General features: G+C 32.5%; 8 protein-coding genes across 8 annotated transcripts; all 8 read right to left on the bottom strand.

Moving 5' to 3' along the window:
* Positions 1-2,722: 2,722 nt before the first annotated feature.
* On the bottom strand, positions 2,723-4,125 carry LOC147069527 (uncharacterized). The gene is made up of 2 exons (XM_085950648.1): positions 4,041-4,125; positions 2,723-3,693 (listed from the first exon to the last, which is right to left on the bottom strand). Exons 1-2 carry the CDS (start codon positions 4,050-4,052, stop codon positions 3,103-3,105), a joined length of 603 nt encoding a protein of 200 aa, XP_085806774.1. The 5' UTR covers positions 4,053-4,125; the 3' UTR covers positions 2,723-3,102.
* A 4,310-nt stretch (positions 4,126-8,435) lies between these two features.
* Positions 8,436-8,960, bottom strand: LOC147069526 (uncharacterized). Its single transcript, XM_085950828.1, has one exon. It carries the CDS (start codon positions 8,958-8,960, stop codon positions 8,436-8,438), a length of 525 nt encoding a protein of 174 aa, XP_085806954.1.
* Positions 8,961-20,295: 11,335 nt separating this feature from the next.
* LOC147069525 (uncharacterized) lies at positions 20,296-21,723 on the bottom strand. Its single transcript, XM_085950653.1, has 2 exons — positions 21,640-21,723; positions 20,296-21,117 (listed from the first exon to the last, which is right to left on the bottom strand). Exons 1-2 carry the CDS (start codon positions 21,649-21,651, stop codon positions 20,557-20,559), a joined length of 573 nt encoding a protein of 190 aa, XP_085806779.1. The 5' UTR covers positions 21,652-21,723; the 3' UTR covers positions 20,296-20,556.
* Positions 21,724-26,980: 5,257 nt separating this feature from the next.
* LOC147069524 (uncharacterized) lies at positions 26,981-28,660 on the bottom strand. Its single transcript, XM_085950826.1, has 2 exons — positions 28,649-28,660; positions 26,981-27,556 (listed from the first exon to the last, which is right to left on the bottom strand). Exons 1-2 carry the CDS (start codon positions 28,658-28,660, stop codon positions 26,981-26,983), a joined length of 588 nt encoding a protein of 195 aa, XP_085806952.1.
* A 3,930-nt stretch (positions 28,661-32,590) lies between these two features.
* Positions 32,591-33,943, bottom strand: LOC147069523 (uncharacterized). The gene is made up of 2 exons (XM_085950652.1): positions 33,860-33,943; positions 32,591-33,425 (listed from the first exon to the last, which is right to left on the bottom strand). Exons 1-2 carry the CDS (start codon positions 33,869-33,871, stop codon positions 32,865-32,867), a joined length of 573 nt encoding a protein of 190 aa, XP_085806778.1. The 5' UTR covers positions 33,872-33,943; the 3' UTR covers positions 32,591-32,864.
* An 11,491-nt stretch (positions 33,944-45,434) lies between these two features.
* On the bottom strand, positions 45,435-49,328 carry LOC147069522 (uncharacterized). Its single transcript, XM_085950647.1, has 2 exons — positions 49,236-49,328; positions 45,435-46,474 (listed from the first exon to the last, which is right to left on the bottom strand). The coding sequence occupies exons 1-2, from the start codon at positions 49,245-49,247 to the stop codon at positions 45,791-45,793; spliced, it is 696 nt and encodes a 231-aa protein (XP_085806773.1). The 5' UTR covers positions 49,248-49,328; the 3' UTR covers positions 45,435-45,790.
* Positions 49,329-61,742: 12,414 nt separating this feature from the next.
* LOC147069521 (uncharacterized) lies at positions 61,743-63,473 on the bottom strand. Its single transcript, XM_085950825.1, has 2 exons — positions 63,314-63,473; positions 61,743-62,077 (listed from the first exon to the last, which is right to left on the bottom strand). Exons 1-2 carry the CDS (start codon positions 63,471-63,473, stop codon positions 61,743-61,745), a joined length of 495 nt encoding a protein of 164 aa, XP_085806951.1.
* A 25,160-nt stretch (positions 63,474-88,633) lies between these two features.
* LOC147069520 (uncharacterized) lies at positions 88,634-97,840 on the bottom strand. The gene is made up of 2 exons (XM_085950657.1): positions 97,716-97,840; positions 88,634-89,961 (listed from the first exon to the last, which is right to left on the bottom strand). The coding sequence occupies exons 1-2, from the start codon at positions 97,725-97,727 to the stop codon at positions 89,425-89,427; spliced, it is 549 nt and encodes a 182-aa protein (XP_085806783.1). The 5' UTR covers positions 97,728-97,840; the 3' UTR covers positions 88,634-89,424.
* Positions 97,841-144,179: the final 46,339 nt, after the last annotated feature.

The following is a 144,179-nucleotide window of genomic DNA, read 5'->3' as shown; positions in this document are numbered from 1 at the left end:
CAGTTATGAGTTCTCACAAGGCACAGAACAAACCTGCTTTACTTCTGATATTTATATATTCTACCTACATGAAGATGAGTTTAGGTGAAAATTGTTTTATAAAGTATTTAAATAAGGTCTACTTAGCTCAATCATAATTGTAATATTTACTCGTTTACTAATATTGCTTCTATTTCTTTTTATTACATTTAAATATTTGAAACCTTATATCTCTGGAAATATTTGACATACAGTTACGAAACTCGATAGACATAGTATCAGGTTTGCCTCGGTATACTTTTTCTTTAAATAGGGTATTAGTATTACAAATGGAGAATCTTTTTCTAAATTTAAAAATGTGCAACTGGCATTCCTGTATAAAAACGGAAACTAAATTTTAGTACTTTTTAATAATAATAAAATTGAATACTTACATGCAAAATTTGTTGTATTTATTAACACGAATAAACATGCCAAAAATACGAAACAATATCGTTGGTTTTAAATGGGGAGTGTTATTGTATGTATTTTTTTTTTAAGTTAAACTTCTTTATTTGCGTTTAAAAATCAGATCAGAGCGTATTTTTGGCGTGTGACATGTAACACATAATTTATTTTGTCACACGAAAAAAAAACGCACTCGATTGGATTCGAACCACCGATTGTTCGGTTATCAGCTGAACGAACTACCTTTACGCCACAGTATGATACTGCAATCATGACGATTATACAGTATAATATTATAGTTTACAATTGTTCCGTTGCCTAGGCAGCAAATTTATTTTTGTCGACCATTTGCAATTCCTTACGTAAACAAACTATTTAACGTCATAGTGGATGTTACTTTAAAATAAAAATAACGATAAATAATTATATAATTTAGTAATATAAGTTAAAATGTATAGAAATAAACCAACGGCGTTCCAATAAGCGGTCTTTTTTTCTTTAGTGTATAATTTAACAAGATAATTAAGAGCAAGTCGAAGAATCTAGTTTATCACAAGTTTTGTTTTTGTTTTGTTACGCCAAAGAAGTATAACTTCTAACGCGCGTACACAAGCACACACACCGATTTTTCATTTTTTATTGGAATAACATAATTATACAAAATTCTGTGTCCTACTCCCGACTAATTAAAAATTTTGGTATGTTATTTTTTTTAAATACTACACGTTTGAATACATTTTTTAGATAATTACTCAAATGCAAACAATCAAAAACTAAAATATGCTAGACAACCAAATATAACAATACGTTTATTCAAAGATAACATTCCTTCTATCTCCTGTGCTATGTAATATGGCAATGCAGTTTTAGTAATTATTGATGGTATAAGTGTTAAACGCAGCTGTCAAAAAAGTGTATTTAAGGTCTGTGTTCTATCCCAATTGAATCACGAATTATTATATGTATATATTACATTATCATATATATATTTTTTTCTTTCTTTATTTGGAAGCAATTGAGCTCTTCTCTGAATGGAAGGCTATTCTGCTTTACAATGGTTTACAAAAGCATACATACACTTTTTTAACTACAGACATAAATACTTACATTATTAATAATACAGAATCACATTTTTGTTACACTATATACTAGACATTTACGTTACATTTTTAGAGAAATTAATGTACAATTTTCATAACTGAAATATTTGGTTTTGCCAGGAACGAATTAATCGTGAAAGGAGGGTATAACCTGCATTTTCCCAATTTATTCATTAACACCCTCTCACCCCTGGTCATAGGCATCACATTGCCAGACAATGTGGTTAAGATCTTGATTGGGATGCCCACACTGACACTGAGGGCTATCCACCACTTTAATTTTGTACAATGATTCGTTGAGACTGTAATGCCCTGTCCTGCTTATAGCTATTGTCACTATTACATCTCGCTTTATTTTACAATGTTTACTAAACCAAGTTTTAGGAGATCTACTATAATAGTTTTGATAGTAGTGTGACATTATCATATTAACATAATAAAAATGTTAACATTGATAAACTCAATAAACAATTTTTATATTCAACGAATAAGACACAAGATTTGAGAATGTAACATTCTATAAATTGAATATACATAAAACATCTCATGCATATACACACTAGAAAAATCTACCTACTTCAATTTGATATACTAAAACCGAGAGCCAACATTATAACGTAATTCAATAAACTAAGTATGTTACAACTACTTGTTAAAATCGTGGTGATTAACTAAGATGCCCATAGCTTAATTGGAAAGGCAGACTGGCGCGAATCCAGCAGATACAGGTTCAAGTCCCGTTGGGTGATGTATTTTTTTTTCTGCAAAATGATTTTTTCTAGTGTGAATATGCATAAGTTGTTTTCAAATTATGTATATTATTAATAAACTCGTTTTGAAGATAGATTTCGTAAAGATACTTTCTTTTCACTACGCCGTTGTTTACATATTGTTAATATCTACAGCTTCCTATTATCTTTAATTTTTTTATGCTTTAATTGTCTTAAATTTTCGATTTTGTAATATAATTACATTTTTGTATTAAAATAATTAAGTGCATTCTGAACAATGCGGAATCAAAAATCTGTCAATTGACCTCTATGGAATCGCATAGCTTATTAGAATCGAACATAGCTTAAAATAAGTAATGCAAATTGATTTTTGATTATCAAACAAGTATAATATACCATAATTATCTGATAAATTATTACTAATAAGAAAATCTCTTGAAACTTAAAACTAGAGTTATTGAAAATAATTATTTAATTCCATACGGGGTTTTATAATGATATAGCATAATGGGGAAAGACATTTGTATCATATTTTTTCATTGTGTCCGACGTGAAATGAGTCACATGAGTTATTTTTTTTCGATTTATTTCGTATTGCATTAATCACAGGTTGTCTTTTATATAAACAAGTAATACAGAAAAAAAACTATATATTATATACTGAAAATATTTACACCATACATAGATTTTTTTGAAAATTAATGATTATATTATAATATATGAGGTTTTTTTAGATATATTTACATTCATTTAGACTTTGACAGTGGATACTGATCTTGAATAAATATTAATCGTCATCTTAACAGCATCTGCTTGGTCGTTAGGTACTGGTTAAAATGAATAAATTACCAGGCACCATGTCCATAAGCGGAGCCATAATGATGGGCACCATAAGCACCATGGGCACCATGAGCTCCATGAGCACCGACTCCCCAAGAAGCGTGAGCTCCAGCGTGGTTTTCGTGAGCGGCGTTGTTGAAGGCGGCGTGGTGAGCGATCTTGGCGTGGGCAACGGCAGCGGTGTCTACGACGCGACCGTCATGACCAAGAGGAGCTGGGCCGTAGATGTGGAGTCCTTGAGAATCATGACCATGAGCGGCACCATGGGCATAAGCACCGTCATGACCCCAAGCATTTCCGTAGTGAGCAGCACCATCATTTCCCCACGCACCATCATTTCCCCACGCACCATCATGACCCCAGGCACCATAAGCTCCACCATGAGCACCATAAGCTCCGGCATGGGCACCATGAGAAGCGGCGGCGACAGCGGCGAAGTGAGCAGCCTTGGCGTGGGCAACATCAGCGGTGTCTACAACTTGACCGTCATGTCCCAAGGGAGCGGCTCCATGGTGGGCGCCATAGTGTCCTCCGTATCCATGACCGTATCCGGATACTGACGCCATGGCGGCGACGCACAGGAAAGTGAAGGCGAACTGTATGAAAACAAATAGGTATACCTTTTATACTAATGTTATATTAAAAATATGTTTCACTGAATACATATTATTATATTTACATTATAGGAAAATTAATAAGTGTTCATGTAAGGACGTTTATAATAGACTTCATTAAAAGAGTTTTATGCCACTTAATTAGCACGATGTTGATTCAATGTTAAATTTATATTTATTTGTAGTATAAAATATAAGATGATAAAGTTAATAAAATAAATAGTGTGATATTAGATTATGATATTAAATCTATATTGATTAAAAAAACAATTTGAGGTCAAAGGTAGAAAGGCGGACGTAATAGTATCAGTTGCGTATTATAAACTCACCAGTGGGTTCATTTTGAATTTGATTTTGTGATTGGTTACAATCGAAATAAACTGCTAAGCCTTTTCTGAATTGAAAACTGCTTGTGCCATATCGATGCAGCGTCGGAGTATTTATACTAGCAAAATGCAGCAGCCCTCGTCGTCCGTAAGAGGGGGAGGGCGGATTTCCAACCGATACATTCTCTTCAAAATAAGTACCATCATCCACGGTTTCTGTTGTGCTCGTTGTTGTGTCAGCTGTTATCGCATATAATGTTCTTGAATGAAAATTACGAGGTCAACATAGACTTTGTGATCATTACTATACACACGGAAAATACTATTTTGTCAGTTTGTTTATTAATAGAATGGTTTTTGCTATAGTAAAAAAATATTTACATTCCTTTTTTCTATCTCTCTGAATTTGGTTTTATTTTGTTTGGACTCATGATGGTCGCGACATAACGTGTCATATCACAATGTTGTAGGTACCGGGCTCGAATTACAGGTATGGTAAAAATTGACATATTGTTTTACAATCTGTGTTTGGAGTCAAAGTATAGATCTTATTCGTTCAGCAAGTGGATCACATCCCTTTAACGTAAAAACAAACAAAAATTTGATAATACATCTTCCACTCTGTGGTGATTCATATGGGAAGAAACCAAAATAAAGAGTTAACGAAACAGTTTTTACAAAATTAATAAAAATCATTAATCTATTAACATCCTAATTCAGATATATGAAAAAAATGGTAAACTACTTTGATGCAAATGTAATATATACGGGTTCGTGTTCCATTTTTACCACGTTTTTCTTAGCTCGTATTCTTGTTTGTCCGGTGGTTGTTTATCCAGTAAAAATCTTGCAATCGATTTTTAACTAACTTCCCGACTAGCTAAACATTTGAAACTCTTAGAATATATCAGAATACAATACCAATGCATTCTTTTAATACTTTTAGCCATCTTTAAGTAGAATTGAATTCATTTTCAGTTAATTCTGTTTTCAATCCACTATTATTGGTTGCTAAGGAGGTGGTCCTAGCAACTAAATTATTAATATATACGTGCGTTACTATGGAAATCAAAATGGCGTTTCAATATTCTATATTTGTTTATGTGTTTGTTGCAAAATAGCAAAAAAATGATTTGTTGACAATTGCCTTATTTCTCCTAAATTATTAATACATACAATTGTCAAGTTTATATGATTCAACAGAAAATTTAAAAACGTGGTATATAAAAAGTCCTTTTTATCTTGTATTTATTTTTTTTATTATTTAAAAATGTTGATCTAGATATGAATGAAACGCATAAACTGGTATACATACTTACACAATTTTTAATGTTTTGTTTTATTCAAATTCAAAATTTAAATAATTTATAATTTTGTTTACATGTAGTAAAATTTACAAATATCAAATTCAAGACGTTAAATAATTGACAGTAATATTAAAACAGAATAAAAACTGATAAAAATAAATACAAAAATCATAAACTACACGGAAAAATACCGAATGAGCGAAGTAGACCCTAGTTCAGCAATTTATATAACAACTTTCACGTAAACTCACACATCATAATATAATATGGTAACATCATTTTGTTTGTTCTCCCAATATGCAGAATAAACTTGTCATTGGTAATTCCAATTGGGAGGGCAATAACTGTATTGAACCAACCAACTTTCAATACAAATATATTTCACTTACGCAGCTTGAGTTAGATGGACATTGATGTTTACATTTTTACAATTCGGTTTATTAAGGTTTTTAGTGGTTTTTATATTATGTATTCTTCTAATAACAAACATAATTATTTTGAAAATACCTCAGATATATATATATATATACCTATTACAAAAAAAACTTTGAATAAAACATGAAACCCAGCGGGACTTAAATTCGAATCTACTGGATTCACGCCAGTGTAATTGACCAATTGAGCCATGTACATCCTATTTAATTCTTCTTCTTTCTTTCACCCTGTCATCCCCAGCATTGAGACATAGGGAAACCACAATTTTGCACCACTTCCCTCGGTCTATCGCCAACACTCGCGCCTCCCACCATGCCAGACCTGCAGCACATAGATCACTTTTATAGCACCGCTGCAAGGTGAAGGAGGACCGGCCACGACGACAAAACCCTTGAGGCTGTGCTAGAAGGGTACGAAGAGATGATTCACGTGGCTGGTACATGTATTTCGGATGCCACTAGAGAGTGTGACACTTACTAGTTAATCGCGAATTAACTAGTAGTATTTATATACTGAAGCGCTCAAATTAAATAAAAGCTAAAAATCTAGGGGTGGCAGCTTATATGAAAGTATGGTGCAGCAGGCAAGTATGGTGAAACAGTATGGTGAGGCAGGCTTACACGTTAACATTATATTATATGGGTACGTTATAATGACCAAAGTAAATCCTACGTGATTCCCTGCATTTTTTTTATCGCGTCGCTATTTCTCGTAAGTTGTCGGCTATTATTGGCCTGCTTCATTCAGTTGTATGAGAAAATCGATTTCTTGTCCCTCTTTTTATTTAATAGCTCTATGCTAAAAATAGTTTACTAAATTACTAGACAAACATGCAAAAATTAAAGAAATTATAAACACTGCTAGTCAATTTCGACGTAAATAGATAAGACACACATGGTGCAATTGGTAAAACATATTGTCGTTAAGTATGCGGGTTAAGTTCCGTTGGGAGTATTTTATTCAATTTTATTTCTAGCACCACATCCTCTGAAAGTTTCCAAGAATCTGATCCGAAAGGAAAGAGATACTGTTGGGCCCTTCAAACCGTCCGACCTAGTCGTCACAAAGGCCAACTATATTTTTTTTTGCAAAATGCAAGGTCTTATTGCGGACGTGAGATCTCTTCACATAGTTTAGTAAATTAATTAGAATCAATATTTTTTGTTAATTCTGCCTGTTCCTCTCTCTTATTGACACATTTTATTACATAAACTCTGTGAAACCACACTTGAGTGCGTGGCGACCTTAGTCTTGGGTATCTGCTCCTGACACATTCTCAGGCGTAAACAACTAAACGTAGGGCCTCGTGGTGTGATTCATTAAGACTGAATGTGGTAAGGGGCGAGCGGGGGAGCATATTATAGTTATTATATTTTTTATTATTAGGACAAAAAAAGGAATGAGTGGATAAGGAAGCAGACAAGGGTTTGCGATGTAATAGAGTTTAATAAAAGCCTTAAATGGAGATGGACTGGACACATAGCTCGAAGAAGAGACAATCGTTGGACAAATCTAGTCATCCAGTGGTATCCAAGAAGTACAAAACGTCCGCAAGGTAGATCTAAAGGCCGCTGGATCGATGAAATGATAAAGTTCTGCGGAAGTACGTGGCAACGAAATGCACGGAACCGAGAGAAGTGGAAGCAGCTTGAAGAGGCCTTCATCCAGCAATGAATAAATTCAGGCTGATGATGATAATGACGATATGATGAGGATTTAGTAATCTCTGTTAATATTATAAAAGTCTTTTTAAGTATCTGCATGGAAAAAACTTCTGAGGATAAGTTTGTATATGATTTTGTACGTATTAACTTATTATGTTATTTTGTTTAATTATTGTAAATTAGTGTTGTTTGTTTTCTTTATTTTATTATATACTATTATGAACGTCTAAAATTCATAAATTATTAATGTTGTAAGTATAATTTATATCAAAATATTATTAATTGCGTTTAGAGTAATACGATTAAATATGAATTCCTTTCTCTCTAAAAGACAGATCTCTTAAAGGTATTGCAATAAACCCACTATTATAATATGTTGTTTAGAAAATATTTTATTCCACGCAGGATATTAACTAAAATTATATTAGAGGAAAATATTTTATATTGTGGGGCTGCTGCTAAAAGTTGGTAAGTCGATAATTAAGGTATTTAGAGGTAACAACGGATTATGTGTATGTATATAAATACATATGCTACTCGTAGTAAAAAAAATATGGTAATCCCATATAAGAACATGCACATAAAGCACAAAGAATTATGCCTGATTTTAGAAGGCATGTCAAACTTTAAATTGCAATTGCTCCATAACATCATTTCGACACTTACCAACTTTTGGCAGTATCTAACAATTATTGTATTCATGTTTAGTGTTAATAAAAGTAATTCGTTTTATTTTTTGTCGATTTATTTCATATTGCATTCATCACAGTTATCTTTCACAAAGAAAAATAAAGAAAAACTATATACAAACTGAAAATATGATCACTTTGCATACAGTTAGAAAGTAAATGAATAATATAAAGATGAGGTTTGTCGATATATATTTACATTCACTTAGATAGTGGAGACTCGTCTAGAATAAATAAAAGTATCCTTCATCGTCATCCTAGGAACATCTGCTTGGTCATTAAGTACTGGTGAAGATGGAGAAATTACCAAGCACCATGTCCATAAGCGGAGCCATAATGATGGGCACCATAAGCACCATGGGCACCATGAGCTCCATGAGCACCGACTCCCCAGGAAGCGTGAGCTCCGGCGTGGTTTTCATGAGCGGCGTTGTTGAAGGCGGCGTGGTGAGCGATCTTGGCGTGGGCAACGGCAGCGGTGTCTACAACGCGACCGTCATGTCCAAGAGGAGCTGGGCCGTAGATGTGTAGTCCTTGAGAATCATGACCATGAGCGGCACCATGGGCATAAGCACTATCATGACCCCATGCACCTCCGTAGTGAGCGGCACCATCATGTCCCCAGGCACCATAAGCTCCACCAAGAGCACCATAAGCTCCACCATGGGCACCGTGGGAAGCGGCGGCGACAGCAGCAAAGTGAGCGGCCTTTGCGTGAGCAACATCAGCGGTATCTACGACTTGACCGTCATGTCCTAAGGGAGCGGCTCCATGGTGTGCGCCATAGTGGCCTCCGTATCCATGACCGTATCCGGATGCTGAAGCCATGGCGGCAACACACAGGAAAGTGAAGGCGAACTACGACAAAATACATATTGTTATTATAACATATCTACTTATTTATTTTTATATGGTTTTTTTTTATATTGTAGTTATATTATAAACTATTTAATTTTAAAACCCATCTCTGCTACAATTGCTTCTGTAATTCTACAATAAAATTATTAAATTCAATTCAACTTCAAAATTTTGTCTAATATCTTAATACAATGAATAGCAGTGTATTAAAAATCTCATAATAGATTATTTGGATAGGAATAGAATTGATATAAAATATACTTTTAAAAAAAAGTCAGCGATGGAACAATTAGAAATTATTTCGATAACTAATTCATAAAATAACATATCTTCCAAAAATGGCATAATATATTATTTATGTAATACAAGCTAAAGCAGATAAAAATTAACTTAATTAATTGATATTCACTTATTTAGCAATTGTATATTACAAATTAATTATATATTATTTAACACTTTTACTTAATGATAAAAAGAATAATATTTGTTATCAAACAGTTAGTTGACCATAAACACGTTACGGCTACAAGGATCAATAGTTCGGTGACCGACTATTTTTTTTAAGTTACCACGCAAAGTAACGAATTATATTAAAAGCAGTTATTTATATTTTTAAATAATTTAAGATAGTGTCGCAGGGATGAATAGTGTGTAATGACTTATTATGATTATAAAACGATATTAATTATTGTTAAATAAAAATTTAAGGTCAATTTTTGAAAGGTGGACGTATTATAATTTGTAATATAATATAACTCACCAGTGGGTTCATTTTGATTTGAATTTGTGATTGATTGCAATTAAAATAAACTGCTAAGCCTTTTCTGAATTGAAAACTGCTTATGCCATATCGATGCAGTGTCGAAGTATTTATACTACTAAACTGCAGCAGCCCTCAAAGTCGAAAAGAGGGGGAGGGCGGATTTCCAACCGATACATTCTCTTCAAAATAAATACCATCGTACACGCTATCTAAAGGATGCTATTTCATATAACGTATTTTAAAATTACGTGTGGTCAACATAGACTCTGTGGTCAATATTATACACACGGAAAATACTATTTTATCCGTTTGTTTATGACTGGTGTAAACATTTTTTTATTGCAATTAAAAATATGTAACTTTTTTCTTTGTCTAAATCGGGATATGTTTTCTAAAATATATTTATCACTGATTGGTTTTCACTGCAAATAAACTGCGTTTCGTCCATATAGTAATCATTATTACCTCCATCATAATATTAATCATACCATACTTAACTTGCATGATCATACGAGTGTTGTTTATTTTATTATCTACCTCAGCATGGAAGCGATTTAAATATTCATTTAAAAATTAATTAAATTTAGTTTTTCCACTAGTCCTAAAATGTCTTGAATCGTTTTTTAATCTACAAAAACGAAGTTTTCGCTGTTTCCTTGATTTATTAATCGCTTTAAAATCGATACTTTTGAAAATCCAAAGATTTACTTGAAACAGAAAATAATTCTAGCATTCAAGGTCGAGCTTTAAGATGGGTAGATCAGCTATTGAAATTCCCATCCTTGGATGGCAGCTTGTGTTTTCGTATACATGTGTATCCGAATTGTAGAGTTTTCTAATTTTATCGTGATATCGATCGACTAGAATGCAACAATATTGCAGTGGAATGAATTGTAAAATCTTTTATATCTGGTAATATTTCACATATAGCTACCAATCTTGGCAGCAGTGTTAAGTTTGCCGCACATCTCAACATGTCAATAATTTTAATTTGCATAGTGTTCAATATGAAAGAACTTTGTAGATTTTCAATATTGTAATTATAAGATGAAAATGTGGACTAAAATTTCGCACTGCGTGGAAAACAATTAATATGAATACGTGAAAAATGTATAGTATCAATTATTTGTTTATTTTATTTAGAAATAAATAGTATTACGACATTACAGAAATTGGCCCATGCACCATAATACATTATAAATACAAAATGTAAAAATGATTTAATTACAAATAACAACCAATATAGGTAAATATAAAGTAGAAAAGAATGTATGTTCTTATGTAAATATTAAAGTAAAACGATAAAAACAATTCCGAAGTAAGTTAACCTACTTAAAACATCCAAAATAAATCAACCTTTATGGTGCCATAAAACAGACTAATTGCACGATACACAGCATCATGAAACATCACATTACTCCTGCGATGGGGTATTATGAAGACGGTAGACTTACAAGACGTTATATTGGTGGGAACATGAAAATTAATATTTGTCAGTATAGAATATAGATTATAGATGGATTGTAAATGAACTCACGAAGAAGTAAAAAAATGCTTTAAAAGAGCAATCACTCTTCGAATGGACAAGGATTGCATTAATAGCATACCCAGAAAAAAATGAGTCGGAAAATTCTTTTTATTATCATGAAAATAAGGAAAGAATCGATATGCACTTAAGTAAACATATCTATTGTGGACTCGATCCAACTTCATTATGTGGACCTATGAGGACTCCAAATAATGCTGGTATATTCGAGAAAACTTAACACAAGTAAATGCCAAAAACATAAAATCTCTTATATTTTTGATTCTGACTAGGAAAGTGTTAATTATTTATTTATTTACGATGATATTATTATGTAATAGGAATAGCATATACAAAATTTAGCGTCCTATTTTCAATCGAGTAAATATCCTGGTAGGTTGTTTTTTTTTCAAAAACCACACAATTAAGTACAATTTTTTAGATACCCTAAAGTAAACAATCAGAAATTAAAATACCTATGCTAAACAATTAAAATAAAATATAAGTTTCTATAAAATGTGAAAACACAAAGTCTCTCTACTATCTCCCGTTCTACGTATGGTAAAGCAGTAATTATTTTAATGCTTCGTGGAAAAATAAATACAGCATTCAAAAAAAGTGTATAGTGTAAACCTGTGTTTTTATTTTTAGTTTAATTAAAATTTATAATATTCTATATTGTCAAAATATTATAAAAATCGCCTGCTTCTTCGTTTGTGATGAAGTCGAACGGTCATCTTATTTTTTTGATATTATTTGTTAATAGTTTTGAACAACATAATAAATTAAAAAGATTAATACATTATTAGAGAGAAGATATATGAAAACCTGTAAGAGAGCGAGACAGGGAGAAGACGTATAAAACAAACACATATAAACGCAAATTCTGATTTCAAAAAATCGAAGGAATCGTTTGTTTTCATCGGGTCGTGAAAGAAAACAAATGATACTCCTATAACAGTTTGACAGCTGCATATAGTGCAGTAATAGTTCAAATGATTATAGTATCAAGAAATTAGTGTGTTATCGGAAGAAACATCAGCTAATAATTGCCGCTTGATAGTGTTAAGATGGTGTTAAGCGTCAATTACATTGAGCTACTTTAAGAGCTGTTTGTTGGCGAATTTAAAAGCGGGCGATTCAGCTACTGCGATTGTGATGATGACACACAAAACTTTCCATTCGCTACACACGACAATAACTGTTTACACGTAAAAGTGCTGACTGTCTCTCCAATCTCATTCTAAGAGTAAGCTAGACGCGAGGTTGTCATTTTATACTACTATCTGACAGGTCGTATTGAAAATCGGAGCTCAAAATGAGTAGTTCATTTTTTTACCAGCAGGTTCACTACGATCGCTCTACTGCGCAGGCGCAGATCGAAAATAATCTTACTGTCGCATTGGAAATTCGAAATCTTCCAATCTTGTTTGATTTATGCACGCAATCTTGCCAACTGCAGGTTATTACATGTTTCCCCATACATTTTCTTACTGTGCACAGTACATCCATGTACGTGTAATCGGGGTATAATACCTGGTCTCCATTTATATAGATTTTATATGACGTATAACTACGTCTTACAACGCTAAAATATCTACAGTTACTTAATCGTTGAGAATATAAAAAATATTATTTGAAGGGGAAAAATGTAAGTATTAAATTATTTAATTTCGTTTAAAAGTAATGCGAATTGATTTTTATTTTTTAACGAGTATGATAAATGTATCTAAAATACTGTCTAACTGTAATTTTATGAAAGTATCACTATAAAATCAATAGATATATATGTATAGATATATAAATATTTTTCTGATTATTGGACATAAAAATAAATAAAGCGTTTATTTTTTTTCGATTTATTTCGTATTGCAATCATCACAATTGCTTTTACAAGCAATAATAAATAAAAAATATATTCAAACTGAAAATAATATGATCACCATACATAATATAGCTCTTTGAAAACAAATGATTACAATATAAAGATGCGGTCAGTTGATATATATATTTACATTCATTTAGATACTAAAGACTCGTATATAATAAATATCCATTATTCTCGTCATATGCGCATCTGCTTGGTTGTAAGGTATTGGTGAAGATGGAAAAATTACCAAGCAGCATATCCATAAACGGAACTGTAATGGATACCAGGAATGGTTCCCCAGGAAGCGTGAGCTCCGGCATGTTTTTCGTGATCGGCCTGGGCAACGGCAGCAATGGCCACAACGTGACCATCATGTTCAATGGGAGCACAGCCATGGAAGTCACCACGAGCGAAGGCACCATCAATATCTCAGGCACCTCCATTGAGAGCGGCACCATGGGCACCATGCGCCTCATATTCCCCGGCATGAACACCATGAGCACCATAAGCTCCTGCATGGGCACCATGGGCCCCATATTTTCTGGCATGAGCACCATGGGCACCATGGGAAGCGGCAGTGACACCGGTGAAGTGAGCGTCCTTGGCTTGGGCAACATCAGCGGTGTCTAGGACTTGACCGTCATGTCACAAGGGAGTGGCTCCATGGTAGGCGCCATATTGTCTTCCGAATCCATGACCATAACCGGATGCTGTAGCCATGACGGCAACGCAGAGGAAAGTAAAGGCGAACTAAGACAATAAATTTTAAGCCATCTCTCTGCTAAAATCTCTTGAGATTTTACCTAATTCTACAATTATTACATTTATTTCAGCTTCAAAATTCTGTCTATCTTAATTTACTCGTAATTAATAACAATGTATTAAAAATCCCATAATAATATAATTTTAAACGGAATATAATTGAGATAAAATGAACATATTAATAAATATTTGGATAACCAGTTATTAGTAAAATAATATGTCTTCCAAAATGGTATATTATTACATTTTTTTATGTAATACAATCTAAAACAGATAAAAAATAATTTCATTTATTGATATTCACTTGATTGGCAATTATACACTCGTATTAAAAATTGTTTATATATTTAACACTTTTACTCAATGATAAGAATTATTACAAGATAAAAAGAACTTTTTATATACCACGTTTTTAAATTTTCTGTTGAATCATATAAACTTGACAATTCTATGTATTAATAATTTAGTACAAAAAAGGCAATTGTCAACAAATCATTTTTTTGCTATTTTGCAACAAACAAATATAGAATACTGAAATGTGATTTTGATTTCGATAGTAACGCACGTATATATTAATAATTTAGTTGCAAGGACCACCTCCTTAGCAACCAGTAATATAGGATTGGATTACGGATTTCTTCCAAAATAACTTTTCATAAAAAACAGAATTAACTGGAAATGAATTCAATTCTACTTAAGGGGGGGGGGGGCTGAATAGCTCGACATTCTAATATAATTTAGTATAAAAAACCTCGGCGTCGTAAGCACGTTAATTTAAATCGATCTTTTCGCAAAAATCACTAATCATCTGAGATTTTATTTCAAGAAACATTATTATTATTATTGATATTGTCTGCCGCTGAACATTATTATTATTTTATAAACACCTGCAAGATGTACGCCGATCAGAAAACAGGGCTGTCAAAATAGTATTATGAATTCATATTTTTAAAATGTTAATTTCATCATAGTTTTTAATCAAACCTGTGCAAGTACGTACTGATAACTTGGGTGGATTTTGTAGCAAACATACTATTGATATATATACGGGTATATTATTATTATAACCCAATTCAAATTGAACATAGGTTGATACTCAAATACTATTATAGTATGTTTATGATTTCGAGAAAATAATACGATGGTATAATTAATACATATCAATTATTTGAAAACATTACAATCGCACTTTGCAAGATAACATCAAAATGTGTATATATTTATCTAAATGACGAATGACATTCATGAGTGAGCACGGCTGAAAGCTTGGAAATGTGTTTTTTTCTATTTCAAAATCTTTTGATTGTGTATTATTTTATTACAGATTCAAGGCCAACTTCATATAACTAATAAAAAATACTGTTTTTTTCTACGAATAAAAAAAGACAAGAAGGAAGATATGCACAAATCACGGCAATCAGAAAGGCCGGCAAATATGGCCGACAATGCGTGATACACAAACATAAAATACACAAAATTACAAACACATTCGAAGTTTGCCGCACACGTACAGACCACGCGATATTTGTTTACGCAAAATCGTCGCTTTTCAAAATGGTGAATTTGATTGCCAGATTTTACTGCGATGAATCAGTATGTTCCTTTTTGTCTTTTTTTATTTGTAGGTTTGTTTACTATGTACACCGAGAAATTTCCATTTATAAAATTGGAAACGATTTTTACAGAAGGTTTTTGGAATATAATGCAACCAAAACTGGAAAAAATTCTATCATGGGTGTTGACTTCCTGAATTAGTTAACCCCAGATCCATGCCACTACGTGAACCACAGTAGATATTAAGCCATTTCCACACTGGCAACAAGTCGCTGGCAACCTCATTAAATTTTACGATACTTACCATAATTGCTTAAGAAATTTTACGATAATCATCATAATTATCGTAAAATCTAACGAGGTTGCCAGCAACTTAACTTGTTGCCAGTGTGGACCCGGCATTAGATGTACAAAAAAAAAATGTCTTCTGACATGTCATCCTTGTACTTGTTCCACAGCTCAGGTGGATTTGATGGGAAGCATGTCGAAATAATGATAGCAAATAATGTGCGTATCTGATTTGGAGATGCAGAAACAAATGCTTTGCGATTTTCATGTCCCAATGAGTATCATTTTCAAGCAAATTGAGCTTTTGACATGCAGTACGAAATGTTGGGCACACTACAACATTGACAGTTCGAAGTGATTCAAATGATGTCGGCCCACGAACATTTACCAGCAACAACCGCAAGTAGAATCATTCGCCATTCTTCGGATGAACTGTGTAAATGCGACCAAGAGCATCAGTAGAATGCACATCCGGATGATCAGGAACCGCATCGCCTTGCTTCCGACGTTGAAATTTCTTCGATGAAGCGTTCCAAGTGTAATAACGTGGCATCTTAGAGTAGAACAACGTTCGTGCAAACGGATTGCTTTGGCAAATCGAAAAGAAACTGGTCAATATTAGCGCTGGAGATATTTCAGCACGTTGAGCAACATTCGATGCGTTGAAATAAACTTGTTGACCATTCTCCAGATGCACCGCCAAATGTACAGCAGTGGGATGACGTTTATGAATGGGGAATGAGAAAATACGCCAAATTGCTTCATTGCAGCTCACATATCGACCAACTTGATAGTGCGTGATTTCATCGTTGGTATTGGCAGTTTGAACGCCAAAAACTACAATATCGCTGCCTTTGGTGACATATTTGCAGATGTATTTGATGGACTTCACTGAATTGCAAAACTCCATGTTGCAATGCGCCTTGAATTTTTTGGAAAAAAGTGGCGAATACGGAACAATCCAAGTGTTGTCGACCACGATATCGTTTCACTTCATTTTCGTTGTGATAGTTCTACCGTTATCATTGGGGTGATCGACGCCGATACAGTGGATAACCATCATTGGCAGTGATAGTCTCCGCCGTTAAACTTCATGGATAACGCTTGGAATACTTGCCGTCGACCATGCACGGTGATTGGGGGTTGATGGCGCCACACGGTCCGTGAATCATGTTAGTAATTACAACATCATGCAGGTCTGGATCGGTTTCGTGATCAGGAATCTCGGCACATATGACGTCATCCTTTTGGTCTGGTCGAATTCTTTCGACTCACCAAATAAGAATGTGTGCATGCGGCAAGCTTCGTTTTTGTCATTCAATCGAATACATCCAGCATCGAGTATCCCCAAAGACGTGATGATTAACAATGTAGTTCATCAGCGACAGGATTTTTTGTTTAATCACACGTGCGGTGATGTCGTGCCGATCACTTGATGTTTGTCCGGGGAGTAGCAGTTGAACAATTTCTATTCATTTCGGATTTCATGTAAAGGTGATGAATAGATCTGGACGACCGTAATGACGAACATATGTCATTGCATCTTGCGCATATTCATGCATATGACGTGGGCTGCCAATGTACATCGCCGATAGAATAGTCAATCGACCAACATTAGCTGCATCTCTTACGGTGCTGATTGCATCGCGTAAATGAATATACTCCTCCGATCGCAGTTTGGCTTGGTTCAACCGAATGAAAGTGAGGCGCTCCGTCTCGATTTTAAGCAATCGACGAAATCGCAGCAAATAGTTGTCAGCATTTTGACGAATCATCAAATGATAAACACTGGAAAATTAATCACATAATTCAAAATTACATAATGAAGCAGTTATCGATAAACACACAATCACAAATTTGATAACCTCACAAAGTGAACATCTTCGAAGGCAACTTACCGTTTGAAAATCACGATCGAAATAGCTATTTACGCACCTAGCTGGTAATCGGCTCGATTATTCATTCACGTAGATCGATTGTCGAATGAAGTTCGAATGATGGTTTTTGAAATTGGTAGGTAAATAATGAGCAATACCAGCAATGAGATCATGTAATTTTATCCTTGGCTTTATTTTTGGACGCTGTCGAAGAAGTAAAAAAGATTCAGGCAAGACAACTTCCTCCAAAATTCGCCGGAGTATACAACAAAGTCTTTCGGGATTATCTGAGGCTGAACTGAATCAACTGTCAAAGGATAGATAATGCACACAACGCCTTTCATTTGTTTGTTTGCTTCTTGTTTATTCTTTCTGTCATGTATCGTGGTATATGGATTTAATTTTTTTGTGATTTTCTTTTATTTTTGATTGCGCGTTCATTGTTCTAAATGTCAAAATGTATGAGAAAATTAATTTTCTTTATAATTTTTTTCGCCGTAAATTTTTCCGATGTTTTAATAGTTATTCTGATATTCGGGGCTGATACAAATCTAACAATGTAAAGATCGTAAAAATTGGTCCAGCCGTTTTTGAGTTATAAATGTTGTAACTAACCCGACTTTCTTTTATATATATATAGATGTTTGTCCAAGGTAGACCTAGAGGCCGCTTGATCGATGAAATGATAAAGTTCTGTGGAAGTACATCGCAACGCAATGCACAGGACCGAGAGAAGTGGAAGCATTTTGAAGAGGCCTTCATCCAGCAGTGGATAGATTCAGGCTGATAATGTTGATGATGTTTGAGCACTGACTATGATTGGAGCACCATTTCACGTAAAGATGAATTAAAAACATAAATGGAAAATTTTAACGAAATAATATTTTGTTATTATGATAATGATAAATACTGTTTATAATGTTAATGATAAATACTGTTGCCTTTGGCGACAAAATTGAAGCAAAAGTGACTGCCGCTGTCTAATAATATGTTTTGTAACCAGAAAGCAAGTAAGTAAATATGGTTTCGTATAAACTTGACTTGACTAGCTTAAACGATCAAAAAAAATTGTACTTGATAGAAATTATACTGAAATGTCATATTTATTTCCATAGTAACGCACGTATATATTAATAATTTAGTTGCTAGAACCCCAGACTCCTAGCAACCAATAATGGTGTCGAAATAACTTTTAATACAAAATAGAACTAACTGAAAATGAATTCAATTCTATCTAAATATGGCTAAAAGTATTAAAAACATACATTGGCATCGTGTTCTGATATATTCTAAAAGTTTTAAATGTCTAGCTAGTCGGAAAGTTAGTTAAAAATCGATTGCAAGATTTGTACCGGACGTTGTAATAAAAATACATACTTCTGTAGCAAAATATTACCTTCATAAAAGAGACGAAGGAAAAAATACACAGCACATCACTAAAAATGTCTGTCATTGGGGAATTTAAGAATGTAACATCTTATTGAACATGTGTTACTTGTCCAAAAATAACGACTCTCATGGTATTGACAAACCTTGTGTCTGAACTTCTGTTAGATAAAAAATGTTTTTTATTATAAATAATTTACACAATATGAAGTTGTAGGAAGACTACAAGAGAGATTTATTTTGCATTTTGAAAAGATACCAAATTTAGTTCTGCCCAGCAACATTTTTTTTATTTTTAACATTCAATTTATTTTCTAACGTGTTTCCAAGTAATCTTCTCACCTATTTATTCATATATATATGTTTGTTTCGCTTATAACACCTACAATTTCATTCAATCATAATAGTTTGAGCAATTTTTGAAAAATTTGCATGCTGATTTTATATTTTGGAAATTTTATTGTAGACGATGAGAATTTGCATCACGGCACTGAAATATTAAACATTTTTATATTTTACAATAACACAATCACTGCTAACCTTTTAATTACCATATTTAAATAACATGTTAATTATATCTAATGCCCCACTACTCCAAACGTGCCAGTCGCGGCGTTATCACTAAATGAGTTAATTATATCAGGACCGGTTTCGTCCACCGCAGAGGGACATTTTCAACTCAAACGTTATTTAATAATAATACTAGATAAAAAAAGTTTTTTTCGGTACTGTTCGGTTATCAGGAATACAGCGGAAAACACATTTTGAAAATAGCCGATAAACTGGATTATTTGTTAGGTTAACCTAACCTAACCTAAACTAACCCAAACTAACAAATTATCCAGTATATCGGATATTTTCAAAATGTGTTTTCCGCTGTATTCCTGATAACCGAACAGTACCAAATCGGAAGTTCCGAGATAGATTTTTTATGACGTATAACTTCTTCTTACTAGGATGTTTTTTTTTACATATTATTGTCAAAATTTACAGTTACTTACTTATTTGTGATGAATATCTTTAATTTCGTCATGTTTACCATATTATTATTATGTAAATAGTATTCTTATTCGAAAAAAATGCATTAAAATAAATGCTGGAATTGATTGGATGAATTGATTTTATTTTTCAACGAGTATATTAAATTTATAAATATTAGATAGATCTCATGAGAGTATCGCTATAAAATCAAAATATATATTAAAAAATACATAATTACACGAATGGTTGTAAAATTACTAAAGTTGGATATAAAATAAATAAAACGTTTAATTTTTTTTTCGATTTATTTCGTATTGCATTCATCACAGTTGCTTTTACAAGCAATAATAAAGAAAAATATATATACATACAGAAAATATGATCACCATACATAATATAGTTCTTTAAAAACAAATGAATTTAATATAAAGATGAGGTCGGTTGATATATATTTACATTCATTTAGATAGTGGAGACTCATCTAGAATAAATAAAAGTATCCCTAATCGTCATCCTAGGAACATCTGCTTAGTCATTAAATACTGGTGAAGATGGAGAAATTACCAGGCACCATGTCCATAAGCGGAGCCATAATGTTGGGCACCATAAGCACCATGAGTACCATAAGCTCCATGAGCACCGACTCCCCAGGAAGCGTGAGCTCCAGCGTGGTTTTCATGAGCGGCGTTGTTGAAGGCGGCGTGGTGAGCGATCTTGGCGTGGGCAACGGCAGCGGTGTCTACAACGCGACCGTCATGTCCAAGAGGAGCTGGGCCGTAGATGTGGAGTCCTTGAGAATCATGACCATGAGCGGCACCATGGGCATAAGCACCATCATTACCCCATGCACCTCCATTGTGAGCGGCGCCATAAGCTCCACCAAGAGCACCATATGCTCTACCATGGGCACCATATGCTCCGGCATGGGCTCCATGGGAAGCGGCGGCGACAGCGTCGAAGTGGGCAGCCTTGGCGTGGGCAACATCAGCGGTGTCTACAACTTGACCGTCATGTCCCAAAGGAGCGGCTCCATGGTGGGCTCCATAGTGGCCACCGTAGCCATGGCCGATGTATGCGGATGCTGAAGCCATGGAGGCGACGCACAGGAAAGTGAAGGCGAACTACAACAAAATACATATTTTTTATTTTATGGGGGTATATTAAATAACTATTTAATTTTAAGCTCTACCCCTGGTTGAGATTTTTATACCTAATTATACAATTAAATTATTGTTTTTATTCAACTTCACAATTTTGTCTATCTTAATAAAAATTAATAGCAATATATTAAAAATCTCATAATAGATCATTTTAAAAGGAATATCATATTTTAAAAAATACCTCAGCGATGGAACAATTAAAAATTATTTGGATAACTAATTCATAAAATAATGTCTTCCAAAATTACATGTATTATTGTATAATACAAACCGATGCACACTTAATTATAATACTTAGTATTACAAGCTTGTTATATACTTAAAACTTACTTAATGATAGATAAAAAGTGTAACAAATTTTTACCATAACACACGTTACGGTTATTATAAAAAAATATAAATAGTTCAGTGATCGATTACTATAAAAAGATCAAACACGCGAGGCTATCTATTATTTTTATTTTGTTTGTTATTTTAACTCACCAGTGGGTTCATTTTGAATTGATTTTGTGATTAATTGCAATTGAAATAAACTGCTAAGCCTTTTCTAAATTGAAAACTGCTTATGCCATATTGATGCAGCGCCGGAGTATTTATACTAAATAAATGCAGCAGCCCTCGGCGTCGAAAAGAGGGGGAGGGCGGATTTCCAACCATTACATTCTCTTCAAAATAAATACCATCGTACACGCTATCCAAAGGCTGCTATTTCATATAACGTATTTTAAAATTACGTGTGGTCAACATAGATTTTGTGATCAATATTATACACATGGAAATACTATGTTATCCGTTTGTTTAAGACTAGTGTAAACAGTTTTTTGCTGCAATTATAAATATGTAACTTTTTTCCTCTTTCAAAATCGGGCTATGTTTTCTAAAATATATTTACTATTTGGTATTCACCGCAAATAAAAAATATTTAATGTCACATGATTCGTCTATATAGTAATCATTATCACATCAATCATAATAATATTATCATTGTTCAATTTTTTTTTTTTTTTAACATTATTGTGGACATTACAAATTATAAGTTTAAGACATTCACAACTTGACATTTAGAAACAAAGATATATAAATATAACAGTATTACAAAAAAAAGAGATAGATGAGTAGATAAATTAGATAGGTACAAGGAAGTACACCGGATGAGTTAAGCAGACCCTATTTTAAGAATTTATAAAACAACGTCCACCTAAACTCATTCTCGCGTAGGTGGAATATATCAACACCCGAAGCAATTTCGTTGAACATAGTTATCGCCCTCCCAATTGGCATTACCAGTGGCAGGTTGGTTTTGCACCTTGGGAGAATAAACGACTGATGGTCTCTATTTCTAAGATAGTTATCAGGGACACACAGGTTAACACTGCCCAGAATGGCAGAATTCTCATTTATATCTCGTATAAGTCTAAAAAATACGTAGCAAAATAAAGATTTCTTCTAAATTGCAGACTGCAATATGTAAGCATGCCTAAGAGAAAGTCAGTTGGATAAAGCCACGGATAGTATCCATACAACCTCAAGTAAAGGAGTCTCAATAATTTCTTCTGTACCCTCTCCACCATAAAGCCATACTTCAACTGATGCGGTGCTCAAACAATATACCCACTCTCAAGTCTTTTTCTAACTAAATAATTAAATAAAAGTTTTAATACTGTAACATCTGAAAAGACCCGGGAAGTACGCATGACGAAGCCCAACATTTTAAGCGCTTTGTTACAAATGGTAACTATATGGCTAATAAATATCAGTTTACTCTCAAACGTAATGCCAAGATCCCTTACAGATGATATTCGTGACAGAACTCTGCCATGCGTCGAGTATTGGAAAAACAATACTTTTGAAGCTCTGGTAAATATAAAAGATTGCATTTATCAATATTGAATTCTAGTTTGCTACGCCTGCCCCAATTTAATATATTCTAATACATATTTTTATACATATTTTAATACATACCATACTTAACTTTACTGATCATACGAGTAGCAATCATTATTAATTAATCTACCTCAGCATGAAAGCGATGGTATACATTTAAATACTCCTTTAAAAATTAATAAATTCACTTTGTCACTTGTCCTCAAACGTCTTTAATCATTTTTAAAAAATTTATATTGCCAATCCTCCAAAAACTAAGTCTTCACTATTCACTTAATTCATTAATCACTTAAAAATCGATACTTTTGAAAATCAAAGAAGGAAATAATTGTAGGCATTCAAGATAAAAACCATTTTAAGCAAACCAAGATAAAACTTTAAGATGAGTAGATCAGCTATTGAAATCCATATCCTCGGATGGCAGCGTACGCCTTCGTATACATGTGTATCCGAATTGTAGTTATCTAATGATTATCCTGGCATTGCTAGACTAGAATGCAACAATATTGCGTTGGAATGAATTCGAATGTGTTTAGGAAAAAGGCCGTAACCCTCGATTTTTTGGAAAGTCCTATTATTAGATATTAACAATGTATACAAATAAATACATTCTATAAAAAGGAAGTAAGCCGCAAATGCCGAATTATTATCTAAATTCTGGTTTTAATTGAGATTAATTAAGTTTTAATTTAAGGAAAAAAGTATTTACGCTCAATTTTAATGATTTTTCTGTAATAACTTCTTTAATTATTATTATATTGAAAATATATTATACCAAATCATCAATCATCATGCATCCAATGTATGTGCCTATTTTAAAAAAAATATTAAATTAAAATCATTCAAAAAACGTTTTTCGCCCCTCCTGTAAAATTTATTCTGTGAGGGTTACGCCTTTTTTCCTAAACACGGTCGAATTGGAAAATCTTTTATCTCTCATAATATTTCACATATAGCTACCAAACTTGGCAGCAGTGTTAGGTTTGCCTCACATTGCAACATGTCAATAATTTTAAATTGCATATAAGTGTTCAATAATATGAAAGAACTTTGAAGATTTTCAATATTGTAATTATAAGATTAAAATGTAGGCTGAAATTTTTGAACGGCGTGGAATATTATGAATACGTAAAAAATGTATAGCACTAAGTATAGGTTTATATAGTTCAATAAAATAAATCAACCTTTATGATGCCATCAGATTAATCCCACGATACACAGCATCATGATACAACACATACGTCCTGCGACGGAGTATGATAATTAATATTTTCCAGTATAGATTGATTGTAAATAAACTCACGAAGAAGTAAAAAGAAATGCTTTAAAAGAACAATCACTCTTCGGGTGGACAAGGATTGCATTGATAACATACCCAGAAAAAAAACAAGTCGGAAAATTATTTTTATTATGGTTATCATAAGGAAAGAATCCATATGCAATTAAGTAAATAAATGTAAGATATCTATTGTGGACTCGATCCAACTTCATTTTGTGGACGGACTTGCAAGGACTCCAAGTAATTCTGACATATTTGAGAATACTTATATTCTTTATTCTGACTAGGATAATGTTGAACATATATAATTTTGAAAACCACTTTCTGAGAGAATATATTATAACCAATAGAAAAAATCTTTTTTGAAAAAAAGTAAGCCAACCCGACGGGGAATCGAACCCCGTATCTCTCAGGTTTGCGCCCTGATCCGTGCATAACCACTATGCTACAAGGTGACATACTAATTGCGACAAATTTTAACTGTTGGTCAAGCTTAATACCTACTCATACACTCAATACACAATTATGTAAGTACATTTTTTTTAGGTATTCAAAAGTGAACAATCAGAAATTAAAATACCTATGCTAAACAAGTGAAAAAAAAATATTTTTCTATAAACTTAATGCGAAAACACAAAATTTCAATTATGTTGTAGCTTAACCACTGGGAAATGCCAATAGAAATGGCGTACTATAAAAAAATATTACCTTATTCATAGGTCAATAATTATTATAAAACAATTATTATTCGTAGATGTTTTATCAAATTTGAATGGTCAAAGACATAGCTTATAATGAGTATCTTAAGAATTATCTTCAAATAATGTGTTGATCGCGTCCATTTTTTGAATAATAAAATGCCTAAATCTGTTCAAATTTGGGATCACAAAGATTATAAAATATATTTTTTTATCATAAATATGTCACTATATAATGTTAACATTAATTTTACTAATAGTTTTGTAAATGCGTTTAAAAACTAATAAATCTAAAAAATCTTAACACCACTGCACATGGATGTACTGAAATATGACTCTTTTCTAAAACATTAGAGCGAGAGGTTTAAAAGAATACTATTTTATGTAATAAAACTAGTTTATGCAGTCATTAAATGTTTAAAATAAATATAAAGGATAATAAGGCTTCAAAATTATATAAATAGATTATCTACATCGTTTAAGGAATGTCCAAGGTTATGCTCTAAAATACTATAAAAGCTCCATATTGACCTACGCCGAGCATGTGGGCCCTTCAGCGAGAACCAAATTGAGGTGCATGTCGCGGACTATCACATGACGTCACAGTAATCTGCCGCTATGAGAAAAAAGTGTGTAATATCGTTGTCCTTGGTGTTTAAAATATTATCAGACTGATGCTCCCACCCCGTAGCACATTTTGAACCTTTAAACGAACATTGAACAGTTGGGAAAATCTGCCGAAATCACTAAAACAACAATGAGGTCACCTCACGTTAAACTGCACTGCATCGACACTCGCATGACGTTTTGAACGTTTTTACCATATTCCACATGCCTACACTTTTCGATTGTCATATCAAAATCACGTTTTTTTTAGCGGTTGGCCCTATGTATTTTCGATAAGAATGTTGTCTATTATCTATGGTCTGCAGGTTGGGTTATATTAAAAATATAATCTATGGATGTCATGCCGCAAGTATTCTAATGTACGCACAAGTAGAAACTGTTAAAATGAATTGAAATTAACATGAATAATTAATAATAATTTAAATTATTAATAAATTATAGTAGACACTCTCCATCCGTGTCATTCTTCAGTGAAATTACAGAGATGGTGATGGTTCAAAATATTCTGTAAAATTACGAAACCATAGACTAAACTTGTCGCCATGACAGCGTGACAGTAGGCGACATGCACCTCAATTTGATTCGCGCTTTACAGTATAACAAATCATTATAGTATCGATAAATTAGTTTGTTATCCAAAGGATTAACGTGTACTTATGATAGGGAGTAACCTACTATTTATAAACGTTATCATGTGTAACATATACGATTAATTAAAAAATAGGAACATTATAAATGAGGAAGAAACGTTAGCTAATCTTTGCCGCTTGGCAATGTTAATAGTATAATAGTCTACATTGATATAGATTTTATATGACGTATGTTTACTTCTTACTACGCTTAAATATATACAGTTACTTAATTATTAACAATATAAAAATATTATTATTTGAAAAAAATGTTTGATTTTAAGTTATTTCGTTTGAAACTAATGTGAATTGATTTTTCTTCTTCAACGAGTATGACTATCTGTCATTCCATGAAAATAGGTATCACTGTAAAATCAAAATAGTGTATATATATTATAAATTAGTGTATTTTTGCTTCGACATAAAAATAAATAAAGCTTTTAATTTTTTTTCGATTTATTTTGTATTGCATTCATCACAGTTGCTTTTACAAGCAATAATAAAGAAAAAAATATACACAAACTGAAAATATGATCACCATACATAATATAGTTATTTAAAACAAATGAATATAATATAAAGATGAGGTCGGTTGATATATATTTACATTCACTTAGATAGTGGAGACGACTATATAATAAATAAATCCATTATCGTCATCATGGGCGCATATACTTGGTCGTTGGGATCTGGTGAAGATTTAGAAATTACCAGGCACCATGTCCATAAGCGGAGCCATAATGTTGGGCACTATAAGCACTATGGGCACCCTGAGCTCCATGAGCACCGACTCCCCAGGAAGCGTGAGCTCCAGCGTGGTTTTCATGAGCGGCGTTGTTGAAGGCGGCGTGGTGAGCGATCTTGGCGTGGGCAACGGCAGCGGTGTCTACAACGCGACCGTCATGTCCAAGAGGAGCTGGGCCGTAGATGTGGAGTCCTTGAGAATCATGACCATGAGCGGCACCATGGGCATAAGCACCATCATTACCCCAGGCACCTCCGTAGTGAGCGGCACCATCATGACCCCAGGCACCTCCATTATGAGCGGCGCCATAAGCTCCACCTTGGGCACCATAGGCTCCACCATGGGCTCCATGGGAAGCGGCGGCGACAGCGGCGAAGTGAGCAGCCTTTGCGTGGGCAACATCAGCGGTGTCTACGACTTGACCGTCATGTCCCAAGGGAGCGGCTCCATGGTGGGCTCCATAGTGGCCTCCGTAGCCATGGCCGATGTATGCGGATGCTGAAGCCATGGAGGCGACGCACAGGAAAGTGAAGGCGAACTACGATAAAATACATATGTTTTATTTTATGGGGGTATATTAAATAACTATTTAATTTTAAACCTTCCTCTTCTTCTTTTAAATCTTGAGATGTTTAGACTTAATTATGCAATTAAATTATTGTTTTAATCAACTTCACAAGTGTGTCTATCTTAATACAATCAATAACAATGTTATAAAAATCTCATAATAGATAATTTTAAAAGAAATGTAATATTTTAAAAATACCTCAGTGATGGAACAATTAAAAGTTATTTGGATAACTAATTCATAAAATAATTACAAGATAAAAAGAACTTTTTATATACAACGTTTTTAAATTTTCTGTTGAATCATATAGACTTGACTAGCTTAAACGATCAAAAAAATTGGTACTTGGTAGAAATAATTCTGAAATAGTACAAATAAGGCGTCAACAAATCATTTTTTTTTTGCTATTTTGCAACAAACAAACGAACAAACAAACAAACAAATATAGAATACTGCAATGTCATTTTGATTTCCATAGTAACGCACGTATATATTCATATTAATAATTTGGTTGCTAGGACCCACTTAGCAACCAATAATAGTTTTCCTTTTTACGGATTTCTTCAGAAATAACTTTTCATACAAAACAGAATTAACTGAAAATGAAATCAATTCTACTTAAAGATGGCAAAAAGTATTAAAAAATGCATTGGCATCATGTTCTGATATATTCTAAAAGTTTAAATGTCTTACTAGTCGGGAAGTTAGTTAAAAATCGATTGCAAGAATTGTACCGGACAAACAACCACCGGATAAATAAGAATACGAGCTAAGAAAAACGCTGTAATAATGTCTTCCAAAATGACATGTATTATTTTATAATACAAACCGATGCACACTTAATTATTTGATAATAACTACTTGACTGGTAAGTTTTACAAGCTAGTTATATACTTAAGACTTTTACTTAATGATAGATAAAAAAATGTAACAAATTTTTACCATAACACACGTTACGCTTATTATGAAATAAATATAAATAGTTCGGTGATCGATTACTATAAAAAAATCAAACACGCGAGGCAATGTATTATTTTTATTTTGTTCGTTATTTTAACTCACCAGTGGGTTCATTTTTAATTGATTTTGTGATTTATTGGAATCGAAATAAACTGCTAAGCCTTTTCTAAATTGAAAACTGCTTATGCCACATTGATGCAGCGCTGGAGTATTTATACTAAATAAATCCAGCAGCCCTCGGTGTCGACAAGAGGGGGAGGGCGGATTTCCAACCGATACATTCTCTTCAAAATTAACACCATCGTACACGCTATCTAAAGGCTGCTATTTCATATAACGTATTTTAAAATTACGTGTGGTCAACATAGACTTTGTGATCAATACTATACACATAGAAAATACTATGTTATTCATTTGTCTAAGACTAGTGTAAACAGTTTTTTGCTGCAATTATAAATATATAACTTTTTTTCTCTTTCAAAATCGGGCTATGTTTCCTAAAATATATTTACTATTTGGTATTCATCGCAAATAAAAAATATTTAATGTCACATGATTCGTCTATATAGTAATCATTATCACATCAATCATATTAATATTATCATTGTTCAATTTATTTATTTTTTTAACATTATTGTGGACATTACAAATTATAAGTTTAAGACATTCACAACATGACATTTAGAAACAAAGATATATAAATATAATAGTATTACATAAAAAAAGAGAAAGATGAGTAGATAAATTAGATAGGTACAAGGAAGTACACCGGATGAGTTAAGCAGACCCTATTTTAAGAATTTATAAAACAACGTCCACCTTAACTCATTCTCGCGTAGGTGGAATATATCAACACCCGAAGCAATTTCGTTGAACATAGTTATCGCCCTCTCAATTGGCATTACCAGTGGCAGGTTGGTTTTGCACCTTGGGAGAATAAACAACTGATGGTCTCTATTTCTAAGATAGTTATCAGGGACACACAGGTCAACACTGCCCAGAATGGCAGAGTTCTCATGTATATCTCGTATAAGTTGAAAAAATACGTAGCAAAATAAAGATTTCTTCTAAATTGCAGACTGCAATATGTAAGCATGCCTAAGAGAAAGTCAGTTGGATAAAGCCACGGATAGTATCCATACAACCTCAAGTAAAGGAGTCTTAATAATTTCTTCTGTACCCTCTCCACCATAAAGCCATACTTCAACTGATGCGGTGCTCAAACAATATACCCACTCTCAAGTCTGCTTTTAACTAAAAAATTAAATAAAAGTTTTAATACCGTAACATCTGAAAGACCCGGGAAGTACGCATGACGAAGCCCAACATTTTAAGCGCTTTGTTACAAATGGTAACTATATGGCTAATAAATATCAGTTTACTCTCAAACGTAATGCCAAGACCCCTTACAGATGATATTCGTGACAGAACTCTGCCATGCATCGAGTATTGGAAAAACAACACTTTTGAGGCTCTGGTAAACTATAAAAGATTGCATTTATCAATATTGAATTCTAGTTTGCTACGCCTCCCCCAATTTAATATATTCTAATACATATTTTTATACATATTTTAATACATACCATACTTAACTTTACTGATCATATGAGTAGCAATCATTATTAATTAATCTACCTCAGCATTTATACCACTGAAAGCGGTGGTATAAATTTAAATATTCCTTTAACAATTAATAAATTCACATTGTTCACTTGTCCTCAAATGTCTTTAATCGTTTAAAAAAAATGTATAGCACTGAGTATCTGTTTATATAGTTAAATAAAATAAATTAACCTTAATGATGCCATCTGATTAATCCCACGATACACAGCATCATGAAACAACACATACATCCTGCGAAGGAGTATTATAATATGATAATTAATATTTTCCAGTATAGGTGGATTGTAAAGAACTCATAAAGAAGTAAAAAGAAATGCTATAAAAGCGCAATCACCCTTCGAGTGGACAAAGATTGTATTGACAGCATACCCAGAAAAAACGAGTCGGAAAACTATTTTTATTATAATTATCATAAGGAAAGAATCCATATGCAATTAAGTAAAGATATCTAAGAAATCTATTGTGGACTCGATCCAACTTCATTGTGTGGACGGACCTGTAAGGACTCCAAGTAATGCTGACATATTTTAGAATACTTATATTCTTGATTCTGACTAGGATAATGTTATTTATTTATTTGCAATGATATTTATGTAATAACATCTAAAAAAAATTTGCACCCTACCGAGTACATATTTTGGTTAGTTGTTTTTTTATTCAAATACTACAAAATTAAGTAAGTACGATTGTTTTAGATATTCAAAAGTGAACAATCAGAAATGAAAATACCTATGCTAAACAAGTGAAAGAAAAAATATGTTTCTATAAACTTAATGCGAAAACACAAAAATTATTCTATCTCCCGTTCTACGTACGGTAAAGCAATAATTATTTTAATGCTTCTTGGTAAAATAAATAGAACATTCAAAAAAATGTATTAACACCCTGTGTTTCATTTCCAGTTTAGCCAAATATTATATTCTATATTATCAAAATATTATACAAATTGTCTTTACAATTTCTTCGTTTGTGATGAAGTCCAACGGTCATCTTATTTATTTTGTATTTGTAAATAGTTTTGAACAACATAATAAATTAAAAGTATGTAAGTTTTAATACATTATTAGAGAGAAAATATATGAAAACGTGTAAGAGAGCGAGCTACGAAGAAGATGTATGCATCACGTACGTATAAAAAAATATAATTTTGAAAAATCGGAGGAATCATTTATTTTCATCAGGTCGTTAAGGAAAACAAATGATACTCCCATAACAGTTTGACAGCTGCTTAAGCGCGAAGCAAATTGAGGTGCATGTCGCTGACTATCACATGACGTCACAGTAAGCCGCCGCTGTGGGAAAAAAAGTGTGTAATATCGTTATTCTGGGTGTTTAAAATGTTATCAGACTGATGCTCCCAACCCGTAGCACATTTTGTACCTTTAAACGAATATTGTCAGTTGGCAAAATCTGCCGAAATCACTAAAACAACAATGAGGTCACCTCACGTTAAACTGCACTGCATCAACACCTGCATGACGTTTTGAATGTTTTTATCATATTCCACATACCTACGCATTTCGAATATCATGTCAAAATCACGTTTTTTTTTTGTTTTTAGCGGTTGGCACTATGTATTTTCGATAAGAATGTTGTATATTATCTATGGTCTGCAGGTTGGGTTCTGTTCAAAATATTATCTATGGATATCATGCCGCAAGTATTTTAATGTACGCATACGTAGAAACTCTTATAACGAATTTAAATTAGCATAAATAATTAATAATAATTCAAATTATTAATAAATTACAATAGGCACTCTTCATCACTGTCATTCTTCAGTGAAATTACAGTGATGGTTCAAAATATTCTGTGAAATGACGAAACCATAGACTAAACTTATCGCCGTGACAGCGTGACAGTAGACGACATGCACCATGATATGCACCTCAATTTGATTGTCGCTTTACAGTATATCAAATCATTATAGTATCAATAAATTAGTATGTTATCCAAAGGATTAGCGTGTTATTATGATAGGAAGTAACCTACTATTTAAAAATGTTATCATAGGTAACATATACGATTAATCAAAAAATAGGAACATTATAAATGAGGAAGAAAAGTTAGCTAATCGTTGCCGCTTGGCTTGGTTAATTGTATAATAGTCTAGATTGAAATAGATTTTATATGACGTATGCCTACTTCTTACTACGCTAAAATATATACAGTTAAGTAACTTAACTGTTGACAACATAAAAATATTATTATTTGAAAAAAAACGTTTTAATTTAATTAATTTCGTTTGAAACTAATGTGAATTGATTTTTCTTTTTCAACGAGTATGACTATCTGTCATCACATGAAAATAGGTATCACTGTAAAATCAAAATATTTATATTGTAAAATATTTTATGTGGATATAATATAATAAATAATAATATTTTTAGTGTATTTTTGCTTTGACATAAAAATAAATAAAGCGTTTAATTTTTTTTCGATTTATTTCGTATTGCATTCATCACAGTTGCTTTTACAAGCAATAATAAAGAAATATATATATATACAAACTGAAAATATGATCACCATACATAATATAGTTCTTTAAAACAAATGAATATAATATAAAGATGAGGTCGGTTGATATATATTTACATTCACTTAGATAGTGGAGACGAGTATAAAATAAATAAATCCATTATCGTCATCATGGACGCATATACTTGGTCGTCGGGTTCTGGTGAAGATTGAGAAATTACCAGGCACCATGTCCATAAGCGGAGCCATAATGTTGGGCACCATAAGCACCATGGGCACCATGAGCTCCATGAGCACCGACTCCCCAGGAAGCGTGAGCTCCAGCGTGGTTTTCATGAGCGGCGTTGTTGAAGGCGGCGTGGTGAGCGATCTTGGCGTGGGCAACGGCAGCGGTGTCTACAACGCGACCGTCATGTCCAAGAGGAGCTGGGCCGTAGATGTGGAGTCCTTGAGAATCATGACCATGAGCGGCACCATGGGCATAAGCACCATCATGACCCCATGCACCTCCATTGTGAGCGGCGCCATAAGCTCCACCAAGAGCACCATATGCTCCACCATGGGCACCATATGCTCCGGCATGGGCTCCATGGGAAGCGGCGGCGACAGCGGCGAAGTGAGCGGCCTTGGCGTGGGCAACATCAGCGGTGTCTACAACTTGACCGTCATGTCCCAAAGGAGCGGCTCCATGGTGGGCTCCATAGTGGCCTCCGTAGCCATGGCCGATGTATGCGGATGCTGAAGCCATGGAGGCGACGCACAGGAAAGTGAAGGCGAACTGTGAAAAATAAATATAGATATTATACCATATAATATATTTCTATTTTTTAGATAACAAAATAAAGGACACTCCTGCTACAATTCCTACATATTTAATAACAATAATTATTATTGTAATGCAGGTTGGAAGATAACAGAAAGTCCTAAAGTAATTGCATTAAGGAATAATATGTATTTAAATTTTAATCCATAAACTAATAATATATTTTCCAAAATGATTTATTATTATGTATGTAATACAAATTTAGGCATATTATGAAAATGAATTAATTCAATAAATTTGCAATTACTTTATTAGTGTTGTGTAAATACTATAAACTTGGTTGAACATAAAACACGTTATGTTTAAAATAATCAATTATTATAGTTCCGATTATAATAAAAGAAATTCAAAGCAAGGCAATTTTTTATTTGTTAGTAATTTTAACTCACCAGTGGGTTCATTGTGAATTGATTTTGTGATTGATTGCAATCGAAATAAACTGCTAAGCCTTTTCTAATTTGAAAACTGCTTATGCCATATTGGTGCAGCGTCGGTGTATTTATACCAGACAACTGCATCAGCCCTCGGTTTCCAAGAGGGGGGGAGGGCTGGTTCCAAACCGATACATTCTCTTCAATATAATCACCATTATCCATGTACTCTAAAAGCTGCCATTGCATTCAATGTACTTGAACGAGAGTCACGTGGCTAACATAGGCTCTGCGGTCAATTTGAGTAAAATGTTTTATAAAGACGGAATACATTTTTGCCGCTTGCATTTATTATAAACATGTTTTTGGCGGTATCAAAAATTTCGCGGTTTTTTTTTGCTCTTTCTAAATTCATAAATAAATGGTATTATGTACAGTATTCCTTATATTATAATGGCTAATAGCTAGTATTATTTACAAAAAAAAATATCCAACATTAAAGTTTAACATCCCCAGTGAATATTGCATATTTCAAATTGGCGTACATGTCATTGACGAATTCTGCTAACGTGTCCATTTTAATATTTAAATTTTTTATGCTACATATGAGCTGTAAACTTTAATTATTTTACCGATCCTCGTTTCACCTTTTGGAATCTTCAGGCTCTATGTATACTTATCTATTCCATATTTAAAACTATGACAGATTAATTGAATGCTATTTATTATTCATAATAATATAATATACTATTTTCTTTTATTAAACGAATAATTTACATTTCCCGGAGGGACGTAAACCCCTATCCACTGGATTCGTGCAAATGCACTTTCCCAATTAAGTAACAAGTGCTCTATTCAATTACGACGAAATTAACTAGCAATTTTTATGTATTGAAATGCTTATCAAATTTCGTCAGCTTTTGTATTTTATATCAAGGTATCGTTTAAGTACCCTAATTGTTAAAGCACATAAGCATGAATTTATTGGATACGGGTTCAAGTCGCATCGGACACCGTATTTTTTTCAAAGACTTGAACTGTTTTGAAAATATGATCTAATTCCTTGAAGGTATAAGAAGGTACAATAATTTCCCAGTAACTGACAATCGTTTAAGTACGGGTCATTACAGTCTTTGAACACACAAATAAATGACGCAGCGCATCTATAAGTAGATATTATATTGGGACAACTATTACATTATATTACGTATCTTCTGCGTTTCTGGTAATGATATAATATGATCTAGCAAAGTGCTTGATTTTGTTATGAGAGTGTCAAGATCATTCTAAAATATCCGAGTTCTATGTATATGGAGGAATGGTCTAAAAAGATCGTGGCTAGGCGATGCACGGATTGTGCAAATGACGCGTGCCGAACGAAATATAGTTTGTCATAAAAATCCAACATGCGTCAATTTAATGTTATGTTTATTGTTATATTACTAATAATAATAGTATATTCATTGACATGTTTTCTTTTTTAAGTACATACATAAAGTTGTTTAGTCATTTTTACAAGATTTACGAATATTTTCATCCGACACCATGACAAAACAAATCGACGTGCGGACAGCTCGACTGTCGGTCTCCGATTGGCGACTAGTATGAAATTTCGTCGCACCCACTGTTGAAAATTATTTGCCGTTTCACTGAAGTACGCTCTTAAGTAGTCTCGAATATGCCAGCATTATTTGGAGTCCTCACAAGTCCGTACAATGAAGTTGGAACGAGTCCAGAATAATTTTTTTATATTTTTTTAAATAGGGGCATAATTTGGATTCTTTTCTTATTATAATTATAGTATAAAGAATTTTCCTTCTAGATATTATGCTATCAATACAATCCTTGTCTACCTGAGTGATGCTCTTTTAAAGCATTTTTTTTACTTCTTCGTGGGTTCATTTACAACTCGCCTATACTGAAAAATATCAATTTCTCACATTCCCACCAATATCACTTGTAACTCTGCAGTCTTCATGATACCCCCTCGCAAGACGGGTGTGATGTTTCATGATGCTGTGTATCGTGCGATTAACCTATTTGATGACAATATGAAGGTTGTTTTTTTCGAACTATATAATATTCGTGGATGTGTTAATTAGGTTAAATTTATTCTTAATTGTTTTTATCAGTTTACTATTGGTTGTTATTTGTATTATATTTTGTATTTATAATTTATTATGGCACATCTCTACAATGCTATAATACTCTTTTATCTAGATAAATAAATAAATATAAAATTATTGTTTTATTAAGGTATGCTCTAAATGATTTCCTAGTAAGGAGTCTTCACCACTGACATTAAATGTCTATTAAATGTCGCTACATTTCAAATTCAGCCAAGTCCACCTTTAGGTACTTTTGACTTTTTTATGAATTGCTGAAGAACTACTGATTTCTAACATTTCTGCATTATCAAAATGTGGATTTTATTAATTTTAAATATTCTATACTCGAAATAATATAAACTTTCACCCTTGTGACTGTGTATTTGAGAAAACAAAAAGCTGTTTTTATCCTATTCATATATTATGGACTTGGCTGATTTTGAAATCTAGCGACACTTATACATGTTTTAAAAAAGAGTAGAGGAGACAATAGCTAACCATACGCAGTATAACATTTACATTGAGGACTTTTGGTGTCTAATATTAAAAAAAGCACCATTTGCCAGTCTCAATTTTTGTATTTCTTTCTTGATTTTTATTTTTAATTAATAATTATGTATAATGAATTACAATATACGTGGTTCTGAATATTCAGAGTATTGTTATATATAATATTCATAGACATAATATTTTCATTACCTACATCTAATCTGACGGAAATATACCGACAAAGAGGCCGTATTTCACCTGTAATCTCACGGCCAAACGATAATAATTCGTTAACATATGTTTTTATTACATTAATTACTAAAGTACCTAAGTGTGTAAATTAGTAAAGTTAATAGATTTGCTTCGAACACTGGCGATGGCCCGCATTTTCGTCTGCATGGAATAGATATACAGAATGAAGATATTATACTGATTCAATCGGATAAAATAGACAATTGTTATTTTTATATTCGCACCTTTTTGCTCGCGCCTCACCTCTCCACTTCACCATTGCTATCTGACCAGCTGACATGCTTGTGATGAATTGTTGGAAGTGCGTTATTTACTATTTTATTTACTTGGTACCAATAATTTTGTATTCAGATAGAAGGTTTTTTCTCTCTTTTTTGACAAAGGACTCAGAAGGAGAATAATAGCATTCGCCGCGACTTTTTTTTTTGAACCCATAGTGAGTAGTGACACAACTCGTGGAAATTATACGACATAAGTGAGGAAATAACTTATATTAGCATAATGTAAACGCCACATACTATCGCAATTGTTACCTATATACAGACTGATTTTGTGAAAGAAGTATACTTACGGGAATTTATGTCAGACACCAGCGGGTCTATTCTATACAAAAGGTGACTATCGACCGCTAACTTGCTAACGTGATAATGTGTTAGTATTTGTTACATACATTTTATATTGAAATATTATAATTGTAATTGTATTGTAATCAGTTAATCAGTCGAAACTGTCTCTCTCTCGCTCTCTCTCTATCGCTCATGCTCTAAATTTTAGCACCGGCAGGGGGCATGCCATTAAAATATATCATTTATTGCAACAATTAATACTTGTTTGTCTGTTTCGGCCGAACGACCGAGCGCGCGCACGCACGCAAACCGTCAAGAGCGGGCAGGAATTGATAAAAAAAGCGAAACCCCACGAGAAGCACCGGCGATGCCGGCGCGACTCGTGAAGTCTCGCTAAAAACCAACAACAGACAGGACGGACGAACGCGGCAAACTCGAGAGTCTGCCGCGCGTCGACCGCCGCTGTCGTCGTCGTCGTCTGATCACGTGCCGAAACGCGCTCCTCGGAGGCGATCGGACGAATCTCTTGGCGTAGGGCTGAGTCTCAACGGATTGCAGCATGACGCTGCTCTACCGGGCACAACACCCTGCCATGTACGAAGGTCGTCTGCGGACGATTCCGAGTTCCGACGTCGAACGTAAGCTTAGTCAGAGGACGGGGCGCCGTTGCGCCGGGACATTTAACCGCGTAGCGCAGTGATCGCCCCGCCTCGGCGGGCTTCGACGGCGGGCCCCCGCGAACGGTGGCCGCCTGATAGATGTCACATTGTTTAATAGATGAGAGAGCCTTTCGACTCGCGGAACTCACATCACGTATCACCGCCCGATTTGCCTAGGCGGGATACGGCCTTAGAGGCGTTCAGGCCTAATCCTGTGGATGGTAGCATCGCACCACCGGCCGGTCGACCGAGTGCGTGAACCAAATGTCCAAAACTGCCGTTCCTCTCGTACTGAGCAGTATTACTATCGCAATGATCGGTCATCAGTAGGGTAAAACTAACCTGTCTCACGACGGTCTAAACCCAGCTCACGTTCCCTTTTGATGGGTGAACAATCCAACGCTTGGCGAATTCTGCTTCGCAATGATAGGAAGAGCCGACATCGAAGGATCAAAAAGCGGCGTCGCTATGAACGCTTGGCCGCCACAAGCCAGTTATCCCTGTGGTAACTTTTCTGGCACCTCTCGCTAAAAACTCTTTATACGAAAGGATCGATAGGCCGTGCTTTCGCAGTCGGCGTCGTCAAGTGCACAAGGTGTCACTTATACGGCCACATGGCAAAGAATTGTTCGGCGAGAAGCGCCACATGCGGCCATTGCACCGAGGAAGGACACGATAGGGCTGAATGCCCTAATATTAAGGCCCCCGGAAAGTGCCCGGCCTGCACCAGGCACAAGAAGCCGCATCAACATGCAGCGATCGACCCTGATTGCCCAGCGCGCAAGTACGCAATGGCACAGGAGCGGAACCGAACGGATTATTCGATTCAATGATTCGGTTCGGTCAGTTAAATGCGGGCAAAGGGAAGGCTATAACGGCGGAGCTGATCAAGACGGTTCGGGAAATGGACATCGATTTGGTCCTGGTGCAGGAGCCTTACTCCTACGGCCCCAACCTGGGTTTCAGTGGGGGTCGGGTAATGCACCACGGCCTGGGGTCCATGGCCTGCATCTTCGTTGCGAATCCTACCCTAGTGGTGCTACACCTTATCGTAGTATATTCTTGGGTTTTCACCGTGTCTCCTTCTTCCTTCTTTACTCGACGTTTCGGGCTCGTTGCAGAGGCCATTATCATTATCATTATCAAGGAAGAAGGAGACACGGTGAAAACCCAAGAATATACTACGATAAAAAACAACCGTGAAAGCCTCAAACATTATATGTGCTACACCTTGCCCACTTGTCGAGCGAACTCTTTGCCGTAGCGGAGGTCTCCGACCGATCGGGGAACTCCATTGTGGTGGTCTCTTCTTACTTTAAATTCAGCGTAAACATCCTGAAATGCGTCGAACAGCTCGATAAAATTCTGGTTGCATGCCGCGGCAAACAGATTATAGTGGGAGCGGACGTCAACGTTCAATCATGGCTGTGGGCCCCCCGGGGGCCGCGGTCTGGCCGGGACAATCCGGCGCCCCTCGAGGAACTCGTGGCAACTCACGACCTGACGGTGCTGAATAACTCTAATGGTCCAGCCACATTCTCTACCAACAATGGGGAATCTCACATTGATGTCACTTTGATATCCAATGGTTCTGCCGGACGCGTCGTGAACTGGACTGTCCATTTGGAAGCGTCAGCAAGCGACCACCGTCTGATCACGTTCGCCTACAGGACCGAGAGGGGCCACGCGTCTCTCGCTCCACTTGTGAGCGAGTCACTGCCGAGGCGTTTCAGGACCAAGGGAACCGACTGGGTACGTTTTGACCGCGAGTTTGCTGAGGGTCTGGACAGGATGGCCTCGCGCCCTCCGCCAAAGGACATGCACGCTGCGGCTGAGGACCTCACGAATCTCATTATTGAAAAAGCGGAGGGCACTATCGGAAGGACGACCCCGAGACCGCCGAACCTCGCACCCTGGTGGAAGCCGAGACTGACAAGACTGAGAGACACGATGAGGAGGGCCAGAAGGGCCTTACAAGCAGCGCGAAGATCGCTGGAGGGGCCGCTGCACGCGGACCATCCGCTTGCGGTCACCTACAGGACCACTAGACTCAAGTTCAAAAAGGCAATCAGTAAGGCTAAGAAGGTGCACTGGAGAGAGTTCGTCACTGAAATGGGTGGCAATGATCCGTGGGGCCCCCCCTTCCGCGTGATGAAGCTTGGCCTACGGCCCGGAAAAGTCATGTCGGCGGTACGGCGCCCCGACGGATCGTTCACCAATAGCTCTGAAGAGTCCGCCACAGTCCTGTTGGATGCTCTTATCCCGCAGGACAACGAGTCGCTCGACATTGACAACGACCGATTTCAGCAGCTTCGCGTCTATGCGCTGCTCCCCTTAAACACTCCGCGATCCGCAGCCACTACCATGTCCGAGCTAGGGATCCTGTTTGCCAGCCTCCCGATTGGCAAAGCCCCGGGGCTTGACTGCATAGATAACGCGCTAGCGAGAAGGGCGTGGTCTCTTGCCTCACACGAGATCACGCAACTCTACAAAGAATGCATGAGTAGTGGCATATTCCCCGACTGCTGGAAAAAGGGTCATCTCACGGTGATCCCCAAAGCCGGCAGTCGCCCTCCTTGTGACCCGAAAGCGTATAGACCGATTACGCTCCTTCCCGTCTTCGGGAAGATATTGGAAAGATTGATAAACAGCAGGATTGAGTCCCACCTGTCGGAAAACTGTCCAATCTCGCAAAGACAATTTGGGTTTAGACCCGGAAAGTCCACCGAGGATGCGATTCGCTTTGTGATCGATTCTGTGGAGAGCTCTGGCAAGGACCTCGTTGCCGGGATTTTTCTCGACATAGCGGGCGCGTTTGATACTGCGTGGTGGCCCTTGGTTCTGGCAAAGCTTAGGCTGAAACAGATCCCCGGGGACCTCTTTGCCTTAGTTCAAAGCTACTTCAGCAATAGGGAGATAACCTACGACTCCGGCCCCAGCCTGATTCACAGGAGGACCACCATGGGGTGTCCTCAGGGCTCCGTCCTGGGACCCCTTCTGTGGAACATTCTGTTTGACGACGTTCTGTCCCTGCCACTGCCTCCGGGCTGCACGCTCGTTGCGTACGCCGACGACTTGCTCCTGCTTGTTGGGGCGACCAGCCGACCGGCACTTGAGCGTGCAGCCACGGACGCCTTGGGCAGAATCCTTAATTGGGGGTTGCTGAACAAGCTGACCTTTGCCCCGAGCAAAACGGAAGCTGTCCTCCTCAGGGGTAGTTCTCGGGTCAACATAACTCGACGGCCGCCCACGGTTCGTTTTGGCCAGACCTCAGTGCGTTTCTCCGAAAGGGTTACGTATCTGGGAGTAATTCTTGATGACAAGCTGTCTTTCGTTCACCACGCCAAGACGGCCGTCTCTAAGGCCAATTCGGCCTATCAGAGAATGGCCCGAATGGCGGGCAGCAATTGGGGACTTAAGCCTAGAGCCCTTAAGGTTGCATACGGCGCAATTTTCATGGGAATTGCCGGTTACGCCTCCAGCATTTGGCATTCTCGAGTAAACTCCTTAACTCTCGTGAGACGCGCACTATTAAGCGGGCAGCGACTTGCGCTGATCTCGCTTACCAAAGCCTACCGCACAACTTCTACTGACGCGCTTGCCGTACTCGCGGGGGTGCTACCCCTCGATCTGCACGTCCAAGTCAGAGGATCGATCACCCTCCTCTTGAGGGGGATCAGCACAATACTCGCCGGTGTCCATCTGACACCACCGCAGAGATCCGAGGACGTTCCTTACAGGAAGACTGTAAGTGACATTGTGTACAAGACCGCATTTGCGGCATGGCAGGCGAGGTGGACCGCCTCCCCCAAGGGGCGGCACACTTACCGTTTTTTTCCAGACGTATTCTGCAGGCACCAAACTAGAAGACTCCAACCTTCGCACTGGATTAGCCAGTTCCTCACCGGCCATGGCAACTTCGCCGCCAGACTCCACGAGTTTGGCTTGATAGTAGATGGGCCGGGTTGTACCTGCGGGCATGACCACCAAGATGTTGAACACATCCTCTGGGATTGCCCGCTTATGGAATTCGAACGAGCGGAGCTGTTTGCCAGGGTCCGTCCTCATACGGGCCCAATTGGTCATGGAGATCTGGTAGCAACCGAGGCCAACTTTGCGGCATTTGAGAAATTTGCAGCGTCGTATGGGGAGCGGGATAGTCCCGACTCTTCTGTAGACTCATCCATTTCAATTCGTGACACTCAGTATGCGGGTACACAAAGCGCTTAACGTCGGCGGACAGCAGAGCCAGTCCAAAAACAAACATTTTCTTTCTTAACTTTCTTCTTTCAGCACTACGGTGCATGGTTGCAGCATCAGTCCCGTGCGGCTCCGTCTCGGGACGGAATGAGCACTTAAAATCACTTCTTTCAGACACGTTTAAAGCGTCATAGAAAGCGGCCGTGCATATCCACGGTTGTGCATATATGACGGGTGGTGGTGGGCACTTTAACGTAATACGTGTTAATAATTTGATACAAACATACCCTAGTTAGCGGTTTTAGCGGACGAAAGCAGTCTTTTGTATAGAATAGACCCGCATGTCTGTGAAATTTAGTTTTAGAAACAAAACATAAATATTACGATAGAAGTGTCCTAGTGTAAATGCACCATAATATATGAAAATGATATCAATATTGATTTTGTAATTTCTGTATCATAACGAGACAAAAAGAAAAAAACAGGCGTACAGATGTAGTTGGTTATAAAATTAGTATTATAGATTTTTTAAACGTAGCAGCCATTTTTTTTGTTTCCTACAAAAATTGACATTTTTGTTCAGTATTGTTTGGCAAATCATCATGAAAAGATACACAGTTGTACAGCATATACAAATTGTTAAAATTGATTACAACAATAATGAATCTATCTATTCAAACTACGTTTCGGGCCTATAATAATCGACCTACAGAGCTTACTAATCGTAATTTAATTGAAATTTAAATTCGAGATAAATGTTAAGTTCTTCGGAAATAGGTGGCAATTCAACGCACAAGTCTAAATGGAATGGAATTTGTTTGGATAGGTCACCATATAACAGTATATATCCAAGATGATAATGTTTGGTAAATATATAGTTCTGGTACACTTTTAAATTAATTTTGCTGACTATTATATTGTATAAAGCTTGCTATGTAGGCGCCAATGGTAAAAAATATAGAACTACTATTATTTATTATGATTTGTGTCAAAATAATTACGTTCAAAGAAAAAATATCGCGTATATTTGGTTCTCGTAAAAAACATTTCTTTAATATCAAGACAGAATTATTGGAGAATGTTTCATTCATCAGAAGGTTGTTGATTTAATTCAAAAATAGAACGGAAAATACGAAGAGTTATTATTAATTGGGTGGAATTTAATATATTTAACTAATTTCATTATAACAATACATGGATTTCAGAACGTTTCTATTGTTCATTGTATGTAGCGAAGGGTGGAGGTAGGCTGTTAAGATCTGACAGACATAGTGCAGACAAAACTTTGTCAGTTATAATATACTATATTATATTTGTTTTCATTGTATTGGTTAGTTTTTAAAATTCAATTAAACCTTACATAAACTAAGCCATACTAGATAATAGTCAAAAAATATTCGTTCATTTATAAAATATCTAAAACTATACCATTTTAATCATACGTCATTTTAGATACTTTGTAGATAGAAGAATATTTTTTATGTATTATGGTTTGGTAAGAAAGGGTTTAATGAATTAAAAAATAAATAACCAACACTACCTATCTGTTATATGTGTTCTTAATTCAACGAAAACAAGTATGACTGAAAAAGTTTACATTATTTTTGTCGGATCACTCATATCATACCTAAACTGTTATGGTGTGGTTTAGGCAGGGTTTAATTGCATTTTAAAAACTAACTAATACTATCTGAAAATTGTAGTCTTATTTAAATGAAAACAAAAAAAATACGTATGACTGACAAAGTTTAGTGTGCACTATTTATGTTGGATTTTAGCATCCTACCTCCAACTCTTGCCACTGACATACATAATTTAAAAACACTTCAAATGTATGCCTACTAGACAAAATCTTTGAAAAAAATACGACGCTCGTAGGCAATCGAACCCGCATCCATTGGATTTGTCCTATTGTGTTTTAAACAATTGTGTCACCTGCGTCCTACCTAAGTACGACAAAAATAGCTAGTATTCATATATCTGTAGGGCTAGTTTTCATATTTAACATGGTACCTACCACGTTTCCGTTAGTTTTATTGCTCCAATATAACACGGATATCATACTAGGAGCAATTTCATAAATAAGACGGTTATCTACAATAATTATTGTTAACACACAACACTGCGTCTTACTTGCTTGCAAATGCATTTGACTAGAATTTCTTATTGGGCTTTTTGAATCCTTTTAACAAAAATAAACATTAAACTGTTGATTGCATATTATACTACGGATACATGATTTATAATAGTAACATAGTTTCTTTCAAAATGTCCAAAATTAACGGGATTTACAAAAAAAAATTAATAAGCACACAAATGCTATGCTCATGTATTGTTAACGTGGAAATTTTAAGAAGTTACTTCAGTGAAACGGCAAATAATTTTCAACTATAGGTGTGACGAAATTTTGGACTCGCTGGCAATCGGAGAGCAAACTTCGAGCTGTGAACACCTCACTTTGTTTCGTGATGGCGACGGGGGTATTAATTCTTATATCGTGTAAAGATGACTAAAAAACGTTACACATTTACTTGAAAAAGAAAACATGTCAATGAATATATTATTATTGTTACTAATAAAACAATAAACTGAACATTAGATGGACGCATGTTGGATTTATATGAGAAATTATATTTCGTTCGGCACGCGTCATTTTCACAATCCGCGCATCGCCTAGCAACGGTCTTTTTAGACCATGCCTCAACTGAGGTATAGCCTTAAACGCTTTGATAAATAATGGCAACTGATTTGTACAATTTTATTCGTTCATTACTTGTTGCTACAAAATTTCCCTCCCACATAACTCTTGTTACTTTATTAATTACTTTGGCGCAATATCTAACCTAAAATTTCAAAATACTGTAGTGTTTTATAACAGGTATACCACGTTAATCTTTTTGATTACCATAGAACAGATTAATGAATAGAATTCCGATAGGCTATACCTTCAATACACTACATTTCGAAGCAGGATTTCGAATATGTGAGTATCCTACGAAAATGAAACACAATATAGACGTGCAATAGTGTGTGTTGCATTCTTAAAATACACCAATATTGAATTATCGTGAGTGCATGAACCGAGAGCAGAGAAGAAGTACATTGTTAGAATGACGTATTTTTTATACGTGTTTAAGTTTATTCCATATTCTTCCACACTCGAGATCTGTTAGTTGATCGAGAGTTGTTACTCCACAACCGTTAGGTATTTCAGTTTCCATTAATTCTGTGTTTCCTGGTGATTACCTTATTAAGTACCAAAAAGGTATCAAAAGGAGATGTAGAAGATAGTTTTAAACAGTCTAGAAACTCTGTTTTTAAATTTTTGTTGTTTCATAGTAAACAATTTATTTATTAGGTTTAAATTAAATAATTCTTTTATTTTTTTTCGATTTATTTCGTATTGCATTCATCACAGTTCTTTTATATAAAAAAAATATACAAAAATAACAAAGAAAAACTAGAATATACAAACTGAAAATATTATGATCAACGTATATACAGTTCTTCGTAAATAAATGAATGTATACATGTAGAACATTGAAGTTCTTTTAGATATATTATTATTTATATACACTAACATAGTGGGGACTCGTCTAGAATAAATAAAATATCATTAATCGTCAGCATGGGTGCTCGGTCGTTAGGTTCTGGTAACAATTACCATATAAGTAATTACCAGCCATGATGTCCATAAGCGGAGCCATAATGATGACCACCATGGGCAGCAGCGGCATGAGCGGCAAAGTGAGCGGCTTTAGCGTGGGCAACTTCAGGGGTATCATGAAGGTAGTGTCCTCCGTGAGCGAGAACAACTGGTGCGGCGATGATTCCATGACCATAAGCACCATGGGCACCATGACCACCAAGTCCCCAGGAAACGTGAGCTCCGGCAGCGTTTTCGTGAGCGGCGTTGTTGAATGCGGCGTGGTGGGCGACCTTGGCGTGAGCAACGGCAGCGGTGTCTACAACGCGACCGTCATGTCCAAGAGGAGCTGGGCCGTAGATATGGAGTCCTTGAGAGTCATGACCATGAGCGGCATAAGCACCACCATGACCGTAAGCACCTCCGTAGTGGGCAGCTGGGGCATAGGCACCATGAGCACCACCATAAGCTCCACCATGGGCACCATAAGCTCCAGCATGAGCTCCGTGGGAAGCAGCGGCATGGGCAGCAAAGTGAGCGGCCTTAGCATGGGCGACATCAGCGGTATCTATGACTTGTCCGTCATGTCCCAAGGGGGCGGGTCCGTGATGGGCGCCATAGTGTCCTCCGTATCCATGAGCTGGAACCAAGGCATGACCGAGGTATCCGGATGCTGAAGCCATGGCGGCAACGCACAGGAAAGTGGCGGCGAACTATAGGACAACAAAAAATATTCCATTATAATCATGTTATTATACAATTATATTTTTACAAAGTTACAATACTTCACGAGGACCAATATTATTAATATTAATTACTCAATTAACTTTAAAATAATAAACTACAGTTATTTTTTAATGCTTTTCAAAACTTTTTTTTTTTAATTGAGCTTAGAATATCAGCTGATTATGTCCCCAAAGTGACATTAGTAATATGAAATATTTTTGGCAGAAATACAATGTATTTAAATTCAAATTCCATCAAGTACATTCAGTCGATAGTACTAATATTAGAAATATAATGCTTTATCAATCGCAAAGCAGAAACCGATCAGTAAAAATGTTACCAGACAAATTTTGAAATTATTGGATAACATAACAAATTAATCGAAATCCAATGTCCTCAAAAATTACCAATTTTTAATGCACGTTTTACTTACGTGACAAGCTTCTATGCATTTTAATTATATTAACAGACTTAAACGTGTTTAAGTTTAAGTTATATTTTTCCATACTCGAAAATTCTAACAGCCATAATCAGAAAGTTCCTAACCTAATTGTCTTATTTTTGTGTTTTTGAATTGAAGTGAATTATAAATTTGATTAAACATAAATACAACGCATTCACTATATATTATGGTGAATAAAATAATATTTATCATTTTACTACCTTGTTGATTATAGCCAATTGGTTGTTACTCCAATTAATTATATAAAAACGTTAAGGAATTACTTCGACCATAATAATTATTATCCACTTTATTTTTAAAAAAACATATTATATTAGTTAAAGTAACTAATTCATAGTTATGTGGATTAAATACCTACTTTATACTGTGTTTTTATTTTAATTCATGTTGTTGTTTATACACTTACTTAACGATAAAGAATTGTAACAAATTAATAAATAAAAAAATATGCTAATATAAAATGCATTGAGTGCAAGTTTGACAAGAAACTTGTGTAAATGACACAAGATTATTACGAGTACATATACATGGTCAAATCATACTAATACAATCAAGTACTATTAATAGAAAACTCGTAAATCATTTAACACACCAAACAAAAAAAACCATTTTTAAATAGTAAATAGTAAAAAAATAGACCACCTTCGAAACATAAATGATGTATTTCTTATAATTAAAAGTAGTTTTGTTATTTCGGATTTATCTTACTTAATAATTAAATAAACCAGCATTTTAACATAGTTAAAAATAATTAAACTATATTACTATTAAAAGAAGATTAATGTTTTTCTATCAATTAGTATAATATGAATTAATTTCGATTTATTTATTTAATAATATTATAATTATTAATTGAAATATTATTTAGCATAACCAATAATTTAACCTTGTAGTTTGGAAAACGTCAGCTACTTTTTACTTTTAATTCAATCTTTACAAAAAAAAAGCTATAACGTAAATATTATAAGTAAATAAATAAAGCAGAGATAAATAAATAATATTCCAGAGACAATCCAACAATAATAAAGTAAATATAAGACAAAATAAAAGCAAATCGGTTTAAAGTAAAACAAATGAATGAAAGCGGTTTATTTTTGTTCTTTTTTATATTGAAACAATTGAATTACTTGTTGATAGAATTTGACATAAAGAATGGATTATGATTGTAAAGATATTGTATTGTGTAAATTTATTAAATCGACAAATACCCTAACTTTATTACTATAACTGGTTTTAATCTGGAGAATCCCGGTTATAAAAGCGGAGACAAATCTGTTATTGTGTACGTAGGAATGTTGAGCAATCACTTTTAACCGTAAATTGTCACGCATTTAAGTCTTCCTAATAAAAGATGATGGTCAACCTTATATTATAAACTAAACGATTGTGCGTATTACAATAAGTAATGAGAAGTATCTTAAAATGTCTCCAGAGTGCTGTTAATAAACTGTAAGTAATTTGCAAGTCTCACACGAAGAAAAATCGGCTTAAAAAAATATATATATATATATAACTGTAATAGTCTAATAATGAAGAATTTTCTGCTAAACAAGTGATCTCGGTTATATTTTTGTGTTATATTTTAAATTGTATAATACTTTTTCACTTATTATTTCACTTAATACTATTTAATGTATTAAAAAACTGAGTTTTTTTAAAATTAATTTTATAATATATGTGTTATATACCTAATTGGCTATAAACCCATTTTTAAAACGACAATATAATAATAATTATCAAAGTTATAGTTATTTTAAAAACGGCTTTATAGTCAGAAACAGCTGGTAACATAAAAAATTTTGAATATTTTCGAATTAATAAAAAAATACTTTGGTTTTTATAATAATTATAACGGAGTTAAACCATGTTAACGTTAATTCAATTTATAGATTTTAAAAAATCGCTTGGTAATTTACACAATATCCAGTAAGTATTATAATATTTATAAAAAAAATTTACTTAATATGACAATTACTTTATTTTTTATTGAAAAATTAATTTCTTTATTCAATATATTTATTTAATTTGATTTGCATAGTTTAAAATTGGACAAACTCGTTCCAGATGATATGTTTAATTTAAATTTTATCGTATTAGAATTAATCACTTTGTTACAAAAACAAAATTTTGAATATTTATTTGTTTGATTTTAAACACGTTCAAGTTATTAGGTTAACAGATCTTTAATCTGATTATAATAATGCAATATTAATTTTGAAAACAATTAAAGGTTAAAGGTGGTTTGGTCATAGTACTATTTTGTTACACATAATAGTTCAACTCACCAGTGGGTTCATTTTTAATTGTTTTTGTGATTGTTTGCAATAGAAATATAATCCTAGGCGAGTAAAGCCTTTTCTAATTCGAAAACTGCTTGTGCCAAATCGAAGCAGTGCCGGAGTATTTATACTTAACTTAACTGCAGCCCTCGACGCCCAGAAGGGGGGGCAGGGCGGATCCCAAAACGATACATTCTCTCCAAAATACCAGCATTGTCCACGGAATCTAAAGTTCGCCGTTCTTGCGATGTACTTGAACGCGAATCGCTCGGTCAAGATAGGCACAGCGGTCAATTTAATAACAGTATTATGATACATACGGAAAATAATATTTTTTTCTCGCCTAAAATTAGTATAAACAATTTTTTGGAGCGATTCTAAATTATGCAAGCTTTTTTACGCGTTGGAAATTTTCTTATTATGTTTTGATGATTTAAAGATGTTTTATTTTTCTATTATTTTTATGCTACAATTGTAACATTTTCAGTTAAAACATCAATAGTAAAGTTTATTACAACGTTTTTATTAGCTCATATTCTTATTTTTCCGGTGGTTGTTTATCCAGTACAAAACTTGCAATCAATTTTTAACTAACTTTTCGATTAGCTAGACATTTGAAACTTTTAGAATATATCAGAACACAATGCCAGCATTCTTTTAATACTTAGAGCCATCTTTAAGTAGAATTGAATTCATTTTCAGTTAATTCTGTTTTGTATAAAAAGTTATTTTGGAAGAAATCCGTAATTCAATCCACTAAGTGGGGTTGCTAAGTGGGTGGTCCTAGCAACTAAATTATTAATATATACGTGCGATACTATGGAAATCAAAATGACATTTCAGTATTCTATATTTGTTTGTTTGTTTGTTTTTTATTTACTTCATATCAAGTACAAATTTGAGCATATTGAGCATAATAATTCAACAGAACATTTAAAAACGTTGTATATAAAAAAATATTTTTATCTTGTAATTTTTTTTAATAGTTTACATTTGGAGCTTTGGCTTTGAAGAGAATAATATGAGAAGTTTTGACATACCCAGGATTCGAACCAGGGGCCACGACATTGTAAGCCGATACGTTATGGCTAGACAATCACTTGGTTCGCATTATGTAAAATGAAATATGTTTGTCATGGTATTACGATGATTTCATGTAGGGGAGTAAAATGTATGATTTGGAATGCCACTATCATGGATACCATCATCATCATCAGCCTGAATCTCAATCTATCCACTGCTGGATGCCTCTTCAAGCTGCTTCCACTTCTCTCGGTCCTGTGCATTGCGTTGCCACGTACTTCCGCAGATTTCCGCACTTTCATCGATCCAGCGGCCTCTTGGTCTACCTTTCGGACGTTTTGTACTTCTTGGATACCACTGGATGACTAAATTTGTCCAACGACTGTCTCTTCTTCGAGCTATGTATCCAGCTCATCTCCATTTAAGGCTTTTAATGAAGTTTATTACATCGCAAACCCTTGTCTGCTTTCTTATCGACTGATTCCTCTTTTTGTCCTTTGTGCCCAGCATGCACCTCTCCATGCCACAATGTGCAACTCTAAGTTTCTGGATCTCTCTTTTACTTAGGTCCATGTTTCACACGCGTATGTGATCACGGGAAGCACACACTGGTTGAACACTTTGTGAACACAAAGTGTGGATATACTCGCAGAATTTCATCTGAAATTAGGTTAGGTTCAGCAGCTTCTTTTTTTGAGTCAAACAAAGCCAAAAAATTGTCATCTAATTATATTGTGTCCCCTGAGTTTTGAGACATTTGGACCTTGGAGACTGTCTGCTTTGAAGACGGTGGCTGAGATCGCTCGTCGCTTGACTGATAAAACAGGTGAGTATCATTCAACTGAGGAGGTACATGAGACATCAAATAAATATATAAATCCAAAGAGCTCATGCAGTCTAAGGTATACAGGCGACTTGAAGAGATATTGTATATACTAGGAGAAACCTAGTATAGGTACCAAAAATTTTATAAAAAATAGTGTATATAAATAAATACTGATATCAACCATTATTTTTTGTTTTACTCATTGTTATTTTTGTGTGCATGTAATTCTCAATCTAATGTATAATTTTAAATAAAAATATATAAGTTTATCATTAAGGGCGGACGTGCTCAGCGTGGGTCAAAATGGAGCTTTTATTCTATTTTCAAAGCATGATCCTGGACATTTTTTAAACGTTGTAGATAATCTATTTACATAATTTTGAAACCTTATTATCCTTTATATTTATTTTGAACATTTTATGACTGTATAAAGTATTTTTATTACATAAAATAGTATTCTGTTAAACCTCTCGCTCTAATATTTTAGAATATAGTCATATTTCAGTACATAAATGTGCAGTGGTGTTAAATTTTTTTAGATTTATTAATTTTTAAACGCATTTATAAAACCATCAGTATAATTTATGTCGACATTATTATAGTGAAATATTTACGATAAAAAAATATATTGATAATCTCTGTGAACCCAAATTTGACAAGAATTAGGCATTTTATTATTCAAAAAATGGGCAATATTGACACATTTGATGATAATTCTAAAGATACTTATTATAAGCTATGTCTTTGATCATTCAAGTGTAATAAACATTTTACGAATAATTATTGCTTTATAATAATTATTGACTTAAGAATAAGGTAGTGTTTTTTGAAATACGCCATTTTTTTGGCATTCCCCAGTGGTTAAGCTACAACATACGACCGTAGCCATAAATTGACAAACGATAAATGAAGTAAGGAGTAAGATTATGGTAACGCGCGTGTTTGAACATGCACCGTTTAAAAAAAAGTTTTTTTTTCTCGGTTAGGTACACTTCAGGCGTATTGGAAGGTCGCTCTTGAAGTCTCCGTCTAATAGAACTTAGAAAATAATACTACCAATACAAGTTTACAAAGGTATATGGCTTTGCAAGTACTAACCTCATTTGTTGAAAGTGTTGACATACAATGCTTTTGATAACATTTACAATAATTGTACATATTAGAACGGTTACATCAATAATGAAATCAGAATTGCGGTTGGTTTACTACGTGTATAATAATTTAATTTCTCATATTAACACGCCATTTTTTCGCAACAAACCATTGATCGATCGTCGATAGTGGACATGATAATATGTTGTTATTTCGTCAAATTTCATTCATTCGTATAGCTATAATAAAGTAGCGTACAACTCAGTAAGGACATTGCACTTTTCGAAGTTGCAAAAAAACGTGACAGAATAAATTTATCGCGTAACAAACTGAATTTGACATACGTCACCAGAAAGCTTTTAATATCTATCTGCGAAAGGAAATCGTAGGCATAACAGGTACAGGTTTCAATAATTTTTCGCAGAGGTATGTATTACACATAATATTATTATGTCTATAGTAAGATGGCAATCCCCAATATGTCCCTTTTCTAAATTGTTCAGGAGAGCAATTTTAAGCTTTGCCGAGCTCGGAAAAATCAAAGTTTTAATTTTGAAAGCCTTATTTTATTGTTAAATGTGTATAAAATAGTTGTTTACAGAGAGATATTTTTTAAATTAAGGTATCTATAGAAAAAATGCTGAAATTTTTTAAATATCTCCAAGCTTTCATGACATATCATATTTTACCATCTAATCCGGGTGGCAAAACATGATATTGATCAAATTACATAGTTGTTTATCGTATTTATAAGTTGTTTTAAAGGTTTTTTTTTTAAAAGAAAGGAGACTGCATGTTCTGACAAACATATAATTTTATTGTAATAAAAAAATCACATTGTATAATGCGAAAGACATAAATTTTACAATTGTTTTACATTAAACATCACCACTAGTTGGATCTAAATCTTCAAACTCGTTAAACTGTGGAGCCTCTTCCGTTGTGGGTAGCTTTACAGGGTCCTGAGTGCAGACTTAGAGATATATCGTATTCTGCCAAATTGAGAATTACAAAAATGGTGACCAAATATGACATATTATCATACATGTCATAAATTTTTATATGCCTTATTATCTGGGATAAAAGTGTAAAAATGTAGGAAGCCAAAATAAGTCACATCATGACATATCATAGTTTTCCATCTTAAGAAATTCAAATAATGGACAAATCACATATTGACACAGCTTATTTCTCCGAACATATAAGACCTAGACGTACCATATTTTGACAGCTTTTAGATCTCACCTAGAAGAGTTTCGTGGTATACATAACTCAACTCTGCCAAAAAACGGACATATTGGGTATGTCCATCTTACTACAGATGTCATATATTGGACGCAGGTCAGGCGATGGTCTTTCGTCCGGGGGATCCTGGTCCAATTATCAGTAAGATCACAATATATTTATGTAATTTTTTCAAAGCCTAGGTGTTTGTAATTGTGTCTCTTATATTACTAAGTATGCTATTATTTCAATGCACTACTATCTATAGCAGTAGCAAAGGGTGGAGGTAGGATGTTAATATCCGCCATAAATAGTGCAAAATAAACTTTGTTAACCATAAGTACTTTTTTTATCATTTTGTCGTATAGCAAGTACACATATTGTTTTTCAATTTGCGTATGAGTCATAAGTATGGACCTAATAGGTTGAGCAAGTTGCTGACATCCATTTCTCGTAAAAATAAAATTTGTTAGTACAACTCTGTGGAGGCCCATATAATCCTATTAGGATCGAATATGGTCGAAAGAAAGAAAAAAATAATGAGTAGTCGATATCAAACCTTTTAATCAAGCAGTTTACAAATAATTTCTTAATTAAATAATCGTTCCTTGCATACTATGTTTGTCCGTAATATACATAAAACTATCAAAATAATAAAGTCATACTATAATATTATATTAAAATAGTTACGAACTAACAAACAACCATAAAAACGGTTATGTGTTTATTAATCAAAATAAATATGTATCAATATAAAAAAAAACTAAGCATAGTTGTTGGAACTACTGGAACTGGAAGTACTAAATTTAAATAATAATTATAAGATAAAAAGAACTTTTTATATACAACGTTTTTAAATTTCCTGTTGAATTATTATGCTCAATATGCTCAAACTCGTACTTGATATGAAGTAAATAAAAAACAAACAAATATAGAATACTGAAATGTCATTTTGATTTCCATAGTAACGCACATATAATTTAGTTGCTAGGACCACCCCCTTAGCAACCAATAATAGTCTTTTACTTTTTACGGATTTTTCTGAAATAACTTTCTATACAAAACAGAATAAACTGAAAATGAATTCAATTCTGCTTAAAGAAGGCTAAAAGTATTAAAAGAAGGCATCATGTTCTGGTATGTTCTAAAAGTTTCAAATGTCTAGTTAGTCGGGAAGTTAGTTAAAAATCGATTGCAAGATTTGTACTGGATACACAACCACCGGACAAACAAGAATACGACTAAATATACGTATACGTTGTAAAAATAGTAATAATTACTCCTCTAATTCTGTTTGTGTAAGAAAAATTTAAATAAGTCAAAAATAAGAAACGTAGTTAAATATACCCAGTGTATGGAACTGGAAATGTTGCAAACCGGAACATTATAAGTTTTTAAAAATATTATCATATTTATATAATGTTGTGTGTATTATATAAAAAAATTGCCTTGCATTTGCATTACAAGTGTAAAAAAATGCACAAATAATTATAAATATTTAGATAATTCTAATTGCAAATTTATTTGTAGCAAACTTCACACTATTATAATTTGCATCATTAACAAATAAGTACATAATACTGTCATGATAAAACCTGTAATTTTAATTTAATTTATTAATGAATCATATTTTTTTCGATTAAGTACGTAAAATCAATAAATAAGCAATCTGTTAAGCAAAAATCGCAACATTACTGTTAATATCCTAAAACATTTATTTTATAGTATACTGTCATTATTTAGAATATTTAAAATGAGCAATCACAAATAATGGCTAACGTGCATTACAACAAAACATCTAAATATATCGAAAAGATCGTCATAAACAAGATTGTATTGCGACTCAGTCTCTCCCTGGTTATAATACAAACTCTTTGTTGCTTCCTTGTAGCAACATAATTTTATTATACCGTTGATCAGAAGTTAAAACACTTGGCTTTTGATACATTGATTATGTTGACCTTGAATCTTGATGGTTAGTTTAATCAGACATGCTACCTTTTCAATCAATTAAAATAATTTACATTGTTTATTAAGTGGGCTCATAATCACTGCATTCTACTTTAATAAAACTCACTGTAATTACTTATTATAGATAATATAGTTTTGTTAACAACTTTTTATTGATATCCACTCGGGAAGGGATTATGGGAAAGATTTGACAGCTCTTGAATGTTTCTCAGAAGTGCTATTATATTTATCCTGTAGATGCATTGATGTGTAAATATATCAGTTGTGTAAATTTTGAATTATCTAGGTTTTGTTTTTTTTTTTTAATTTTGATGACATACTTAACTGTATTTTATATTTCCCGGTTTGGATATGATATTTCCCTTTTTCTAATTTGACAGTTAATAATCTAACCGCTGATTATCGCAAGTAAGACACTTGTCTTTTTAAGATCAAAATAAATGACTAGTGCGTGTCAGGGAAGCATGAAAATAATGACAAGCAAACGAAACTAATTACGAAATAAGTTGTCCGGTACAAGGCAAGTTGAGTTTCTATCACTGCAAAAATATCTTTAAGGACATTCTCAAAATCTTTGCACCAAGGTTGCATTATCAAAAATTAAATCAAAATATTAATTAATTACTTGCATTTATATGCGGTGATACTTAAGCAGGCATATTATAGTCGCACGTCATTATAAAACAGTTGTAATTAATGTAAACATAACAATATTTGTGTTGATCATAATTAGATTGATAATTAATATCAACATATTTCTTATCTATCGTAAAGTAAATCTACTATCGTAGTAGATTTTTGGGTTTCCACCGTGTGTCTTTCTTCTTTCTTTACTCCACGTTTTGGGCTCGTTGCAGAGGCCATTATCAAGAGATGATATGTTTTATAATGAAAATGTAGTGTAGGTATGCGAATGTAAACATTGCTCTAAGAATGTCAAAAGGAATCCGATTAGCTAAGAGCAAACGTTGCTCAGAGTAATTTGTCAATCGTTACGACCAGGGATACCGGCTCGAATATTGGATTTTGCTGATAGTGCCGAAAGCCATGACGTTTTTAACCGTAATCCATCATCCTTATTAATATTTTCAGGGTTTTTATGGATTCCAATGGCCTCCTTTACTTTTTTTGTACTTATAAAATGTTAGATTCTCAAATCTTAGGAATTTTTCGTTGAATGAAAGAAATTGTTAGCAAGTGCAAGTACGTTATAATTAAACTCCGGACGTCGGTTAGTAATTAATGCATTTTATTGATGCCTACCTTAATTTAACACGTATTCACCAATATTTCTAATGCATTTTATGTAAGAACTACTAGTTAAATTCATCGTAATTAAGTTGGATGCCCGTAGCGGCCGTAGTCTTATTGGAAAAGCACATTGGCGTAAATCCAGTAGTTACAGGTTCAATTCTCGTCAGGTGTCGATTTTTTTTAGTCGCTCTTGTGAATTATTCGTTAAATAAAAGAAATAGTTTAGTAACCTATGTGTTTTATTGTCCTATTTTATATTTGAGTGTCCTATTGTATACACAATGTATTTTCAAATGAAGAAAATATCTTTTTGGAAGAATTGAAATGTAATGAATACTCTTTCTTAATAATTGGTCCACCGATTATAATAATGTTATTTCTCTGAATCATGCTCGGCAACATTGCATCCGCATTTTCTGTACCTTTTCCAGTTGTAAATAAATACAAAAACCATACCTGCAACACATTTAAAAGCAATAAAAGCATTTTTTTATTGTTTCCTTACATGGAAGTGAGGTCATTTCTCAATCAGTCGACCGCTGTACACACCTTTCGTCTGATCTTGATCAATTTTATCGATAAAATTTATTTGCAATGTAGCATTGGTAAGCATGCCAATTTGAGTATATTATTTCGTATCATTTTCTCGCTTCGGTCAAATTGACTATAAGTCGGTGGATTCTGATTATAGGTACAGCATAAATTCGTAAAAAAAAAACGTATATATATATCTGATCCCAAGGTCGGTACAGAAATAACAAATAAAATTATTGTTTTCATTATAATTAAGCAGTGTGTATGTTAGCCATAAAGTTTAAAGTAAAATAAATCAAAATTCTTAAACCAAAATGACGTTAATCACACCATATTTTCTGATAAAATAAATGTTGATATATTTTTTTGTTTTTTTAATGAGAATGAATTGACTTTAATAATATAATAATGAAAATTTAGCTTAGATACGTAAAATATATATGAATTTTCTTTGTATATTGTTGTGTCGGTTGTACTGTTGTTTTTATATAAAAAATTCTACAAATCTTAAATTAATATAAATCATACGTCATCACACCATCGACTCTCGCTAGACGTGAATCTATTAAGATTCCTAAGTTCCTTATCATTTATTATCATAATATATCCATCCAACAATCGCTTCTTGTTTACATCGTGTTATCTCCTAACGAAACAAGGTCAACATCAGGATCATGATCTTGGTTTCATTATCTGTTATCCGGAGCAGTTTGGTGGAGGTTTACTCATACTAATCACGTAGGTTTTTAAGGCACGAATAGGAAAGAATGGACCTTCAAGTAGTAATATAAATAATACTGCCATAAAGTATAATATGTATCAAAATAAATCCGAAACGTTAAATGTTACAATCTCTCCAATATTACGAGTCAATTACAAATTCCATTGAATAATTTACCGAGTATTATTGACTATAATCTCTTATCGGCACTTATTATCCGGCACCATCCATTCTGCTCTGAGAGAAGCGGAAGATCGAGAAGGATAAAAAGTCTAGGTCGCTCAAAGGATGGCGAAATTCAAATGTGGTCACGATCCTCAGCCATGAGTGCACGACCAAGAAGAGAAAAAAGAGAGATAATCTCTAAAATTTTATGAAAATTGAAGAGATACTGCGTGTGTTAACAAAATAATAATTTTGAAAGTGCTATAACCACGGACTATTGAAGGAGAATGGTGTCGAATTTTTGTGGCAGTGTTGGCGGCTCATTTAGGTGTTGGTATCGTACTTTTAAATGACACTAACACTATCGCAAAGAGATTTCATTGTGGCCACACTACCAGAAGAATAATATATGTCCATTTTATTCCAATTAAGGCTTTATTCTTAAATTTATACGATGTTTACAACAATACTCTTGTATGGTATTAATATATCAAAGGTGTATGTCCAGTTTTGTGTATTTGAGAGAAAATTGAATTTCAATGAGATTTTAAGATGCATGAAAAATGAACATGTTATGTATTTGAAAGATACAACATCTTATCAAATATCCTATTTGGGCGTACAATATTTTTACAACATAAATATACGATGCAGACGAATGTTTTTTATAATGTTAAGTCAATTTTGACAAAAACTGGAAACACAAAATCTTTGCACTAAACTAGAGGTCGGCAAACTACGGCTCACAAGCCGCATGTGGCTCTTTAGTCATTGGCGAGCGGCTTTTTGCCAAATTCCCAATTTCCAATTTGTACAAAAACTTCTGCAAAAGTCACAATTTTTATTTTTTGTCATTGATTTGTACACTTATTAATTATAATGACATTATCACGAGCCTAATTTTTCCTCCGTGATGGTTGATGCAAAAATGTATGATTGTTGTTGTTTTAAATCTGCCCATCGCAAAAGTCGACAAATAAATTTTTTCTCCATTTGATAATGACACGAGCACTTTTAAAATAGAATTTTATTGGTGGATTCAACAAGGAAAGAGTTTTGGAGCTCAAAATGTGGAGCGCTGTAAAAGGTCCACATAAAGTAGATATTACAATTTTTAATACATGGAATAGCTTTCCGAACTCATATTTGATTCTATATAATAATATATATGTGAACAATCATTTTCAAACATGAACCAATATAAATAGCATTTAGAGAAGCCAAATAACCGATGAAAATTTGGAGTCGTGCCTGAAATTAAAAACTACAAGTTACATACCAAACATACAGAAACTCACCAAGTAAATGCAAGGAAGGTCATTGTTCACATTATTTTTAAGGAATGTGTGAAAATTGTACGCAATTCATATTCTGTAAAATTTATATTTATAATTTCAATAATGAAAAATATATATTTACATCAGTTTTATTCGGGAAATCTTCATCATTTAATAAATAAACAATTATAAAATATAATTAATTCATTTAAATAAATCATATTTATAAAAATATACGTATGGCTCTCGAATTTTTTTAACCGTTGTACCACTCATATTTGGCTCCTTTGGTCCAAGAGTTTTCCGACCCCTGCACTAAACATCGATATTTTTATGTGGTAATTAAAAATATTCATTTCTAAAATGACAAATGACAACTTATTATAATGACAAATACGTTTTTCATATAAATTCTAACTATTATCAATGCTAACTTGCAAAAATACCTCAAATTCTCCATTTTTGACCTTCACAATAGCAACCCTGCCTTTAAGATTTTCAACTATTTCCGAAATTGTTCGTAATATTCTACCAACTCAATTATAATATAAAGTATTCTATATACAATCGTTTTGATATTCCAAATATTTATTTTCGGTGTATTAAATCTAATTTAAATGTTTAATTTAAATGTACCTTCTCTTTTTGATTCATACGAATAAATTACCTACATGATTTAAGCATGTATGTAGTATTCATTATTGGAATGAAATCCAAAGGATGCAAATTCGTATATTATTTGGTATATTTCGGAGGCGAGTTTGTTAGTAATATATATTTTTAATTTAACCACAAATTCTTTAATCAAATAAACGTTAAAATACACGGAAAAGTGTGTTGCCTCTTGCAGTATTAATTGTAGCTATTTATTCAATTTTTTTTTCGTTTAACATCTCAGATTCACATAAATTCTAGCTTTGAAGGAATATATATTTTTTTCTATTCATTAGACTTTTATATGACATATAAAAGTGTTTCGAAATCCAGAGTCTCTTTTATGTTTTACCATAGGTTTCAAATAAGAATTATATCGCCTGTATATGTGCATAGATCTACTAGTACTAATGTGTATTTTAAACTTTCGCGATATTAACTGTTTATACGTAAAAATGCTGACTGTCTCACCAATCTCATTCTTCAAGAGTAAGCGAAGTGCGATGTTGTCATTTTATGGTACTATTTGACAGTCTTAATAATCGGCTGACCTAAAAATGAGTGCGCGGTGTAGCTCGTTTCTTTCCACCAGGTTCACCACTATCGTTACCACTAGCGCAGGTATCGAACAAATCCCAACTGTCACGTGAAAATTTAGAAGCTTCCAAACTTTTTTGATTCATGCAAGCAAACTTCAACTTCCAGGAGAATACATGTTTACACGTACATTTTTTTGTTATGGCCACTATAATAAGTTTTGTTAGCAGTAAATCCATGCACGTGTAAACAGAGTATTACTGAAGGATCGCAAAATACTGGTGTGGCTGGAGAAAATGAAAGAAGAAGATAAAGTTTTCATTGAACTGTAACGTTATCAAATAATAAGAAGACTAATAAAATTATCATTAAACTCTTGACAAGATTTTTTTCAATTCTGATCGAAATACATAATTCGTTTTTTTTATATTACAAGAATTACGAATTACTTTTAATGTCATCATTATTAAATGTATACTTGCTCGTAAATGGCCATATAATTTTAATTGACTTGCATTTTCATTGAGTGCATGTAAATGAGTTAGTTGGCAAGTGTACTGTTATATTTTTATTAGTTGTGCGAATGAAAAAAAAAACAAGTTTTTATTTTTTTCGATTTATTTCGTATTGCTTTTATCACAAGTTACACATAACATAATATAATATAAAACACATAGAGGTATATAAAAAATTTGAAATTGTTTATATTGTATTTTTGATAATTATTGGTTTTAAACTATAAGAAATCTAATACAAATTGTAGTTTATGCATGGTAGAGTGCAAACTAAAAAAAATACAGCTTTTTTTTTTAAATAAAGATGTAAGAATTACAACTTTATAACAGAAAAATTAGAACAATATATTAAGATAAAAGTAAAAGTGGTTAACAATGTTAACATATATATAGAGAGATACGTTGAAATAATATATATTTTATATAAACAATATCAAAATGGGAAACAAACATAAAAAACAAAATACTTTGAAGAATGTCAGAATACATAATATAAACAGAGGTGTAATATAAATATGGCAGTGGCTTAACATATATTATAACACATTAAAATCAATACGATTTATTATATATTATATATATATATATATTACAAAAACAGTAATTATTATAATTTCATATACTCTATTATTTCATATCAGTCGATTCTCATACATTCATTGAATATTTAAAGCGGTGGTTTTTCGATCCTACGATGGAGGTAGAGTAATGGTGTTTTATTTACCATCCGTGGTGTCCAGCGCCATGGGAGGCGGCTGCGAGGGCGGCGAAGTGTTGAGCTTTAGCGTGAGCTACTTCCGGGGTGTCCTTCACGAATTTTCCATCAGCGGTCAGTTCGATGTGAGCAGCGGGTCCGTAACCTCCGTAATGTGCTGGAGCGTATGCGGCAGGGGCATAAGCGGCTGGAGCATAAGCGGCTGGAGCCCAGGCACCATGTCCTCCGTGAGATGCGGCTGCTACGGCGGCGAAGTGTGCAGCTTTGGCGTGGGCTACTTCAGGAGTATCTACGACGCTTCCGTCATGACCGAGAGGGGCTGGTCCATATTTGTAGGCACCTAATAATAACAAAATAAATCAATATAGTTATTCTATGGATACGATGCAAGTGTTAAAATATTCTTAAGTTTTTTTTGTATCTCAAGCTAATACCCTATATAAATAAAATCTTTATATAAATATGTACAAGAGAGAAAGCATTTGATATTTACATGATCTCAAATAAGATCAAATGTATTTAATTATATAACTTAGGTTTGCCTGATCGGTGATGAGTCAAATAGTGAGATATGTTTTCATGAAATATTTTTTTTAAATAAAAAAATTGTTAAATATTACTTATAAACATATTTAACTGCTCTATATAGAAAATTAACCAACTTGATAAAAACAAAGAGGGTATAATGATTTTATCAAAAATTTGGATTATCTATATGGGAAGGGTTTTTTTTAATATTTCTAAGATGACATTTTGAACGCATATTATACCGAATGAATGAAGATTTGTTAAGTTAGTAAACTACATAGATTAGATTAGATTAGATTAGATTAGATTAGATAGACTAGATAGATATCTAAGTGTTTCACCGCTAAAGACGCGCTAGGCGTATGGCCATTAGATGACCATTAGATATTATTAGCATGATAATTAAATGTGGTAATTAATTAGTAATTAACTGGTCAGTAGTGAATGTGTTAATACCACTATGTGTGTATTTTTGATTTCCTAACGCAAGAAATGTCTTGCACTTTTTAATATACCATTTACTTACTTGCGTGTAATTAAAATCAATTTTACAGGTTTTTTTTAATTAAATAATAATGTTAAAGTGTTGTATTATTGGCTACTTATAATATATTTATCATTTTAGGTTATCTTTTTATACGAATCGGCAAAAAAATGTCATATTATAAATGTAAATGTTTCTGCAAATGAACCTGTAATGTGAAGTCAGCTAACCTAACCAGCGAACCACAATCGCTTTCCTTAAAATTAATTTGAATATACCAACATATTATTTTTTGAGTTTTTGTAGATTGGTAGCATTAGCATCCTTAGACACCAACGTTTTATGGAAGCTTTCCAAACGCCGGCCTACGCGTGAGCACCAAAAAATCGTGCCACTTTTTGTCAAGTATGTATGCGTCACAAATGTAAATAATGCGTGCGGCGTGTATCGCGGGTATTTATTTTAAGTACGGACGCTTTATTTTAATTAAACACAATGACAAGCAGAATATGGTACTGTTAACCTTCTATACTAATAATACTTTCCAAAAAATTGTTTATTTACTTCCATATCCACCATGGTAAGCTCCACCATAGATTGGAGCCGGTCCGGCGCCGTAACCTCCCCACGCGCCATGGTCTTGTGACTCGGCGAGACCTTCTCCTTTCCATTGGCCATCGTCATAGCTTCCACCCCAGCCTGACGCGGAGACTGCTACTGCCATGCAGACAAAAGATGCGAGATACTGAAAAGAATAATAATAACTTATTACCACCATCTTATTATATTACAGAATATTATGAATCCCTCACGTTAAACAAAGCAAGTTTTATAGAATTATGAAAAGATATTTTTAATTAAATAAAAAGGGGTGCCGAACGACCATAGAAAATAATACTCAAGTGTAATCTTTAAAAAAATATTCATCAAAACTATTTTCAGCAGCTATAAAACATTCTTTTAACTGAAGTTACGAAGTTCATAATATTACATTTTAGTTTCAATTATGTGATTTTATAATTTATTTATGTAATCACCTTCTCCAAGAAATATTTTATTCACAAAAACGCTTTGATGTTTGGCTGAGCTATAAATTTTTCAATATCAATTAGTTATTGATAATTTTGACTTCTTAATATATTCTATGAGCCTCCATCTTTGGCCAGTATAAATTGTTTTACGAGTTTAAAAATCAAACTACACTTAAATGACAACTGCTGACTGAATGACTGTCAAATTAAATAAACGAAAAATAAAACGGCAAACAATCTCAATTCATTCCGTTCGAAAGACAAAACTTCTAATCCAATAATCTCAACATGGTTTGATTTACGTCCATTACAAAAACTACGTTCTTATTGTATAAAGTGTTAAAGTGAGTTATCGCATTATTTTATTTTTTTTATATTTGTGTATAACTCAATTTATCTACTTTGACTATCGTGACAATCATTTCAGTAGATTCGTGAGCTTGTTTCAAAAAATATACTTAAGTCAGATTTAAAAATTGAATTTATTCATACGATCGAGATAATAATTACACATAAACGTTTTATTTCAACTTCCTGATATTTATGTTATTAGTTCAAAGGAAAAAATCTGAATAATTTTGATACAGTAAAAACTATTTTTGTTTTAATAATACAGTATGTATAAATGATTGTTTGAGTAAGTACTGACATTTTAATAACAGATTTTTGTGAACTTTTTCTCAAAGAGTAACAGGAATATTGATTTTTTTTTCATATGGCATCATTGTATTTAAATAATTTTCATCTGACGTAATTATCCTAATTGCATATCATTATATGCACATACACCAATTTTGTGTGCTTGCAACTAAAACACTAGTTGTTACAAAATATATTGACCTCATCTGTCATTATTATTATATCAGACAGAATTCAATCAAACCTTCAATTTTACTCCATTTTTCTAAATAATCAAATTTTAAAATACCATATTGTATAATTGAATTACCACTGATTCTATTGTGCACATTCGCCTACGATGGCTGAGCGGTAATGTGTCGGTAGTGGAAAATTTACACATTTTTTTTCAAGATGTGTTTGGATCAGAGTATGTACTCAATATATTAAGCAACGCTCATGGTGGCTGCGCGGCTTAAGCGTTGAACTATCACGCCGTGGATCCCAAGTTCGAATCCTGGGTCTGGCAAGTACACATATTGTTTTTCAATTTGTGGCTGAGCAAGTGGCTGACATCTATTTCTCGTAAAAAAAAAACAAAATCTGTTAATACAAACCTCGACTCTGTGGAGGCCCATATGATCCTATTAGGATCGGACATGGTCGAAATAAATAAAAAAAATATTAAACAAGTGGGTAACATAAATTTCTCGTAAAAACAAATTTAATGTAATTATGCACATACGGTGGTGTGATTGGCAGCGCAGCAGTCTTTGTAGGCGTGGGTTATGGGTTCAATCCCGTGGCTAGGCAAAAAAATGTATTTTTTTTCAAAGTGTGTGTTTGTCCAATACAACTCAATGGATTGGGATATTATGTTGATATAACTTTTACTCTATTGAGGTCCATTTAGCGAATGTAGTAATTCACTACTTTTTTTTTACTAATTTTGGTAAATACTATTATTATTATTATTCACTGGCCATTTAAACCAGGACATTACGTATACTAGTTTATGAATAAAAAAATCTGTGAACAATATAATTGTTTAATTGTTAATACACACGTTGACGTTTATGTTATAAGTGCGTTTATGGCCGCATGTATTTTTGTGTATATGCGTTATTGTCCACGTGTGATTCTATCCTCGTGTGTTTTTGTCTCGGTGCGCTTTTGTCCGTGTGTGTTTTTGTCCGTATGCGTTTATGCCCGGTGCGCCTTTATTAATTACTAATTTAACGTCTGGAAAAAAAATTACAATTTTAAAATATTTTTTATTCTTCAATTCTACTGACCCGCAATGCATTCACTTCACGAATTGTACGGCTATTATACGACGTTAAAACGAGTTCATTTATTACGAAGCCATCGTTTATAGAGAATCGTGAACTTTGCAAACGAAAAACAATTAACGTTATTTGTCCAAAACGAGACGTAAACGAAATATCTCAAATCATCGATTTCTTATCAATTTACAAAGATCGTTTTCATTACAATAGTTCACGTTTAGACGCGAGTTTGCGCAAAACATTGTGACTTTTGTCGCTCTATATAACTTATTGATTTTTTCATTTCGAAAATGAGGAAACGTATTGACAGTTACGATAATTGTATTGTATGTCGAACTGTGTGCACATTTTATTGACTGCTGCACCTTTAACAGGCAGCCATTTTTACACTAGATATTCCTACAATATACTACTGTACTACAGTATGTCCAATATTGCGAGTATAGTACTGTCTTTCAAAACTTAGTGCCACCCTGCAAATAAAGTGATTTAAATAGTACAAGCCAGTAGTTAAATCTCACTATAGTCACAAAACTGTGAAAACCTAATACTAATTATTTCTCATACTCAGGGCAATATTATGGTAAACTGTTTGTAGAAAATGATGATTCTTTCATATTGAAATGCATGTTAATACGCTAATTGATTGAATGAAATATATAATGAAAAATCTTTATTTACTGCGAATAGTTTATCTCATTGCATTCGAAGATAATTATTAATAACTGGCACACCATCGTAAAACATAATTATGGCACATGCGGCCTACAACGCCATGAAATAAGGGTTTTTTGATAGAAATCATTAATTGCAACATAAATCCTTATGTTTTTACTATGCATTACCTATGTTTTGTTTGTTTTTCACTAAAATTCTAATTGCATCCTTCTTAAATAATTAGTTATAACAGTAGTTGTGTAAAGGCTAGATCATTAAAAATATACTAAACGTTATGTATTTTTATTACATCAAATTACGGAAAAAAATCACCGATAGGTCCGCAAAAAAACTAATCTCTGTATGTATTGACCCTAAACACAACAATACTTTAAACACTGTGTTTGCGATGTGATACAATTGACAGTTAAATAAAATCTGACATATATCTGTCAATTATATCATATAGTTTATGAATAATTCTATTGATTTTGAATATAATAACATTTTTTTAAGATAATATATTGATGATTCTGGGAATAGCTAGAATATTAAGATTACGAAGTGCGTATTAACTTAAATAGTTTATTTATTTATTTAGTATGTTCAAGTAAGTTGTTATAACAAAAATCTTGGAGTGATCCGTGACGTCGGTTAGTAATTAAAATAATTAATACCTACTTTGATTTTGAATACAAAAGCCGATTGACAATAGTAACTCAATTTAGTGAGCGCTTCAGAGACTATTTTAAGAGCCATTAGTTATAATTTGCCATAATTAAATAGGATGCCTATAGCATTGTGGTCTATGTGCGTGGATGCGAATCCCGAGAGACGCAGGTTCGATTTCTACTGGGCGTTATATATTTTTTAAGTGTTTTCAAAATTATATATGAAATATTTGCAGTATAATGGGCTGGGTAACCTAAGGTGACGTTGCAGTAACGAGAGTGTTAAAGAATCAGATTTTTTGACCATAATAATATATTATAATATATTACATATAATTGTGCGACATTTATTTAAAACTTAACCTTGCAAAATATTATCAATATCGACAACAATGTATGTATAAGACGATGAATTATCAGAATGTCCGCAATATATAGTAAATTTAATAACTATTCTACAGTTCGTAATTCCATAGGTAGACATGTTCAATAAAACAAATGATTGACATTGTAAATAAAGTTGCTTATATCACCAAAATAGATATGCAATATTATAGTATTCGACATTATACGAAATATATTATCTTACGTATTGCTCAATATGACAAATGATTTAGTTACGAGTATTTACAAATATCAGTGCACTCTCATTCACGCAGAACGGAATCGATTCGGTTTCCTAATAATGATTATTAGTATACTAAATTCAATATATCTCAAGGAAATATTTTATTACATATATTGTAATATAGTTTTCCACATAGGTATTATATTTTGTAATCGCGTAAATATCGACTTTACGACAAGTGTAATAATCTTGATTATTGTCGTAAGACATATTTTTCATTATATTACATTATTACAGAGATCGAAAAATAAATAAATGTATTAAAAAAAACAATGTAGTGGCAATAATACAATGTGCCAAACCGTCACAATCACTGCTGAACTTTTAATTAGCACATTTAAATAATACGTTAATTATATCTAATGGCCAAGTACTCCAAACGCGCTAGTCACGGTGTTAGCACTAAATGAGTTAATATTGTAGTGTCATTATTACAATATTTTGGTTTTATTGAAGTCAGAGAACACAAGTTTTAAACTTCTTTTTCTCTTATATTATGTAAAATCATTGATTTTTTTTGACATAATCTCTTAACAGACGTATATATTTAAAAATTATGTCAAAACATTTGAATAATATTTTAAATTATATAAAATAAAAAGTAGTTTAAAACTTGGGCTCTCTGACTTCATTAAAACCAAAATACTATATTTTTACTTAGCATGGCAGAATAGTTATCCAGTGATATTAAAATTAAATTAAAGCACTAAATAGCATACCAGTGCCCGTGTTCTTTGTGATAATCTTATACATTTGTCATGATATTATAGAAATTCACAATGCATTTATATTCAATAGATGTTCAAAAACTATCAGTACTACAAGACGATTTGTAGAGATGCGTGTTGGGCATCACTTAAAGAGACCTAAATATAAATAAATGAGTAAGGGAATGAGAAGGTATATCTCTGAATATTTATCTCATCATCCAGTTGCTGTAAGAGCCTAAGAGGTATTGTAAAAAAGAACCGATGGCCCGATGAACAGAGATCGATGAGATAATCAAGCCTAACGAGAGTTTGTGACATTGAAAGAATAAATACTGAGAATAATAGAAATATAATATATTAGTAATTGGTGATGGTTATCGACCGAATTAACCTTCTACCCGCAGCAAGTACACATCAAAATTTAGAAGCAGTGGACGAGTATATATATCTGAATTCGACAAAAACAAGCAGAAATAATAAGGCGCATACAAATTGCGAAAAATTCACTGACATGTGTTACCACTACTTATATTATAAAAAAGAAATTTCAATTGTCACGAACATTATGCTTGTATAAACATGTGTGTTTTACATATATTTATACTGTATCGGGGAAGGCAAGTGTTACTTTCAAAATGTGATATTGCCGCCAAATGCTACGTATTTCTTTGACAGAACACAGAATAAACTGGTCAATCATCTAAGTAATTCCAAATAAAGAATAATATGTCTGAGATGTATTCTGCAGTTTTTTTTACATATATTCAGCGCGTAACGGATAGCCTGGAGAGACTGGTGGGTTGGGTGGTCTCCAAGAAAAGCGAACCAGAGGAAGAGCATCGGAGTACTGTAAAAACTAAGTGAAGAAGCTTACGAGAAGGAGCATGAGGGGTGGCGAATCTTGCTTGCTCAAAAGATGACTGTAATATAGTGTAGTCGCGATCCTCATCCATGAGAGATTGATCGATAAAAATAGTTTAGTATTTGGTACGCCTTTGATTATATCTTTTAACACACCTTGTTCTCAGCCGTATATTATACCGCAGTGGCGAAGAGTGGAGGTAGGCTGTTAATAGTCGACATTAATAGTGCACACTAAGCTTTGTCAGTTCAACATATATGTTTACATTGAACTAAGAATACAATATGTAGATAGTGTTTTTTTATTATTTTTTAAATCCAATTAAGCCCTGTGTAATCCATTCCACAGTAGATAATACTAAAAAAATATTCATTTATCTATAAAATATCTTAAATTATGCCATTAAATCATAATATAAGTTTAAATATTTTATATATAGAAGAATATTGTTTTTCGATTATTTTTTGGCTAAGGCAGTGCTTAATAAATTTTAAAAAACTAACCAATATTATCTGTAATAATATGTATTTTTAATTCAACGAAAATAAATTAATGATAACTGAAAAAGTGTGCACTATTTACATCGGATCGCCATAGCAAACCTAAGCTATTATGAATTGGTTTCGGCAGGGTTTCATTGAAATTTGAAAACTAACCAGCATTATCCGCAAATTGTTTTATTAGTTGTTGTTTTTCAATGTGTATTTGAAATTAGAGCATGGATTTAATAGATTTACCAAATGGTTAACATCCATTACTCGAGGGAAAAAAACGAAATTTCTTCGTGAGTCAGTTAAGATCCACATTGAAGAGCCAATTATTTTCAATAATAAAAAATCTAAAAAATTTAAATCTTATCTCTATCTATTAATCAGTAGTTATTGAATAAAAAAAAATATAAATATAATCAATCAATCACCCTTCGCGAATGATCACATAGACATCGACCACGTAATTTTACATTGGAAATTTATGAACGCGTGAAATTCGCAACCTTAAAAAATATACTTCTCACTGTCAGTGCATTATTAGTTATATTTCACAGTGCAATTGTTATAATTGTGACAATTCTTATTGATATTTCTCAATGCACTAAATTTGAAATATTTATAACTATTGAATATATACAATAGACTACAAATTGAATCATAGACATTCCGCTCGTTTTGTATCGTTTAGTAACAAAAAATACGTTTTGACAAGTTGTTAAGTGTTTATTTTATTTTTATCTTTGAGAGATTTTAGTACTATGTTACTATTTTTAAGTTAAAATAGTTGCGACAATGTATAAATGTTAACGGTTTATGATTATAATGAAATTACCTACAGGTAATTCAATTACCAACTTACGCAAATCCAAAGGTACAAAAATTTGATTATAAAATATACATTTTAATGATTTGTAAACATCAGCTACAACTATTGCTTATTTTTTTAATATTGATAATGGGAACAACCAAAATAGATATCGAAAAAAACAACATGTAGAATTAAATATATTTTATATTAATATTTTGTAAAATTAAATTCTACAAAATAAATGCAAACTCAGTCATATGTTTTCATGATGTACTGCGGTGCAAGTGGGTAATGGATTTAATTTAAATTAACTGACAAATCTAGGTGAAAATACTTTGTAGTGTTTAAAATAAATCACAATATTATGTAGTACCTACCTACTTATTACACATGATTAATAATGATTGTTAACGGTTTTGTCCTCATCAACGGGACATTTTTGGTTGAGGTTCTGGGGGTCGGATGGCAAAATCACTTAATGAGAGGTAGGGCCGCTGAAGGTGGCCAGAGGGGCGGAGCCCTACATGTTTTACATATTTTTAAAAATCCCACTCTCTCAATACTAATCGTGAACTTAAACGTAAGAGTATTGGGTTACCTTCTGGATGTGGCTGTAAAACGTATAATTCTGTAGTATGGAGATATATGTAATACACTTAAATAGTTTCAAAAATAATGTTATCTATCATAATACTAATGCATAAAAGTTTGTCATGCAAACGAAACGAAAATTCGCTATTGGTAATATTTGAAGAAAAAAAGTATTTTTTAATTGTGGCTTGATTATCATTGTCATAAACCAAGGCCTGCTTCAAATCAATGGTCTATGATAAATGACTTTCGCATTTTTATTTTATTAATCTGTTATGTGTATATAATGAAACAATTAATCTCCACGTGTAAAAGAAGATACAGTAGTAACAATAAAAACTAATCATCCTTTAATAAATAGATAATGTTTCAATATCAAAAACTTACCATTGCCTTCATTTTGATATTGTTTAGGGGTAGCTGCTTCAGAACTAGTCGAAACACTCTATCTATGAGAAAAGCCTATTCTGGGATGAAAACTGCTTCTGTGACGATACCACCGAACGTGGCAGTCTTTATACCTCATCCACGCCAAGGACTTGATACTGGGAAGGCACGAGGGTGGGGTGCTGCAAACGTCTTTGTCTTGCAAGCATCGGCTGCATGCGCTCTGTAAAGCTATATCAGTGTAAGTACTCATTACGTAGTCTGTGTTCACCCACTGCGACATGGATCGAAAACTCAGACGCCTACTAATTAGCAATATTATTATTGTATTAAAAAAAACAATAGATATAATTGCAGCTTCCTGGTTATTCGTGCATAATGAGTAGTTCTGCCAAAGAGGCACTTCAATGAGTATTTGATGTAGACCAAAGATCAAATGAATTTGGCAAAATAGCTAAGCTTTAAAGATAACTTTTATTTTTCAAAGTAAAAATGATAATTTACTAAATATATTAAAGAAACCTTCTTCCATAGAGATGTAGCTTAAATGTCACTACCTGAAAGCAACATTGGGATGAGTCGACACATTAATTTTGTTTATTTTTCTGCAACTTATAACAGATGACATTGTTAGGTTTTTTTGTAAAACATTATTAACATTGGGTTATCTCGGTTATCCCACAATTGTATTGAAGTTGTTTGATATTATTTTTTTATAAATGCAACATTGACATTTCTTTTCTTTTAAATGAGGTTTTATTTGACATACTTATCTCAAAATCGACCTTTTTTACTTTATCTCACTGTTGCTCTCAGATAGCGTTGTATAAAATTAGAGTAAAAAAGGACCTCTGCTATAAGTGAAATTGCAATGCAAATTCATTTTAAGAGAACTTTATACTTCTACTGTGATATATCACTATTCTATTATATATTTGTTTTGATTTATCTGTCTGTAACGCAGCGCAATACAGCACAATACAGAACACACTCTCTTTATATGTCTGCGCATTTAATTCCTTAAGTAAAGAATTGATAGGTGGCACTGCAACCTGATAATAATATAATTAGTAATTATTTTTTATCCACGTAATTAGTTAATTACACATGATTATAATAGTACCTGTGTACAAACATTTCCAAAATTATGAAATAATTTAAAGAAATGATTAGGAAATTATCCTATATACCGACAATTGAATGTTATGAGGTTATGTAAAAAAACAGCAGACTTGAAAATAGAATACAAGCCGCCATTTTGTTGTTGGTTGCCAATTGAAAAAGAAAATAGTAAACTTGTTACTAATAACAATCACACATACAAATTTGTTTGATCCGAAAATCGAACTTGACTCCTTATATCTTTGTATAATACACTAGCGAGTACCCGGTACGCATTGCAATGCCATCCAAAGAAAAAAAGTGTTTGTGTTTTAATTCTGTTTATTGAAGTGCTTATGGATTCACATTATTTTTTGTTTTTCCGTCTGGTGCGTACACGAATAAATCAGAAGGTTTTCCAACGTGTGCGCAGGCCACATACAGCTGTCCATGTGAGAAGCATGGATTTTCCAAATTTGGTATAAGAACGCATACGAATAGAAAAATATAGAATAGAAGAAGAAGAAGATGGTTGTACTAATTCAGAAACCTTTGTGGACGTGCGCACAACAACTCACCAATGTTTCATTGAAATCGGTTGAATGGTATAAGAACGCATACGAATATAAGAAGAAGAATAATAAGAAGCAGAAATTGGTTGTACTAATTCAGAAACTTTTGCGGGTATACGCACAACAAATGACGAAAATTTCATCGCAATCAGATGAATGGTATAAGAACGCATACGAATAGAAGACGATAGAATAGAAGAAGAATAAGATGGGTGTACTAATTCAGAAACCTTTGCGTGCGTGTGCACAACAACTCACCAAAGTTTCATCGCAATCAGATGAATGGTATAGGAACGCATATGGGACAGACAAACAAACAAACATAACATAACAAAACATTTTTATATGTATAGATTATTTTTTAAATATTTGAAAAAGCCTCAAAAAAGGGTGATTTAAAATTCCGCCACTGGTGGTAACCATCTTTGTAATTTAAATGAAGATAACTACAAATTTCATTAATAGATGGCATCAGGAATACTCTTCTTCATCTACCTTTATAATGAGAAATCCTTTGACACATAACGATTTAATGTCATTGTACTTTTTCTTTTTTTTAATTACCTGATTTTTATTTTTCATTTATTATTACATTATAGGGTCTCAAACCGGCATCCATCGGATTCCAACCTAACTTTACTAATATTTTTTCAATATGTATGTTTCTGCGTTATTCTGAATTTTGTATGTCCAATAAATAATACATTCTACATTCCTAAACAATGTGAATTATTGTTTTAATAAAAAAATACTATAATTTAAAAATGTACTGTTTTTTTTTCAATACAATTTCAGGTGAATCAGTAAAAATGCAGTAGATACTGAAGATGACAAAATCTATAATGTTCTAATATTTTTTTTGTTGTTAATAGTATCCTCTATGCGCTGAATAGTTAAATAACATATAATATAATTAGAGCCATCTGAATGAGAAAAAAATCTGTTAGTACCAAAAATAATATGAGATCGAGAGAGTCATAATATGTCGATTAAATGTCTACGATCCCTGATGAGTACAGTATGTCCCAAAAGAGAATGGGAATTCCAATTGAAGTAATTCGATAACAAGTGTTTTGACATAATTAATGGTATTTCAAATATGCCTGCAATAATTTTTAATCGGACATTTTTGTAGATATCGATTGTTTCAAATAATACGCACCGATTTTAGTAACAACAAGGCTCTATGAGTAATTCATGAGTTCTATTATTTACTCAAAGGAATTTTAATAATATACTTACTATTTTGTGGAATTTTCTGATGTGTTTCTTTAAAGCATGAATGCAGTTTAATCTAATAGAACAATGAACTTATATACCTTTTTAACTGACTTAAACTTGAAGTTTTAACTTAACTATGATAAATATAATATGATATAAATAAATGGCAACGCAGGCGAAATTATTTTGATTCTTACAAAAAATCTACAACAATCAAATTCAAATAATAAAATTACAATCTGTACACGAATTCTGAGCATTTACTTGCTGTAATTCAAGTCAAAAATTGTTTTAATTTCAACTCAATCGTAACTTAGATATTTTATAGCTATCCCTTTCTTATATCATATTGCATTGACCCTCGTAGTCCAATTAGTAATGCACCGGCTTATCGGCTTATCATACAGGGATTCTTGATTTGATTCCCGCTAACGGTGTTTTTGTGATTGTTTGACTACTTTCTGTTATGTCATGGCGTATTGTCATCATCATCGATACTACAATAAAATGTGTCTTGGCCACCTCTATAAAATTTCTCCACTCACCTTTAATTGGCATAAATTCTCTCCAATGCCTTACTCTTAGGGATGCTGTGCCTATTTCTACATAGTAAAATTCAAATTCAAATTTATTTATTCACATATACTGAAAAATTATAAATTTTTAACTTTACCAATATAACTTTTAAAAACTAATAAATATAATATATAAATACATACTAAATATTATGTATAAAGTAGATAATATAATATGTACACCGAATGAGCTAATTAAACCATATTTTAAAAATAGTCCAACTACCGCACATCCCGTTTCTCTTTTGATCTATCGAATATTATATAAGCCTCTTTTTTAGTATCTCTCATTCTTGAGACATGGCTTTGGTAAAGCCTTACTTGCAGGCATGTAGTTTATTTTTGTTCCATTGACTTCGAGACTCATTTTGTTAGCAACTCTTTCTGTGACCAAACCAATACTTATAATGTTATATAAACGTAAAATTTTGGTAATCATATTCATGTCGTATTAATTATTATTTAATATACAGTGAAAACTACTACCCCGTTTACACGTGCATGGATTTACTGTTAACAGTAAGTATTATCCCGGCCATAACAAGAAAATGTATGGGAAAACATGTATTATCCTGCAGTTGCCAGCTTGCGTGAATGAATCAAAAAAGTTTTGAAGCTTCTGAATTATCATGCGACAATAGGGATTTTTTCGATATGCGCCTGTGCAGTAGAACGGTAGTGGCAAACCTGCCGGCAAAAAAATGAACTATGCTCATTTTGAGGTTAACCGATTTTCACTGCCTGTCAAATAGTACAATAAAATGACAACATGGCGTCTCGCTTACTCTTGAAGAATGAGATTGGAAAGACAGTCAGCACTTTTACGTGTAAACAGTAAGTTATTGTCACGATAGTTTAAAATACGCACTATTGCTGCTAGTAAATCCATGCAAGTGTACAGGCGCTATGAGTGGATATTAATTTTACCAATTATTGTACTAATTTACGAATCAAAATTAAAATCATTAAAAAATAGTATCTCATATTACCTAGAATTCATTTTCAAATATATTATGTAGTTTAATCGCGTCGACTATTTTTTATAATTTACGATTAATGATAACGCAGCAGTGCTCTTAAAAATATGAGTACATAATATAAAGTATTTCAATCAATTTAGAAATTTGTGCTATATAAACTCACTAATTATGTATTTATTATTTTTGAAATATCAGCAATTTAACCGTATTTAGTTATTAATAAATGACCCATTACTCTTGCAACAAAGTCGCGATAAACCAAGCAACTGTTATAAACAAAAGCTTCGAATGGCCGACTCTCCAACTTTAGTCTGTTAGTCAGAGTTTAAAAACATAATTATTTATTTAATTCGATGAGATAGATATAAAATTAAATTATCAGACTGGTTTTTTTATAAGAAGTTATTGTAACAATTTAATTTATGAATATTTTGATTTCATAATAAAACTGTCAAATTTTAGGAATTATTTTGACTAATATGTTGAAGAAATCATCTCTTCGTTGTCTAAACACATGAAATTAAACAAAAAAGGACCCATAATCTACTTAATTTCATACAAATTCGCTGCGCTTTTTAACAGATATATTATGCGATAATATTATGAATTTTGATTTTAAAAAATAATCCCTGAAACGAGATTACTTTCAACTAAGTTAAACATTAACCCTATTAGTCTTTTACTAGCTCATTTTCATAAATTTAGACTCAATTTTTTAGGAAGTATTTTTCTTCGATAATATTGTACAAAATATATCTGTTCTTGAGAGACAGGCTGCCTTATGTCCAAAAATAATAGTTTTAAAAAATATGTTTCTGTTATCAAAAGACTCAAAGTTATATTATAACAATAATTCTGTTTATTCCAACTCATTTTCGGTAAATTAGGACTTAAAACACTCTGAATCTGAATCACAAATATATATATTTTTATATTAATACTCTCGACCGAAAGTACTTGGTGGAATTTGAAATTAAATTTTAATGGATTTTTGATTAGTTATGAATCATTCCCTTGCTTTTTCTCTCTTTTCTCTCATTTTCGTTCTGTCGAAAATTCTTTTTTTAATTTTTTTCAGAAGTAATAATGTTCTTTGAGTTTACGTAGTCGAATTCTATTTTACAAAATTTTAATATAAATTTTAATTGATAGCAGCTATCAGTTTTGGCAAAGGTGCTACAACCGAAATAGCTATCGACTAATAAAACATCTGTACACTATAAAATAATCTATATTATCTTTTTGTCGTAATAATAATTATTATATAAATATTCAGATTTAATTAGATTTAATAATACACTAACGTTAGGTTAAGTACATATTTTTTACATTTATCGTTTTCATGGTAAATTAAAATATGAGCTAGTTATAACTGAGTTATGTTCAATTATATAGAAAATACTTATTAATACAAATTTGCTAAAATAGTATATTTTATGATACGTTAAAAATATTTGCATGGATAGTATGTATTTGTTGTCTATATCGAGTGCCATCCAATGATTTACAATATTATAACACACAGTTTGAGTACAATATTAGAATACAGTACAACGTAAGCTTTATTTAGTAGAATAACCATTGAAACCGACCGGTCAGTATAATCATGCTACAGTAGCGTAGTCAATTTATTACCAAGTTTAAATTGTAAATATAGCCATATAACATTATGAAAATTATACCGAATTTCCGTAGTAGATAATAATACAATGATTACATAATTATTAATAAAATAATTGTCTTTTAGGTTTTATTATTACGTAGACATATTGTCTCTGGGCACCGATGGAGGGTAATCAGTCTACGTTGTTGAAGCTTTGACGTTAAAGAAACGGATAATAAGAAGATTGGAAACTTTTTAGATGTGACTGTATCGGAGTACCATGAAGATATATGTGATTGATCACATAACAATAATTATAATATTTTAATAGGAGCCTTCTTCTTCTTCTATTGTGTCCGCGTAAGAGATGTATCTAAGCTCTTTCCAATCTTCGCCACCGTGAAGGTCGCATCATTTCCTACAAACTTATCATCAATAGTGCAGTTGGTTGCAACGAGCGGATAGACTATCAAATTGTATGTAGTCACGAGCCATTAAGAAAACTTATAGCTACCAGGTTTGAAGCGCAGGAAAGCTACATACTTCGGCCATATTTTCATTAATAATGTGTATGGTTTACTTTAGCTCATATTTCAGAATAGACATGGACAGAATAAGATTCATTTTGGTACGAAACCTTCATAAGTGCTTCAATATACACATAAAATAGTATTTTAAAATATTTGGCAGTTGAAAAGACACCCCCAAATCGCAAAAAAATGCATTACATCAGGAAATCGGAAATTACTTGCGTTTACTTCGCTCCAAACTTTAAAAATTATAATTCTTCAATTTACTGAAAAATAACTGTGCTCCAAAATTCTCCGTGTTTGAAAACACCTTCTCTTTTTCCCCCTATACTTTAGCCGTAAAATGAAGAACTCCCAAGCACCACCACACGTTATACAGCCGACAGGACACCTACGCATAATATAAAAATAAACACATATAAAAAAAATACTAGAAGCCAAAAAGCCTATGTAGAAATATTATAATATGGAAAGGTTATTTTAAGAAATATGATTTCTTATATTCATGACAGTCCTTTGTTTTTTTTTCTATTAATCAAATAAACATAACAATATTGATAAATAGCAACGCAGGCGATTTTTTTAATAATTAAGTGTAATTCTAGTGTAGGTCTAACTACTACATTATATATATATATTCCTTTGCTTTAATACTTTGGACGCTGAAGACGCACATGCGCGTAATGACCAGGCGGCCGATCGATGTGATTAACGTGCATTTTAAAGGTGCTAATTAAAATCTCATTATATAGTCAGCAGCGAATGAGTTAATCTATGTGAAACATTACCAATTAACTCAAATAAATAATTGTTGTTTATATAAGTAAATAAGACATACAAATAATTATCGCGTCGTCAAAGAAATAATCTAATTAATATTTAAGTAATATTATTCTGACATTTATTCTTAGTATAATCACATTCTCTCTCTTCTTGGTCGTGCACTCATGGCTGAGGATTGTGACCACATTGAAATTTCGCCATCCTTTGAGCGACCAAGACTTTCCATCCTTCTCGATCTTCCACTTCTCTCAGGGCAGAATGTATGGTGCCCCCAGTCAGCTGTTTCACTTGGTCGCTCCATCGCGCAGACGCTCTTCCTCTGCTTCGCCTTTGCTGGAGGCTACTCAAAACTACCAGTCTCAAAAAACCGCAGAATTCTTCTCAGACATATTGTCGAGAGCAGTTCCTTTATTTTCAGTCTCTGGATGATTGACTGGTTCGTCATGTGCTCTGTCCAAGGAATGCGAAGCATTCGGCGCCAACACCACATCTCAAAGGCATCAATTTCCTTCTGTTTCCTTGCCTTCAGGGTCCACGACTCGACTCCGTATAGAAATATCAAGTACATTATATAGACAAAAACCTACAGAAAAAAAGTACCTACATTTTTTTTTTAAATAAATGTAATTTTTTTTCATAACCGTTCCTGATAAATATTTGAAGACAAATAAATTATTGTTAATAATAATCATTAACTAATGATCTTATATGAAAACGTACCGATTAATCTATTTCAGAATATCCTTCCTCAATATAAAACTCTCAGATTACTTCAGCACGTTGCGTGTCGATAGGTATATTTCATATATATACGATAATATATTATTTTATTTGCATGGGCAGAAAAAGGAAATTTTCAAATATCATTTGGTAATAATTGATTGCCTAGTAATATCTGAATGTGTAAATGAACGTTCGTTAAAGCATGAATAACGATCTCATGTCTAAACATTTATATATGATTAGTAACAAAATATGCTTCATGAAGGTTGGCATTTCGAAACAATATTAAACGTAGGTGAAAATGCCGTTTTTTTATTTTTATTCAATCACGTTAAGTGCATTTCGTGGCGTCGTTGACGAAATAATGATTTGATTTATTTACTACGCCCAGTGTATTGAGTATATCATGAATTAATTAATTAATTATGCATTACACTGTTTCCGCTAGATAAGGGCTATATTGTATTTATAAGCCCGGTCGCACATAGTAACTCGTTTTGACTGGAATACGTCGAATTTGTCCATATTTTTATTTTGTTACCATTCACAAAACACTTCAACAAATCTTCACAAAAAATCTGCTTGTCGCAAGGAATAATTAATTACATTCGACTTAGGGCGCAGGTAGAATAACAAAATGTTGCATTGGCACATGTACAGAAGCTGCTTTTTCATTCGTTTTGGCTCGTTACGTGAGGTTACTGTCCCGGCATGGTCTTGCAAGTGCGCGTAGAAAAGAATTGCAACATTGCCGACGGTTTTAACTTATGACCATATCCCAGTCAAAATAGTTTTCTATGTGGTGAATTACCTATTGATTGTTGATCTCTTCACATAATCTTTGCTGGCCGTATGATTAGCTTCGTTTTTTTTATTATATATACCTTAAATTCATTTCCTTTTTCTTAATTTCCATCTGCTTTTCTCTTCCTGGCACCTTGCATTAGATTGAATTCTTTAAGCTCAGTCAAAGCTCACTTTGAGCGTAGCAACCTCAGTATTGGGCATTTTCTCCCATGGCATTCCCAGGCAAAATTGAAATAGATGCTTTACATCGCCACTGTAGGGTCCCGTGATACGCTCGATTAAGACCGAGTGTAGTGCGGGGCGGATTTTGGTTTGAAGGGATTAACTTCAATGTGGAACTTGAGAGTCGATTTCAGTTTCACGTAAATGCCACTCTTGCATGCAAAAAATATTATTTTATCAAGAATTTATAAGACAATTAAGTTGTACAAGTTGTCACAACACTTGTATATATTCAGGCTCTCTCCGTACAAGAAAATTGTCCAACATTTTTGATCCCATGTCAGTTTAGTTCTGCGAGTATCTGGTCACAGTGGCAAAGGGTATCTGTTGAAGGTAGGTAACTGGAAAAAAGTTCTAAAATAGCCATATTTACAGGACTTGAATTTAAATGTTGTTCATCTTCAGTATTTTACTAAGCAAAAAATATTATATTTTACCTTTTTCTAATTTACACCTACTCGTATTTCACGAAAAAAGACAACGGATACTAAAATAGATATTGTAAAGGGGCTAGATAATTTCACTATGTCGGTACTTCGGTGTTTTAATCAAGAAACCAGTCATCAAAGACAGCGATCGTAATTTAATTGATATAATATATTCAAAAATTACATCTATGTAAACATGTTAGGCTTTTATACATACAGCCTCAGTGCAAGCAATAGTATGATACTAGTTTTGACCTTGTGTGTGTTTTTTATGTCTATTTTTTGTATGTGTTGTATGCGTGAAATCAACGAAATTAGTTCCGACGTTTGTTTGAGTGTATTAGTGTCATTATAATAATATATACTTACAGACAGATGTCGTTGACAAATTATATTATTTTTGTAGAATGTTAATGTTGAGATATAGCCGTCTAATAGAATAATATAATATAATAAATAAGTACGTGTCGACATCTAGCGCTCGCTCCGCCGAAGCTAGATATCGACTATTGTTTGTAAGAGGGCGACAGATTCTTCTTCCCCCTCTTATGCCGCACCTGTGTGTGGTGTGATAGTTGTCATCAGTTATTTAGAGCACACGCGCATATAACATGTGATCCTTCTGTATAGTAATATGCATGCAGATTAATATAAATAAAGTTAATCGTATATTAAAACTACGTTGCTTATTTACGATCCGCAAAACAATCCACAATTCCCAACAGTAAAATAATGAAGTCATTGTTTAAAAACGTTTATTAAGAATGTAGGCATTAAAATTATTAGTCTGAAGTCTTTGACTCTGGTTAATACACATTTTATTTGAGATATACGTAGTTATTAGCCTGCTTGATTTGAATTGAATGTCATTGATGAAAGTGAATGTATTTACAATATATTATTTACAACTTGTTTTATAATAAAATATTACTATTCATCTCACACACTGTACTAATAGTAAATTGTTCAGTAATCAATTTGTTGTTGACAATGTATACAGGTATACCATTAATACTATTCGTCAATGAACGTAATATTATATATTATTAACTGTCATTCTCACATAGTAAAATATATATTTATTTTTTTATTAAATGTATGACATGACATTGAATGATTTTAAAACATCGCCTGTCATAATTGTTAAGCGTTTTATTAATGTATTGTTTGTCGCTTCCTTGGAGGATTTAAATAATAACACATTCAATACGGCAGTGTTCCACAACTGGTACCTATAACATGACAAAATATTATGTTGTCATTGACATGGTATTATTTTGAATTTGGAACTTATGCTTAAGATCAGTGTTGCCCACTTTCTTTCGCAAAAATATTCCGGATAGGGTAAGGAAATAAGTCAAATTTAATGGTAGATTGAAATGCTATATTTTTAACTATCATTTATATTTTTTAAATGTGTCATAATTATATACATCGCTTTTACAATAACAAAGATCGAAAATTAATTTAGTATTTTACAACTAATAATATTATTCATCATAAAATTTCAAATTAACACAGGTAAGAAATTTAGTTGTATGTAACATTTTAGTGTATTAACTAAAATATGAATAAGTATCTATTTGTCGTTATTTATCTGTCAGCAATGCAGCTCACGGCAAACACAGACCCACGCATATACTGTATAATATGCCACACGCATTGAACACACTGAATGCATTTAGCTCATCGATAAAACTGTTGACAGGTGACGCTGCCACCTGATATTTTTACCACGTTTTTCTTAGCTCGTATTCTTGTTGGTTCGGTGGTTGTTTATCCGGTGCAAATCTTGCAATCGATTTTTAACTAACTTCCCGACTAGCTAGACATTTGAAACTTTTAGAATATATCAGAACACGATGCCAATGCATTTTTTATATACTTTTAGCCATCTTTAAGTAGAATTGAATTCATTTTCAGTTAATTCTGTTTTGTATGAAAAGTTATTTCGGAAGAAATCCGTAATCCAATCCACTATTATTGGTTGCTAGGAGTCTGGGGTCCTAGCAACTAAATTATTAATATATACGTGCGTTACTATGGAAATCAAAATGAAATTTCAGTGTTCTATATTTGTTTGTTGCAAAATAGCAAAAAAAATGATTTGTTGACAATTGCCTTATTTGTCCTAAATTATTAATATATAGAATTGTCAAGTTTATATGATTCAACAGAAAATTTTAAAACGTGGTATATAAAAAGTTCTTTTTATCTTGTAATTATTCTTAGTAACATAGTATAAGGTACGTAAGACCGGCATGTTGATTTTCGGGCAAATCTGGTGTAATATTCTAGCTTTATTATGAAAAGTTTTTTTAACTGTTTTCGGTGTCGAAAAACGTTAGATTTAACGCCATACGTTAGATGGAAAATTTATAAATTTGATGCCTGTTTAAGAATTCTAAGTAAAAGCTCAAAGTTGTCTACGCTATTTAGGATTAACACGACTTTGGATCTTACATATTTCCCGCAGCGGGAGCTTTACTTAGACACAAAAATAACTTAATACTACAATTAAATCTAATGATTTTTTTTTCTTTAACGGTGTTAACTGTCAATTTCATGGTGGAAATAAATTAAATAAAACGACTGATGCAATACGAAAATTTCCGTGAGCTTCCTCGTGATTACATGGAGAAGGAAATAAATATATAAAATGCTTTTTATAAAATCAAAATTTTAATGATATCATATAATAATACAACTTTACTGATTGTACGTGCTTTTTAATTTTGCAACTCTATTCCCATTAGCCTTTGGCACGGATGACCACAATCCATCCCGTGATAGACTAATCAATTCATTTTTGACAATGGACATATTCACTAAAAAATATGAAAGGTTGATGAACACTGCTTGAAAGAATCTTTCCGCCTTGGAAATTTTGTATTTCTACGATGATTTTTTTAAAAATATTTTTTCATTGAAAATACGCCCACTTTAGATATTCTTTTTTAATATTGTTTTATTGTCATATTTGTCATTCTTTAATTGCATCTTTTATTGCACACTGCAAATGTACAATGTCCTTGTAATTGCATTGTTATATTAATAGTATGTAGGTAGGTAATCTATTTATTGATTTGATTTGTAGATATACTGCCTACTTCAAACTGAAATCGTTAACAGTATAATAGTACTTGTACACGTGCATAGATTTACTAGCACAAATATTCTTCATCATTCTTCAAGAATAAGCTAGACGCGTTGCTATCAGTGTATGGTGCTATTTGATGTTGTGATAAACGTCAAAAATATTTTGCGCCGTGTAGTTCGTATTTTTTCCGACAGGTATTCCATTATCGTTATACAGCGCATGCGCATACGTCATGCAAGTTCCAACTATTACGTGACAATTTAGAAACATCTGAACTTTTTTGGTCCATGTATGCAATCTTGCAAGTTACACGATAATACGTGTTTATGCGTACATTTTCTTGTTATGACCATGTTAATACGTAGTGTCAGCAGTAAATCCATGCACGTATAAATAGGAATATAACAGAACTAAATATAGGCGATTGCTGCTAAACTGTATCCTGGAGAGCGATCTGCAGCCCTATGTTGTAACTTGTGACATGAAGTCAACCGACGACATGACGTAATTGTGACGTATGCTCAATACACGCATCAAGGCGAGCCGCCCAATGCACACGGCTCACCATAGATATTATTATGCTGAAACACCAATTTGTGTATGGGGACAATGAATAACGCCAGTATTAGAGTAGTGTTAATTTCTCGAAGACTATTGACTCACTCCGGTAGTACGTCACAATGATGTCATATGATGTCGCCGGGTGACTTCATGTCACAAGTTACAACATAGGGCTGCTGGTCTCTGACTATTATCGCCATTCGCCACCATTGTTTTTACCACCAGTTAGATACATTGAGAGTACGGAGGACCTTTCCCACTCTATCCAGCCACCGGAAGTGATCTTCGTATGCGACATCGTTTTTTCGGCTTTTGAGGGAATCGGCAATTATATATCATCTATTGACTATTCCTTCAAGGCCCATAGGTCTTTATGTCAGTGATTCGTAACCTATTTTTAGTTTGAATAACTCTTGAAATATTTTGTAAAATTAGCTAAGCCCTACCTGGGTTACACACTGTAGGTTCAATAATAACAATGTAACTTACCGGTTACAAAAAAAAATGTTTATATTAAAATAATTAATTATAAATGCAACCAAAAGATTTTTTGGGATAAATGGATCAACCTGGAAATGAATGAATGGAGAAATGGATGTTAGCTGGCCTTGCTAGTATACAATAATAATAATTATAACTAGATTGTCATGTTATTTGTCAATAAGCATTCTATAATTTTATACTTACTTACTTCAGCATGTACGATTTAATAGCGATCATGTTATGGACCTCTACAGAGTGGAGGTTATATTAATATATTTAATTTTTACGAGAACTAGATGTTAGTCAACCTATTACTAGATCAATACTCTGAATTCAATCACACATTTAAAACAACATATGAATTTTCCAAGCCCGAAATACCAATAACTTTCTTTCATTCTACAGTAACATTATAAAAGGAGTTATTTTTGGTGCAATAATTTAACAGAAATCAAAAATTTTAAAAAAGAAATCGTGTGCACCCTACGAGACATCACGTTTCTTACAACCCTTTGTTCGATGTCTAGATGATCTAATTATTTGGGTATATTACACACTATTATTTTTACGAAAACGATGTATTTCAAAATTTTTGTCGATTTTGTTTCATACTTTACATAATTTATCTATGTTATTAAGGGGGGACATGCTCGTCGAAGGTCAAAATTGAGTTTTTATTGTATTTTCAAACCATGATCCTGGACACTCTTTAAACGTTGTAGATAATCTATTTATATAATTTTGAAGTCTTATTATCCTTTATAGTTATTTTAAACATTTGATGACTGCATAAAGTATTTTTGTTACATAAAATAGTATTCTTTTAAACCTCTCGCTCTAATGTTTTAGAATATTGTCATATTTCGGTACATAACTGTGCAGTGGTGTTAAGATTTTTTACATTTATTAATTTTTAAACGCATTTATAAAACCATTAGTATAATTTACTCACAACTTTAATTATAGTTTGTCAATTTATGGCTACGGCCGTATGTTGTAGCTTAACTACTGGGGAATGACAAAAGAAATGGCGTATTTCAAAAAAACACTACCTTATTCTTAGGTCAATAATTATTATAAAGCAATCATTATTCACAAGATGTTTATCACACTTAAATGGTCAAAGACATAGCTTATAATAAATATCTTTAGAATTATCTTCAAATGTGTAAATCTTGCCGATTTTTTGAATAATAAAATTCCTAATTCTTGTCAAATTTGGGATCACAGAGATTATCAATATAATTTTTTATCGTGAATATTTTACAAAAATTATCTCATAATAAATTATACTAATGGTTTTATAAATGCGTTTAAAAATTAATAAATGTAAAAAATCTTAACACCACTGCACAGTTATGTACCGAAATATGACTATATTCTAAAACATTAGAGCGAGAGGTTTAAAAGAATACTATTTTATGTAACAAAAATACTTTATGCAGTCATCAAATGTTTAAAATAACTATAAAGGATAATAAGGCTTCAAAATTATATAAATAGATTATCTACAACGTTTAAGGAGTGTCCAGGATCATGGTTTGAAAATATAATAAAAACTCAATTTTGACCTACGACGAGCACGTGGGCCGTTTTTTCTACTCAGATGTAGCAATGGTTAGCTTAATAAAAAAATGTCTAAAGATTTATATATATATACCAGAAGAAATCTGAGCCCAATGGTATGGTTAAATCAATAACGATTTATTATATGGAAGGCATATCGAATGCATGCGTCGATCGCACCATAGGTCCATACTTAGTTGCGAAAATGTAAAAAAACATATTTTATATTCAGTCGTTACAACATGGTTTTATTTTAATTTTCAAAGAACATATTTAACTATTTATTTCATTAACCAGCTTTCGTGAGTCGTTTTATGACTTCGTAAGTTCGTTATATTAACTAAACTTCCCACTCCTTAAACTGAGGCATAGTTAACTTTAACTGTGGCATAGTAATCTCTTTTACCAGGAGAGGAATAACTTGACAATGAGTATAATGATTGCCAAAAAAAAATCTAATGGAAATACGAAATTGAATATTTCTTTATAATAATGAACAATAAAATGTTGTTATTTTATTTTAATTAATTTCTCAGTATCTGAGTTCAGCCACTGAGAATATTCTCAGTGGCTGAACCAAATATAATCTGTTTATTCAAGTTAAAGAATTATAATGATTGAGTGTGGTTTTTTACTGTCAGTTTCGATACTGGTTTATAGATCACAGTGTAGTTTCCCTTTACCCACGCATAGCAGAATCCTTGCACAGTAGGAAAATAGTTTGACGGATGGGAAAATTACTATTTTTGTGATTATGAATGTCACGTGTCATTTAATTTGTAAATTCTCAGTATACATTTTCTTACAAAAACCACCCTCCAATTATATATTTGGTTAAAATTTTATAACAACTATGGGACAGCGTATTAAATCCCTGCCAGTTTTGATCTAGTATATCTAGTCAATTATAGCCTCCTTGAAGTTAGACATGTCTGTTATATGGGATACTTACTTCATGTATAAATAGTCGAACAAGAACTTTTTGTTTACGTGTTAAAACTGTGAACTAACAATCCCCTCCAGTGGGTCTATTCTATACTTATCGAACACTAAATTGATGAATAGTATCAAACTTAGGGTAGGTTTGTATCAAAATATTAGCACTTATTGTAACAATTACACGAAGCCGGTTTTTATTGTTGCAATAAGTGCGATATTTTAACAGCAGCAAGATAGGTGCTGTTAAAATATAGCACTTATTGCAACAATAAAAACCGGCTTCGTGTAATTGTTACAATAAGTGCTAATATTTTGATACAAACCTACCCTAAGTTTGATAATATTTTTCACTTTATCACTTTAGCGGTCGATAAGCATAGAATAGACCCACAGTACAGCTAATCGCGCTTCCGTTTTTAAATGAATTTTAATTCCCCAAATGCCACAAATTTATAATTTCATTATACGCTCCCGTGGTGTATAGATCAATCAATTTTAAGTCTTTTATAATAAAAGTATGTCTAAAACGATTATGAGTGTCGTTATAATTATTATTAGTAAACTTTTGACTTATAGCAAAGAAAAAAATAGTCGCATTTAAAAGGAAAAAAATATTTAAACACGTCTCTAGCACGCGTTGCCGCTATGACAAGTATATGTAACTGAAAAGTATTCTATATTGTGCGACTACAGTGACTTCCTATTATCACCGATTTCTTGTTGTAGGACAGTATTTAGGATAGTTGCAATAAAATTCCACATGTTATTTTTTCGATTTATTTCGTATTGCGTTCATTACACATACAATTATATAATACAAAAACACGCCAAAGACCACTAACAAATAGGTCATCTGACGATAGTAACGAAAACTTTTAAGAAACAAAACGAAGGATATAATAATAATATGTAATAAAATATAATGTAATATAAAAAAAGGATAAATATGACAAGATCGATGCAAGTTAAATTCAAAATGGCGTGAAACAATAATAATTACAATGAGATTATAATTATAATAATAACTTGCATAAATACGTTTTCTGATTTAATATAATCAGCAATTATAACACTTTCAGGGGACACAGCAAGGGTAGATCAATGAATATTTTCGTGTTGCAAAAATACATGAAATATGTAACAATAGAGTAAAAATTGTTTACTAAACATTCTGTCATAATATGATAACATAATACCTATACTGACTTTTGTAGATACAGTAATAAAATGTAAGTATGTAGGTACGTAACTCGATAATGATTTTAGGTGCAAAACATAAAAACAATATTATTTATACTAAAAAGTGCAATATAAAGAAAAATTATAAGTTTTTAATAATGTATTTAAGACAATAAGTATTGTGTAGATATCTCAAAATATTGTCTTAATAACAATAGAAATCATAATTATATAAAGAATAGAAAAACAAGTGAATTGTTATTTCTTATCATTACTAAAAGAATAATTGATTCTATATTTAAATGTAATATTATACACTGTATAAATAATTAACATAGTGTTAAAGCTTTTGTTAATATCATAATCTTTTTGACAGTTTTAAAGATATTTGAAGTACAGAAGTCTGTATTACTTACATAATAAAAATTATAAATTCAGACAATTTTATAGACATACGAAAATGTAAGAATGCTCTTGTTTTTGTATTCAGTAAACAAATTTTACGTTATATTTCATTCACGTACTTAATAATGCACGATTTGTTTTACGGTTGGATCTTTTACCATCCTCCATGTCCATGTCCATGTCCGTAAGCAGGTTCATATGCATAATGAGATGATCCATGTCCAGCAGCAGCAACGGCAGCTAAATGCTCTGCCCTGGCATGTGCGACTTCAGGAGTATCTTTAACGTATTTACCGTCATGTGTCAATTCAATGTGGGCGAGGGGTCCGTTCCATTTGGGTGCCCACGCGTCATGAGAGTGAGCAGCCGGTGCCCATGAAGAATGAGCAGCTGGTGCCCAAGAGTCATGAGAGTTGTCATCCCATGAAGGGTTCCACGCGCCATGAGCAGGGGCGGCCGCGGCGGCTTTGGCATGGGCGGCTAAATGCGCCGCTCTTGCGTGGGCAACTTCCGGTGTTTCGATCACACGGCCGTCATGAGCTAATGGTGCTGGTCCGTAATTGTGAGCTGATCCATGGCCACCGGCCCATCCTGCATGAGCGAGTCCGTTTCCTTTCCAGCTTCCATCATCGTAACCGGCCCAGCCTGATGCTGATGCAAAAGCTACGAGGCTCAAGACTGCGGTAAGATACTGAAAGAAAAACAAGAAATTAATATAATAACAATAAAAAACTGAAATTGCTAATCAATCATACCTAGTATTGCTTTAAAGTCATATTTTATTAGAAAGTATTAAAATATCTTTATCTAGGCTGACAACACGTCAAAATGAAAATAATTTTGACAGCTAATTCAAACAAAAGAACATCAAATTAGAATTGAATCCAAAATATGCAAACTTTTCATAATAAATGTAGATTTCGGTTAATGCCAAGTCGGAAAATTAAATCAAACAAACATATTTTGACTTTTTATATTATATAGATCAGTGTTTCTTAACCTTTTTACAACTGCTGACTACTGAAAATTGCAGAAACGTTTTGCGGATCGCTAACGCAGAAATAAAAAATATTATTTATATAATAACGTATAATGACCTCTGATAGAAGTCGATTTCATCACGTAAAACCATTTAATTTATTTTAAGAACAGAAAAACAATGCACAAACACTTTCAGGTGCACGAGTTTTGAAGATTTCATTAGAATTTTTAGCATATGCATTTGGACGCCAAAAATTCTCGGGTTACCAGAAAAATTATGCAGACCATCGGTTGAATAACACTAATAATAGATAAATAAACGTGTAAAACCAATTTTTCTACAATTAATATTGTTATTATTCTTTTGGAGTCGCAATGAGAACTCTCAGAAATTATAATAGAAATTAACAGATCCGAGTAAAAAATAATGCACACATGGGCAGGATAGATAAAAAATATACATTCCATCCATCTTGATACACGGAAAATCCGTGTTGTAAACTTCATAAGTTCGATTTAACACTTTAAATATTTTGATATATTTTATAAATTACAAAAACCACGCAATTTAGTCTGTACGCCAAAACTTAATAAATATAATATATTTTAATTTAAGTAGCTAAATCAAAAAACACGCCTTCCTTCATAGTGACAGTTAAATTAACATCAAGAAAACCTTCAACTGTCTCTCAAGAAGAGAATAAATTAACACTGTCATCAAAGAAAATACTTAAAACATATTCAAAGAATATGCGTTCACTTTCGAATATGTAACTACATTATTTTAAATCAATTCCTATGAGCTGATTATAATAAGTTGTTGAACTCGGCAATAACTTGTCACTTAAGTTTAAACTGGTTTATGTAGAGAAAATACTACAGCATGATATGGCAATTATTTGTAAAATTCAACAAGTTATTCTGTACTGAGCACTTTGCCAATCTAAGTTATGCAAAAGCTTTTCTAGTGCAATAAAATTAAGTATGCGGTTTTGAGATCAACCCGATTTGATTTATATTAATTGTAATTTTATTTGGTGCAAGCGAATTTGAATAAACTTAACTGATTCTTTCCTAATATTATTACTAGGAATGCGTTTAATTAGCGATGTTAAGAAAGATGCCGTGGTAAATATTTTGTTCAAATAAACTCTCATATATTTTATATATTTTCAAATCTGAGATTGGAGAAATCAGCACATTTTTTTAAAGTAAATTCACTTATTCAGCTGCGTTACACTACGTGAACATTGATTCAGTACGTAAAGCACTTTTCTCTCACCCGAAGGCTCCGAATTCAATTCCCGGTGAGGTCAGAATATATTTATGTAGTTTTCTCAAAGTCCGGTGGTTTATGTTATCGTTTCGCTTTTACTACTGCATTTCAGTTTCACTACACTACTGTCATTGGGCCTCTTAGCCTGTTGTAGTTTTAAAAAAAATATATATGTAAATTACATATTTATATTTAATTATAATCTAATCTATGATGAAACTTGCAAAGCTTATTGTTTGCTGTATTGGTACCAATTAATTAGAATTCTAAGGTTAGGTGCCGGTAGAAAAACACACGTCATCTACATCTAACCGCCTACATTGCAATGAAGTGGTCGGATAGCAGCGATGGAATGGTGAGGTGAGACATGCATGTAGATCTGACCGTTGTCTATCTCACTAATAAACCAATCGTCTCGATTTTAAAATATGTTCAAATGGAAACTGAATAAGAAAATTATTAAAAATACAACAAACAATTTCACTTCCGGCGCGTGAGCCCATGAAATTTACATACGATGTTTTTTTTATTATGAAATTGTTTTATGTCTCACAACGCTTAATTACTATCACCAAACCATTCTGATATCATTAATCAAATGTCTTATACTAGTACTAATAGGAATTTAACTACCCTGACCCAGAGCTAACGGCACGTGGTATAGTTCAAAGTACGGTCACTATCAAATATCATTCGTGATATCGACAAGCAAACATTTATCTAAGTACAAGATATGAATATATAAATGATAAAACCGTCTTAGCGACATTCGTAGAGGAGACGTAGAATAATATCCTATTATACGAGTAATATAATAAGTGACTAGGTCAATTTTGCAAACCTTTTTTTTTCAATCAAAGTGTGTGTTAAAATCAGAATAATAGAATGAACTTCATAAACAACTAGCTAAAAATCAATTCCTTTAAATTAAAATTTTAGCATCTCCCCATACAATGGATGCAAGGCATGGTCATCGACCTTGCAATATCAATTTTAAAATATTCAAATACGAAACTAATTGTATCGCAGTACAAAAAATTTTGAATGCTATGCCAAATATTAGCATGTAATGAATGCCCTTATAACTTATACTAAGATGTCAATCAAAAAATATAACGTACGAGTATATTATTATGTTACTACCTTATTAGCATTGGTAACTATGAACTGTTTTCCATTAGAATAATTTAAATATATTTATGTCAACTTTCGTCTAATTATAATAAATTAACCTGTTTTATTAAGTACACCATGTTTATAAATCAATAAATCAAATCTAGTAATGGGGCAATAATAATATAATTTATGTCAAATACTATGAACCTACAGATAATTACTTGTTTTTAGTAGGTAAGTAACAGGTACAGTTTTTCTTAATGTAGTATTAGAATTTTCACGTTTGCATAATTGAATATATTAAAAATACAGCACGCCATATTTGTGATTTGTTAATACAATCCTCCGTGACTGTAGTAACTATGTGCAGATCAAAATGTGTTGTCTCCCAGCTGAATTTGGATTCAAAACCATAATTTAGTAGGTAGATCAAAAGTAAATGGGCTACTCTATATTGGTTACTACACATTTAACTATTCGCAGAAAAAATAATAACACTGTTTTAAGGGGTTTTAGGTGAATTATAAGTTATATTATATCATATTTATAGAGAATATTGAGCCACTTTTTAAATTAAAAATAATAAAGTAATTTGGTTTACTAAAGAGTGACAGCTGTTTGTTTAAAAAATGGCGAGAAGCTCTTTTCCTTCTTACCTATTGAATTGTTATTTTTTAAAAACTACAAAAGCAACTTTCGAGCATTTGTGTAATACTAAATAACTGTGTATATCGTTATAATCTATATCACGATCTTGGTATTTCATAGGATTCCAATTAAAAAATATCAGGGCTACTTAGAATTATAATTTAGCACCATAAAATACATGTCAATATTGAAAACAATTAATTTAGATGGTTCTGTACAATTAAAATACTGTAAATATTTTATTTAACTTATAATAATAGATAGTAATGAAAAACCACTCTTAGAAGCATAAGAAAAACGTCTATCTTCTGATGTTGAAATCAGCGACCTAGCTTAAATGAGTTTATCTTAATTATTAAGTTAAAATTGGTGCGATGAGTAAATATTATATGTTACTCATCAATGCAATGACGCAATCGTAATATTAAATGGAGGTACCATATCAACATTAAATTAAATGGTTACTTAATGTATTTTGAATTCGTTATTATAGTTTGTGATTTAAATTTCAAAGATAATATTTTATACTTAATATAAAGAGGAATATATTATTCTTAATTTTTTAAAGACAACCAAAGAATTAATATATACCTATAGATACGTTTGATAGCAAATGCTTACTCTTTCACCGGAAGTGACGCAAAACGTGGTCTCTTAGTATTGTTTGAATAAAGCGCGCATTTTTTACTAGGTAAACTATCCAGAATATATTTAATTTCATAAAAATATTTTAGATATGAACATGGGTTGAGTTATGTAATAAGAAAAAAATGATTGTGAAAATTGTGTGATTTTGTAGGCAAAGGGCAAAATTGAACTACGATCATGACCAAAGAATGCAAGCCTGCCATGCATGGATTTAGAAACCGACGCACTCCAATAAATATAATGAAACATAATTTTTCTCAACTGAAAATTTATTCTGGTGATGGTAATGGCTATATTCAATGTATATTTGGCTTAAACACTACATAAAAAATATTTTAAATGTCTTACACTAACAGTAGAATAGTTATCGAATATTTGTATCCAAAAACATGGGTTTCTAATTCTATTCCCATAATTGACTCAAAGTTACATTATATTATTTTTTCAAAACGTATTATTTAGATCCAGATCAAGAACTCAAGGGAATAACCGCTAACAGCAGAACACCCATTGCCTCTTTTTTTTAAATATATGAATATCCTTACTATACATATTATGCTTTCCAAGATTGATAATGAATTTTACGTTTGTACATATTATAAAGAGTTATTTCGTTTACTTAGTTCATATTTTACGAGTTTTAATTGTTTTTTTGTTATCTACATTAAGTATGGCGAAAAGTATTTCAAAACACTAATTAACAATACAAAATGATAATTGTATGAATATACTCGTATGAAAATTCTAACTGTTTACCGTCAACTATTTTAATGGACATATTATTTAATTAGTTTACTTTCGAAAATACCATACCATTATTATTATATGATTATATAAAGTTTATGATATACTCAACTATAAAACGCAGTGATACCAATGGCATGGCAGTAAACTTAAATGGCTTTAAACTCCATCGAAGAAAATTAAATTATTAATTTCATACCGCATTCAATCAGCAGTGAATCGGTCAACTGCATATTATAATTCCAGAATAGTTACAAGTAAGGCGGGGTATATGAAATTGAATATGCGTCTTATAAAGACAGTAGAAGATGTACGAGACTAAAATTATTGAACTACGCCACAGGAAAGTTAGAGTAAGATACGTAGCTAAAATAATTGGAAAACGGATTTCGATCGAACGAGGTGAGAAAAGTTTCTGAAAGAAGCGAAGACTCACTACGGGTTGTAGAACTTTAAAAAATGCTAGTGTTAGCTATCAATAAATTACTGTGGTATTGCTACAATTAATAACAATGACTGTAATTAAATAATGAATGCAATATTTACTATGGTGACGCAGTTTGTTTTTACTGTGGGAATATTTGTAACATTGGACCAAAACGATAAATCATCGCTGTGTTGTTAAAACTTCCATTTTATCAAAAATAATGTAATACATTTTCTATGCAGTTATATTATAATACCGTATAGTTTCATAAAACTTTTAGTGTTTTATAAATCACTAAAATTTTAATTTTAGTTTCCGATGTAACATAAGTGTCGCTATATTTCAAAATCAGCCAAGTCCACCTTTAGGTATTTTATTTATTTTTTTGTGAATTGCTGAAGAACTACTGCTTTCTAACATTTCAGCATTATCAAAATGTGGAATTTATTAATTTTAAATATTCTATACGCGAAATGATATAAACTTTCACGCTTGTGACTGTGTATTTGAGAAAACAAAAAGCTGTGTTTCTCATATTCATCTATTATGGACTTAGCTGATTTTGAAATCTAGCGACACAAATATCAATTTAAAATTAGCGTAATACATCAAATGTATGTTGTTATCATATCGTAACTATTGCCAACACTCAAAAATGACAACCCCCCCCCCCCCCTTCTCACTACGTGTCATGTAAATTAAATTATTCAGAGACTTACACAAGAAACTGATATTATACTTGATTTTTTATGTAAATAAACTATTTTTGTATATCCTATAAAATTTCAGTTCTGTCACACTAGAGATTTTAACTAGTATTATCATGCTATCCAGTTTACATGATTCTATTAGGATTAGACATCTAAGTTTGATCTCGGTAAGATCATAATTATATTGAAGTGATTTTCTCAAAGCCTGTGTGTTTATGATTGTTTTTCTTCTATTACTAAATACACTACTGTCATTGGGCCTCGTGGCGTGATGTAATGTTAAAAACAATATATAGAATATGGAGCAGTACAACATGGTATCTAATAGCATCATCAAGATTTGTCACTACGATGTTACATTTTACAAGCGTCAGTGGCATTTACGGTTTATATTTTTGATGTATAGCGTTCTCACATCGATTAGTAATAAAAGATGTACGAACACAACTTTTCGATGTTACCTACGTCATATATACGTAGGTATGATGTTACATACTTATATCAAAAAACAGGGATAGCATGTCTAATTTACTTATCTGACTTTTTGCAGCGTATAGTCTATAAATAGTTCAACAGTGAAATTTGGTAAAACTACGAGCGACCATTGACATGATTTCTACTGTCAATATACAAACATAATAAATTTATAACAATAAGAGCAAAAACTGACCTCCAAACCATTAAATAAGATTATTAATGTGAAGAATTAACAACGTGAAAATTCTCAGAGATATTTTAACCTACTTTGTATCACAATGGCTATTGCATAGCTATGAAGATTTCACATTAATTTAAACTAAAATAGTGTAATTAAATTAAGTTAGCAATCTTTTGTTCATTTAAATATTTGATAATTATTATAAAAAATAATTATAGTGATTACTGTAAAGGTATAAATACTTTATTGTATGTTATATTTAAGATAAAATGAAAATTTCAAGTTACAATAAAATACCTACTTATATACATTTCAAAAACGATTTATTAATTTGATACTTTCATTATATAATTATAATAGTAATACAACTATAAAATGGCAAACTTGAGTTATTATTTTGAAAAGAAAGCAAATATTATTGGTGATGATGTTATTCATTAAAATATGTGTTATAAATGTTATCTTTGATTCGAATACAACATTTGACTAATAAGATTAATTTATTATCGTTTTATTGTCTGGCCCTTGTAATACAATGCGTAAGACATTGGCCTTTCATCCGAAGGCTCTGCGTTAGATTCCCAGCAAGGTCATACTATAGTTATGTAATTGATCAAGCCTTTTTCATTGATTATTTAACTTCTACTACTATATTATTATAATTGTTTCACTACATATTATATATATTGTTTATTATATAATATATTAATGATATTTATTGTGTGTTTAGATCCAGTATAAGATTCTAAAATCTTGGCAAAACAATTAATTGTCTCCCTTAAAAATATGTATTATATAATAAATATTATATCCTCAACGGAAACCGAAGCCAATCATAATTCATATATACTTCAGAGTGTCATACCAATTAAAAAAAACTTAAAAAAAAAGTTTGTCATTTATTAGATAGATTGCAGGTGAATAAATTGGTAAAGTACATCCGAATCTAATGATTGCGGATTCAAGTCCCACTCGGCACCATATTTTTTTCTAATAAATATTTAAGTAAATTATCTATGTACAATATAGGATGTAGCATTCTTATACATTGTAAATTATTCATTAAACAAAAAAAAAAGTTTATTGGGTTGACATTGCTTACGTAACTGCTATTTTATTAAGTGAGCGAAACCGGTTCTGACCATTGTCATATATTTTGTGACTTAAATTTAAAATTCAATTATATTCGATTTGTATTGTATTGTATAATTAATTAAGTAAATGGTTTTTTTCTTACCATTGGACTCATTTTCGAGGTAAGTTGATATTTATCACACTCCAACGACAAAATATATATTTTTTCACAAAAACTGGCGAAGCGCTTCTGCAAATGAATATTTCTCAGAACTCGCTGTGCTAAGCCTTTTCTGTAAGGAAAACTGCTTCTGTTGTCTACCTCGATGCGAATAGACTTTATATGAAATTCCCCACTTGACTCGAGACCCCCTCGGGGGGGGCTAACCGAACCGAAAGTGTGATCTCCTTCCCACTTTTGGTACCCCGTGAGCATTATTGCTGGCGATATATTATGACAGGGGTATCGATTAAATGAACCTTTGGATACAGGTTGATTTGTTTTAAATATTAAGTCACATTAAATTTTAATATACGAGTAGTTAACTATTATTTAATCTTGATGGAAATCCAGTTAAATATTCGGAAAATATTTTATGGACATAAACAAAAAATAAAATGAAAAATTAATTAACTGACATTTTTGTAAATGGTATTCTTTAGTGGACTTATTTTTCGTACTTCTTTCACACATTGATTTTATTACTATAATTATTTTAACCTAGTAAAAACAATGTTAAAATTTATATTTTGCTCAAAGCTACTCTGAGTTTTAAAAAATACAAAACCATTATTAGAAAATATATTCATTTTTAATTAAAATATGTAACTACTATTAGTTTTGTTAACTCGTGGTGCAGTGGGTAAGGCGCTGGCCTTCCACCCGAGAGTTCTCGGTTTGATTACTTATTATGATTATTAAAACATTAATGTGTTTTTCTCAAAGCCTGGGTGTTTATGATTGTTCAAAATTACTAACAACCACCTTGTACGAAAAATCAAGGACATGGTTACTAATAATTCTAAAAAAAAAAAATATTGTGTATGTATATTTTTAATAAATATTAATTTAATTAATACTCGGAATTTTATTACATAAAGATTATTAGAAAATAACATTAAATCTCTTATTTTTTATGAAAATTTTACCGCGTAAATTCAATAAAATATGATATTAAAATTATATGGACAAAGTAGGTAATTTGTTTTATATATTTAATTGAATTTGAACGTCTTCATTTAATAAAACTTCAATATATTTTAGGCTAAATATAAGTAGGTATTAGGTATACAATATTTGCAGTAGATTTATTTTGTAGCATAATATTTTTTTAAATGTATAATATGTGTATATTTCAAATTAGGTATACTTATATCTTAAGTATACATTCAATCGTTATAATGATGGCATAAAACCGCCACTCGAACCACTAATTTTCATTAAACATTTGAAAAAAAAGGAACTAATATTAATAATTGTATACAAAAATAGCAATTCAGAATGGTCAGACTAAAATTGCCATTAGTAATTTGTATACTTATGCAAATCACAGAAAGTAGATAAATACAACAACTTTGGTATATATTTTTACAAAAAATACATATGTATGACTAGATTAGTATCTTTCTTTTTAATATTTTCTATTTAATGTAGAAATAATAATTGAATACAAATTAAAATTTCACCTTAATATTTATAGTCAAGGATTATGATATAATTTAATCTAAAGTAATAATTTTGCAGTCAAAATTTTTGTGTCTTTACGTGGTAAAAATCCAGTATGATAGTGACAATCAAGTTCTGGAAAATGTACAAAGCATTATTCATAACTCATTCAACGGCAGTCAACACCTACAATCAGTGACAAAACTACATCCCGTAAAATCCCCTAATTCGGGGTTCAGTCATAAAATTACATAAATTCAGTGTACATTATATTATGGGGCTTGTCGAAATATGCATTAAGGGTAAATCTAATAAACCATTCTATTATTTGAAGTTATACTACAAAACATAATGTGTAATGTTTTCTTCAATGAAACAACGTTTGGAGTGGCACACTTCTTTGTTCTTTATAGTAAAAAAATCGCCTGCGGTGCAATTAATTGTTTTTATTGACTGAATACATTTACAAGATGTGCTAGCGTTTTAGTCTTTTATACTGCAATATATAAATTTATTCGAAAAACTGCTTAGTTTTTGTATGATATAATGGAAGAAGACGTTTTTAATTTGAAATAACTATTAATTTCACAGTAAAACTAACACCAATAGAACAATAAGAATTAAAATATAAGCAGTCCTTCATTCAATCCTTTATCACCGTTTGATTTTTGATTTTATTGAGCTTTTTAATATGAATAAATCTAAAACAATATGTGATACATATAGGTAATTGTTACATTAGATTTGAATTTCTGTGCTTATTTATTTACTTGACATAAGTCAAAATTAAATTCACATCTGTTATCTCCTTTACTGTTGTGTTATCAATATCCCTGATATAATATTGTATATTGCAAATCCGTTAGATTTGTGTTAACCACAGCAATATGTAATGCATACAAATCTAGACAAACGAGATAAAATCAATGGCCTAAGTGTTTCAATCCAATAGTAATTGAGCTATGGTAGCAGCGGACTCAATCTAATTTATAATTATTTAGTAGCTACTTACGGATTGCGTTTGAAGCAATAAAGTTAAGCAGTTATCGAATATCTTGATGAGGGATTTGTATAATATACTAGATAAGTACCTACGTACACAAAATTATATCAAATTCTTTAGTAAGTATAATAAAATATTAATATACATAATGAAGCTTAGAGAATAGCTATTTAGAAATCCCACTCAGTAATGTATATGAAACGTAGTAATTAAGAGTATCTCAATGTAACATGGAAAAGTACATGTTGGCGAAAACATCGAAAGATTACAAAAATCATTCTATTACTTAATTTACCCTGTCACACCCCAATATTAGGGCATAGTGCAGGTAAAAGGTCGCACAATTTCCTTCGATCTATTGCCAAATATTGCGTTTCCAACTTTGCGAGACCTGCATCGCATAGATTGCTTTTTTAGCATCGTTGCAGGGTGAGGGAAGGCCGGCGTTTGTGTTTGTAACGCGGTCGTACCAATGTACCCCTAAGATTCGGCGGAGACATTGATTCTCAAATCTCAAAAGACTTGAAGCTTAGTACGTTACCACGTGTCACATACTGAACCACAGATAGCACGCACATCTTGTACACATTTGTTGTAAAACGTTGTAAAAATCAATGTATAAGGATTCGATATAAATTGTGGCAAATTAATATCTGCGTCATCATTCCAGTCGTAGAATCCTGAGACACTGGCTGGTTTTGAGGCCTCCATATTTAAAAAAAACATAAATTACAACAACCAACGTAGGCACATATAAAATATATTAATGAACATACCTCTTTCTAAGAATCACATCCCATAGTTTAGCACATATATATATATATATATATTTAATGATAACATTTTTAATAAAATGATTTCTTCTAGTGACTGGTTTAGGGATGCAGAAGCCCGACAAACTATATGATTTTGAAGCCCACATGACAAAAAATTAAAATGAAATATATACTTCCTATTATTGATGATGACAGTTATGATTAAACCTAAGAATATTAATGGTTTATTTTTGTATAATAGTACGTTATTGTTTGAGTGGATATATGTTATTTATAGTCAACTTTGATGGTAGTTACAGGGATTTTTTAGGGTAATATTTCATACACAATTTGTAAAAATACGCATTATTTTTCAATTTTAGTTTAACAATAATTGTATGACGATTTGAACTGTTTCTAGCCCCCCCCCTTTAATGATTGTCACCTGTGTCTATAAGTGGCAGTTAAAAGCCTCAAAGCGCTTTAAAACCCAACAGATCTACAACCTCGTAAATTTTATGAAATTAAGTAGCAGGAGCGATGAAATTGGTAGGTTACTCGGAAATATATAGTATAAAAGCCTCGCATTGGCAACATCATGAAAAAGACTCCTCGAATCAACTCGTCCAATAAGTATACAAATGTCAAATATAACCGATTGAAGTTTAAAGAAATTCATTATTTTATATTCTTAAAACTTGTTAACCATCTCATATGTTTATAAAGGAAATATTTAAAGAAAATCCAAAGGCATACGACCATATATTTTGTCAGTAACATATTTTTATTAAATTTTTTGAGTGCTATAGTAAGACAAGTATGTTATCCCTGTTCAACATTTAACATAGTGGGATTTTTAATTCAATGTTATAGTGGTATATTTCTCATACAAATAAATTTTACTAGTAAGACCAAATATCTCAGTACAGCACTTAATATTACGAAAAATAAAGAATTTTATAAGCAGATAAAAAAGACGTTTTTTAGATATCCCACTACAGTTCTCATGTGAAACGGTGTACGTATAATAGCTCATTGGACATTATGGGATAATAAGTTATGATAAACTTTCAACGAGTTAGTTATGATCTTTTGAAAAAATGAAACATAGCTCCTGCAATAGAGACATAGCTCTGTCCATTCAATGGAGAGCCATCTGGTACTACATCATACCCAATAGCCTACGTAGTCAAAACGTTATAGTTATAGGAATGAACAGTTATAAAAATTAAGGCTTTCAATATCTGGCTGTATCGCCGTACCAATAAGAAGGTTTCAAGAAGAACCAATAACTTTCAGTTACTATCAAACACGGAAACTTGTGTAATTCAGTCATCTTTTCTGCAATGAGTATATGCAAGAGGAATGTAGAGGGCAGCAAAACCGTAGGTAGAAGGAAATTCTCTTCACTTTGCAACCTCCGTAAGTGGTTTAATAATATAGTTGTTATAAACATACCATATAAGCGTGAAGTTTGTTAGTTTTTAAATAAAATATAACGTAGTTAAAGATTTACCATCGTAAGTTGGCAGCCGGTCGAATTTGAAACTAAAATTGTCTATCGAGGATAAATTTGTTACAAATGCCATTTAATTTTACAACATGTTTCTCGATTTATGGATTGCATAATATTTGTACAGAAATCTACTACCAATAAAAAATTATAACTTACCATTTTTTTGTTAGTTATGGTAATATTCTCAATGTCATACTAGCGCCCTCGCTGAAATGCCAATTTATGATGGTAGATCTATAGAGAGACGCTAAATAAAAAAAACTATGCAATAGGCTTCACATAAGATGCCTCTCGTGGTGCAGTTGGTAAGGCGCTCGCCTTCCACCCGAGAGTTCCTGGGTTCGATTCCCGGTCATGACAAAAACATTTATGTGTTTTTCTCAAAGCCTGGGTGTTTGTGACTGTTCAAAATTATTAACAACCACCTTGTACGAAAAAGCAAGGACGACAGTCAGAAATATTAATGGTAACAATTATTAATTTTACCCTCTGTAATTCGTGCGCAGAAGAAGAAATCGACATCTGCGCAATTTCAAGATTAATTTATTCCACAATAGCAGTGGTCGAAAAATCGTGGCTCGCGGGCCACATATGGCTCATTGGTCCCTTGGGTGTGGCTCGGCCACAAATGACCATATATAGGCTAAAACATTGAAAGTTAGAACAGTCAAAATGTCTTCGAATATAACCAACCAGCAAGTCGAAGATCTTAAATTGGTTTTAGCTTTATCAACGAGTCTTGTGACATAAATGATACAGCACAAGTTTCTCGTTTTGTACGATTTATTTCATCTACATACAGGTCCTAAAGAAGAACTTGTAGGATTATTGCCACTCAAATGTCAAACACGTAGAGAAGATATTGCAAATGAGTGTATGGAAAAACATCATATTCTACTCGATAAAATTGTGTCAATTTCAACAGACGGCGTAAGAAAAAGGGTTGTTGCTATTTTGAAAGAAAAAAAAATCACGAGATACTTGCTTACTTTTGCATCATTCGTCAAGAAGAGCTTTGTGCGCAGACATTTTCAAAGTTATGGAATTGGTGGATAAGATTACCAACTCTATTATAGATAAAGCTTATCGATAAAGAATTGTGGAGCTCTAAATTTGAACATCTTTGTGATCATATGGACATATTGGAGAAAAACAAATGTGAACATGTTTCACAGAACAAGTTTAGTAGTCTACTTTGAAAGAGCTGGAGAAGGAAGACATGAAGATTTTTAATACCTGAAATAGTATTCCTGACTCATGTGATCAGTTGAAAAAACTAGCGTTTGCTGTTCTTTCCCTTTACAGTTCTACATATTCATGCGAATAATCCTTTTCAAGCATAAACCTTTTGAAGAATAAATTGAGAAGTCGTCTTATTGATAAAAACCTAGAATCGTGTCTAAAATTAAAAACAACAGCATACAAACCTGACTTATCCAACTTTTTCAAGGAGATGCAAGGCCATTGTTCACATTAAGTGTTTGTCAGTCATTGACATGATAATAATAATAATTTTATGGTTACCTTACTTACAATTTAATTTTTATCAATAAATAAGATCATTATTAAGAATGATATCACGTCAACAGTGTACCTACCTATATAGTAAGTTTAATAAATTTGGCTCTCAAAAGAAATCTCAATCGTTGTACTATTGATATTTGGCTCTGTTGACTAATGAGTTTGCGGACCACTGCACTATAGGATCAATTCAAATGAGTAATAAATGAGTTGATAAGAATTGGATTAGAGTGCTCATCTGCAAATAGTAAAAAATGTTAGTTTGAATTCCACTGTGTGCAACAATTTTTCTAATATATTAATATTATATTTCTAAGGTTTTTTTTAAATGATATAGAAAGTGAATTTTATAAACGTACTTTTTATATATTATTATTTATAATATTATCTTTTATTATCTTTTTACCTTCATCCATTTTTATAAAAACTCTACCGTAATATTTTAAATGTATAACTCCAAATTAATAAAATATTTTACTGTGAAGAGAAATCAGCGATTTTTAAGGTAACTAGTATTTATTTCTGTACTTGACATTTTAGGCTTAAATTTCTACCACGCGAAAACCGAAGCACATTTTTTTATTTACATTTTCTATTACTAGTAATCAAGGCTTCCATCAGCATTGTTGTCACCCACTTTAATGGCATAAGGCTAATGTGATGATTTCTTAACAATGACTGTTGTATGAAAATTATATTTTATTAGTCGTTCGTTTAAACTCTAAACCATATTTACCTGTAAACGTCATTCAAAGATGCGACTACACAGTCATCTTAGTGATATCAAATGACAATTTTTCCACTTATAAGTATATTGCAGGACACAGGACATCATATCTTATGAGTATAAAAAAAAATAATAATCTTAAAGATTTAGTCATGTACAGCGTTTCTTAACTGAGGTTATGTAAGGGTTGCAAGTAATATATAATGTTGTCAAAATGTATTCAATGACACAACATTAAATCAAGATTATAAATTATATTAAAATAGACCATTAAAAATATGATAATTTAAAATTATATATAAAGTTATTCGTAATTACTATTTAACACTACTTTTGTATTAAGAAGTTCAGTATCATGACAAAGTAAAGTTTTCGGGTGCAGGGAAGAGATATTAAAATAATCTCTGGATTTAGATGATTTCCTTTAACAAACATTTTGTATCGTAGTAGATTTTTCGGTTTCTACCGTTGCAGAGGCCATTATCAAGAGATGATATCATCTCTTGATAATGGCCTCTGCAACGAGCCCAAAACGTCGAGAAAATAAGGAAGAAGGACACACGGTGGAAATTCAAAAATTTACTACGATGAAAAATAACCGTGAAAGCCTCAAACATTATAAAACATTTTGTAGTTATCTAAAATGGCATAATCACATAGATAATTAAATTAAGTTTATTCCACGAGGAAAATACGTAAGAATTTTTAATGCGAATTAAAACATTAATATTTTCACTGTTACTGTAATACAAGTAACTGGCAAAAATTTAATCACCTCGTTCGCATTTTTTATGTATTTCGCTAAAATATGTAAGGAGTTCCGTTGTGTTGTATGAAAGGCAAAAGGGTTCCGTAACTAAAGTTAATTAGGAAACCCTGATCTAGCAGATACGTTTTATGTTAAAATATATTTAATATAATGTTCAATAATTTTATACATAAAGATACCCACTTGAAATATCTTTTTTTTATAATCCTAGTGGGATTTTTACTCACATTTATCATTCTCCAAGTGAGTGTTCTTATCTATTAGGTTATAGATTCATCTTTTATTCTAACCAATAATCACTTAAAATTTCTTTTATTTTGTTAACTGTCAATTCATGGTGGAACTGCATTGTATTATTGTTTAATTTAATAAAACGCATTTTTTGTAGTACGTATTCCACTTTTAATCAATAAATTAGGACTGCCTCATTTAAGGCCATGCATTAGTTGAGGCACGGTCTAAAAAGATCGTTGCTAGGCGATGCGCGGATTGCGGGTCGCGGGTGCAAATGACGCCTGTCAAACGAAATATTATTTGTCATATAAATCCAACATACGTTCATTTTATGTTCTGTTTATTGTTCTATTAGTAACAATAATACTATATTCATTGACATGTTTTCTTTTTAAAGTAAATGGGTAACGTTTTTAGTCATCTTTACACGATTTTAGAATTAATTGACCCGTCACCATCACGCAGCAAAGTGACGTGTTTCTGACTCGACATTCTCTCACTGAATGCGAGCGAGTTCAAAATTTCGTCGCGCCTACGGTTGAAAATTATTTGGCGTTTCACTGATGCGTCACCTTAATACATTCAGTTGAAAATGTCCCTCTGAGGCGGACGAAACCGGTCCTAATTTATTTATTAAAAGCGGAATAAGTACTACAAAAAAATGCGTTTTATTAAATTAAACAACAATCACTTATAATTACTGTATCTGAAGTATTTCAAATGTTTTAGAGAAACGACTACCATTTCATAATGTTAGTCTACCTACATGATTGACGTGACATGGCACCCTTGCATTTGCTTATAATAAACTACTAACCATGTTTTTTTTTAATATCGAATATACGGTCAAAAATGGAACTACGAACTACCATATGAACGCCATATTGGAAACGTCATTCGAATGTCAGATTCTGTCTAAAGATCTACCATCGTAAGTTGGCAGCCGGTCGAATTTGAAACTAAAATTGTCTATCGAGGATAAATTTGTTACAAATGCCATTTAATTTTACAACATGTTTCTCGAATTATGGATTGCATAATATTTGTACAGAAATCTACTACCAATAAAAAATTATAAATTACCATTTTTTTGTTAGTTATGGTAATATTCTCAATGTCATACTAGCGCCCTCGCTGAAATGCCAATTTATGATGGTAGATCTATAGTTGCGAGTAGTTTTCGATGGTGGGTCCTCCATCCATTCTTTAGATAAGTTTGTAGGTCTGTACCATATATGATGGTCTTTTAGCTAAATTTACACAATTTATTTCTGACAGTGCGGAAAGAATTATGGGCCATGCATTGGTCGGTGTATTTGTATTTAAAGGTATTCAGCCAATGACGTTCTGACTGATTTGTATAGAATGGTTTACAGCCAATTAGATTTTATATCGTTATGATGCAGGTGACCATATCGAGGGTTATCTCTAAGATGCTGATGTAGCTCCGATCTTATTAATATCACTGTTCTGGAAGGCTGCGTTGAGTGTGCGTGATATGGTACTTCGGGTAGTGAGGAATGATACACAGTGGTTGCATTTTCTTGTTTTTTTTTTATTTTATATTATACATATAAAATTTAGATATACACGGCACTAATACAGGACTGTCACATTAGTATTTATGTTGAGTTGATATGTTTATATTATAATTTTGAATTTAGATTAAGTGAGACGCGCGGCACACTGGTGCGCATGAACTACATTGTAGGCCGAAATGCAACTGGTTTGAAATGCACTGATTGAATTGACTGTCATTTTCTGTTCGTATTATTGTATATGCTATATAAATGAGCATAGAGAATAATGCGTCAGGTGTAGGGTTGAGTAAACATCTACAACCCAGACTGAATGTGAGCAAAGTACGATTTTCGTTTGAAAAATTTAAACCTCATTGGAATATAATAATATAATATAATAATAATATACAAGGTTTTAAAATCACTCACACAAACATTTTACATGTGTAAATTGTCTAGTATATATCTGAGGTTTTTTAAATATTCAATATAATAAAAAATAATTAAATTAAATTATTTAAAACAATTGCAAGAATAAGCATGTCTACGCAATTTGCTCGTCTACTACTGCAATCCATATAATTAAAGCATGAATAAAATATTAATCATTATAATTAGTAATAAAATATAGAATAATAGCAATGTATTTTTATTCCGAGCCATTAATTATTTCTCAAACAGAAATAATTAATATTCCGCCACGTTATCCGTTACTTCCAAAAAATGCACGTTAAAACGTAGAATTAATTACGTATTCACTCTGAAGTAATTTTGTATTTTTATTCCAATATTACAAGAGTTACGATTATGATACTTATGTATATCTCGAAATGTAGAGGTAATATAGTAAAGACTATTTCAAATTATTATTTTTATTATAGATCATGGAACAGTGATTCCCAACAAAGTTCCGCGGAAATCTATTTTATCGACAGTATCGGGGGTTATTCTGAAGATGCTGTTGTTGCCTCCGATGTCATTAATATCTGTTCTGGAAGGTTACGTTGATTGTGCGTGATATGGTACTTCGGGTAGTGAAGAATGATACACAGTGGTTGCATTTCTTGGTTTTGTATTGTAGATATAATTTTTTTATACACAAGGTAATATACAGGACTGTCACATTAGTTTTTATGTTGAGTTGATATGTTTACATTGTAATTTGGAATTTGATTTTAAGTTGAACGTTATGTGGAGTTGCGCGCCTAATTTGACTGTACCGTTGAAGAACTGGAATGCACCCAATTTATTGCGTGTCATTTCCTGTTCGTATAAGATTGTATGTGCTATACAAAAAATGAGCATAGACAATAATTCGTCAGTTGTAGGGTTGAATAAACCTCTACAACAGCCATGTTTAGGGTTTCCGCGAGAATTCTCAAGAATTTCTAATAAAGTACAACTTGAAACCTTTTTAATAGACCATTTCTTTTATTCAACGAATGATTCATAAGATATGAGAATGTATCATTCCATATATTGAACATATTACATAACTTGAAAACACGTCAGATATATATACCTACTGGAAAAATTACATTTGAAAAAAATACGACGCCTGACAGGATTTGAATGCGTATATCCACTGGTATCGCGGCAATATGCTTTAACCAATTAAGCTGCAGGCCTCCTACCTAATAACGATAATTTAAACTAGTAGGTCATACATGAAATGCCTATCAAATTACGTTATTATTAACTTCGTATTTTGCGTAGACGTTATAACTAAATATTTGGCGAGAGGCGAGCGTCGGTTAGTAATTAAGGCAATTAATATTCCTTGATTTAAAACACAAAAACAGAAAGTCAATAATAACACAATTTGATAATCTGGTATAGTTTCAAAGTAAGTAGTGACTTATCGTACGGCAGGTAGGTTGTGCGTTGCTTAGAGGTGGCATATTTTATTGACGTGTTAAATTTGATACTACCTTTTCTTAGGATTTTTTTCTTTATTTTACAGGAGACACCAAGAACAAATATATTTACATTATACTGCTATTAAAAATAAAGTGTTTTCAACAGATACGTATTGAACCATCCTTTATCTTTATCTGTTATTTGATAAATCTCTTAGTTAGGTACTCAAACGTAATATGTTATTTTATGTTCTTAACTCAAAAAATGCTAATAATTAAGATAAGTTTCTCTTATCCTATAAGGTCAAATTATGGAAAGAATGCAAATAATACAACTTTTCAGCTTAAATTCCGTAAAGATTGTATTTTTTGCCTGCGGCGCTAACAAGCTTAAATTTTTGTTGGTATATTACATTATTAATGACTTTTTATATAATAACAATGTCGGACGACACGGCTACCGTGTCCTCGTTAAGCGACCATTATATGCAATTATCACGTTATTTAAATGTGGTAATTAAAAATTAATTAAAATTCATGCAGTGATTATGTTAATCATGATTGTAAATGCATGAGACTGTATACTGTTTTATAGATATGTCAATTTTGTCATTTACCCTTCTGCACTTAAAAATTAATGTGTAACAGTCGATCGGGTAGGGCTTCTTTGAGTTTTTACAAAATACTTCAAAGATTCCAACATAAAAAAGATTGTGAACCATTGCTATGGATAATACTTAAATAAACTACAAACTTCAACGATTTTTAACTATTTTTTTTATTGTTTTTGGTGTGAAAAATAATGTGGAATACAAAATTTTCACAATTTTTTTATGATTTACTATTAACGCTTAAATAACTATTATCAATGAGTTTCAATTATAAGAAAGTATAAATTCTATCTACTATTTTACGTGATTATTCATTTAAAGTCAATCACCTACCATCATAAATTCAGTCAAAAATAATATTTTGAAGATTAAAGTATAATAAAAATAACTATTTTATAATGTGATGTCTGTCATTATATAACTACAACGTACCACCACTTAAAATACATAACATGACACATACTGCTGAAACCATATAAACGCGATGATTGTACATATACAAATAGAAAATTTTACCACTTATAAACACATAAAATGGCACATTATCGAGAGAACCCATTTATCATACTTATAAACACCAAAATTATTCACACAGTATATTATTATGACTTGCTTTCTATATAATATAGTCCTCTCGAGTATTTTAAGCAGTAACAACTATTTTAAAACATCACTTACATACAAAAATATTGATTTGTAAAAAAATGTTTTTATCTATATAATGCAGTGAAATTTTATCTCTTGGAAACTTTTCTAAAAATTTACTTAAAAATTTAACTGAATTTTAGTGAATTCAATTATTGGTCCAATGCAATGCATTCATAGTAATATATTTTTATTAAATAATTTGGCGTAATCATATTTCAACCAAGAATCAGTTAACATGTGGCTAATAACGAACGCTTTTCACGCGCAATAATTGACTACGCTGGTGGCAAACATTGAAACACAACTGACAGCTGTCAAATAATTACGTTTTTTAAAACAAAAATTAAAAATATAGTTTCAGATAAAGCAATATTGTATTGATTACTGATTATCTATGCAAACACCAACCAACAATTAATTAATAATTTGCAATAAAAAAAAAATTTACATGGAAATTGAAAGTGTGACATATCGCATCGCACACTTGAGTGCGTGGCGACCTGGGTCTTGGGCATCTGCTCCTGAGACCTTTCCAGGCGTAAACAGCTGCTGATGTTTCACATCCAAACGTACGGCCTCATGATTCGCTTTATTAAGTCTGAGTATGGTGCAGGGCTGTTAATTTGGAGGGAACTATTAGATATTTTATTAATTACAATTTTTATCATTATACAAAGTTTTTATTAGCTCGAATTCTTGTTTGTCCGGTGGTTGTTTGTCCAGTACAAATCTTGCAATCGATTTTTAACTAACTTCCCGACTAGCTAGACATTTGAAACTTTTAGAATATATCAGAACACTATGCCAATGCATTCTTTTAATACTTTTGGCCATCTTTAAGCAGAATTGAATTCATTTTCAGTTAATTCTGTTTTGTATGGGAAGTTATTTCAGAAAAATCCGTAAAAAGTAAAATACTATTATTGGTTGCTAAGGGGGTGGTCCTAGCAACTAAATTATTAATATATACGTGCGTTACTATGGAAATCAAAATGATATTTCAGTATTCTATATTTGTTTGTTTTGTATTTACTTCATATCAAGTACAAGATATTTGAGCATATTGAGCATAATAATTCAACAGAAAATTTAAAAACGTTGTATATAAAAAGTTATTTTTATCTTGTAGTTATTAATAATACCATTGTATGTCAATATTATTTTTTCGGGTAATTGAAATTTATGGCAACAATTTCGATTGGGGAAAGCAATGTTGCCATGCCAATTATAGTTTTGTTAACTGTCATTCCATTTTCATATATGCATAGCTTTTGTCCTTACCTTGAATTACATAATGTCAACATGCAATGCATTAGGTTGTTATTTAGCATTAGTAATTAGGTTCATTCGTATAATTATAAAAGTTTTCTTGTGAAAAACGCTTTCCTTCAAAATTTTTTTCAATGATCTTGAGTTTCAGTTGAACATTAAACGACTTTAAATTCAAATTAAAACAGAGGAAATATTTCATACTAAAAAACCTGTTATTAAATCTATCTTATAATTTTTAATTTATTTTCAAATAAATAATAAAATCATATACATTCGTGTAAATGTTCATACCCTAGTTCCTGTAAATTTTCAAGGGTATAAATGATAACAGCTAAGAAAAATAACGTATATATTATCATAACAAATACCGATTTTTTACATCGTTGATTTTCATGTTTTATATATGAATACTGTGAATTGAAAGATCAAGAGAAATCTTATACAATAGCCGGAAATACATGAGACTTGCTTGGTATTTCATGTCTTAGTAAAAATAGCATAATTATCATGCATTAATGAACATATTTCGTTTAATTATCATGTGTATTGGCAACATGATGCAATCACTCTAAAATATTGAGAATCGACTGAGAAATGACCCAGGAAATAGTGTAGAACTGAAAATAATGTCTGAGATAGATTTTGATGATCTTAAAAATCATCGTTTCAGTCATACGTTTGTGACCAGTGTCATCCCTAGACAAAATGCCGGTCCTAGACAGCGCCAAAATGCCGCCCCATTTTTATACAGTATTTTTTATCATCCTTTCATGACTCCAATATCTAATAAATGTGTTGTATGGATACATTACTAGCAAAATATATATCTACCACTAAATCTAATTGAAATGTCATCTCTACTACAATACACAATATTGCGATTCCACGGTTTTAGATACATTTAAAAATACACCTGACAACTTTCAAAACTCGCGAGTGACTGGCAAAAATATTTGGATAAATTAATTAGGTAAGTATATACCTACCTATAATTCAAATACAATTTGCAAATCTGCATGTGTCATTGCTGGTCATCAAAGACGTGACGTCCAAGGCCAACGGAAGTAAACTAGACATCGAAAACCCGATAAAAAATTCAGTCCTGTTAAACCTTTTATGTTTCCAACCAGTGAGCTGAATTATTTAATGGAAGATATGTCCGTTATTACTAAGTTATGTAGGTACCTATCTAATGATTATTCTACACCTAATGATCATTCTCGATTTGCCGCCCTTCGAGTAACTGCCGCCCCCAAGCGATGCTCAATCTGCCTATCCCCACGGGACGTCACTGTTTGTGACTAATTTTAGTACATTATAAGCATTGAAATGACATTGAAACACTAAATAATTGACCTGTCTTACGAGATTAGGCCGGAACCGGCTTCTGTTGATCTTATGGTAAGAGTTAGCTCTGCGACGTTTTAAGTCAAAGTGCCGTCCTTAGGCAGACTTAGAATGCTGTCCCCATTAATTTTTAGTGTAAAATTTTATTCCAAATTATTTTGTGCATAGGTACCTACTTATTGTTGGTAAACTTAACAGACAAATGCAACAAAAATTTTGAAAAAATATTCTACGTACACATGGTCTACGGAAGATTTGAGCATTTCCACGAAATCTACTCTCAATTAGCGACGGTTTTAGATACGTAGAGGTCTGAGCATTCGTTTTTTCATTGGTTCATTGTCATTCATACGGTGCGCATGACCTAGCCATCGCAGTCTCCCAATCTTAATTGATTTAACTGCGCTGCAATCTTCTTACAGCCTGTAGAGCTCAGCATATATATTCTCCTCCAATTTGTGCCGTCCCTGATCGGTCCATATATACGGCGGAGAATTTCTCTTTCAAAAATGTTCAGGGCTCGTTCATTTCGCAGAGTTAATGTCCAGGTTTCCGATGCGTACGTGAGCACTGGTTTTACAATTAGTGTATTGTAAAGAATGTTTTTAGTTCGGCGAGATAGTATGCAATCGAATGTTAGCTAACCAAAATTCTAAGAAGGTCACATAGCTCACAATAATATATCTAAAAATAATGATCTTTAAAAAAGCAATGAATAGACTATTGATAATGTGTTTTGTAACGTCCCTACATATACATAATAATATATTCAATTATGTCATATTAAAACAGTATGCTATCTAAATGATTGTCTATTGTTACATCCATTTTGTAGCGCATTATAAAGAAAAACTCATTAACTTTTTCATGCTTAATAATTAGAGTGAAAGTGTTCGCATACTTACGATAGTATGTTGCATCAGTTACTGGCTTAATAATAAACTAGTGACACAGTAACTATGTACTTACCAACTTGCATTACAATTTGACTTTTCAATGAAAATCCAAACACACGTAGTGATAGAATATATACGTTTTATTGTATATCGAACGTGGTCTTGCTATAGTTTGATTTATTAGACTTGCGGTTAAGATTTCCGGATAGTAATTTCCAAATATTATACAGAATTGGATTGAAAATTATTATTGAATTAAATTTATGTTGTAATATGTAGGTAATAATGTATTATATAGAAAATAATAATACAAACTTATTGTATTTTCATATTATGTAACTAATACGAGTTATTGAAAGCCAATGGTATAATACTCGATAAGTCAATCCAACTATTGGTATATGTATGCCGATGATATTGATGTCATTTATATTTCTCCGTGCCCAGAAGCCCACACACGGGCATATATTTCTATTAAGTCAGCTGCTGCAGATAAACGAAAGTAAAACAAAATACATCCAGTTCTCCACACTGCAATATATGATAATAACAACCGTATCATTGGCGGCGATGCTTTTGAAACTGTGAAACAATTAATTTGTTTATCTAGAGTCCCTTGTCACAAAAACTAATAACACAAGCGACGAAATAAATCGCCGGATCATCCCGCCAACAGTTAATATTTTGGCCTCTAAAAGCTTCTGAAGATCAAGGCAATCTCAAGGAAATCCAAAAGAACCCTATATAAAACTCCCCTGCACCTAGTATTAACGTATGCATCAGAATGCTGGATTTCTTTGAGAGGATAGTTTTGGGAAGAATCCTTGGGGCTGTTCAAGAAAGTGACTTTTAGACGTCAAGGTATAATGAGGAACTGTACACACTTTATGGGGGCAAAATGATCACGTGGTATATGAAAATGCAGAGACTGCGCTGGATTGGCCAGGTGCATAGAATTCCGGAAGATATACCAGCAATACGGGCTATGTACGCTCTCCCTGAGGGCAAGTGAGACCTGGATGGCCAAAATTGAAATGGCTGGACTGCGCCACATGAAAGCAACTGGAGAGCATCAGCGGAGAGTAGTCCAAGATAGAAGACGTTTTTGAAGGAGATCAAGTTCCAACAAGGATTGAAGTTCCATAATATAATTACTACTTCTCTTCAAATTAAACCTTAATTATGCCCAGCTATCATTACCACATGTTGTCGAGGATTGTTAAGATATCTTTTTACCAATCACTCTACTTACATTCTACGTGACGTTTCGTTTCCCATAGTCTTCTTCTTATCATTACATCTTCTAACGGAGGTCGGTCACCATCGGGACAATCTTTGCTTCATCATCTGCTACCCGTAACAGTTTGGTGGAACTAAATTCTTACCGATCACATAGATTATCAAGGCACAATATGCGTTGTCGTCTTTTCTTATAATAACCGTTGATCTTTTCTTGAATAGCAAATTGGAGAATGCTCTACTTTTTTCCTCTCAAAATGTATCCGAGTTACCATGGTTTTATAGTTTTAATTATATGTAAAAGTTCTTAGTCCTTTGCCATTCGATTAATAATGTCAACACTTGTCTTCAGTCAATCAGTCCAAGGAATTTTTAGAATATGTTTTACAACCACATCTTGAAAGTTTTAACTGTCCGTAATACACCCACGGTGGCCATCGGCTTAAGCTTTGGACTATCACGCCGTGGGTCCCAGGTTCGAATCCTGGGTCTGGCAAGTACACATATTGTTTTTAAATTTGTGTCAGGGTATGGGCCTAATAGGTTGAGCAAGTCGCTGACATCCATTTCTCGTAAAAACAAAATCTGTTAATACAAACCTCTACTCTGTGGAGGCACATATGATCCTATTAGGATCGGACATGGTCGAAAAAAAAATATATATTCAATTTTAACGTCCAAAATCCCAGGTCAGGTAAAATTTACATGTTACTTTTGGACCCATAGTATGAATCTAATACGTTGAGCAAGTGGCTAACATCTGTTTCTTGTCAAAACCAAAATCTGTTAATACAATCTCTACATACGACTTCGTAAGATCGAACATGAAATTTTTTTTAACTTAAGTTATATACATGGCATAGCAGCCTCAGACTTGGGTAACAGCTTCTGAGACAATCATCATAAAAAGATATTACGCCTGACATAGAAATGTCAAATTCCATGCTACGCCCGATTAAGACCAGGTACGGTGCGAGTTGGATGTAGTTTGGTGGGGTCATTAACTTCAGTTGTCTTCAGATTTCAGGTATTTTAACTTTGCTAATTGCATACTTTAACAATAAACTACAGTATTTAGCTATTCTATCATAATTTAATAATACTACGTTATTTCATTATAACTGTCAATTAAAAAGATTAAAATCGTTCTATAATTATAAATTAAATCGTTATCAACTTCACTGTGTTGATAATGATAATACTATGATATTATACAATAAAGTTTTACTCGGCCCAGTCGACTGTCTTCGTTCTCCTCAACCGAGTCACTTGCTACGGTTAACCTTGAACTTAGCGCTACATTTTCTACAAGGTAACCATATTGTTTGAAATACAACAATGAACGTTGCATAGTAATACTATTACAGTTTGATTTTAATTGGGTGATCGATTGCCCGTTTGGATTTCTTAATACCAAATTATTTTTCTCTGATTGTGTAATGAGATTAAATTATAATAATCCAGGTGCGTTTTATTGCATTGTAAGTATATATGTACAGCAAACTATTACAGTTTACTTAACAAATGTTAGGCTAAACACTATATAATTTTTTTTTTATGTATATTATATATTTGTGCTAACTCCAGCTAGAAAGTTCCAAATTATATTATGTGTCTCCCGAGTAGGTACGCAATAATTTAGTATCCGATCAATGTTCAAACTGTAAACACAGATGCACAATGTACATGGTGATTTAATGATAATATGTATGTGTGGACTTACCAACTACATAAGGTGAGTACCCGGGGTTCCCCAGTTCACCATATCTACCCCAAATATAGTGCATTATTTAATTATCCACAAATACAGGGGTAGTCAACCTGGTCCCTACCACCTACTAGTGGGCGTTCCAGCTTTCATGGTGGGCGGTAGGGGTTTAAAAACATTTTCATTATGCATCAGCCATCTCATTAATTAAATGCAATTTCATCAGTATAATTGAAAAGATAGATTTAACAATAGTAAGTTATTTTAAGTTATTTTAAGTTATTTTAAGTCTGACATAAAGTATTTGGTAAGTAATTAATATTATATGCTTTAACTTGCTGTAACTCTGCTTTATAAATTTTATAAAGTAAAGTTACTTCCGTATTTTATAAATCACCTTTACTGTGGAACCGGTGGGCCATAATCCCAGTATTGTGGCATCACCAGGAATCAACGTTGGACCCGAACAAGAAACCAGCTTCTGGCACAATGGACTACGAGGGCTATAATTTATTAAATCAATATAATATTATATCGGTTATATTTATTTGCTTGTGTGTTTTTTTTATTTTGTATTAGTTTATAAAATGAATATAATATGTATGAAATGTCTTTATAAAATTTTAGATATGTAAAACCGGTATTTCGGTATCGATAAATACTGGAATCCCGGTTTTAAAATACCGGTAATACAATCCCTAATTTTATTATACATTAGTGATTTTAAGATAAATTGGGTAAAAGAAAAGATTACAATTTGAATGATTAATTGAATCATTACTCATCTCTCTTTGATAGAAGGCATAGCTTTAAAACCTGATCCGTTTTTTCATACAGTTCAAAATTTATTATCACAGGTTGTTTTTTGTGAAATACTTCCTATTAATTTGATTTATATTGTGGTCTATATTTTATTTTTTCTCTATTTTGGAAACGGATACGATAATAATTCTTTTACTGTTAGCGTAGGTTGAATAATTTAAATAAAAATAGTTTAATTATATTATTATTTTGTAAGATCCGGGGTTATAGTGTAGATAATTTTGTATTTATTTAAAAGCACTTATCGTACAAATATTTATGATGTAGGGATATATATATATATCATCATCATCAGCCGGGGTCTATCCACTGCTGGATGAAGGCCTCCCCAAGCTTTCTCCAACTCGCTCGGTCCTGTGTCGTTCGCTGCCACGTATTTCCGCCTAACTTTACCAGTTCGTCAATCCAGCGGCTTTTAGGGCGACCTTGTGGCCGTTTCGTACCCCTTGGGTACCACTGGATGACGGCATTTGTCCAGTGGATATATATTATGTTTATATATTCTGACTATCAATCACTAGTTTAAAAATGTAATATTAATTAAATAAACAGATGCAAATGGTTATTGTTATTTTGTTTTTGGTTTTGAAACGATTTAAACTAAGTATACCGTATTGGTATTTATTTTTCTATGAGGATTCATTATCAACTAAGTGAATAATACACATAATCCCGAGAGATCTAAGCTGATTTAAATTGAAGGATGATGACTAATATTCGTGTGACGGTAACACGTCTCAGATAGTGTGGCATGTCATCAACGATTGCCCAATATCAGAAAAGAAGCTATGTACTCTCAGAGCTCTGTGCAGATAACATGAATATGAAATCAACCTCCAAACATCTCATAAATACTAGAAGAATACTACACAAAACTTAAAAAATAAAGATTAAATTAATGTTAGATGGACATAAAAAATTATTATTAAATTAAATTATTATGTGTCATCAGTCCTCAGGCCTCCACGTCCCTAAACATGCCAGTGGTGACACCATATCTTCTACGCTACTTCCATGGCAAATACCTATCAAGAATACGTCTACTAAACATATAAACCGGGTTTTAGACGCTGGCATTCCAAGACCTTTACATACATTTAGCTAAACCGGAGGATATTGCGTGGATGCCTTACCAGCCACAATGTGACTGTGGCTTTTTATATAATTTTTTTTTAAATATAATCAGGTGGCAGTATCACCTGTCAACATTATTCTCTATGTATGTGTGTGTGTGTCTCTCTCTCTCTCTCATAATATGTTTACGAGCATATTCTGTCTTTGTTCTGGTGTTTCAGACTTAATTGTTTGTCTATGAACTGCTGCATCAATTTGGCTGAGTATTAGTAAAGTCTCCCAACTTTTCCGAGCACGCTATCGCTGAACTCGTTCATTGTCAAACGGCGACTTTTAGCTGATAGTCATCATCCATAATATGTACATGTATTGATTGATTGTGTATGTTGCCTAAGGTTATAAGTAGGTTATAAATAACACTCAATCCATTCTAATCACTTAATATACTATTACCGCACTGCGAGCATCTGTCAAACTATTATAAGAGTATCACTTGTTTTCATTCACGACCCATTTAAAAAAACGATTCCTCTGATTTTTCAAATTTAAAATTTGCTTTTATCCGACGTGTATGTTTAATACGTATTTTAACATGTTTTTGCATGCGTTCCAGATAATTCAAGACAAATATCGTGAGGTTGCTGCCAAAAGTTGGGAAGTCGATAATTTTATTTATGTTTTTAGAGTTAACAACGGATTATAAGTATATATATAAATATGTACTTATACTACTACTATTTCACCATGTTTGATCCTGAGATGGTTATATGGACATCCACAGAGTGAAGGTTTTATTAACAAATTTTTTACGAGAAATGGATGTTAGCCATTTGCTCAAGCTATTTGGTCCATAATCTGACTCAAATACAAATAAAAAAAAACTATATAAAAGTATTTTCCAGACACAGTATTCGAATCTGGGACCCACGACGCTATAGGCCGACGTTTAAATCGCGCATATGGTCGTGTGGCCATATATTAAAGAAAGTCCAACCTATTTGGGTCATATACTCGCATAAATAGTACTGACATAAAATTCATGTCTAAATAAAACACGGTCGGTTCTTGTCGGCTTACACTTCACGGGAAGCCAGCAGCAAATAAATCTTGAAAATTGCCGATATACTGAATTATTAGTTAGGTTAGGTTTTCATTCTTGAATTCATGAAGTTAGCCAAATCAGCTATGAAAATTGAATTAATGTTCATAAATTGAATCTAATAAAATTGGAGACCGTATAGTAAACGGTCATCTCTTTCCGATAAGAAAGCTCACGGCGAACGGTGAAATGCTTTACGTACAATTTACATGTAAACATGTTCAATTAATACGTATTCTCCCTCTTATATATTATATTTTAACATGTTTTTGCATGCGGTACAGATAATTCAAGACAAATATATAAGGTGATTTTGTTTTCTAATATATTTTTATTTTTTCAGCATTTTTATGAATATATATAGGTATATAATATATTTTAAAACTACATATTATACAATTTCTTTACATCAATTAAATTCGAATGACAAACAATGAAATGTCTTGAACATTAATATTACTGATCGAAGGTTTCACAACATGCCACTTAGCGTCAAATACATTTCGTTGTAAGTGTTTACTAATCATTCACAGAGAAATCAAAGTCATTGCAGTTTTCAGTATGCCACGTTAATATATCACATTATTGTGAAGGCTGTATTTCAATATAATATTCCACGCCTATAGCTGGAATGACAGGGCGAATTTATAAATAAAGTTGTTGTGCTTACTAAAAAAATAATTTATTCCATAACAAATTGTTTATTGTATATTATACTATATGCCTTTAACGGTATATATTTATTAAAAAATATGGCGTATATTAAGGTGATTTAATTAGTATAGCAGTGATTCCCAACCAGTAGCGAAGGATGGAGATAGGCTGTTAATATCAGACATAAATAGTGCACACTAAACTTTGTCAGTCAAACGTATTTTTTTCCTTGAACTTTTGCTACAATGTGTAGATAGTGTTTGTTAGTTTTTAAAATTCGATTAAACCCTGCCTAATTTAAGCCATAGTGGATAACAATAAAAAAATATTCATTTATCTATTAAATATATAAAATTTTGCCCTTAAAAAAAACATAATTTTATCGATTATGGTTTATTTGGACTTAATGAATTAAAAAAAAAAAAAAACAAGATCATCTGTAATAATATGTATTCATAATTCAACGAAAACAAATAAGTATAATGGATACGGTCTCCACTATTGTTGTCAAATCGCCTATAGCATACCTATACTATTATGGTTTGGTTTAGGCAGGGTTTAATTGAATTTTAAAAACTAACCAGCGCCATCTGCAAATTGTATTCTTAGCTCAATGAAAACATATAAGTATGACAAATTTAGGTGTGCAATATTTATATAAATTATTAACAGCCTACCTCTACCCCTCGCCACTGTTCCCAACCAAGCTTCCGCATAACAAAAGTCCACAAAAACCTGCAAATAAGGTTAGAGCATTTTGTTAGTATAGTAGAGAAGGTTTTTTTTTTATATTATTAATAAATTAGAGACACGAAATTTCCATATATAAATTATAGCATAATAGATCCTACTACGGTAGCGATAACATAAAAATATAGAAAAGAAAAATATAAAAAGAATATTGAATAATTTTAAACAAAAAGTAACATATTTTCTCTGCTTGGACTCAAAGTATGGACCTAATAGGTTGAGCATGTGGCTAACATCCATTTGTCGTAAGAACATCATCTGTAATACAACCCGTACTCTGTACTACACACGCTGATTATCGCAGTTTATGTTTTTCCATATTCCTTTTACCTTCATACTTACTTAATATGATTCTATTAGGTGATTGATTGTCTTCTATTTTAGAACACTATTTTCTAAATGGTTAAAACTAATACCCTCGTCAATATATCACTTTCAAAGAATCTGCTTGTAAACCTAGTCCGGAAATTTGTATGCATGCGGTTAGCTGTATCACAGTTCATTGTAAGGTACTGTATCGAATATAGATGGCCGTACAATATTGAGCTCAAATACGTAATAAAAACTACCGGAATACAAGGACATGACAGAATAAAATAGGTTGTAAGTAGGGATTACAATCCCGAGCTATTTTCGATACCTATGAATCCCAGGATTGATAAACATAATCCCGAAACTTTCGGGATTGATTTTTATGGAAAATAAAATAAAAACGAAAATATAATAGAAAAAATACTTTTAAAAACAAATAATTACATTAGAAATAGTTTGAATGAAGTTTGATTTATACCCATGTGTAAGTTTCCGATTCATTTAATTTTTCACATAAATTAATAAAGTTGAGAAAGATTGGAAAAAAACAATGCTTCGCACTATTAACAAAGTAATTCCACCATGAACTCATACGTTTTATACGGCAGTTTCATATTTGGCTGACTAATTAGATTTATGAAGCGGAAATGCCATAAGTACACCATGATTTACTTTACTATTTTAAATCTCGCTAACCCATTCTTTAAGTCTTTACTATCAGAAACATCAATCTCATATAAAGTTTACATTATTATTTGTATTACAATATTATTTACTCCATTAAACTTACGTACCTACTTCCAAGATTGACCGTATACAATATTAACAATAAATGTTTTAAATAGTATAAATTATACTTGACTTATTCTTAACCGATTTTATCAATGTTATTTGTAAATATAAAACTTTTATATTAACAATGGAAAAAATGCCAATCCCGGGATTGTCAAATTGTAATCCCGAAATCCCGGGATCAGAATTTTGGCTCGGGATTGGATTCCCTAGTTGTAAGTAAATTAGAAATACGCTAATAATAAAATTTTGATAGGTCTTTATAAGTATCAAGTCATACTTATCAAATATATGATAATAATGCTAGTTAGTGTCAGATATTTGTTACAATTTAATATATAATTAATGTTTTTATTTAATCTAACACAATTGGAAAATTACTGCCTGCAATGTGTCATGAACAAAGTGTTATTGTTTTTTTTTAATCTGAATCCTATACGAGCATTTATTTTCTTTAAGACATTTTACGATAAACTGTAATACTACGTACAATTTACATGTAACCCTTGTCAACATGTCTATTAAGTAAAATACAAAAATATAAACTTAAATTTATGTTTGTTTCTAGAATATCATGCGCTTTATTTGTAAATGCATAATTCAGTCGCGTTCTAACATGTTATCATTTAGCCAGTGCACTTGATTTGTAAAAAATCGTATTGAAATTATTGCACCGGCTGTGGGGTACTTGGATAAAATATATCGCCTACGTTTAATACCTTATAATGTGGCATATTCATGTCATCTATATTGAACAACGTTTATCAATCATATTAAAATACATTGATTAATACAAACTTTCTTATATTATGCAGTTAGAGTCAATTATAGGATTATATTTTATAGAAGCGAAGCTAAAAATAAAATGATTAGTGTTAATAACTCAATTAACTTGTTGCTTACATCACAGATTAGGTCGTAGCTTTCCACTTCTTCTTCGATGGCGCTACAGCTCAAGTCGAGCCCTGGCCTCCTCCACCGCCGTCCTCCAGCCGGAACGGTCCTCCGCACGTCTTCTCCAGTTCCTGATTTTTAGCAGCTGGTTGGCATCTTTTGTAATGTTATCACCCCATCGTGTGCGTGGCTTTCCCACTGGCCGTTCCCCCCCCCCCCCTGAGTTTCCTTCGAGGATCTTCTTCGGTATCCGTGACTCAGGTGACATGGCCTGCCCAGTTTAGCTTCTGGAGTTTTATGAAGGTGGAGAGTTTTGAATCTTGGTATAAGCGGTATAGTTCCGTGTTGTACCTAATTCTCCACTCCCCACCATCATTCATAGGTCCGTATATCCGCTTTACACTTATCATCTGAGATTTATTTTCAGGATAAAGATAATACGTAGGGTTACTGCCAAAAGTCAGTAAGTCTCGAAATCATGTTATGGACCAATTACAATTTGAAGTTTGATGCCCTCAAAAATCAGACATAATGTTAATTTCTTTCATGATGTGCTTAATTTTTTTCTAGCATACATGTATAATATATACACACATAATCTGTTGTTAAATCTAAATACCTAAATTATCGACTTATCAACTCCAGTCTCCTATTAGTGTCCCAAGTCTTTAAAAAGTTTTTCAATTGTTAAAATTAACAATCACTTAAAAGTTTTAAATGTATTTATAAATAATACATTCAATGCTGTTAATAATAATATTTTTCTACAGTTACCGAATCAACCTCACTAAAAACAAAAAAAAAATACAAAATTATTTGTATGACTTCCTCAACTAAAGATTATTAAATATCTTTGCAGTTGAAGATTATTATATTAGTAGAGGATTAAAAATAATTAATAATACGGATTCCACGTATCTTTCTATTTAGAATTATTCTAATCAAAATATTGTAGTTTTGAAGAAAAGTGGTTTTGTGAATCACTAAAAAACCCAGAAAAAACTCCGAGGTTCAAATCCTGGGTCTGGCAAGTACGCATATTGTTTTTCAATTTGTGTATGAGTCAGAGTATAGACCTAATAGGTTGAGCAAGTGGCTGACATCCATTTCTCGTAAAAACAAAATCTGTCAATAAAAACCTGCACTCTGTGGAGGCCCATATGATCTTATTAGAATCGGACATGGTCGGGAGAAGAAGAAAAAACCCTACCATTACTTTTGAATATATATAATTTGAAAACACCCCAGACTCTACTTGCTCCAACTCAATCAATCACCAACTTTCTCATATGCCCGTGGCTTAATTGGTTGAACCACATTAGCGCGATTCCAGCGGGTTCAAATCCCGTCGGACGACGTACTTTTTTCAAAAAAAAAAATTGAATTTAAAAATATATAAATAAAATAAATGAATTTAATATATTTTTTTTTTAATAATTCACGAATATTTATTTTTCTACGAGAGCAATATTTCACGAACCGGAGCTGAGCTCCGATGCGCTCCGCTCTATTTCAAGCCCTGCAGCTTAACTATTATTTTTAACAAGCAATAACTAATGCATTGTGAATTATGTTTTTTAATAATATTATTGATTATTTTCAAACTGAAGCCCCTCGGTATCAGATTGGTTTTTAGTAGTTGGCGGACATTGAAGTAATTCCGCTGTTGTAAATTTTGTTTACAACTGTTATTGGCTTATATTGTAGATAAATACCAGTTATTGGTAACCTCTTATAATGGTGCCATATATATATCGGCATAAAAACACACTTACTTACTAATTAAATTAAATATGTTATCTGTATATCGATATACCTAGTATTGTTTTACATTTTTATCACTACATCATCGACAAAAACGTAATAATATTACTTTACTTAGATGTTGAACGCTTAAATAAAATAATATATTATAATATTTATTGGAGCATACATTTATATATGTACATATAAAATATAGTGCAATATATCGTTATAAATAATATAATGCTCTAAGTCACTACATTCACGTGCATTGATCAAACAAATATACGATTATGATACACATGCTGACCTAGAGGCCATACATAGACTGAAACCTATGGTTTTGAACTGAGTGCCATAAACTCACTTGTGATTTGTGTTCATGGAAATTATAGAGCTTTTTATATATATTCCAAAATACAGGACATGCATGATTCGTAAATATACAAACCCTTATGAGTCGTGCGAAGTAACGATTGCCAAACGTCTTATAAACCTGTTTCTATATGAGTCGTCTAATTACAAAAAACTACAAGTCCACAATTCGATATTTGCGGGAAACAAAGTTTTTATGTTTCAAGCTTTAATTATTTGTTTTCGCGTGAGATTATTTTTTCCGTTGTATTCTATATCAAAATGAGAACCAAATGGCAATTTGTTTCAGCCGATAAACTCTTAAATGTAATAAATACAGGCAAAATAAAATTGGACGTAGCGCTACTTGTACCTTACTTTATAATTTATTCCGCACATATAAGGCACATATTTCCGTGGCACTGTCATGAGTTTACCGGATGCTACAGCATTTGAGACGCCATTTCCAATATTAAACTTTCCCTTATTGGTTGACTTAAACACGCGCGAAATCAACTATGCTTTAAATAATATGAAACACGGACTTGGCGCTTTTTGTATTGTGTATTTGTGTTTTCTTTAAATGTATTAATACATGTTAAATTCAGTATTTTAATACATTTAACCACCTTTAAAAATCCACACATGAAGGTTATCAGAAGACGTATGGTTACAATTATTTATATTTATATAATAACAAATATTAAAGTTAAAATATCAATGTTGATTTTAAAAAACGTTTAAGTAACTTAACAACGTAAAGCAGACAGTTGCATATCACTTTCAAACTGCATTTGGCGATTGCATTTCTTGCTGCAAAGGCCGGCCGGTGCATTAAAACCACCGTTGCACCGATCGATCTAAGTAATAAGTTGGTACAAACTTTACTCTGGAATGCAGATATTAGGTAATTATTTCTCCGATACCAAACAATACAACAATAACATTGCATTTCAAAATAACTGCCACTATGGTCACACATTACAAAAGGTTAAAATTTAAAATCACCATCAAAAGTAATAAGGTTCTTTATCGATTTAAATTCTTTGTCTTGTATTACCATAACATAAAAATCATTGTCCTCAATATTTGGTATTTCCCAACATTATTATTAATTTTTCAAGTTATAACAGAATCATCACCACGAATATAATAAAATAATAAGATATGAAGCAACGTAATGTATATTTGGACTAGATTCCACTCATCTTTTTATAATATTTTATTATTTTTAAATTTTCAAAATTATTTATTTAAAATAGCTAGTATTACATTTCGTTTTCTCGTTAAATACTGGGCACAATATATTTAAGTATTGAGTCAGCTATGATTTCACGATTCTGCTACTATTCAACGGTGTTGATGTTTACTAAACGCCTGTCACATAAATAGCAAAAAACACCTTAAAAATCAAAAATTAATTATGGATATTTTTTTAAATGGAAAAAATGTTACGTAGCCCAAAAAACCCAAACGGAAAGAGTCATGCGTATACAAAACGGGACGTGCGATATAGGGGATAATACAAACATAGACTCTTTCGAATCAATCTGCCCGCATTACACTCCGTTTTAATGGAGCATATCACGAGGCCCTACGTTTTATATGAAGCATCAGCAGTTTTTACGCCCGGTAATGTCTTAGAAGCAGATACCCAAGGCTAAAGTGGGGATAGTTGAACTATTAGCATGGAAACAAGGACCAAGTCCGTATGTTTGACTAAATGAGCCTTTTCGCGCTGTCGTTTATCACTACATATAATAGACGTCGTTTTTAATTCACTATTGAGCTGTCATTGATTATTTTTTACTCGTCCTATAAATTGTCACAAAAAGGTTATAGCAGTAGAATGAAGTCCTCTGCAAATGAACCTGCTATACGAAGTCAGTTGTAACTTACTTAACCGTATGTATGCCACAAGCGCGTTTACGCACTCTACAAATTCGTGCATGCATGGCCGGCCATATAAAATGAGCGAATATACACGCTGTACGTACACTCACTACACTCGCCGTCGTCAATTGTTTTAAATATATTATACACAATATACTACCATCTTTTGTATTCATGGTGACATTCTTAACCGATATACAAGTCTTTGTGATGTACTTTAAATATATTTCTAAACAATGATGTTTCTAAGATTTTATTTTTTCATAGAAATTTGTGGGCTGCCAGGTACCACCATTCTAATACCTCTCGGCATTTAAAGGAAACCGTCTTGTTTGTGCTTCAGATATTCATATTTTGGTTCTATCTATATAGAAAAAGGAATTTTCAATATCTTTGATATTTACACATAACTATGAGAGCACCTACTATTTGAACGAACACACTATTTATTTTAATGAGGCAAAAGAACAAAACATTCACACTTAATACTGTATTGGTACCCAGTTATATGGTTTCTAAGCCGAGATAGTATTTTAATATAAACATTTAGAATATGGAATAAAATGATTTATCATGCTTTCATCGATAAGGTGTATTGGTATAAAAAAAAATATCGTAATAGTAGGCAATAAAATCAGAACAATAACAAACGACAAAATTATTGCCATTACATAACCTTACCAAAGACAGAAAATTAACATTATGAGGGCGTTATAAGCAAAATTGTTTAAGTATACCTACCATAGATATAAACAAAAGAAAATAATGTTCGCAATTTGAAATTTGCTCCACTCCCCAACGCATTTTGTGTCAGTTCCCTATCTATAAATCAGTAGGTAGTTAAACGTCTATGACTTAAATTCTTTGTTGTCTGAGAGGCGTTTCGAATCGCGGCGATTTTTACAACTGCCTTATTGATCTAAATTTCTCAGCCCAAGAATATTATAATAATATGGGTAGGCAGATATATTTTGCACGTCAAACGCAAGGCTGCAATATCTATTAAACCTCTAATTAAAAATAACAAATTTTATCGATTTTAAGCCGTGAAACGTTTTGTAAATTTATGGGATATTTATGTAATTTTATTAATACATTCAATTGGTTAACAATATTTATAGAATTTGTGTCGTTGGTATGCGAAATATGTTAGATACAAATAACAATATTAACTTTAATAACTTTCTAAATGTTTAAGTTATCTATATAATTAATTACATCAAATGTATTAATAATAATTACAAGATAAAAAGAACTTTTATAAACAACATTTATAAATTTTCTGTTGAATCATAATATAAACTTGACTTGACTAGCTTAAACGATCAAAAAAAATTGTACTTGATAGAAATACTGAATAAATATAGAGTACTGAAATGTCATTTTGACATTTTATATTGATTTCCATAGTAACGCACGTATATATTAGTAATTTAGTTGCTACGACTACCCCTAGCAACCAATAATAGTGTTTTACTTTTCATGGATTTCTTTCGAAATAACTTTTCATACAAAACAGAATTAACTGAAAATGAATTCAATTCTGCTTAAAGATGGCTAAAAATATTAAAAGAATGCATTGGCATCGTGTTCTAATATTCTAAAAGTTTCAAATATCTATCTAGTCGGGAAGTTAGTTAAAAATCGATTGCAAGATTTGTACTGGATAAACAACCACCAGACAAACAAGAATACGACCTAATAAAAACGTTATAAAATACACTGTCATTATCACCATCATAAGTCTGAATCTATTCACTGCTGGATTAAGGCCTCTCCAAGCTGATTCCACTTCTCTCGGTCCTGTGCATTGCATCGCCACGTACTTCCGCAGAACTTTATCATTTCATCTATCTAGCGGCCTCTAGGTCTACCTTGCGTATGTTTTGTACCTCTTGGGTACCACTGGATGACTAGATTTGTCCAGAAATTGTCCCTTCTTTGAGCAGTATCTAGCCCATTTTTTGTGAACTATATTACATCGCAAAAAATACACTGTATGCATGTCATATTGTTAAGAGAATTAATCAAACAAATATTTTTGATTTATATAAGACCATTTAATCAATACCAAATTTAATACAATTAATACAATGTCTTTCCAAGACCAATTGTAAATTAACACCATTATAGCCATAAAACAAATCTTCAACATTTATTGTATTACTAATAATTATTAATATTTCCCAAATAATATTTCACACATTTGTGATGACCATTTTGTAAATGTAAAAAGACAATGAAAAATATCAATAGTACCTACAATAATTAATACAATAATTAAAAGTAATCTCTGGGAAGTCTATAACTCTAATATGAGAATAAAGGAATTCCGTTCATATAATGAATGGTTAGAATAAATACTTCCGTGGACCTCTAAACTAAAGAAAGCGAATGCCTTAAACAATATAAATGATACAAAGTTTTCATTTCACTTTTTATTTATTCACATTTTAATAATATGCTGTCCATTAATTTAGTATTTAATAAAATTACGACATCATACATTAATAAATAAGGTCACATATCAGCGAAGCTCGACCGAGATCACAAAATAAGTAAAATCAACAGTCCTGCACATCATTATGAGAGACGGGTTTCATAAAGTTCTTCCAGAATCCTTCCAACACAACTTCGAAGACAGCTTCTCAGTTGTTACGATGATTAGGTTTAAATTTTAACTATTATATTTCCCCGTAGCACTTTGACCTGTCATACTGACAAGAGATGGCGGTATTAAGATTTAAAAAATAATGCATTATTCATGAAGCATTGCAGAGAGTAATATTCTAATTTTATTAAAGTCAAGCAGACATTAATTTGATTTTTAGCAGTATCAAGTATATGATATTTGATACGTACGACTTGATACTTAAGAACAACTACCAATATTTTTAATTTACTTATCTATGTACATATTTTCTTCTGTCTTTACCTTGTATTCCGATGGCTTTTATAATGTATTTTTATCTGTTATATTTATACATGAATTTGATCTCAATACTATTTATACGATTATTCATTTCCAATACAATAATCTCACGATGAACTGTGGCCAACTGCATACGTACATATTTTCAGGCACGTATTACGATACCATTTATTCCAAAAAAGGTCTGGAGTCCACGACCCCTAAATTTTGGAGCAGGCCCCCAGACCAGGATCTTTGGCGGGCCCACCTACCTATCGCTAAGGGCAAGGGCATGCTGTGTAAAACTCCCACCTCCGCTCCCGTTATGTATATGCAGCCACGTCATACGCGGCCGGCTAACATAACCCTTACGTGTGCCAGATCAACGAATTTAAGCCCTCATTTTGTCCCGAGCAGAGCCGCACGGGACTGGTGATGCAACCTTGCACCGAAGTGCGAATACATGATGTTAATTTATATGGCAACTATCAGAGTGACTTTAATTTAAAGAGTCGCAAGGGGAGTCGAGAGTGTCCCGCTCCCCGTACGCTCTGGCAAATTCGGACCCGGGCAAACAACTCCGCTCGTTCGGGGCCCATAAGTGGACAGTCCCACAGGACGTGCTCTGCGTCCTGCTGGTTGTGTCCACATGAGCAACCCGACCCATGTCTTGCCAAACCAAACCCCTGTAGCTTGGCCGCAAAGTTTCCATGGCCAGTCATGAATTGACTAGTCCAGTGGGTCGGCACCAGTCTCCTCACCATGTGTCTCACCGAGACATCTGGAAAGTATAGAAAAGTCTGGCGGCCCTTAGGGGAGGCCACCCATCTCGCCTGCCATGCCGCATATGCGGTCTTGTAGACCAGCTCAGATACAGTCTTTCTGTAGCTCACGCCCTCCACTCAAGGACAAGGGCAGTGTGAGTACTGTTTTCCAAATTCAACACGGAAATTATCATTATCGAGTACCTATATCAATCACCATATCACATCAAATTGCAACGCACACCCACATATTTAAAATATTCAATAGCCATGAGGTAAAGTTTTTTGTACTATTAGAATAAATTTGTTATGTGTGTTTCTCACTTTACGCCTCATGGCAAGTGTACATGGCACTTTCTCACTTAGCTGGTCGACCCACCACGCCGGCCCCTTCTTATTTCCGAGCCCCCAGGCTAGCACCCTGTCAGCCCCCCCTTGTTAGGTGCACTGCTGGAGTCGTAACACATACTGTCCGAAAAGAATTTGTTTATTTACATTCAATTTTACTAAATTTGTCAACTAAGTATGTTCACCATTTTATAATACCTGTTTGTTATTCAAAATATGGAATCAAAAATCCAATACAACACAAATACTCATTTGTTAGTTAGCACCTATTTTCGTCCAAGGCAGTCAACTCGAATTAAAGGTAATTATGCAATTTGAGAATTGTTTTCGCGCCTAACTGAACTAATTGTACGTATTGTGATAAGAATGCTGTTAGCAGTACAAGTTTTTGCTATTGTAGAGTGCCTAGCCGTTCTCAAAGTTTTAAAAGCAAAACAAATCAAATTAACAAATAAACACAACTTATATTTTTGTAATAGATATCATTATGCTTCTGAGGTTGTTTCAAATATGTATCTTATATGGCGCCCCTCTTTATCTAGTACGTAAGGCACTGTACTCTCACCAGGGGGCTAATTCCCGATTATTTCTCAATATATTATACAGATTTCTCAAATATTTTGTGTTTATAATATGGACGTTTCACTTCTACTACGGCACTACTATTTCGCTACTTTGCTGCCATTGGGTCACATATCCTGTAGTAGTGCTAACAGTAAGATAATTGACGTATTTAATATGTGGTAAAGATGCTCCACATAAGATGGACAGCCAAACACACTAACTTATATAAATACTAGTGGTTGAGCTTTTTTAAGTGGACTGTAATTATTTAAGGGAAAATGAGGAGGTCTGATCTAGGGGTGGGGGCGATGGAACAGAGTGCCTGACACTGACCTTTGTAATGATGTATGATAGCTCCGTGGTCTGGTTTCAACTTTCACTCGAGTATCGTTGTTTTGGGTCACCCGGTTCGTATACTCCCGCACTTTGTGACACAGTTTTATGGATTATATGTGAGAGTGTATGAATGATGATGATAGATTCTGAATGAGTCTGTATCTATTGAGTCAATCACTTAAGCGACGGAAAGCTATTAGAAGCCCGCACTCGCCCGCTATCGAGATGCCACTCCATGGCCTGTGTAACACCGTCTCTCATGACCTGTAATTGCTTATTGTTGTCTGGTAACAATTACACTGGGAATTAGGATGTGGGTGAGGAGATAAGGAGTGGAATGGGAACATAAATGGCCTAACCAATTAGAAAAGTCTGGCATCAATGAACGTCTCTCGGCTAACGGCAAAAGACACGTTCTCTAATTTTATTATTCGGTCATATGGTAAAAAGAGATCTTAGCAATCTGGAGAGAAGAGTGATATTTGATGACATCTAAGGGAGGAAGGAGGTTGCGAGGGCGTGCGCCTTCTAGGTGGAGCAACATCATCAAGAAAGCGGCTGAATTAATAATGATAACAAGATCAATGAAGGATTGCTTTAGATGGAAGGGCATTGTGGGCAACGCCTGTAATTTCACTAATCACCATCCTCGATAATGAGGCAAATAATATAAACCTCTAATAAGAATCTAGTACCTATTACTCCTAAACCTTGCGTATATTAAATAAAAACAAACAAATTATTTAATAATTAGTCGCAGATACAAGACTGTCATGAATAGATTTGGATAAATATTGACGCCATCGTCATCTTAATTTAATTTAATTTAATTACAAATCTGGTTGTATTTCATTGACAGAATTTAAATTTTCGAATTGCCTGATAAAAATATAAGAGCATTCGCCAGGACAGCAAAAGATATAAGTACCTAAGTTTTAATCCCACTTACTTTTTTCGGGATTTTTTTTCTAATTCATATGTTTTTGATGTTTATCAAAATTATGTATTTTTGATAATAAAAATCTATCTTTAATAGAATTTTTTTCTTATATTCAGTAGATACCTAATATAGAATAAAAACATAATAATTTAATAAATAATTTGTAAAACATTATAATTTGTAATTTTTGCAGAAAAAGACTAAATATTCTTCTTTATTTTCTTTCGTATTTTTTTTTTACTTTAAAAATAATACGTCAATTAAAAGAAAATAGCTTCTCAAACTGGTCTTATCCTCAATTTGACCGGTCTACTATGGTGACTTGTTTCTATGGAAGGAAATTTCTCAGCTTTCAAAGGGTACGAGTATGATGTGTTTTATGGCGAGCAAGAATATCTCAACACATAATAGATACATAATAACAAAATTTTGGTAAGTTGCTCCTGTGATAGTCTCAGCAGAATTTTGAAAGATGCCACAATATACTTCCACATAACCAGTTTGGAGATCTGACAGGTGGTAGATGGAAAAGCAAACTAAGTATATATTTATTCATTAATAGAAATGTTTGAGAACTGCTGTATAAAGGCATGTTTTCGTTGCTAAAATGCTATTTCCAATTAGAAATTAAATGCCTAGGTGTGATTTAATAGTTCGATAAAAAACACTGACTCGGTGTTACGACCTTTAGGTAAATGGAAATTCGCCAGCCATTATATCTAGAAACAACAATATTATTTTATTTTCTTGCTGCAAGATAAACGATGAAAAATTACCAGGTCTAGATTAGTTAGTCTACCTTATCAATGCAATCGTTTATTTTATGATACTAACGTAAAACTTGGTATTAATGCCACAAAATGCGGCAATTCGTGGACAATGACCTAGGAAATGCCATATTTTGGTTTCACATGAGTTTTAATTTATATGCTAAAATATCAGTACTCTCTCACTCGTTTTAGGATATCACATTAGGGCCAAAACGGAGGGTTGGAGCGGACCTTTTTTTGAGTTGCTCCGCTCCGGGACCTAATCCTAAGTCCCGCTAGACAATATTTTCAGAATATTTTCAAAATATTTGTGCTGATAGACAATGTTTCTGATGTGTCGCAATTGTGTATGTTTAATAATAATAATTTCATTCTGGCAAACCAGCTCACTGTCAGATTTCTTTTTAAGGCTATACTTCAGTTGAGGAATGGTCTAAAAAGATCGTGGCTAGGCGTTGCGCGGATTGTGCAAATAACGCGTGCCGAACGAAATATAAATTGTCATAAAAATCCAACATGCGTCCATTTAATGTTATGTTTTATATTACTAATAATAATAGTATATTCATTGGCATGTTTTCTTTTTTAAGTACATACGTAAAGTTTTTTAGTCATCTTTACACGATTTAAGAATATTTTCATCCGACGCCATGACAAAACAAATCGACGTGCGCACACTTCTCTAACTGTCAGTATCCGATTGGTGAGTCCAGGCGACGAGTGAGAGATTTCATCGCACCTACTGTTGAATATTATTTGCCGTTTCACTGAAGTACGCTCTTAAGTTAGGTTAGGTGTATGGTGTATGTGTACCAAATTTCTTTTTAACATAACATTTATGTTTATTTTTGAAATAGAGAACTCACAAGGTGGACTTATTTTTAGAATAGAGAGAGGGGACTTTTACAATCTTTAAATTCAGATCACGATTTTTGAAAGATTTATGCAGCAAGGTTGAACTTACCTACTTCCAAATTAAATTGACTACTTAATAAAGGGGCTTGGTCACATTTTATTATTCTCTTTAATGATTGACAATGCTTTAGAATACTTTCAGTATTGTAAAAAGTTTGTATTTCAAAGGCTTTCCAACAATGTTCGTCTATTGTTTTTTCGACAACTACAAAATCAAACATTGAACCTGGACACGTATTGCCGGAACTTACTTGAAAGGGTGTCCGGAAACTTGTACGAATGCAGTTTGCCGTATCACACTTCACCGTGAAACGTTGTATTGGAAATATATGGCCGTATATTAATACTTTGGACGCTGAAGACGCACCTGGCGCGTAATGACCAGGCGGCCGATCGATGTAATTAACGTGCATTTTAAAGGTGGCTATTAAAACGCCCACGGTGGCCGCGCGGCATACGCGTTGGACTATCATGCCGTGGGTCCCAGGTTCGAATCCTGGGTCTGGCAAGTACACATATTGTTTTTCCATACTGTGTGAGTCAGGGTATGGACCTAATAGGTTGAGCAAGTGGCTGACATCCATTTCTCGTAAAAACAAAAATCTGTTAATACAAACCTCTACTCTGTGGAGGCCCATATGATCCTATTAGGATCGGACATGGTCGGAAATTAAAAAATTAAAAAATCATTATCTAGTCAGCAGCGAATGAGTTAGGGCCGTATAGTACTGACATAAAATTCATGTCTAAATAAAACATGGTTCTTGTCAGTTTACACTTTACAGAAGTCAGCAGGAAAAAAAAATGAAAATAGCCGATATAATGGATTATTTGTTAGGTTAGGTTAGGTTTTCATTCTTGAATTCATGAATTTTTCAAAATCAACTATGCAATTGAATTCATATTGAATCTAATAAAATTGGAGACCGTATAGTATACGGTCATCTCCTTCCAATAAGAAAGCTTACGGCGAACTGTACCACGGTGAAATGTTGTAAGTACGATTTACATGTAACCACTTGAAAGCCAGGCTGAGACCTGCAATGATTTAGCTTTTGGTAACCGAAAATTAACATCACCTATACAAACTACAGTGCACAAATCATACTAATCGGATTTCAGTACATTGCAGTAACCGTTATCATGAAAGTTTCTATGCTCTCATAGTACTGCCATCTTAAAACCAACAAGAATTATTCGTGGGCTACAATCGATATTCACCGTTTATAGGTAAATTTTAAGCTGCAGTAGTGTAGTGGATATAATGAAATTTCATGTATGATATCACTCACTACTAGGTATTTAAATCACGGGATCAAAAATTTGGCTCGGGATTGGATTCCCTACGAAAATAATTATAATGTTCTTTTTTTGTAAATTTGATAACGTTTACATTTGAAACAATGCAAATGGTAGTTAGAAATCATTTTTTGCAAAAAAAATATGCTGTTAAACTCTAATAGTAATTTCAGTAATTAACTCCCGTTTTTCTATAAAAAATCTACTATTAATGACGCGACAGGAAGCATTTTTTTAAAACTGCAGTAAATATTAGCAAGATTTGTTTTTCATAATTAAAATTCAATCATTAAAAACGCATGAACAACTCGAATTTCTTTAGTATTACAAAAACACTGCATATTTCCTTTTTTATATTTAAAAGTAACCTTCAATAATGTTTTTGTGCTTTGTTTTGAAATTGATATGATATAAAAAAACAATTAATTTAGTATTCATACAATTAGTCTAATCTCTAACACTAAGTACGTTATGTAAGAAACAACAATTGTTACATGATTTCCTACAATTATCTAAAACGTGAATTTCCTGAATAATTATTTTGTTTTTTCTGTTCTTGTCTTCTTTGCCCCAAATTAGTGATATGGACACCACGTAATGTTACGAAGAATATACTGTCACTACACTGTTTTCAGCTTTTCTTAAGAACTACATAAATGATGGGATGTGCATTCTTCCAGGATTCCGGGTGAGGTTGTAAGAAAACTATGGTGAACCTCGTTGTAAAAAGGCAAGATTTTTGAGTGTGGAGAAATATGGGACAAACTAAAAACATAAACACGTGTTATAGTAGAACAACTTAAGCTTGAATAGGGTTAATTTAATTATAGCTACCACTATTATTTCCGACTGCTCTGAGATGCAGCCTTGCTTCGTTTTCTTTCGCTCGGCGTTGCTCTATGTCATATTTTTGTCAAAACCAATGATTTCCATACTTATACACATAATTGTATATAAATAATATGTTTTTTTCAATATTATCGTATCATAATAATATGCACAATCTAGTGCAGTGGTCTTAGAACCCAATAAGCATAGAAGCTACATGAAAATTTAAGAATTATTATTATTATTAAAGTATTATTATTATTAAAGTATTATATTTATTTTAAACATTTTATGACTGCATAAAGTATTTTTGTTACATAAAATAGTATTCTTTTAAACCTCTCGCTTTAATGTTTTAGAATATAGTCATATTTCGGTACATAACTGTGCAGTGTGTTAAGATTTTTTACATTTATTAATTTTTAAACACATTTATAAAACTATTAGTATAATTTATGATGAGATAATTTTTGTAAAATATTCACGATAAAAAATTATATTGATAATCTCTGTGATCCCAAATTTGACAAGAATTAGGCATTTTATTATTCAAAAAATCGGCAAGATTAACACATTTGAAGATGATTCTAAAGATACTTATTATAATCTATGTCTTTGACCATTCAAGTGTGATAAACATCTTATGAATAATGATTGCTTTATAATAATTATTGACCTAAGAATAAGGTAGTGTTTTTTTGAAATACGCCATTTCTTTTGTCATTCCCCAGTGGTTAAGCTACAACATACGGCCGTAGCCATAAATTGTCAAACTATAATTGAAGTAGGGAGTAAAATGATATTGACACGCATGTTTGAACATGTACCGTTTAAAAAAAAAAAATTTAAAATTTGGTTAGGAAAAAAGTACAAAATTATATAAATAGATTATCTACAACGTTTAAGGAGTGTCCAGGATCATGGTTTGAAAATACAATAAAAACTCAATTTTGTCCTACGACGAGCATGTGGGCCGTTAAGTTTTGCGAAGTTACATGGAAACGTAATCCACAGAACTGTCATTAATGATTTAAGAGGTTTTCATTCATCAGTGGGTTGATATAAACCAGACATGTCTAACTTTAAGTTGGTTGTGATCTACTATCTAGTACTAAAACTGGAAAAAGTCTACCATTATCAATCTTCAACTCGAACAAACTTATTATATTATTTGACTGGTGTCTTTAGAAATTTTACAATATTTGTCAATCACTATAATTACTATGATATATACGCAATTTCCCATTAGTTTTGTCAAACTAATTCACCTGCTTTGCAAAGAGCCTACTGCGTGACGATAAGGGGGACTATGTGTCAGTTTAAAGCACAGATATTCACATCTTATCTCTATGTCAGTCATACATCAGGCCGTGAATGATGTAATACGATTCAAATGATACAACAAGATCGTGCAAGCTTCCTCGTGGTTACTTTTAAAACGACTTTCACGTAAGCTAGTTAAGAAAATAAAAATAGCAATAGTTAGTTCTTCCCCTACAAAATCTTTATGAAGTCATATTATTACTACTAAGTGTACACACTTTTTATATTTTCACTATTTAATTCCGATTTGCCCATGGTGGGATCAACGAGTTGGTCGTGCCTGATATCAGTGGTAAGGGTTGGATGTAGGCTGTGAAGATTCGACATAAATAGTGCATACTAAACTTTGTTAGTACCTAATACTACTTATTTGTTTTTATTGAATTAATAATACAATTTGCAAATGGTGCTGGTTAGTTTTATTAAATTCAATGAAGCCCTACCTAAACCAAACTATAATAGTTTAGGTATTCTATGGGCGATTCAAACATTGCATACTTTTTTTTAGTTAATACTGATTTTTTTCCTGTTTTTTTTTCATTCATTAAGCCCTGCTTATCCAAATAATAATCGATAGATATTTAAGAAAATATCTAAAATTATGTATGGTTAATGGCATAATTTTAGATATTTTAAACATAAACGAATATTTTTTTACTATTATTTACTATAACTTGGATTGGGCAGGGTTTAATTGAATTTCAACAACTAACAGACAATATCTACATATTGTAGCCCCAGTTCAATTTAAAAAAAAATACGTTTGATTGATAAAGTTTAGTGTACACTATTTATGTCAGATATTAACAGCCTCCACCCTTTGCCACTGCCTGATATCTATAGGCTAATCATTATAATAATGAAATTAACAATTATAAATAATCTAAATAGTGTATGTTAAGATAAGCAAAATTTAAAATAAGTTATTTTAATTTCAATGGCAAACGAAATTTCGCTACAGTCTGTTCACAAGACCGTATAAAACGGCTCTATTGAGAAATCGAATTCCTGAACCATTGCAATGTCTACTTGCAGATACCTCCACCTGTTCTGTAGCAAGGTTATTGTTAAAATAACAAACGCAAAACATGGCCACATGAACCGCGCTGGAATGAAAAAGCTTTCCAAGAACTTGCGTGACTGTGTAAGTATTTCAACTTGGTGCAATGGTATTCAAGCAACTCTTTAAATTAATTTCCTGTGTGTCTTTTATACATAATATGTACGTCTGGTCATTGTGCCTAAAGCAATATTACTTATGTAGGGTCACTACTGTGGTATTCGATGTGTGAGTTGAGGATGATGATAATGAAGTCTACGATGTAGCAGGGTGATATTTATTAGCAGCGTATCGGTACAATAGTATATTATACAATGATAGTACATATAATCTACTGAGATAGTTACGAGCTAGGTACTTGGATTCGAGTGACATTTAGATAAATTATTCTTCGTTATTTATACACTACAAGGTGATACATTAACATTAAATTCTGGTACATAATCATATTGGACTAATTATAGCGTCAGCGTTTTAAATCGAGTAGCTTGTGAAATATTATTTATTATTACAGTCGTAAGAAAATATGATACCATGAAAAATGATTATTCGGCTAATACACCGTAATGATATAATTTGCTGTGATATGATGTAATAATATACCGTATCTAATATCGCCAATCAACTTGCTGATCTAGCTAAGAGTTGTTTACTGGAAATTGATTCGCTGGGAATATATTATTGCAGAATAATTTGATAAATTAAACAATATATATTTGATCGCTATTATACTACAGCTACACTTATAATGACACGTTGTCTTTGTAAGTGATCCTAAAGGACTCCAGGATAAATTGCAGGAGATTTCAATTAAAAGCTGTAAAGTAGGTTTAAAGACAACGACAACCTGGGCCGCGTGAAGGGTGGCTACCGCCAGGGTGACATCCAACAAAACCACCTTCTTTCAAATAAAAATCATTAAAATATTCATAATATTAGTTATATCAAAAATAATGGCAATAACTTTGATGTTCTTAGGCAAAGTGTCACCTTTATACAGACTTAAAATGCTGTCCCTTTTCATTTTACAACGTTTTTATTAGGTCGTAGTCCGGTGGTTGTTTATCCAGTACAAATCTTGCAATCGATTTTTAATTAACTTCTCAACTAGCTAGACATTTGAAACTTTTAGAATATATCAGAACACTATGCCAATGCATTCTTTTAATACTTTTAGCCATCTTTAAGTAGAATTGAATTCATTTTCAGTTAATTCTGTTTTGTATGAAAAGTTATTTCATATGAAATCCGTATAAAGTAAAACACTATTATTGGTTGCTAGCTGGGGTCCTTGCAACTAAATTATTAATATATACGTGCGTTACTATGGAAATCAATATGAAATGTCAAAATGACATTTTAGTATTCTATATTTATTCAGTACCTATTTCCATCAAGTACAATTTTTTTTGATCATTTATGCTACTCAAGTCAAGTTTATATGATTCAACAGAAAATTTGAAAGCGTTGTATATAAAAAGTTCTTTTTATTTTGTAATTTTAGTCTCAAATTGTTAGGAGAATACATTTCTACTGAGGATTATAGAATTTATACGAAATCTACTCTAAAACAGCGGTGGTTTTAGGTACGTGGAGGCTTGAAGCGCTGACCAGTTTGGAGGCCCTCTTATGATTTTAAAACAAAGATGCCGGTACTTTCCAATGAAGTGACCTTATCACAGCTTCATAGAAAACAGCCACTACTTTCAAAAGTTGTAATAGTCGTATTTGTTCCTTCGTTTACCGCCCTATATAAACATGGCCTGCCTACCCCCATGGGAAGTTACTGGACAATAAGTTGTCCGATTTTGCTATGCTCTTCTATTGACTAACAGTTGATCAACAAACGAATAAAAAAGTCGAACTTTGATAGTTGAGATAGTTAAACATATTGCAATGTATTCCAATAATCCTGAAATGTTGTGTTATTTTTATGTAGTATAAATACAATATATAGGAGTGGAAATAACACAAATTTTACGTTTTCTTTTAAGAATTTCATAAATTTAAATTTTAAAAAAATATGTAAATTAACAAATAACTCAATATTTTTTTAGGGCAATGACAGGTTTTTTGGTCCGAATGATGGCGTATAAATGTCAAATCAAATTTATGTTGTGGTTGACGGGCGAATTCTGACAACTTGGCGAATTAAATATCAAACATGTTTGAAATCTCACTAACCTGATTTGGGGTGCTTCAGGTGAAAAAAAAAATCTTAAGACTGTAAATCGTCTGACTTGGGTGTCAGTAGAGCAGGGGCATTAGGTAAATTTGAAATAACTGCAAAGAACATAATTTATAAAAAAATATATTTTTTAATATAATAAAAGATAATTGCGCCGCTGTCGACTTTTTTTTACTGTTCGTGTCAAATTACTTTTTCTATAAATTACTGTTCTATCTTCATGACTCCATTCATTTTCTGGCGCCCAGTTATACAAAAAAATATTATGTTTGCAGAAACGCTATATTTATTATGATATGACACCGACCCATCTTATTGAGATGCTCACGGGGCGTAAACCCAAAAGATGCAGATTCGATTCCTGCCGGGTGTCTTACTTTTTTCAAAATTAAGAATCATTTTAAATGGGTTTTGGACTTTGCCACCTCCTGGATCCTGTCAGCTGGGTGTTTCGCACCGCAACAACCCCACTTGGCGCATCCCTGATGACGACAACAATAATGGATTACACCCCATTTATCTATGATGTTCCTGTATCGAAACATTATTATGATCAGCATAAGCTCGCACCACTTCCTTCAGCCTTTGTAGCCCTGCTTCAGTGAGGGTCAGCGCGAATGAATCCTTGATGCTGTACTTACTACAAGGGTATGTTGTATCGCATTCTCCGGTGGAACATTTGTCTAAATATCATATAAATAATTTATGAGATAATAAAATAATGATATGTTGTTTTCATTTTTAATTGTTTTTTATACAGATAATTTTAAAATGTATATTTTAGTCAATCAAAAGGCATGAAATTTAATGTAAATTTAAATCATCATGAATATGAACATAATAAAAATACAATTACATACATACTGACTCGGCGTAATATTAAAATAATAAGCTATTCCGCAAACAGTGTTACATGTATAGAATTACTTCGTTTTAAATAACGTGTTAATTAGCGAAGTGCATTTCAATCCGGTGCATTTTTGTGCAAGAATGTCTGCATTATGGAGTTAATTAATTACATTACATTAATATGTTGTTTAAATGCAATTATTCGCTGCAATTTTTATCATAATTGACTATCTCTGCTACAAAGAATCCGAAAGATTAAAATTCTAATCATTTTCAATTAGCACCCTGTCTAATACTTTTGTTTTATAATATTTGATTACAATCTAAGCTATTTCGGTTCTGTATTCAAAACTTCATTAACAACATTTAACTAAGTAATGATAAACAGCGAGATAAAAATAATTAAATATACTATTTTGTTGTTTACTTCCCAATTTTGAAACCAGCATATTAAGTATTTTTTTAACTTATGATTTGTGTTTACCTAGAAATATGTTGAAGCAGTAATGTGCCGTGAGGCTAGACAGGTCATGCGTTGTTTAGAGGCGGCACACAATAAATGGCGGCGAATGAAGGAATGAATACAAATATCACAATTTTTGAGAGCAGACGATGCCGTCTCTTCATTAGAAATATCTGAGTAAAAATAATCAAATCATAAAAATCTTGACAATATATCTATACTCATATAATACCCACTATAATATAAATGTTGTTATGGTGGTTTATCGCGAACTTATCAGCGCCAGAGACCTCCGTATACCTAAAAGTACCAATATATGAGAGCGTATTCGGAAACTTGTACGTATGCAGTTCGCCGTATCACACTTCACCATGAAATGTTGTATCGGAAATATATGGCCGTATATTAAAGACCGTTCAATCTCTTTGGGTCGTATAATACTGACATAAAATTCATGTCTAAATAAAACACGGTTCTTGTCAATTTACACTTTATAGGAAGCTAGCAGCAAACAAATTTTGAAAATAACCGATATACTGGATTATTTGTTAGGTTAGGTTAGGTTAGTTTTTCATTCATGAATTCATGAATTTTGACAAAATCAGCTATGAATATTGAATTCATATCCATATTGAATCTAATAAAATTGGAGACCATATATTATGGTCATCTCTTTCCGATAAGAAACCTCACGATAAACTGCACAACGGTGAAATGTTTTATGTACAATTTACATGTAACCATCTGAGAGTAGGTTTCTTGGAAATACTCAAATTTTAAATTTTTGCTTAATTTATGATTTTTGGTACATTTGTGTGTTAACAATACCCAAAAATAAACAATAAAATAGTTAAGTTCATAGATACATAACAATTTGAAGCTAAAAATAAAAATGGACGGCATTCTAAGTTTTCTTAAAGGCAGCATCTTGCCAACGTTAGCCCTAACCTGTGAATGCACAATAAATTTCAATTGGAATTCATCTTTGTCAATAGATTAACTTGTAATATTTATCTTTCAGCACGTCGATCTAGAATCTAGATGACCTAATAGATATTATACAAGATCACAAAGCGATATTGCAAAATAATCGTGATCCAAAAAAAAACTTTCTAGGCATATTTCGGGCAAGACTTCTGAAGGTCTGATTTAAAATTTTAATGGCCGACTAAAACACGCGGAAGTTTCGGTAACGCAAACAATGCAATTAATCCATTTATCGTGGTTAATTTAAATGATTTGTTCAACACTGCATGATCCGCGACTCCCGATAGAACGGTGAAATTCGATAACTGCAGAAGTTTATTAATTGCGCTTAATGCGACAGTGAAGGGTAAATAAGAATAAGTAAACAATGGTACCAGATTATTAAAAAAAAAAAAAAAACATGT

The sequence above is a fragment of the Rhyacophila brunnea genome, unplaced genomic scaffold (genome assembly GCF_057557595.1).
Source record: "Rhyacophila brunnea isolate RB1 unplaced genomic scaffold, BYU_Rbru_1.0 scaffold_23, whole genome shotgun sequence".
Taxonomy (NCBI): Eukaryota; Metazoa; Arthropoda; class Insecta; order Trichoptera; family Rhyacophilidae; genus Rhyacophila; species Rhyacophila brunnea.
The sequence above is the reverse complement of the archived record's forward strand: the minus strand, read 5'-3'. Positions and strand labels throughout refer to the sequence as shown.

Excerpts from the sequence above, each read along its gene's own strand:
- LOC147069526 (XM_085950828.1), bottom strand. The coding sequence starts at position 8,960 with ATGGCTTCAGCATCCGGATACGGTCATGGATACGGAGGCCACTATGGC.
- LOC147069521 (XM_085950825.1), bottom strand. The coding sequence starts at position 63,473 with ATGGCAGTAGCAGTCTCCGCGTCAGGCTGGGGTGGAAGCTATGACGAT. Across the intron at positions 62,078-63,313 it reads TTACCATGGTGGATATGGAA|GTGCCTACAAATATGGACCA; the intron begins GTAAATAAACAA and ends TGTTATTATTAG.